The sequence below is a fragment of the Podarcis pityusensis genome, assembly GCF_964106645.2.
Source record: "Podarcis pityusensis genome assembly, chromosome: 2".
NCBI classification, from domain to species: Eukaryota; Metazoa; Chordata; class Lepidosauria; order Squamata; family Lacertidae; genus Podarcis; species Podarcis pityusensis.
The window spans coordinates 32,346,602-32,468,497 of NC_138029.1; the positions used below are offsets into that span (position 1 = coordinate 32,346,602).

The 121,896-nt window shown below is 42.5% G+C and overlaps 3 protein-coding genes across 12 annotated transcripts in view; 1 reads left to right on the forward strand and 2 right to left on the reverse strand.

Moving 5' to 3' along the window:
• Positions 1-22,927, reverse strand: part of FASN (fatty acid synthase) — a 59,681-nt gene extending 36,754 nt beyond the window's left edge. The window contains exons 1-8 of the mRNA XM_080993523.1: positions 22,706-22,927; positions 11,804-11,944; positions 9,880-10,032; positions 7,225-7,398; positions 6,571-6,771; positions 3,988-4,110; positions 2,514-2,629; positions 1,728-1,862 (exon numbers count right to left, since the gene is read on the reverse strand). Of these exons, the coding sequence (XP_080849649.1) occupies positions 1,728-1,862; positions 2,514-2,629; positions 3,988-4,110; positions 6,571-6,771; positions 7,225-7,398; positions 9,880-10,032; positions 11,804-11,930 (1,029 nt within the window). The 5' untranslated portion in view covers positions 11,931-11,944; positions 22,706-22,927. The remainder of the gene's footprint in view (positions 1-1,727; positions 1,863-2,513; positions 2,630-3,987; positions 4,111-6,570; positions 6,772-7,224; positions 7,399-9,879; positions 10,033-11,803; positions 11,945-22,705) is intronic.
• Positions 22,928-28,393: 5,466 nt separating this feature from the next.
• On the reverse strand, positions 28,394-93,444 carry CCDC57 (coiled-coil domain containing 57). Of its 7 annotated transcripts, XR_013982412.1 has the most exons (19): positions 73,662-73,792; positions 72,027-72,435; positions 70,826-70,934; positions 69,488-69,589; positions 68,501-68,658; positions 66,776-66,850; positions 65,498-65,698; positions 59,115-59,273; positions 56,521-56,683; positions 54,906-55,040; positions 48,816-48,984; positions 47,343-47,519; positions 46,687-46,790; positions 44,326-44,554; positions 43,501-43,646; positions 41,445-41,570; positions 38,944-39,166; positions 33,339-33,497; positions 28,620-28,858 (listed from the first exon to the last, which is right to left on the reverse strand). XR_013982412.1 is itself a non-coding variant. In XM_080993664.1 (18 exons), exons 1-18 carry the CDS (start codon positions 93,427-93,429, stop codon positions 28,644-28,646), a joined length of 2,940 nt encoding a protein of 979 aa, XP_080849790.1. In that variant the 5' UTR covers positions 93,430-93,444; the 3' UTR covers positions 28,394-28,643. The 7 variants fall into 7 exon arrangements, 5 of the variants coding, with proteins under 5 accessions (XP_080849790.1, XP_080849791.1, XP_080849792.1 ...); XM_080993664.1 differs by lacking the exons at positions 33,339-33,497; positions 73,662-73,792 and adding an exon at positions 93,390-93,444 and having other exon boundaries at positions 28,394-28,858; XM_080993665.1 differs by lacking the exons at positions 33,339-33,497; positions 73,662-73,792 and adding an exon at positions 80,544-80,635 and having other exon boundaries at positions 28,394-28,858.
• Positions 93,445-93,582: 138 nt separating this feature from the next.
• Positions 93,583-121,389, forward strand: SLC16A3 (solute carrier family 16 member 3). 4 transcript variants are annotated; one of them, XM_080993907.1, is made up of 5 exons: positions 93,583-93,778; positions 114,115-114,357; positions 116,309-116,452; positions 118,828-119,595; positions 120,535-121,389. In XM_080993907.1, the coding sequence occupies exons 2-5, from the start codon at positions 114,135-114,137 to the stop codon at positions 120,795-120,797; spliced, it is 1,398 nt and encodes a 465-aa protein (XP_080850033.1). In that variant the 5' UTR covers positions 93,583-93,778; positions 114,115-114,134; the 3' UTR covers positions 120,798-121,389. The 4 variants fall into 4 exon arrangements, with proteins under 4 accessions (XP_080850033.1, XP_080850035.1, XP_080850032.1 ...); XM_080993909.1 differs by having other exon boundaries at positions 93,583-93,749; positions 114,113-114,357; XM_080993906.1 differs by lacking the exon at positions 93,583-93,778 and adding an exon at positions 103,052-103,233.
• Positions 121,390-121,896: the final 507 nt, after the last annotated feature.

A 121,896-nucleotide genomic window follows, 5' to 3' on the forward strand; every position in this document is an offset into this window, starting at 1 on the left:
GAAACCTCAGATCCTCAGGAATCAAATTTCACATTAGAAGATAATCATTGCAGTTCAATCTACTAATATAGAAACAGGACATGTATCCTTACTTAGCACCTTTTCTTGTGTCATATCTAATTATCAGACTAATCAATTCTTCAGAAGTTGGCAGGTCAGAATTATCTTCTACTGAGAATTTAAGGCTCAGAATGGTGAAGTAACTTGATAAATGCCTTGAAGCAAGTCAGAATGCTTGTCCAGAACCTGTTTCTCAAATTGTAGCTCCCACTCATCTAATCCCTAAATTTTGCTGTATTATACGCTGTGACACATTAATTGTAGTTGATCGACTAGAGGTATTGGAGCTATGATCCTATCTGCTATGACCATTCCACACATTTTGCCTTCTCACCATCCAGCTATTCTTTCCCACTTTTCACAGGTTCCGTTCCTCTTCCTTTTAAAATGTGTGCTTTCTGACTGGCTCAGAACTGTACACACTGGTGTAAGCAAACGTGTTGATCAGGGATGCTGAAATGATGGGTGTCACGGGGCAAGTGTATTATGAAAGAACTGCTGCTGCAAACAAAATCCACAGAGCTTCTGTGAAACAAAGCCATTGTGGTTTTGCACTGCAATGAGTCAATGCTTTAGGCTTCAGAGACTGGCTATGCACACTTAATTGGGAATAAGCCCCATGTACTCAATGGAACTCACAAGCAGATATGCAGAGGACTGCACTATTTGCGCCATCATTATTTTGCATAGCAATGAATGCACCACCAAGGCACATTTTCCTTTGACAGATGAATAAATATGACAGAAAATGGACAATTTATTTGCTGAGGCAAGCAAATGTTCTTGAGGTCACAAATCTTCACTGCAGCTGTTGCTTCCTATATCTGTCCCAGCTGCACTGAACCCTACAGCCACAAACAGCATACAAAGCCAAGAAAAGACTCTTCAAGACATCACGCTCCTTTCATCCCAAGGGACCAAGTTGCGCAGCTCTACCTCTGTGCATTGGTTTGGTTACAACAGGCATCCCCAAACTCGGCCCTGTTTTGGGACTATAACTCCCACCATCCCTAGCTAACGGGACCAGTGGTCAGGGATGATGGGAGTTGTAGCCCCAAAACATCTGGAGGGCCGAGTTTGGGAATGCCTGGGTTACAACAAGGCCCGCTCACTTCTAGCCTTTGAAGCCCCTAGCCATCATAAATATTAAAAATAATGACAAACGGAAACAAAATAAGGCAGCCAAACGTTCCCCCAAAGAGTGAGTAGTTTGTTTACATAACCAGCTGATCTAAGAGGACTTGTTTGTTGCGGTCTAATCAGAACCAAAATATTTTTATTAATATTTACAGACATTTTAATGTTTTAATATGACAAAATCCAGATCTTACGCAGCAAAAAGATCTTTTAGCAAATCACATCTCTTATTTACTTAAATCTGCAACTCAGAATGTGTGTCACATTTTGGTCTGATGCCCATAAAAACAAGTTGTGAAACTTGGCATTTGATAATGCCAAAAGATTAACACTTAACTACATCTGAGACCAGCCCCCCCCTTGAACTTGAGGTCCATGTCAAGTGACCTTCTTACTTTCCCCTCCCCCACATGATTTGCCCTAATTACAACGGATAAATCTGAAGTCCCCCAACAGATTTTTATTCAACAGCTCTCTCTCTCTCCTGCCCAACACTAACGAATAGACATCAACTTCTCTTTTCTTTTTACCTTTGCTAAAGCAGCAAGACCAGAAGCAGGTTCTGGGTGACCCATGTTAGATTTAGTTGATCCAACCAACAGTGGTGGTCGATCTGATTGGCAAAAGACGTTGACGATGCCGTTCACTTCCTGAGGATCTCCAACCTAGCAACGGAGAAAGACAGGAAGTTAGGAGGAGCTACTGGATAGATTTCAAGTCTGGTGAGCTCTGTCAGATTTTTTTCTGAACAGCTGTGTATGCAGGTGTACAACTGAGTGTGGGGAAAGGAATACAATGCCCGCTGCTGCTGCTATGGTGGCAGTAATGGCTGAGGCTTTCTCATTAGAGTCCAGATCTGCCATCGCCTTGGCAGCCCCCACCCCCTGTTGGTGAACAGGAGGTGCTGCTGGTCTCCTCCCCACCCTTATTTCTGATTTAGATCTTCACCCATCTCTTCTTCCCTGGAATGAGAGGGGTGAACGCCATTTTGGAGTTTGCCTCAGGGGCCAAAATGTCTTGGCCTGGCCTCCCCACACATGTTCCCATGGAGGAATTTAACACTGTGAAACCAGGGTGCAAACCCCAACGTTTCTGAAATATATTGAGAGGAATCATGGAGTGAGTGGAGATGAGAGGAGGTAACCTATTATATCCAGTGAAAGCGTCAAATGGGAACTGCCGGTCTATGAAAGCAAAGCGGCAAATGGGAAATCTAATTGCTCCCAAACAAACTACAATAATATAGAACTAAAAAGAAACTAGCATTGAATGAAAGAAAAGAGAGACAGAACAGGGGACATGGAGAGAGGGCAAACCTTGGTGCCTGTGCCATGAGCTTCTATGTATTCCACTTCCTCAGGCTTAACCCCAGACTCCCTGTACAGGGAACTGACCAACTGCTGCTGCATCCATCCAGAGGGGAACGTTACACCTGAAGCAAAAAGAATGGTCAATTCCTGGGTTCATACAAGGAAATTATCCATATGTTGTGAACTAAATCTTGCTTTGGCAGAATTTGCCTCTAAGTGCAGCATGTGCTGAATGAAGTGGTCAGAGGCCTAGTGGGCGGGGCGAGGAAGACCATTTCACCAGGCACAGTTTTTTCAAGGGCATGTTTTGCTTCTCAGACTGCCCCTGCCAGTCCCGCGCTGCTTTGCAAATCTGATCCCACATTCCAGACTTGTGAAGCAGGGCATCAGGAGGGCACAACAGGCTTATGCCTGTCCAATCTAGCGGCTGAACCCCACTCAGCAAACTGCTCTTGTCTGTGAGCTTTGATTCAGGAGGTTTTTCAGTTCGATCAGGGAATAAGGCCCTCCTAAGGTGCTTTGAACAAAGCACCGCCTAGCTGCTATGCATTTTGAGGAGGATGCCACAAATTTCACATTGAGCATCCAACACTGTAAATTGCAAAGGCTACTTTCAGAAGCACCTTCCCCACCCCATCACCGCTAACACCCAAGAGAGCTGTGCTTTCCATGTGCTCCCTAGATGACACATGACTATACCGCATTCCAAAATCTAAGGAAAGGCAGACCCAGTCACTGGGACGCACCTTCGTTTTTCACAACAAAGGATATAGATTCATTCAGCTTTAAGTCAGAGACGCTGTCTCTTTAATGGATTGCTTGGGTCTAAGCTGAAGCACTCTGCTACAATAGCCCACATGGGATGAAGAGGGACGTATTATAAGTGAGCTCACAGCATGTGCCTTGGCCACATAGTAAGACCGGCTTTCCCAAGGAAATGGACAGATATGCGTGCCAGCAAACTGAACGCTGCTCAGCCTTCAGCCTTGCCATTCCCTCCACACTTCAGGCACGCTATCTAGCCTTCCATATTTTTAACTGAATATCCGGGCAGTTACACAAACTTTTGTTGTTGCTTCTCAAAAAGGATGTTGTTGGGGTTTTTTTAAAAAATGGAAAACGGCTTGTTGGGGAGGGGGAAGAGGAGATAAGTACCATGATGCACCATCAGATCCTAGAGAAGGGCAAGAACTGTGTGGCAGAGCGCATGCAATTCCTGGCATCTCTAGGGAAAACCCCTTTCTGAAACCCTAGATAGCTGCTGCTGGCCAGTGTTGACAGTACTGAGCTACATGGACCAATGGTCTGACTTTGTATAAGCCAGCTTCCTATGTTCCTAATTGCAAAAAAACAGTTAACACCCTAACTGAACAAGGTGAGACTATTCCTAACCCAACTCCACTGGGTTACATTCCATCGTCTACCAGGATGCATCTTAGAATGTCGCAAGCTCCAGATATTAATTTTAAAGAAATCTTACCTTGCTCCTTAAATCCATCGGTATTACACCCAGCATTGACTATGGTAGCGTAAACCCGTTTGGCTAGGGACTTCTTGGTCAGGAAAACAACTACAGCAGCTTCTGATCGGCAGTATCCATTCCCTGCAGAAATCCAGAGCCATGAGAAGCACCATCACCACCCCACATGTAATCCGCTTTAGATAGTTGGGTTTCTAGCCATACTTTCTCAAGGTTGCTGAGCAAGCGAAACGCAAAAGCCAGCATCAAATAGCCCTTATTCATATTTAAAATGGCTGGGCACTCAAATACCTCCCAACCTACTTATTTTGAGAAAAGGCATCAAGACAAAGCAGATTTTATTTTATTTTATTAGATTTATATAGCACCCTTCATCATGAGATCTCAGGGCGGTTCACAGAATATAGTAGAGTTACACAAGGCACATGTGTTTATCCTGATTTGTTTGCAGGGAGATCAGACAGTGTTGCCTATTTGATAAGCACTCACTCCTATTTGACCGTGTGGAAGTTAGATGACGTTGCATCAAAGTAAGAGTTGTTATTCCCCACTTTCCAGAACACTTTCTTTATCATACAAAAATCTGATCTTTTGGGGAAGCAGGTTGTGCAATATAATTGTGCAACCTGAATTAGCCAGTATGTGACTGAATTCCACCTGAAAATGACGACAAACTGGAAGTGCCCAGAGAAGAAGCGGAAGGAAGGAAGTCCTATATCTTGTTCGTTTAGTTTTTAAGTATTTCATTTCAAGGTATTTAAAAACCACTTAATATTTTAAAAACTCCTGTGAGAACTACTTATAAGGCTCATAACAGCTTTACTGATTACATCTCATTATAATGCTCTGTTCAAATAAATTTGAGCACTTGAACTACTTGAATCAATAAAGTTAGCAGAAGAAAACAAATTAAACAAATCGTTGTCATATAAAATGTGGTAGTTTTAACAGTCTGTCTATGTCTCACACTTTTCCTAGCAGTTCTTCTAAAGTAACTGTACTTCTGTTATTCATATATATAGCTGGTGATATATTTATTCCAGTATGTGGATTTGAGGTATTTGCTCCTGAAGTATTCTAACAGGCAGATTAAATGATTTAGAGAAAGTATCGCAGGTGGCGCTGTGGGTTAAACCACAGAGCCTAGGACTTGCCGATCAGAAGGTCGGCGGTTCGAATCCCCACGACGGGGTGAGCTCCCGTTGCTCAGTCCCTGCTCCTGCCAACCTAGCTGTTCAAAAGCACGTCAAAGTGCAAGTAGATAAATAGGTACCGCTCCGGCGGGAAGGTAAACGGCGTTTCCATGCGCTGCTCTGGTTTGCCAGAAGCGGCTTAGTCATGCTGGCCACATGACCCAGAAGCTGCATGCCGGCTCCCTCGGCCAATAAAGCGAGATGAGCGCCGCAACCCCAGAGTCAGCCACAACAGGACCTTATGGTCAGGGGTCCCTTTACCTTTATCATCTAATTAAGTTATAGATAAGATCTTCCCCAGCCAGTCAGTTAAAAAAAAGGCCCATGTGTGTATTTATATTTTTCTAGCTAGTTAAAAGTTTTCCCACACACACACACAGTGAAGAACCTGTTTTACTTAACTGCAACGTTCAAACTAGTGCAAGATACCAATGATACATAACTTTGAAGATACTTTCATTTGAAAAGGAAAAAGAACAAGGTTGAGGTTACCTCACATTTCCTTGTTTCCTCTCAGACCTGCCTAGTATTATGTATTCATAATTTGGTTCCATTTTGCTGTGTTTTGTATGACATCACCCTCTAAGCTTCCCAGAAGTTATTTACCATATTTTTCGCTCCATAAGACACACCCGACCATAAGACGCACCTTGTTTTTAAGAGGAGGAAAACAAGAAACAAGAAAGCAACGTAAAGCCTCTTGAGCGAAGAGGCAGGAGAGCTCCGGCTGCGCTCAAGAGGCTTTGCGTGGCTATCCCTGAAGCCAGGAGAGCGCACCGATCCCTCTTGCTCTTCTGGCTTCAGTGATAGCTGCGCAGTCTGCATTCGCTCCATAAGATGCACACACATTTCCCCTTACTTTTTAGGAGGGGGAAAGTGCGTCTTATAGAGCGAAAAATACGGTATTTATATCTCCCTAGTTTCTTATTAAAGAGCCAATCTTTTGGGAAAAGAACAGACTATTATTCTAAAATACTCCTGTACTTTGAGAACAAGCTACCTTCCATGCCTGCTTGGTTCGGTTCAAGCTTGGTTTGTCTACGACCCACAAAGAAGCTCTTAGACAAAACAAAGCCATTAAAAGCAATTCATTATTGCAGAATAGCCTTGAAAGAACAGTGATGCCTTCTCTGTCTTTTCTGGAGACCAGTTAAACAGAAAGCTTATAAAAACAGAGAATGAAGAAAGCGAAAACCAAACGGTTTAGCTACTGGAGGAGAACAAGCCATGCAACTGAACACTGCTGTTGTCAGTTCCGATATTTGTTATCCTGAAAAGAGCTGGGACTTCTTAATTTACCAAGAGAAGACCAAGATTTACACTCCCTCAAAAATGGGAGTGCTGCTGACTGCTTCCAAAACATGGCCGAATATGAAAACAAACCCCTTACCTGAAGCATCAAAGGATTTGCAGGCACCCTCAGGACTCAGCATGCCAAGCTTCATGAACTGCACAGAAGTGTTGGGCTTCAGTACGAGATTGACTCCGCCTACAAGGGCTGATTCGCATTGTCCACTGCGGATTGCTTTGTAAGCATTGTCCAGAGCAACGAGGCCAGAGGAACACGCTGTGTCGATGGACATACTTGGTCCTTTGGGAACGAAAACCATGAAAGAAAGAAGACAACAAGCCGCCATCAGTTGTTTTGCCTTTTCAGCTTTCTTAAGGCCATAGTTTTTGTTCTCTTGGGGAACAAAGCCTTTAAGATATGATAACAGGAGAGGCTTCTGTTTACAGAGAGGAAAGTTAACTATGGTGGCACATTAATTCCAGCCCTGGTTTGACCCACACATGCCTACTCATAAAGAGTTTCAATACATTTGTCAAGTGCTGTGATTCTCAACAATGCCATAGTAATTCACCCATTAGAATTTGCAAAACATCCATCAAGAATATATGCTCTTTGTACTGAAGACTTCTGCAGCACTGTTATGGATCCTCTTCACCTACATCACAAACTTTCCTGCATCTTCCCCTGTCTGACCAAACATCTGCCCTGCCATGAGATCATCGGTCCATTGGCCCTCCATAGATGCAAACTTACCTTTGAAATCAAAGAAGTATGAAATTCTGTTGGCAAACATAGCACGTTGACAGCCAGTCATACTGTACCCCAGCAACTGTTCAGGGTCTACGCTAAACGCTTCACCAGCTTCTGACCCACTCACACCAATCCACACTCCTGTGTCCGTGCCCCGAATGGAAGCTGGATTAATTCCTAAAAGGGGAGAAGGCCACCAAATGAAAGAAAACATTAGAAATATAATAAATATCATTGAATATTTGGAGGTGAGAAATGAAAAGCAGGGTGTGGAATTGTCAAAGAACGGATGAGGTCACTTGAAACATTTGACACTTAAGTGCTTGGTCCATGAACCAAAGGGTTGGGGCGGGGAGGAAACACAACCCAGGACACAGAAGTAGGGACAAGAAGGGGGAGAAAGGCAGTTTATGAAAGATCTTAACTATTGTTGCTTGTAAGGAAAAGTGTGTATGATCACAGAACTCAGGCAACCATGGAACTCAGTCACATGATCCCTAAAGGTAAAGGTACCCCAGACCATTAGGTCCAGTCATGGCCGACTCTGGGGTTGCAGTGCTCATCTCGCTTTATTGGCGAGGTAGCCGGCGCACAGCTTCCGGGTCATGTGGCCAGCATGACTAAGTCGCTTCTGGAGAACCAGAGCAGCGCACGGAAACGCCATTTACCTTCCCGCCGGAGTGGTACCTATTATCTACTTGCACTTTGACGTGCTTTTGAATTGTTAGGTTGGCACGAGCAGGGACCGAGCAACGGGAGCTCACCCTGTTGTGGGGATTCGAACCGCTGACCTTCTGATCGGCAAGTCCTAGGCTCTGTGGTTTAACCCACAGCGCCACCTGCGTCCCTCACATGATCCCTACCACATAGCTAATAGGATGTGGGCAAGGATGGTGGGAAGAAGCTCACAGGTGTTGTCATTCTGTGTCATCTCTCATGCTAAGCTAAATCAATGGTCCAGAAGCAAAAAAAAAAAAAAAAAAGACCACGGAGAAGCAAAGTGGCTGCAAGATCCTCTCTGGGACGCCCAACATTTGTGTGTCCTCACTAAGCCAAGGTTTGGTTTAGTGTATCATATGAACCAGGCTATTATATTACTGAAATAGGTGCTTTGACTTTCTTTTTCCTGTTTGCAGTCTTTCTGATTGAAAGTGGTATATAAATACTTGGAATCTTTTAAAAAAACACAACTATATAAACATGGTCCTTCCCTCACGGCCTTTTGAGTATAAAGTTTTCTTGGCAGAAATGACCCGAAGCAAAGAGACAGGCAAAAATTACAACTTTACCCCACATTGTTTCCTGAAATACGCAGTGAATTGCTGAACGGGGGGTGGGGTGGGGAGTATATTAAATGGGAAATGTGTTCAAAGAGCACAAGACAAGCCAATGCATGATGCCCCTGCTGATTATAAAAAATGCTGGCAAACGTGATCCTCTTTCTCTCTAAAGCAGATTATGACTCCCATCTGTGACATATAGGAGAAAATGTGTGAAATGAACCTAATTCTTAAGATAACTGAATCTTACTTTATTTTTTGTAGGAAGCATTGAAGCTTGCAAGAAAAGGAACCAGCATATAAACATTATATGGAAGCCCAGCCGGATATGGGCAGGATATAAACAAAACAAAACAAAACATAATAATTAACAAAACATAGAATAAGAACATAGGCCCACCAATGCATTTCAGCTTAGCTTCCTAAAAAATGGAAGTGTTGTCTCTGCCAGCCATGAGATTTCAAAAAGTTTTATCTAAACTTTCCACATTATTGGAAACTCTAATGTCTCCATTTTACACCAATGAGCAGGAAGGCTTCATTTGGAGGACATAGGAAAAGAGGTTGGAAAACGTGTCTTCAAGAGATCCCAGGAGCTCTGTCAGAGAGGGACATGTCAGCTGTGGACACATTTCCTAACACGTCTTTTCAACACTGCTACCCGTCGTTACTGATACCAGTTATTAGTGTTGCTAATACTTTTGTATAATCTTTCTTTCACTGTCAAAATTGCAAGAAGCATGTTGCAACGGGAACTTTGCAAAGGTGTGACACTAATTTCAAAAGACACAGAAATGTCAAGGCCTTCACAACAGTGGTTTCATCATTTAGTTCCAAGGTAAGTTTATCAAAATGCATGGTCATGGTGTTCTGACAAACAATAGAAGCTAGATCTCTCGGCAAAGGCCTGGATTTAACTAAACTGCTGTGCTTAGCAGAAGCCAGTGCAAGGGCTCCCACTAGCACAACAGGGTTTCCTCCCCTCTTCCCCCTAATTTGCTCCAATGGATCATGTACACCCCAGAAAAGCACATGGGGGGTAACAATCAGAAGAGTGCAACACTGAATTCCTCCGAAAGTCTGTTTTGTTTTTAAAAACTGCCAACCCTCATGTCACAGAGTGGGGAAAGTCATATTTAGATTATTTCTTCTAGATCTGGAAGCCAGAATAAACCTGGGCAGTAGACAGAATCTTTTTGCTTCGGTTCCCTGCCCCAACCCATGTCCCCCTACATATATGCTGTCCTGAAAACAAAGTTTGGTGTGCTTTGGGTCTGTAAATAGTTTACGTTATCTTGCGCAAGCGACACAATTTGTACACGATTGATTTGCATGTTAATAGGACTTTTGGAGCAGAATTCTAGAACTCTTTGCTCACCGCCATCTAAAATGGCCTCGTACGAGACTTCCAGCAGCAGTCGGAGCTGAGGGTCCATCGTGTGAGCTTGCTTTGGGTGAACTCCAAAAAAGGAGGCATCAAACTTGCTGATGTCCTTGAGCTTCCCATTTCTCCTGGGCAGTCCGTAAAGTCCTGAAATTTCAAAAGAAGAAAGAAAAATTACATCACGTCTTCTGTGATTAGAAATTGCATCTTGGTTGTGCTGCTAATAATAATAATAATAATAATAATAATAATAATAATTTATTATTTATACCCCACCCATCTGGCTGAGTTTCCCCAGCCACTCTGGGCAGCTTCCAATTGAATGTTAAAAAAATACAGCATTAAATATTAAAAACGTCCCTAAAGAGGGCTGCCTTCAGATGTCTTTTAAAGATAAGATAGCTACTTATTTCCTTCACATCTGGTGGGAGGATGTTCCACAGGGCGGGTGCCACTACTGAGAAGGCCCTTTGTCTGGTTCCCTGTAATCTCACTTCTCGCAATGAGGAAACCGCCAGAAGGCCCTCGGCGCTGGACCTCAGTGTCCTGGCTGAACGATGGGGGTGGAGATGCTCCTTCAGATATACAGGACCAAGGCCGTTTATTATGTATGACACTGCTATTTCTACATCACTTCTTCTGTGATTAGAAATTGCATCTTGGTTGTGCTTATTATGTATGCCACTGCTATTTCTATTTCTATTTGCTATTGCACAAAACTTCTTGCAGAGTTGCTTTTATCATCTGGAGAGTTTGCAAAAGCACCATAGTTTAATTAGGTGTTTTTTTGGTAAAGGCAGACATCATGGAACTTATTTTCCTATTCTCCGAGCTTGTATGTGTTATTTGCTTTCTATTTATACAGGGGGGAAAGCCGGACAAAGATTTGGTTGGATTAATTTAGAACAGTGGTTCCCAACCTTTTTTTGGCCATGCCCCACCTAAGCATCTCTAAAATCCTTATTGCCCCCCACCCCCATGACATATAATTTTTATTATTCAAAAGGTGAACTCCTATTCATGTGGAGGAAGCGTAAAAGGCCATTCACTGTTAGTAACTCATTCTCGAATTGCCCCCCTTAAAAAACAAATTGCCCCCCTGTGGGGCGTGTGCCCCATGTTGGGAACAACGGATTTAGATGGATTCAACCTCTGAGGCAGAAGTTCCCGCTGAAGTCACTTTCAGCTATACAGTCAAGGACATCCAGGAATGCAGATGAGAGCACAGGAATTTGACAATGGTTCCTGTTCCTTAAAGGTCACACAACTCAATGACCCTTAGAGTTCATCTTTCCAATGTTTCTGTTTCTCCTGACAACAACAACTTATTATTTGTATCCAACCCATCTGACTGCGTTGCCTCAGCCACTCTGTGCGACTTCCAGCATATATAGGTAAAGGTAAAGGGACCCCTGACCGTTAAGTCCAGTTGCAGACGACTCTGGGGTTGCAGCGCTCATCTCGTTTTACTGGCCGAGGGAGCCGGCGTTTGTCCGCAGACAGCTTCCGGGTCATGTGGCCAGCATGACTAAGCCACTTCTGGCGAACCAGAGCAGCGCACGGAAACGCCGTTTACCTTCCCGCCGGAGCATTATCTATTTATCTACTTGCACTTTGGTGTGCTTTTGAACTGCTAGGTTGGCAGGAGCAGGGACCGAACAACGGGAGCTCACCCCGTCGTGGGGATTCGAACTGCCGACCTTCTGATCGGCAAGCCCTAGGCTCAGTGGTTTAGACCACAGCGCCACCCGTGTCCCTTCCAGCATATATAAAGCATAGTAAAACATTAAACTTTAAAAAGCTTTCCCATATAGGGCTGCCTTCAGATGTTATATAATTACTCCTTAACATCTGATGGGAGGGCATCCCACAGGGAGGGTGCCACTACCGAGAAGGCCATCAAGATCACTAGACCTACCTGGTTTCCATCTCCGGTCATCTTCTGTAACCATGTCCACTCCATTGATCAAATTTTCCCAAAACTCTTGCAAGTTTTCTGATTCTGGCAGCTTCCCTGCTATGCCTGCAACCACCACTTCCTCCATCTCTCAACTTGTCTCTAGACAGCAAGTGGAGAAAAGAAAAATCAGGCCTATGCAGCAATAATGAATCACACAAGAAAATTACAATGCACTTGTTAATAAAACAAATATATAATTACCAGTGAAACACCGGGCAAATTAATTTCATATATTTTTGAGCAGCAGATCAGATTCTTTTAAAGATATACCTGTAGAACAGACCACATGAGAGCTATTTTATGAGCAGATGTGGTCTTTTATATACCAGTGGGCTTGGAGATCCTGGATGCAAGTGCTGAACTCGAAGTAACTGAATAAACAGCAAGGAACAAAAACTTCTGGAAAGCTATTGGTGCAACCACACAGTGAATGAAATTATTCAAATAGAGATAGAAGAAGGCTTTAGCCTACGGAGTTCGTGATTAATAACATCTAATTCCATATCATGGGTGGAACCCAACGTAGTACTACGGCAATTTTTCTACCTGTACAATGATTTCTATCTGTGCAGCTGAACATTCTCTCCCTTTCCTCCTCCCATGCACAGCCTAAATTTGTTCCATGAGGGCCCCCACCCATGATTCTATATCAATATGTAGGTGGCACCACTTGGAGCATCTTGTAACACTTGGAAAAAGCCTTTCAACACCTTGGCCAAGAATCCACCCTGTCATGTCTATTACTTCCAGCAATAGTAACAGGGTCAAACATATTGCACTGGCTTCCATCCTGGCCAGTGCTCTGTCCCTCCTCCTGAGGGACTGCCCTTTTAAAAATAATTTTATTAATTTTAGTCCGCTGTAGTCAGATAACTGCAAATTTAGCAATGTAGCAAAGGGGCACACATCTGGCTGTATGTGAATTTTGTGCTACTAGTGATGAATTGACCGAGATATTATTGGGCAGCAAGTGATTTTTGCTTTAGTGTGTTGTGGGATTAATATTACTATTGACCATGTCACCTGCTGCATAATGGATATATACTGAATAGCACTAGTCAGGCACTGAGCAGTAACATCATTATGTTTAGGTGCCTATTGAAGGCATGTTTATTCAAGAAGGCTTGCCCCGATGGGTAACCCAATAACTTACGGAATACTGATTGCATACTTGCAGATATGGTTTTGTTGTTTTCTAGCATTTGTAAGATGTTGTTTTATTGGATGGGATCTAACTAAAATGGGTTCTGTCAACAGAAGCCCACACAAGAACTTCTGCTTGCACAATGGGGCTCCCCCTCTCATCCCCCACATGTGCCCCCCCAAAAAATTGGGGGGGAGTCAGGAGAACCCCCGAAACAGCATGCAGGGGGAGGAAAGGGGAGATTGCTCCATCTGACAAGCCCAAATGCTTGCCCTGGTGGAACAATTGTCAGAATGCAACGTTGAAGTGCTCCCGATGTTTTAAGAGCTTTTAAGAAATGATTTCAGAAACTGGGCACTGTGTTTTATCATCTCGTACACTGCTTTGATGAACTCTAGCCATGAATCAGTTTGTAATTTTTCCCCCTGTTGTTGCTGTTGCTATAGATGTTGTCAGCAAATAAAACAACAAAGCAGGTTGACAATCCAGATAATAAAATTCAACATAACATTTCGGTGATCTGTGACATACCTAAAGGTATGGAGGGAAAATATTTGCTTTTAAGTAGTGAGGTAGTATATTTTAGTATATAATAACATAGTTTATATTTAGTTCTGAATGCTAAGGAACCAGTCCAAAACACTTTTTTTGGGGGGGGGGGACGAGCTTGACAAGAAATCCTTCAGCTATAAAACTATTGCAGTTCTCCCTTCAATCACTCTGAGCAAGTTTAACTCATTTAAATATATTGTTGCTACTCTTCACCAGTCTGTAGGTAGGACTTCCTAGAAAAGATCAGCAGAGATAAAAAGGCAAAACTAACTGTTGTAGTCAAAGCTAACTGATAAAGAAGTAAAAGAGGCGCAGCCAGATTCCTTGGCTTCCTTTCCTTGCTTGTAGTGATTCAGAGCAGAGATTTGCTCTGGAGGGCAGAGCTGAGCTTAGAGCTAAAAGTGGGAAGTAGAGTGAAGCAATGTGAGAGTGAAGAGACTGAGCCTTTCTAGGTCTTACGCCATTCTATGGGTACCACCAAATGTCCTTTTTATTGTGCTTACATTATACAATTTGTGCTGATGATGGTATTGAGGTGGTTACACGCAATCCCACTTTCAATCATGCTCATGATTGCAAAAGTTCTAGGGTGATCATACCACTTCGTTTCCAATGACGGTATATCCTGTAGCTTTCAGCTGAAATCCTGTCATACCACAAATATTCTGAGCGCCTTTTTTTTTTTTAGGCCCCTCTTTTGTTGTTATAGTGCAAGAATGCCCCTCCAGATGAAAATAGTGCAGTAAAATATGTAAGAATGTCTTTTCAAGATAAGTTCATTTAAGGGCAAATGGAATATCAATGGAAATGCATAATTGAAGACTATAATTCCTGATCATAGTCAGTAAGCTGCAAGCCTGTTCCTGTTGAGGTTGGTATAAAAATACCCCCCTTAATTTTAATGGAAGAGGACTGCAGTCTTCAATAATTATCAGTAACAATTATATTCTTTCATTCATCTATCAGGAAATTCCTTTCCCTTTCCTATGCAGGCAAGTATTCAATGCATACAATGGCATCTAAATACAGTCATACCTCAGGTTACGAATGCTGCAAGTTGTGAGTTTTCGGGATGCGGACCGCACCGAACCCGGAAGTACCGGAACGGGTTACTTCTAGGTTTCGGCGCTCGCACAGAAACACAAAATGATGTCACACGCATGCACAGAAGCGCCGAATCACGTCACGCATGTGCTCAGACACAGCACTGCGGGTTGCGAATGTGCCTCCCGCACGGATCACGTTCACAACCTGAGGTATGACTACAGCAATTTAGCCTTATTTCTGTGCTGGCTTGTCTTGTTTGGGACATTCAAATGGACATCCATCATGCCAGTAGCACAGCAGGGTCACTCCTCAGCCCCATGAGGTGACTCATACCTACACTGAAGGATGTTCAGAGAGCTCCTTCACATGAGGGGATTCCGATTGGTCCAGTGATGCCCCCTCACACATGAAAGAGCTTTAAATGCATATGTTGGCACACACAGATTCCCAAGCTCGCCAAGGACACAGCTAGTGCGTGTGGGGGCTATCTCATGCTGCCCTACAGCCCCCCTCCCTCACACTCCTTGTTGTTTAGTGGCATCAATTACACCTTGAATGACCAAAGATTGATTGTTCAATCACAGGTGTCAACTGTTCTTCTGTAAGATAGTGGGTGGAATTCAACATGGTGCACTTCCAGATTTCCCCCCTGTTCCCTCTGAATTTGGGGAGCAGGGAGTTCCCTGACACACTCCAGAGACCATTTTTGGGGTGTGGGGCACATGAGGGAAGGAGAGGGGGGAAGAAATGGAAGTCCTTTCACAAAGCTAATGGTGTTGGTTAGGTTGATCCTACATTATATCCCACCTTTCCTCTAAGGCGTTCAAGGTGCATACATGGTTCTTCTCCATTTTGTCCTCACAAGAACCTTGTGAGTTGGGGCAACTCACTACCTCTCCACTTAGCCTTTTTCATGGGGTTCATTTGGAGTTAAATGAGGAGAAAAACCATGTACACCACCTTGAGCTCCTTAGAGAAAAGGGTGGGATATAAATCCAATAAATAAATAGTCCAGGGGTAGGGTGAGGCCTGTGACTTCCAGATACTGTTGGAGCTACAACTCTACAATTCTATGAGTCTATGGATTCTCATCAGCCTTGGCTGGCATGGCCAGTAGTGGGGACTTGGACTGTGAAGATCCAAATTCAAATCTGCACTCAACCATGTAGTTCACCTTGGGCCAGTCACTGTCTCTCAGCCTAACAAACCTGACATGGTTGCATGAGGATAAAATGGGTGGAGAACCATGCATGCTTCCTTGAGCTTCTTGGAGAAAAGGTGGGATATATATATATATATATATAGTAAGTAAATCTTCCTAGGTATTCTTTCTCTGGTGTCCACAAGACACTTAAAAGTCATTCAGACAGAAGAACAGAGCAATAATGAAGAGCTCCCTGTTGTACAATATAAAATTTAAAGGCAGCATGAGGGTACATTATTTAATGGAAGTGCTATCATCCTAATTTAAAGCAGCAAGCAATTCTACTCCCAGTAAATTCCTAATCATTTTATAATCCAGATGTACCATTGATCATCTGCACATCCCATTCTTCTGGTCGTGCCTTTGAAAGCCTAGCCATTTATTTTCACATCCTACGCTCCAGACAACTGGGTCATTTCGAAAATCTGATCCAGTGAGCCCGATAATGATCATGGGTAGGCAAACTAAGGCCCGGGGGCCGGATCCAGCCCAATTGCCTTCTAAATCCAGCCCACAGACAGTCCAGGAATCAGCGTGTTTTTACATGAGTAGAATGTGCCCTTTTATTTAAAATGCATCTCTGGGTTATTTGTAAGGCATAGGAATTCGTTCATTCCCCCCCCCAAAAAAAATATAGTCCGGCCCCCCACAAGGTCTGAGGGACAGTGGACCGGCCCCCTGCTGAAAAAGTTTGCTGACCCCTGCTCTTGATGTTGTAGGAATACAGCTCTAATCAGCCCCAGGCAGCAGGGCCAATAAGTTTTTTTCGTTCAGCAACATCTGAAGGGCACAGTACTAACTCCCTCTATAAAGTGAATGATTTGCCTCTGAGGGAGGAAACGTTTCTGTGCTTTGGATCATATGTATCAGAATAAAGCTGAGAAATATTGATCTGCTCAGAATATATGAACTGAGATGGCCAAAGGGAAGAGATATTACAAAGATAAAGCAGAAATCTTTCTATCAGCTTCAGTGATACAATGAAAGACAAGGCGGAGGGAGAGTGGGATGCCAGCTAATTAAACTCAAAACACAGACTGAAGACCAGATAATTATTTTTTTCAGAGAGCTGAAAGTGCTATGAAGTAGGCATTGTACAACCATTTCACTGTCAGGTCTGGAAAATGGGTTTGCTAGGTGCTTTTAGTGTTTCAGGACCAGACCCCATTGCATGCTCAGTCGCATGTAGTTTCACACTCATAAAAACTACTGTCCTGTCTTTCAAAAATGGTTCCTTTCTGGTTTTCTGCTTACAACCTATTCTATCATCGATCTGATTTTACAGAGTTGCTTAAAATTATCAATCCAGCATCAGGTTTATTCACAGTGTGAACGTGAGTATCTGTCCCATTGTAATTGTGGTCTAATTATATCAGAATGGTGCAAGAGAGAGAATATGAAGATTCAGGGTGGAGCAGAGGCCAGGTATGAAATGTGAGTTTGAAGCAAGGGCAGCTCTATCATTAGGTGAAATGATGTTGTCGTCTTGTGCAGCAGATGAGCAATAGCACTTGGCCACCACTTTCTTCATCCATTTCTTCCCTGTGTCTTCTTGGCCTAGTTTTACTTGCTAGTGAATGGCTCACAGATGTCTGCCATAGACTACTGCGGTGCTGCTGCAGCTGCTGCCCAGTGCCACTTCTTCAGATAGTGAGTGTGGCAAGCTACACATGCTCTGTGGAGTCTGTCTTTGTTAGCCTGGCAACCCTTCAGCTTACTTTTCTGCTCTTCTCCAAAATGGGAAGGCGGGAGAAGAATAGCTTGTCTATCTGCTCATTGGCCAACTGTCCAGGCAAACAATTGGCTGATGGGGGTCCAGCAACACAGCAAGACACATCACATGCTGCATTGTGTCATGGGTGCTGCAGTGGGTGCAGCAGAAACCACCCATCACTCAGGCTGGAGGGAGAAGAGTAGAGACGGCAGAGCAGACAGACACCAGTCACCCAGGCATCCTCTGAGCCAAAACACTGCCATGTGAGCCAAGTAACCAGTCGAGGGGCAGGGTAGGACTGGGCAAGAGTGTTGGAGGCAGATGTTGGGTACACAGTGCCTGTGATGTTGTCTGGGATGAGATGAGGGGCATTTTAGTTTGGGGGGGGGAAGCATGAATAAGGACATTACAGAGGTGCATAAAATTATGCACGGTATTAAGAAAGTGGATAGAGAGAAGTTTTCCTCCCTCTATCATAACGCTAAACCAGAGATTATCCAATGAACTTGCACATTGGTGTTTTCGGGACGGACAAAGGGAAGCTCTTCTTCACACACAGTGCAAAATGTTCCTTGGGAAGAGGGATTGTGAAACCACTCTAGGAATTGTAGCTCTGTGAGGGAAACAGAGGTCTCCCAACAACTCTCAGCACCCTTCACAAACTACAGCTCCCAGGATTCTCTGGGAGAATATGACTATTTGAAGTAGAGTCATGGTGCCTTAAATTTATAGTGTGACTGTGGCCTAGGGCACAGAGCAGAGGATGGGCAGTTAATTTACAGCATTAGCTCAACCACACATATGCTTAAGTGAGCACAAATAAGTATTAATTATGTTGCTTCTGAGGGCAGGTTTACATAAGCAGTCTACAGCAACCCCAGGTATGCATTAAGATGGATAACAGAATATAGGTGAGAAGTAGTTCTCACGATCATAGCAGCACTTTGCCCCGAGATTATGACTAGAGGCATAATGATCAACTATCCATCCTAGCTTAGTTCATATTTTACATTTGCCAAAGTGAGCATGCATTCAATGAGCATTTGAGAACTCTTCATGAACAGAGGAAAGCGTCTATGAAGTAGTCCTCAGCATTTTCTCCCATAGTGTTCCTTTGTGACTGGCCTTTCTGCCGAATTTCACTTCTTCTTTTCCTATTGACTTTGTCAATAAGTTTAAATGATCGCTGTTATGCAAAAGGACCTTGCAACACACCTAGACAGCCTTTAGACTATTTTTGCATGCGTTGAGATTTCTGTAATATCCAGTGCAGTATTACACAGAGCTCTCTCCAATACGGATTTCTGCATTTTCTGATCTGAAATCATTCAAAGGAGGCCACACCATTGTAAGAGGGTACCTTATTTACACAGTATTTGTGCAGCCTTGTGGCACTGTGCTAACTCATTTATCATCCATAATAACCAGTCATTCTCACTGGCATTATGCACTAGTACCTACTTGTTTCATCACAGCACTTTGAGTACATTCATCGTACAGTAACTACGCACTTAGTCTTTTCTTGTGATTGTGCTACAAAAGGCCATTTTAAGTGCATTTCAACAGGTTGCTTGTAATTCATTAAGTATCTCCCCCTCCCATTGTTTCTTTTCTTAACTGGAGGATATTTTAAAGATGTGTACTGAAATTCATTTCAAGACTATGGCTACGTTTTGACATCATTTCAAGACTGTGGCTGTGTTTTGACATCACTATAAACCATGGTTTATTATGTTGTGAATGAGCCTAACCTCCCCTGAGCTTTCGGGCTCCCTTCTCCAGCACTGCTGTGAGGGGAATTTCAGATATGTTCACTTTCACTTAATCAGTATTTAGCCCATTTTCATTTAGCTAGTTTCATAAACTATGGCTTGAAGGAGGTTGTTTCAAACAAATCATTGTTAAAATTAACCATAGTTTGTTGGGATTAGGCAACGCAACAAGTTGTGGTTAAACAAAAATGCAAGCAAATGTTTCCAGTCATCTCCTGGTGGTTGCACTGGGGACAGGAGAAACCTCCTGAGTCCAGGGGAAGACTGTAGGACATTGTGGTCCTAAGAAATCATGATTCATCTTTATTATATCTCAACACAGCCACACACTGTCCTTTCCAAATTACTCTGCTCCCTCTGAGAAGGGACATCCATCACGGCACATAATGAAGGTATGGATTGTTAACCCAAACCAAACCAAACCAAACCAAACCAAACCAAACCAAACCAAACCAAAGGACTTTAAATAATTGAAGATAACACACTTCTATGTGTACATTTTGAACCTCTTTGTTGTAAGCATGTTCACTTCGGGGGCATGGAAAAATTATGTGCTTATTTTGTAGTGTCAGATCAGTGGTTCCTCCTAACTTCGTTTTTATTAAAGGGACTCACCAGCTGAGTGTTGTCTTTGGCGGCCAATCCCTTTATACTGACCTGTGACCATGCAGGGTGGCCAGGTGAAGAAGAGGTCAGGGCTCCTGCACCTCTGATAGTTGCATCAAAGGGAGAGTTTCAGCAGGTGTAACTTGTCATGCAGTGTATACATGCCAATATCCTCTCTTCTACAGAGCTACGCACTGTTCTCTTTTATATGCAGCCTCCAGTGACCATGAATGCGCTCACAAAACCCACTTCCTCCTACCCATAAGTCTCCAGTTAAATTAAAATGCTTGAATGTATAGTGTGATCCTAGCTATGTTAACTCAGAAGGAAGTCCCAATGATTTCAGCTGGTTTCACTTGTTCACAGCCAATGCTCTAATCCAGGGTTTCCCAAATTTAGGCCTCCAACTTTTTTTGGACTAAAAATCCCATCATCCTTGACCACTGGTCCTGCTAGCTAGGGATGATGGGAGTTGGAGTCCAAAAACCACTGGAGACCCAAGTTTGGGAAACCCTGCTCTAATCCTAAACATATTTCTTAGAGTAAACTCAAAGGGACATGCTCCTGAGTTACCATGCATAGGATTGGGCTGGTACAGTGTAATTCTGTGCTCAGGATTCTTGCTTGCACAAAAGTAAATTCCATTGTGTGAAATGGGGCTTATTAAATCATCGTGTTTAGGATTGTGGCCTGATTTTTCATTCCGGTACCACAAATTCCTGGGCTAGCACATAAATACTTGGGACAGGACATAGCAATAGTTCCTCTAGCTTAGTTTAACAAAAGGGGGGTGCATTTGGCCCTAAATGTGAACTTTAAGCAAACATAAATGAAATGAAATGAAATGTAAAGAATTAAATAAATAAAACCAATACAACAATCATTTACCCTAACACAGCAAGCAGATCCATCAGGATCAGTGCACCAGTCTCACAGAAGTCAACGACAGTTCTACCATTTTACTTTTAAGGTAAGGTCAACCTTGACTGAATTGCTTGTAAATTGAGAGATTAAGTTCTTTGCTTCAATTTGTTTCAGTGGGAGAAAGGGAACTTTTGTCACCAATGCAAGTTGCAGTACTTCTCAGTTCCTAGAGACATTAAATAAATGTTCATTGTTTTTAGATTCTTCTAAGCAAGGTTGAGAACGTATGACAAAAAGGGAAATATTCTGACTTCCTTGGTTTGGAATCTTACTTCAGACACTTAGGACAACAGTTTTGAGGATAAGCACACAAAAAACACAGACAAGGACAACTTTGCCACGGAACTGGGTTAGCAAAGGGGGGCGTGGTACCAGTTACCCTCTATGATTTAAAATATCTAGTAAGATAAATTGCTGTACGACACTTTTTGTCTTTAAATTCTCCATGTTGCATGACTATGGTACCTTATAAGGTAATTTAAAAAACAGAGAAATAAGAGAACTACCTTATTTTACCTGTTTTTATGCAAGTCTGAATAAAATTAACTGGCTGTAATACAAATAGCTCAAATTGCATTACAACAGCATCCCTTAGCTCTGGAGATGGATGTAGGATCGTACTGCTGAGCTGAGGAATATGAATACAAGGTTACATTACGAGAACAATAGAATAATCACAGGCTCTGTGAATGTCCTGAAACAAAGAGAAAATCCTTCCAAATGCTGAGCAGAAATTGCTGACTTTTATTAGCTACCTGAGAAGAAGTGAAAGACTTGGGTTGCAAGTGACGAAGTAGAAACTATCTGGTGTCATTTCCTAATGTCACAATAGAGCAGAGAATATCCAGTGCATGTCATATACCTTCCAAACTCTTATCTCCTTCTCTGTGCTTCTGCATATTAAAGGTAAGAGCTGGAAATTAAGGGGGGAGAGAACCCCCCTTTTCTACCTAGATCTGCTGAAATAATGGGCTTCAGTGTGCCAGTGTAACTGTCTTCCTTGACTGGTACAGTATCAAAATGGCTGGATGCAGAACACTTACAATGCAGCAAGGCTTAGCCTCCATCTCCCTTATTGCCAAACACTCCTCCCCCTTTTTATTCCATAACCTCAATACCGGGGGGAAACCACACCTCAAATCAACTTCACTGCTACCACATTACATCACAAAATTTCAAAGGCAGCAATTTACCTCTGCAATTTTATTCTGCCGTTAATTAAAAAATAATAAAATTAAATTTAAAAAACACACACTGTTGTTGTTTTAATCTCAAGAGCCACAGCTTTTGTTCGTTCCCCACAGAGCTGGCTATCAAAATGGAGAACAAAAACCTGATCTAGCATCGGAAGCTTCTCCGGTGCTACTTCTGAAAGATGTTGCGCTCAAGCCGCATAGCCACCCGATCCCACCCGCCTGCGCCTCCAAGGCCTCCTCCGGGTCCGAGCTGATTTCACTTGGGAAGGCTCATCCAACACCTGAAAATGGATGTCGCCTTCCGATTTCGAAGACGGGCCCGGACGACCTATTCACAACGGACGTATTTCAGTCTGCCTAAATTTGCACAACCCTATTTGCATAAGGAGGGTGGGAAAATGAAAACGCATTTAGAGATCTGGTGCCGCCAAGGCCGGTTCCCCTCCCCCACGCCGGGAAGAGGAGGAGGAGGAGAAGGAAGAGATCATGGCTGCTTCCAAAGGGGCCAAACCAGCCCCAGCGGGCAAAGGCACCGAGGGCATCCAGAGGGCCCCCGTCAAGCCGAGGACAGTCCTAGAGGCGCCCCAGCGCCCCAAAGTGCGCAGCAGCTCTAGCCGGCTGCTCCGTTTCATTCATACAAGCGCCATCCGGAGAGGAGGAGGGCTGCCTCTCCCTCCATCCCGGCAACCCGAGCCGGTTACCTGCTCGGGTCCTTGAGATCGGCAGCCACCGCTGGAAGGTGATCGGCGAAGGAGGCGCGCTGAAAAGCCCCGCTGCTGCTGCTGCTGCTGCTGCTGCTGCTACGCTGCCGGCCGCCAAGTCCCTGGCCGCCAAGTCCCTCTCTCCCTCCTCGTCGGTGCCCGATGCGTAACTGAGGCTGCCCGCGCCGCCTATCTGCGCTCCGCGTCCCTTTCTCACTGTCTCCCTCTAGCTCTCGGCGCTTATTTAAACAGCCACCACCTCCGGTGGCCACGCCACATGGGCTGACAGCTTTGCTCCTCGCCGCAGTCCAATGAGAGCTGGGGCTGGGCCTCCCGGCGCAGACCCTGGGGCGATGCCAGCCCCCTGGCTCACGGCAGCCTCTCGCCATCGCCGCGCGGAGGAGGAAGCAGCGAGCCAAAGAGCAGCGCCAGCCGAGCACGCGCTGCCCCATACTCAGCCCGCCTGGCCAAAAGCGCAACGGTGCCTGGCAGGAACTGGGCCAGCCGGCCGGCCTGCCCCGCGCGGTGGCGCATCACATGCCCGGGGGAAGCCTCCCCGCACGCACCGGCGTGACCCGGCCTGCCCTCGACCTGCGGGATCGACCAGTCTGTACCTTATTTTCGAGTTTCGTAGGGATCCCCCCACGGCAATGAATCCCCGGGGGGACAAGCCTGGATAGCCCAGTCGCTTAGAGCCTGGCGCTGCTGATAACACGCAAGTTGCGGGTTCAAGCTGCGTTGCAGAGGGTTGGACTAGATGATCCTTAGGACCCTCTGCGATTGTGTGGGAGCCATTCCTAGGCACCCCGATTTATCAACACACACACACACACCCCGTCGAGGGCGGGGGGGAAAGTTAACTAGCCTGGGCCTGGGATGTGTGAAGGGCCCTGTGCGTGTCCCTGCTTCGTGGTGGGCTCTGCAGCGCCACCCACAGGCACTTCTGACCCAGAGGATGCGATTCCTCTGCTCGGCCAGCCCGCTAGGGGAAGCCGGCGCCTCCAACCTTGCGGCGCTGCCTCTTTTTTCAGCGTCTGGGAAGTAAATTGAAACAAACCAGCCCGCCTCTCTCGGGGGAGCAGATGGGCCGAGGTGCTTGGTGTGCGCTGATGCGCTGCTGGGAATACTCGACGTGAAGGAGATTTGGCTTTCTGGGAGAGAAGTGCACTTAATTCCCCCCGCACACACCGCCTTGTTGTTGTTGTTACTGGTGTAACCTCGTAGCATCTCCCCCGCTATTGCTGCGAAAGGGGAAGAATTAATTAGGCTGATCTCTCCCTGGCTTTGCCGAGCGCGCGGCCTACAGGGGAAAAAGGAAGCAACTGGTATCCCTGGGAGCTCAGCGCGGCGCGCTGCTTGCCTCGTTACACTCTGACCGAGTTCTTTCCCCGTCCCCTCCCGACAGAACCCGGCAAATGCAATGTACAAAAGAGAACCACACTTTCTTTAGGGGCCTAAAGTCATTGATTGGAGGTGTCCAATCAGGGGGCAGGGGGATGTAGGAGGGTACGTTGCCTGGCCAATCTGAGCGGCTGTGTGGGTGTTGCTAGGAGATAGGGTGATGTGGTGACTGTATTGAAGGGGATGGCTCTGTTTAGGAAATGAAGCTGATGGTGATGCAAGAAAGCGCCTGTGAATTGTGGCTTATTTCAGGTCATTCACCTCAGAAGAGTGCGAGCTTCCTCGGTTACTACAGTTCAGCCTTTAAAGCAGACTCTGGCTCTGTTAAATGGGCTCCCGGGATTATGTTCTCTCTACACGGGAGTATACAGTCCCAGGCGACAGTTAACTAGCTTTCCTTACGGTTTGGGAACAAATAATGCTCTCCTCACGGAAGGCATCACGAGCTTTTCTTTGCCTCTCCGGATCTGGAGGGGAGAAAGGCTTCTCGCCTCGGTTTTAGGGTTGAAACTTGTATGATCTTGTTCTGCTGACGCTGAGGTCTATTGCTGTCTGCTTTCCTTCGCCTCCTTCCCAGAAATGGAGCAAGCTCTGAACTTAACTCCGCACTGATCCACTCCCACTTGCTTCTCTGAAATGTAATACTCCCTTATAATGCAACACAATAAAGCAGCCACCCACATCCACCTACCCTTCTTGTAAATGCTTAATCTTAAAGTGACTTCTTAGGTTCTTAAGAAGAGGCCTGCTGTCTCTTCTCACAGTGGCCAAGCAGAGGCCTATGGGAAGCGCAGAACCACAAAATGAAAAGGAGGATGAGCCTAACATCCCTTTATTATTCAGTATGGTCACTTTGTGAATTATATCCTTGCATGCTCCAAGCTGTACTGTATTTCAAAACACAGTACAGTACATGGTATGGTTTTGGACCAGAACTGAGGAGACCCACACAGAAATTCCCACTCAGCCATGAATCTCATTGGGCAGCTTGCCTAGTTGTCTCACAGCCTAACCTACTTCACAGGCTTGTCAGGATAAATTGGGGAGGGGAGTATCATGTCTGCTTCCCATGAGCTCTATAAAGTAATCCTGTTTAGTTTTTTTCATGTGGTGTAGAGTCATTTCTAAAAATAAAGGAAACCAGCAACTTCCAGGGCCACATTATTTCTTTTCTCTCATATTTATCATATTTTTGGTCATGCTTATTCCCCAAAATAAACATAATAATCATGATTTGCCACCTGTATCCATCTGGATTCTCAGTGTACCACCAACCCAGGCTTGAAGGCTAGGAAGGAGGAGTTGCTGTATTCTATAAAAATCCCTTCTCCTTGCCTAGGAGGATTCTAATTTTGTCTCCCTGCTTTAACTGTTAAAGGTGTTGTTTGATCTGGTGTTGTGGAGTTGTTCATCCACATTGAGGCTATCTTATTTTGGGTGCCTTTGAGTATAGATAGGTGTATATATAATTTTTATTTTTCAAGGGTGTCATGACCACCATGACAACCCATAGACTGTTCCAACAAAGCCTCGCACTGCAAATTGTGAGTCACACTGTTGATGGTGTTCTTGACAGGGCAGGAATATGGTGGTTTGGATGTGGCAGACCATTCATGGCTCCACAGTATGTTGACATCTTCATGGTTTACTTAGAACAATGCTTTCTCAGACTCTCTTCTATCTGAAATATATTGGTTACATCTGAATCATCCGGATTCATGGAGGAGAGGCACCAGGGCTTTGTTCATTTTCCCTTCACCAGCAGCCTGAACCTAGAGCAGGCCACTCAAAAGGATTGCTTTCTGGTTCAGATGCACTTCTGTGCAATCGCATAATGGGCATTAAATACCACAACCCTACACAGGAAACCTATTGACTGTTAGTTACATGGTTCCAGCTTTTTATCCAGAATACGTCATGAAATCAGTTGTCCACACCAAAGCTCTACAACTGCATCTGTTCAGATTCACCAGACAGAAGCTCACAGCTTTAAAATTTACATTAGCTTTTCCCGGACTACATTTGTCTCCCAACAAAATAGAAACAACAATAGATCATGGCCAGACTGGTACCCAGGAATAATTTACTAGAGCACAGACATAGAGGAGAAAATGACAGAACACCCTTGTCACATTTAGTTTCCAACTAAAACCACTTATCTACCCTAAGGAGTCTCAAAGCGGCTAACATTCTCCTTTCCCTTCCTCCCCCACAACAAACACTCTGTGAGGTGAATGAGGCTGAGAGACTTCAGAGAAGTGTGACTAGCCCATGGTCACCCAGCAGCTGCATGTGGAGGAGCGGGGAATTGAGCCCGGTTCACCAGATTACGAGTCCACCGCTCTTAACCACCATACCACACTGGCTCTCAATCCATCCTGAGGAATAACATCAATAGGTCTGTAATTGTTTAGATGCAGCTCCTTTCCAGCCTAAAACAGCTGATCATGACCACTAACATTTGACATAATAGAGATACAGACACACGGATGAGAACTTGTGGCAGATTCAGATGCCATCTTTTACCGATGTCTAGTCTAGCAACACTATTACAGGATCTAACAAAGTCATAAGCAACACCAGAGATTAATTCTGGTCATACTGCAACAGACACTTCAAAGGGAGACTGCAGTGTGGAAACAGTGAATTACAATGAAGCAAGAGGTTCTGTGCTATGCTATCACTTGTGGACTGAATTGGAGTAATCAATGTTAATCTCTCTACATGAGTTAATTGGCTAATAAATGCTAATATGTTTGTATTATTAACAACTGATTTTTGTGAATGACCTCTATGAAGAACATATCAAGGTCTGCATCTTTTGCATGCAATTTCTTCACACCTCACTGTTTATAATCCCTGCCTCCAACAGTATGATGGAAAAGAACCCTCAGAGGTATGCTACAATGTTTATTCACACAGGGGATAATACTGCTCATATTTGATATGGGTTTGGCAGATCAGTCACAACATGTGGTCAGATCACCATCATATCATGTTTATGGGATTGATTTCAGTTGCTGCAATGAGGATGCAGACAAAATGCCTTGAGGAATGGAGTCTGCCACATGTCTACTCGACCTTGCCCATTCTGGGTATAACATCTAAGCAGAAGAAAGTTAAGTGGATGGGTCTAAGTGCTGGTTTATTTCACTCTGCATGTCTGTTTTTGGCTCAGAAAGGGCACTGGTTGTCCTCATGGATAACCTGGGAGAGCATGTCTCTGTTAATTCTCCTGAACGTCTCAGTGACTATTGATACAACCAGCCATGATATCCTTCTGAGTAGCCTGTTTAGCTGAAGAACTGAGGACATGGTGTTTTGGTGGTTCCATTCCCACCTGAAAGGCAGATTCCAGAAGGTGGAACTGGTAGATTACCTCTAGGTAGGTATGCTGTTGCGTTCTACAGGGGTCTGTCTTGTCTTGTTCCCCATTCGGTTTGACATATACAGTAAGTCAAGTCATTTCGGGTTTTGGAGTGGAGTATCATGAATATGCTGATGTAATCCACCTCTGTATCTTTTTTACATATTTTTCATATAAGAGCGTGATAATTTTATTGGTGGTTAAGAGCTAATAAACTGATGCTTAGTCCTGGTAAAATAGTTACTGTTTATGAACGATTAATCAGTTTAGGCAAGGGATGTTAATCTGTTCTATACAGGGTTGCATTCCATCCTACAGGACCAGAGTTTGGGGGTGCTCTTATATCCAGCCTTGTTACTAGAGACCCAAGTGGCTTCAGTAGCACAGAATGCCTTCCATCCGCTGAGACTGGTGCAACAATTGTGACTCTTCCTGGGCCGAGATACCCTGACTAAAACAATCCATGCAAAAGCCCTACTCAAATTATAGAGGGAAGAACTGAGGCATGGCATGCACAGCCCATTTCAATGCTGCTCATACCCCCAACTCATCTTGTGAAACCTCTTACTCCCCCTCCCTCCCTCAAGGGAAAATCTCAGGGCTTGTAGTCCATGCCCATCATTCTTGAGAAGCCTTCTGTCACCTTTCCCTTTCTTCCTATCTGTTTGTCCTTTGGGAAAGGTGGAGGGGTAGGGCAGTGGACAAAGCAGCTGTGCTCTTTTATATACAGAGAAACTGTAGGAACTGTGCAATATGTGTAGAACCAGGAGATCTGGGGAAATAAAATACTGGAACATATAATTGAGATGCCACTTCCTAGGTCTGTTCATATTCAGTGTTTCCTGTTTGATTTTGTGTATTTTGGGTCTATGAACTGCAATAAAGTTCTCTGTGTGTGATAAACTCTTGAGGAATCTATCTGAAGCATACTGAAACATATATTTATTTACCAGCTCAAGATGTAGAGGAAGCTGGTTTAAATACTTTCTACAGTCAAAAACATTTATCAATGAAGTTTGATTAGCAAAATTGGAAGTAAGAAGGAACTTGACTAGTAACATTAATTACAAGACCAAACATGGTCAGAATAGGACTTAAACTTGGTATCACAACTTAATAACAAAATACTGTGCATAATTCAGATATAAAAATTTCTACTTCATTGAAAATTTAATCCTTTATGTTGTAGTTTCGGATTTTGGCCATTCGCTGAGGGGTCTGAGGCTTTCTGGTTCGGTTGTAAGATGACTTGTTTGGGTTTTGCTTTGTCTGAACTTCAAACTTAGTCCCTCTGACAGTCAAGGCAGCTGCTGGTACTCTTTCTGTGGGGGCTTCTTCCTGAGAGTCTTCAAGTCTTTTTGGTTCATGGATAACCTGGGATTTCTCTGCAAATCAAAAGGAAGAGAAAATGGATATTATTTTAGTTTGATGCCAATTGCTCAGAGCAGCATAAACATATATTAAGTAGTGGAGACAGGAACGTCTAGGGGAGTGAGCAGAACACTTTGAAGAATATCTGCCCACCCCAGTACCCCTATTTGCTATTGCCACCATTCAGGGGAGCAGAGCCAGAAGTCATATTATACCACTATTTCATACTATCAACAGCATCTGTTATTGTGGGGACACAACCATCTGTCTATGTATCTAACTTTATTATTGTGAACTGCTTTGAGAACCATTAGGGTTGAAAAATATTATACAAACACTGTAAAATAAATAATTTTCACTTGCAGTTAAGAAGGTTGACATATTGGTGGGGGATAAGATAAATTTTAAATCCTTGTGATTTATTGCCTATGAAAGAGAAATAGGTTTGGCTTTGCAATTTTTATTTATTTGGATTGTTTTAATGTTTTCTTCTCCTGAAGATTTTTCATCTGATGGGAAAGTGCTGTAATCTGAGGCACAGAGCCTTTCCCCACCATATTCTTAACGGTGTAGTGAAGTATAGATACATCTGTTACTGTATAGACATATCCATTACTGAAATTCACTGATCAACAAACTTCTTATTAAGGTCACCAACCAACTACATTTTACATTTATTTGTGGGCCAATTTGTTACTTCTTTGTATGAAAGAGACAACTCCATTGTTAAACATCCTGTACTGAAGTGACCAGAACACCTATAGCAAATCCCACTTCAAATCTCATCTTTACCACAAACTCACTGTTTTAAGATGTATCAGAAAGTGCATGGTAGATATCAAACAAGACTTTGAATTTTATTTTGCCTGATATTCCTAGGTCAGAAAGATGTTTATATTATCAGCTTGAAGGCTTCCATGTAAATACTGTTTTAAGGTGAAGGAGAACGGTCTTTCTGGAAATATCAGCTCTTCATCTTACATGGTTTTTTTTAAACTTCCAATTTTGCCTTTGGCTAGGCAGAAATGCAACTATTCAAACATAACTGAATGGATGGATATTTTGCATTTGTGCACTGCATTTCCCAAACACACAACATTTGTGTGATGAATTTACCCAGTCCAGCTCTGTTACAATTATTTCCATACGAAAAATCACTCTCATACTTACAAGCTCAGATTCTGATACTAGGAATTGTCAAGTATAGAAAATCACATCAGAATAAGTTAATATTTGTAAAGCACTTGAACGATGAAAAGTCTTGCATAACAGCAAAGTAAAATTGCATTTGTAGAGCCAGAAAGGAGTTCAAATCTGTTGGTTAATATTCTACTCAGACCTCTCATTGTCTGGTGCTTTACCCACATGATGGAAAAAGTGTTGAAATTTTGTCCCATAAGCAAGAGTGAAAGGTAACATATGACCCAATAAGAGCCAAATTTCAGCCAGGACAACTGGACCAATCATAATGAGCTGTAATAAAAGTGGTTCTTCAGTTTTCGTCATCCAAGTTCAAATATTGCAGCACAACATCTATTGCAGTTCTAACTATTTCCCATTTCTCTACCCTTTGGCAGCTTTTTATATGAAGCTATAATTCCCCAAGGACTGGAGCTCTGACCACAAACCATAGAAACCTAATTTTTCTCTCTCCCCACTACTCAGCATATATGTTGATGTTATCAACTTAATTCTGTCAAGAATGCAGTAATTTTCTCAACGGATAAGGCAAATCATAGTCTAACAAATAAGGCAAGAGAAGGAGCTGGAAAACATTTGGTTTGTAGTCACTTTTCAGCCTTTCTTCTTCTAACAGCAGCTCTTTGAGCTACTTTTAAAACTCAGGAGATGATCAAAATCCGTGTCAACTCAGTGCTGCTGTTCGTGAGAAGTACATGCAAATAATCTTTTCTAGGTAAAGTCTCTTTGTTCACATCTATAATCTCACCAACTAAAATCCCTTTTACACTGCTAAACACCAGCTGTTGAAAGTTGGCCCAAACAAGAATGTGTTAGAACACAGGGAAGACAGCTCTCCAAGTTATATGACTGTTCTGGGGAATAGGGTGTTATACCAATGTTTTCTTCAGCAAACTGTAGCTCTGTTCCTATTGGGGAGGGGGGATCTTGGGTACTAGACAACAGCTGCAGAGCAAAAGAAATATTTAGTTCAGAACTGTGGCTCAACAACAGTCCGTCTGTTTTCTCTTGCAAGGGAGGGCAGAGATATTTTACCAGCCTGGACTTCCGCATTCTGAAATGAGGAGAAAGAGTGATAACTAGTTGCTATGGTGACTAGGCCTTGGCCAAGCTGTGCCACAATGGCCATAGTATGAAGAAGGTACAAACTTGGATACTTTCAGTAGCTTGGGCCCACTGCACACCCTGATAAGACCCTGGGATCATGTAAGGAGAGTAAAGTGATATGATAAACTTTTCCCTCAATACCTGCCATTTACCAATGCAGAACTAGATTTCAGTTATAAGCAAAGTAGGGAAGGGGGTGTGGAGAAGGACCCAATTAGCAAGCAAGAATTAGGGTGTTGGGAGGAGAGAAAAGACTGCATTTTTACACATAGACAGTTTGCTTTTAGATTTCATTCTGGCGGTTTGTGAGAATTTTATACTGGGTTAGGTTTTACTATGCTGACACACCTCTTTACCCTGGCTTTTGACACTTGAGGTGTATATTGATAGGACCCACATTCTTTTTATGATTATAAGTTGTTTTAAACCACTTTTAATGTTGTATCAATGTTGTAACCTGCTCTGGGCCCTCAGGGTAAAGGGTGGGTAATAAACAAACAAACAAACAAATAAATCAAGCTATTGGTCCTGCCAGTAAAGTGGTAGGAAGGGAACAGGCTTCTTTCTCTGAATAACATGGGTAGATTGTCAAATCTACATTGCATCAATTCTGTGCCCTCTATACTGTTCCTGAATAAATGCAGCAAAGATCGTTTAGTAATGTATAAATCGACTTAATCTTTTGTATTAAAGCAGAGATGCAAGAAGGACACAAAACGGTCCTTATTTTCACCTGTGAGGTGATGGAGGGTGGCATTTTAAAGTCTTGAGATATACACATCACTTGCATCTGCATTTTGAGAGCCAGAATTTCTTTTTTGCATTCAGGTTTCCAATACTAGATTAGGTAATTGGTGTCCTTGCAAACTGCCAGTTGGGTTTCACCTGCTGACAGCATGAAACATTAGGCAAGTTACTGTGACATCTGCATGTGCAAACACTGTTTTTGCTTTAGCAACAGGTTCTTGACCTGCAGTATCTTCAATATCTTCAATGTCTTGGTCTACCAAATAATTTTGCCATAGCACGTGGGTCATTGCCAACAGCACACATGCCATCCTATACTGTCATCCCTGCTCGCTGCCACAGCCTATAGAAATGCTGCTAGACCAGGACATAAAAATAATCTGCAAGTGTATTACACACGTTGCATTTTCAAAGCCCTTGGTAAACGTTAACCAATTAATCAAAATCCTGAAGCTACTCGGGAGAGGATTGTTCAATTTGTGAAATTGTCTGGTGGATTCATTTAAACAAACAAGCATGCCAGTAGGGAAAAGATTAAAAGCAAAAGAGACGGTCTAATACTGTAGAGGCAAAAAAGGTAGATGAGCTAAGACAATGAGTCAAGAATACAAGAGGAACCCGCTGGATGAGGCCAATGGCCCATCTAGTCCAGCATCCTGTTCTCACAATGACCAACCAAATGACTGTGGGAAACCTGCAAGCAGAATTTGAGCATGAGAGCACTCTCCTCTCTTGTGGTTTCCAGCAACTGATATTCAGAAGCATTGCTGCTTCCAACTATTGAGACGGAGCATGGTCACAATGGCTTGTAGCCATTGATAGCCTTACCCTCCATGAATTTGTCTAATCCTCCTTTAATGCCATCCAAGTTGGTGGCCATTGCTCACTGCCACTGCTGGGAGTGAGTTCCATAGTTTAACTATGTTCTATGTGAAGAAGTACTTTCTTTTGTCTGTCCTGAATGTTCCAACATTCAGCTTCACTGGATGTCCATGAGTTTGAATATTATGAGGGAGAAAACTTTTCCTATCCTCTGTCTCTATGCCGTACATTATTTTATAAACTTCTATCATGCTACCTCTAACTCAGCTTTAATCTTAACTAAAAAGTCCCAAATGCAGTGACCTTTCTTGAGAGGGGAGGTGGCTCCATCCCCTTGATCATTTTGCTTGCCCTTTTCTGAACCTTTTCTACCTGTACAACATCCATTTTGACTCAAAAAGATTGAGAGTTAAGAAAATAGGCCAGTTGCTTTAGATGGGATAAAGGGAGATCTACACAAACGGGGTTGCAATAATCAAGCCCAGATAAGAGAATGAAGAATTTTAGCAGCATTTTCTATGAGAAAAGAAATGATAGAAAACAACTTCATTTTGACAGAGCAGCAAAATCACACCTATATCACAAGCATGTGAAGCAGAAAATGGGGGGGGGGCACACCATCAAGAGTTAAAGATGTTTAGGAGGGGACGTCAGAAGCTCCACTTCCCATCTCCTCACATTCCTTTCAGCAGCTGTGGGGCAGTCTTTCTTTGAAGATGAAATGATGAGCATGAATAGTTCAGTTGATTAGAGATTCAGGTGGATAGCCATGCTGATCTGTCATAGTCATCATAAATAACAAGATGAAAGATGAAAAAATATTTTTTAATAATTCCAATGGCACCTTTAAGATCAACTAAATATAAGCTTTCAAGGTATGAGCTTTTGTGTGTAATACACTTCGTCAGATACTCAATTGGACGCGGGTGGCTCTGTGGGTTAAACCACAGAGCCTAGGGCTTGCTGATCAGAAAGTCGGCGGTTCGAATCCCCGTGACTGGGTGAGCTCCTGTTACTTGGTCCCTGCTCCTGTCAACCTAGCAGTTCAAAAGCACGCAGTGCAAGTAGATAAATAGGTACCGCTCCGGCGGGAAGCTAAACGGCGTTTCCGTGTGCTGCTCTGGTTCGCCAGAAGCGGCTTAGTCATGCTGGCCACATGACCCAGAAGCTGTACGCCGGCTCCCTCGGCCAGTAAAGCGAGATGAGCACCGCAACCCCAGAGTCATCTGCGACTGGACTTAACGGTCAGGGTTCCCTTTACCTTTAAAGGTGCCACTGGAATTATTTAAAAAGATTTTTTCATCTTTCATCTTGTTATTTATTAGGTTAGTTGATTAGAACAGTGGTTCCCAATTAGGGGTCTGGGGACCATCCCCTGCCAGAGGACTCACTTATCTTGTTAATTGCACAGTGAAATCCTTTCACAGATCATCTAGCCTCTGCTCTCGACCAGAGTGCCTGCTTGTTGGCAGGGCCAAAACTTGTGAAAGAGTTGCTGGATGACAAGTGAGCTGGGATTGGGCAAAAGCCTCTGACACAGTTTCTTGGGGCTCTTGCTATTGGAGGAGGCGAGGAGAGATAGAGTGCACAAACAGCTTGCTAGTTCACATTTTTTTAAAAATGTAAGGGATCCCTTTCCTTTGCTCTCTACTTTTTAATTGAAAATAATTTCTAATTGCTTTCAACAACTTTCAAGTTTAGAGGATTCTCCCACTGCTTGTACATAGGGTCTTCAGTGAATTTGGGGTTCATATCTCATCTTGGAAATCTAAATGGAGAAATAGCTAAGCAATTTGCCACTATGATTAGCACAACAGCTAATCCTCTGATGATTAGTTTCGTGCAAATGGCAGCCTGTGTGGATTTTGTTTTCTTGTTTTCTGTGGGAAGCTATGTGGCTACATTTGGGGGTGGGAGGAAGCAGGTACATGGCAGAATCCTAATGAATTAAAAAGTTGCTTGTTCCTATTGGGTAATCAGCAAGAATAAAAACCTTACTCCAAATAAGTATTGTATTTAACTAATTACTCTATTTAAGCCAGGGATGAAACTTGGGCACAGAAGGAAACAACAACAACAACAACAACAACAACAACAACAACAGTGTGATGAAATGGGAAGCCAACATACAGCCCCTTGTTGGCTGTCAAGGGGAAGCATACTGAAGTGATTCTTTGAGTTAAGTGAAGTATGACTTTTTCTGACAGGTTCAAAATTTCCCTCTGATCAGTTGAACAACTTTGCATGGTTGTGTATGGTAGCCTACTTAGCAGATGTTTTCACATACTTGGAACACTTTCAACACAAACCTTCAAGGTAGTGATGTGAATATTTTTTACACTGAAGATAAGATTGAGGCAGTGATTAAAAAGTTATGGTTATGGACAAGCCGAGTAGAAGGTGGTAGCCTTACTAACATCCCAACACTGGAGACATTTCTGGAGGCCACTGACGAAGAACTGATACCAGAAGTAAAACATTACATAAATGAACACCTGTGTGATTTAGCAACTAGCTTCAGAGATTACTTCCCTGCACCAAATTCTGAAAACTCATGGATAAGGAATCCTTTTGAATATGGTGGTGTACAACTAACAACTTTATCTGCGGAAAAGAAAGATGCACTTGTTGACGTGACTTGTGATGGTTCATTGAAATCATTTTTCAAAGTATGTAAGCTGGACCAATTCTGGGTGAAAGTTTTTGCTGATTGTAAGAAGTTAGGTGAAAAGCTTTGAAACATCTACAGTAGTACCTCAGGTTACAAACTTAATTCGTTCCGGAGGTACGTTCTTAACCTGAAACCATTCTTAACCTGAGGTACCACTTTAGCTAATGGGGCCTCCCGCTGCCGCCATCGCGTGATTTCTGTTCTCATCCTGAGGTAAAGTTCTTAACCCGAGGTACTACTTCCAGCTTAGCGGAGTTTGTAACCAGAAGCGTTTGTAACCCGAGGTGTTTGTAACCCGAGGTACCACTGCAGTTCTCTTTTGTTCTACAAAACAAACATTTTCAACATTTTTTTCATATATGAAGAACTGGCATAGAAATCGGCTTGATGTTGAACCAAATTTGAGAATAAAAGTTGAACCAGATATGGAAGGGATTGTTTGGGGGGGGGGGAAGAGTCATGATTTCTCCCATCACATTTAGATTTAGTGTGTTTTAAACATTCTGTTGGGAGCCACCCAGAGTGCCTGCTTTTTTTAGTATACCTAAAATCCTTTCCTTATTTGGGGCTACCCCACATTTTCTGTATACACAAATATATCTTCTTCTTTGGCAATCACTTGTAGTGATGCTGGATTTTGGACCTTGTATAAGGAGAAATGATAGGCACTTTCCAACGTTACACCATTGAGTTGGATTTGTGGTGCTGCAGAGGGGTTGTTTTGTGCTTGTTGGTGCAGCACTTTGGTCTTTTGGGTGTTGAACGATAGGCCAAGATTTTTGTAAGCTTCTGCGAAGGCATTTAGGATGGTTTGGAGGTAATCCTCTGAGTGTGCACACACTACATTGTCATTAGCATACTGAAGCTCTATGACGGAAGTTATGGTAACCTTACTCTTTGCTTTCAGCCTGCTCAGATTAAAGAGCTTTCCATCTGTTTGATATATGATTTCTACTCTGGTGGGGAGTTTCCCTTCAACAAAGTATAGGATCATGGCGATGAAAATAATAGAGTTGGGGCAATAACACAACCCTGTTTAACACCTGATCTTACTGTGAATGGTTCACTTTGAGAGCCACTGCTATCTGCGATTGTTGCTGTCATATGGTCACAGAGGAGCTGAAGGATGTTCACAAATTTATCTGGGCAGCCGATTTTCAGAAGGACAGTCCATAGGGCATTACAATTTACAGCATCAAAGGCCTTAGTCAGGTCAATGAATGCCATATACAGGGGCTGGTTTTGCTCTCTGCATTTTTCTTGAAGCTGTCAAGCAGTGAAAATCATGTCCACTGTCCTCCTCAAAGGTCGAAAACCATGTTGGGATTCAGGAAGGGTAGCCTCAGATATTTTTAGGAGATGGTTTGCTAAGATCCAGCCGCAGCTAATAAAAAGATGCCTCGATAGTTTCTGCAATCTGTTCTGTCACCTTTTTAAAAGAGATTGATAATTTCGGCATCCCTAAAGTCTGCTGGGGCCACCTCTTTCTCTCATGTTTTTTCGATGAGCTTGTGAAGTTGTTGTGTAAGTTCAATTCCACCTACTTTGAAGACTTCGGCAGGTATCCCATCAGGTCCGCTGGCTTTGTTGTTTTTCATTTAGTTAATAGCTGTACATAACTCTCCCAGATTTGGAGATGCTGCAAGCTCATCTCTAATTTGTTTTTGTGGAATTTGTGAGAGGACCTCAGCAGCTATGGGGGAGTTGTGGTTAAGGAGATGCTGGTAATGTTCTTTCCAGCACAGTGCAAGAGCTTCTTTATCTTTCAGAAATTTGGTACCATCTGTTGAGCATAGGAGGCATGATTTATTGGCCCATAGATGGCCTTAGGGCTTTAAAGAAACTCTGTGCATCATGAGTGTCGGCTAAGTGCTGGACCTCTTGAGCTTTTTTTATCCACCAGGTGTTATTTAGTTCTCTTATTCTTCTTTGAACCTCAGCCTTAGTGGCAACATAGGTTTTTTTCTTAGTGGTGCAGTTTCTATCTCTTTGCCAGATCAGAAAGGTCTTCCTTTTCTTGTCAATAATGCATTCAATCTCATGGCCATTCTCATCAAACCAGTCCTGGTGTTTATTGGTTCGATATCCAATAGTTTGTTCAAAGGCTGCAATAGTGGATGTTTTAAGCTTGGTCCAGTGTTCCTCGATGTTGTCAGGAAACTCCAAAAGCAGATGGTCCTTAAGAGTCATTTGGAAGCAATCCCACGTAATAGGATCTTGAAGGGCTTGAGTGTTCATTTTGTGCCTTGGTTTCCTTCCTAAATATATAGAAAGCTCTTGGCCAGACATTAGCAGTTCAATCCTAAATATGCATGATTGCATTACGTTCAGCTGAATTCAGTGTAATTTTAATATGTTAAGAACTGAAGACTTAAGCAATGGCCATGTTTGCACATCACAGTAAACCATAGTTAACAGCTTACAGTGAACATGTAAGTTGCTCTGACTTCATTCCTCCTCAAGTGTGGGTGGAAGCAGCAAACCACATTCCCTGGCTTAGTGTTGATCCTCATAATTGTGGATTCCAAAACAAACTTTGGCATCATATTATGACTGTTCAGATTCCACCCACATTAGGGAAGGAACAAAGCAGGAGCCACTTGCACATTCATGGTAAACCATTTATTATGGTTTGCAATACTATGAATGTGCAAATGCAGTCAAGGCTTACAATCACAGTTCTAATATGTACATTTCACTATGCCTGGCGAAATTAATTTCTGAGATTTTTTACTCTAATACAAAGAACTAATTCATAATAACTTCACCTTTTATAAAGTCAGCATCAGAATATATTAAAGCTGTGCTTTTATATCTGCTCCAAACAAAGCTCATGTCATGAGGATAGGCAATGAATATTTACATTTCTTCCTTGGGAGATTTTTATCAAAAGTGGAATAATGTGCTGAATTATATAACTAACTGAGAACAGTGATAGTGTGTCTCTAACAAGCTTACCTGATAATCTCAAAATGGCCTTTCTGCAGCAGTCTCAAAGTTATATATAAAACTAGAGTAAAGGGTGGATGGCTGGTTCCCAGTACTAGAAAGAGTAATTTTCTAATTTTCTAATCTCAAGGAGTAGGAAGTTGCCTTGTCTGTCAAAGAATCCCTGAGCACCAATCTTGGATCTCTATCCAATACCGAGGCTATTGGAATAAGCTCTGGGCACAACATTAGTTCATCTGGGGTACATGCAGGCTTATTGGGATCCAAGAGAAGGGATTGCACTCCCTGCTAACATTGCAGTAGAAAGTCAGTAGGGAAGGACAATATGTCTTTTGGGAAAGTTCTGCAGAGCACAGTTTGAAAACCACTGTACTAGAGTAAGTAGTGGAGCTGAAACTACAGACATCTATTAATAGGGCATGCGTGCATGTATTCTCCACTCATTTCAAAATTGGCAAACAAAGAGCAAAAACACTGTGGATTGCACCATAAGTAGGGCAGAGGCATTCCAACGTCTACTGGTATAATGTGTCAAGAAACTGCTGTACAGTACCTGACTCGAATACAAAATTAAATAGCCACTTCATTCTATACCATGCTTACCTTGCTCTTTGTTGCTTTGGGGGCTGAGAATAGAAGGGCTTGATCCCATCTCTAGAATCTGCCAGATTTCCTCCAGGGAGCCAGCAGTACCAGATGATGACAACAGGCCTTGCTGGAGTTGGCTGGGACTTTCTTTTGTAAGTAGTTGAGACTGGTGTGGAACTAAGGTTTCATGCCTTGGGGAATCTGCAACACGATTTCCAACAATTGATTCTGACTGAACCTGTGGAAATGATAGTATGCCCTCAGTAATGATCAGGGATCAATGACATCTGGAAATGAGCTGAAAATATCAAAAGCCAAGGGTAGGCTTGTATGGCTAACAATGTTTCCTTCCTCAGGTTATGTTTATGGTCTACTAAGACCCCTAGATCCTTTTCACATGTTCTTCTGGTAAGCCAGGTGCCCCCCACCCAATCTTTGTGTTTGTGCAGCTTGTTATTCCTGCCTAAATGTGCAGCTGGTTATTCCTGCCTAAATGTAGAACCTTACATTTGTCCCTATTGAATTTCATTCAGTTAGTTTGGACCCAGTTCTCCAATCTGTTAAGGTCATCCCAACTTTGTCTTCTGTGGCATTAGCAAAGAATGGTGTCATCTGCAAATTTGATGAGCATCCTCTCAATTCCTTTGTCCAAGTCATTTATAAAGACACTGAACAACAACAGGCCTAGGACAGAATTCTGTGGCACCCCATTTGTCACTTTTTCCCCAGGATGACGTGGAACCATTAATGAGCACTCTTTGGGTTTGGTCAGTCAACCAGTTACAAATTCACCTAATGGTTACCTTGTCCAGCCACATTTTACCAGTTTTTCCACAAGTATATCATGGGGGACTTTGTCAAAAGCCTTACTAAAATCAAGATACACAATGTTCACAACCTTCCCCTGATCTACTAAGCTTGTAATTCTATAAAAAAAAGAAAAAAAGAAATGACATTTGTCTGGCATGACTTGTTTTTGAGAAACCCAAGCTGGGTCTTAGTAATCACAGCAACTTTTCCTAAGTACTCACAGTCTGTTTACTTTTCTGTTCAAGGACCTTTCCTAGTCTTGATGTCAAACTCACCCGTCAAGATGGGTTTAAGATGGGTTGGGACTGATATTTCATAACTGAATGACCTGGAAATTCACATCCAATATAAAGACAAACTAAGCTTGACATAACACTACTAATAGCATACAAAGGGGCTAACTACATGTCACATAGAACGCCAATGCTATGGGGCTTACTATGTAAAAGCAGCTTGGGGAGTTAAATATGGAGTGAAGAAACAGTGGGAAGTGCTTAGTTCTTTTCCTGTTTGTGGGGATTCTGTTCCAAATTTCATCTCCACATGGTTTTCTGTCCAATGGGGTTCAACATTATTTTATTAGCTTGATTATAGCTCCATCTACATACAGCGTGCTTTATTTACAAAGAACAAGGGGCCGTGTTCCTATCCCAAAGGGTTTACAATGCAAAAATAGACACAAGAGAAAAACAGAAGAAGGGGAGAGAAATGTAGGCAGGGGTAAACAGGTGGAAAATATACAATGATTCCAGTTAACTATACTTCAGCTTAGTTAAAGTAGAGCATTGGGTCTCTAGGAGGTTGTTCAAAAGGCTTCATAAAAAAAGGGAATTTTTGTGAGGGATTTGAAGTAAGTTAAGGAGATGGTCACATGGAAATTCAGTTCAGGGAGATAGTTCCATCCATAACAGGGAGCAAGGGGAATAAGGCAGAGTTGTTTCAGGGAACACAAGACATTTGGGTGCCGAGAGGTGAAGAAGCTGGATGATTTAAGATCACAGATAGAAAAGTGTTTGGACATATGTGGGGTTGCCTCTGAAGATGATTTGGAAACTTGAGCTGATGCAGAATTTGGTGGCCAGGTTGCTCACCGAGGCAAGACAGTCTGAGCATATTACACTGATCCTGGCCTGACTGCACTGGCTGCCAATTAGTTTCTGGACCCAATTCAAAGTTCTGGTGTTGACCTATAAAGCCTTACATGCGCAGCACCACAATACCTCAAGGACCACCTCTCTCCATATGAACTGCAATCATCATCTTGAGGCCTTTCATCATGTGCCTCCTCCACATGATGTGGCAACACAAGAATAGGCCTTTCTGCAATGGCTCCATTTGTGAAATCCTCTCCCCAGGGAGGCTCACCTGGCACCTTCAATATACATATTTAGGCCCCAAGCAATAATGTTCTTTTTCAACCAGACATTCTATGTCTTTTAATGTGGGAGGAGGGGGTTATTGGTTTGGTTTGTTCTTGTTTTTCACGTGTATTTTGTGTTTTTATTTTGTATTTTATGCTGTGGACTACCCTGAGGTCTTCAGATGAAGGGTGGTATACAAATGTAACAAACAAACAGAGCTATGGGGAAGCAAAGCAATAGAAGGTTAAACACCTATAAATACAAATAATAAACAAATATTTTAAACACTGATTGGAAGGAAGCAGCTTGGTGGTGGGTATTTGAATATAATACGTTGGACTATACCTGTTTCACAGGGATTTCTGCTTCTTCACTACAGCTGCTGCTTCTTGGGAGATTTTCAGTATTTAAGTTCTCAACAAAATAAGGACACTTTCCTGAGGCATGCTTTCTCTGCGCATACTGTAACTCCTGCCATGAAAAGAAACAGTCTAAATTAGTAGCTTTGATTTATTACAAGCTTCTTTCTCAATTCTCTAGAAATATGTTTTAATAAAATGGGACAAGTTAAGCACTAATATTCTCAGAAAAAGAACAGATAAAGCTCTCATTCCCTAACGTACTTCCACTAACAGTGGTGGTCAAAACTGATTTTCTACATACAATCCCAAACTCTGGTTATTGCACTGCCCTGGAAGACTGCAGCCATGATCCGGTTATGCATGTCAAACCCCATTAACAAACTGGAGCATTTACAACACATGCAATTCAGTGCACCATCAATTAATTCTCTTCAGTTACAAAACTAAAACAATTCTATATTGCTTATAAATATTTTAATAAGGGATCACTGTAATATTTTGTTGTTTTTGTTGTTGTTGTTTTTTACTAAGGCTGGGCTGGTGCTCCCAAAAGCCTTGTCTTCTCATAAAAGCCCTTTTTATCACTACAGCACTTCAGTTTGCCTACATTTTCTAAAAGTTAGCTACTAATTTGATGGTGTCTTTTGTTTGTAATTATATTACTTTCTCCATATATATACAGTGGTACCTCGGGTTACAGACGCTTCAGGTTACATACGCTTCAGGTTACAGACTTCGCTAACCCAGAAATAGTACCTCGGGTTAAGAACTTTGCTTCAGGATGAGAACAGAAATCGTGTGGTGGCGCAACAGCAGTGGGAGGCCCCATTAGCTAAAGTGGTACCTCAGGTTAAGAACAGTTTCGGGTTAAGAACGGACCTCCAGAATGAATTAAGTTCTTAACCTGAGGTACCACTGTGTGTGTGTGTAACAGTCTTAATCTATTTGTTGTTCTCTTTTAATCAATTAGGCTTCAAACGGCTGAATAGCATATATTTTTATTAAAATGAGCAAAAGCAACCAATCAATTCCTCTCCTCAGTCCACCCCCCCATCCTAATATTACATTCCTATACACGTCTACCCAGAAGTAAGCTCCATCGAGTTCAATGGTGCTTCATTTCACAGCAATTCTAAAATAGAATTTAACTTCCCTGTTCTTTATCTCTTCCCATAACTGAAAGAGGTGACTAGCTATGGACTTCACTACCTTTGCAAACTGAAGAGAGGCACTGGACAGAGCAGCCAATTCTGTTGGTTTAATTTTACATCATGAGCCAGTTGGCTGCTCTACAGTATGACCGTCTCCCTAGGCTTGCTTCATGTAGGTCATTGACTCCAAGGACTCATGGGAATCACAGTAATCCCAGGGTCCTTCTTAGTGCATAAAAATGATCACCAAATAGATCTGTTGACATCTTCATCTCAAACTTTGTAATATCACATTCCTCCAATACTTTGAGCTGTCTCTGATCATGATAGAAAAGTCAGAGTTGCAGTCAACTGTGTTCCAGCATGCCATGGAAGTGATTGCTATACACAGAGATAGTTAATCTTCTTTGGTGCAAGGGCTGCATTCACCTTGGTCAATCTTCCAGGGGCTGGATGCCAGTTCTGCAGTGTGGTCACAAGCAGGTTATTTCCCCCTCTCTGCTCATGAAATTAACTAGGAAGACTAGGAAGGGATGATTTGTACCCCCATCAGAGCACTGGACTGGGTGGAGATACTTAAACCTTTCTGCCAACCCCTGTGCTATGTCTACTTTATTTCTCAAAATCAGTGAGATTTGGTGGGGTATAAAAATTTTGCTTGAGGGAGGGAGGGGATACAGCCACTCTACCTGTAAAACATGCATAGTGAAAGCATACTGCATGTCACTCTCCAGTCCACAGTTTGCACAAAGTCATTGCTGTGACCAGGAGAGGGCTTGGCATTCTCAGGACAGGCTTCCCTCCGAACCAGGCCTTATGGCAATACTCCAGAGGTTCTGCACATACAGCAAGTACTGACATGTTGCCTAAAGGAGAAGCCTACATTACCTGTGTCGTAAGCTGGTACTGGAGGTGCTCTAAAGCCAGAAGACGGTGCTTAGTCTCCCTGACAAGTTCTTTAGGATGTAGGGCACACAATGAAGTGTGACCCTGAGGATGCTTTGAAATCTTGAAGTCCTGAGAGCCTAGAAATCCTAAGAAAATAAATAGGTAGGAGTTTTCCACATTGCATTTAACATGACATTTTAAAATAGAAAATATCTTGCCTACAAGAAACTGCTGCTCACAGCTGTAAATGAATTACACTGATGTGGCAGTGTTTCAGCGTGTGAGTTTAAAGAGATGTGTAGAAACTAGCCTGGGAAAATCTTTTCCAAGCAATGACCTTCACCTCTTCACTTCATTCAAAGAAGCTGGGCCACACAACACAAACTTTGAAATGAAATTCTCATACAAGGCTTCCATTTAGGCCTCAATTTTGTTAAACAATAATCTCATTCTGCATTGTTTATTTCCAGGAAAGAAAATCAAACATACAACTGCTTATTTCAGGAATATTCAAAAATACATGATAAGTACATAACATAGTTCTTTGCTGTTATGCAACATGCAGCTGCCACCTTAACCTTTCAGTGCCAGTACTGAAGGTTTCCAAAGCCAAGAGTAAGAAACAAATACTCTGTTCATGCTTTTCTACCATATTCAATACTTGGCGCAACTTAATTACTAGTACTTCATTCTCAAGTGATAACTGGGATTTCTTAATCTCAGCAAAGAGCCTACAGACAACACTTCAGTTTCCTACTGTTCTCAATCTCAGGAAGCTAAATTTCTCATAAAAGAACCAAGATCCTTCTACCTTAATGAGATTACCTTCCTTTGAAGCTGCTCCAAGTTCTGCTCTTAGTCTGTTTACCATCTCTAGTAGCTGATGCTTCTCCTTGCTCAAACTGCAGATCTTTCTCACAGCTTCCTTCAATCTACCTTGCCTCACTTGTGCATGGTTTCCTATAAATTGATGGGGTCCATCACCAGCCTCCACGCCAAATAACTGTTGCCTGAGATGTACAGAGTCCTCCTGAAGCTTCCTGGTCACTAAATTCTAGAAGAATAAATGACAAGGATCAAAATAAATGAAGTGAATTTTTGGCAGGATATATATTCCATTATAATGAATAAAATCTATGCCCAAATGACAGCTAGCATAAAAAGATTGCAGTCTTGAATAGTGTGTTGTATGAACCAAAACAAAAATGAAATTCCTATACTAATCCCAAAATGTGTGCCATGAGAAGTGCTGAAGAGTGTCTTGAGAAATGAAGCCACCACTTTGGAGGCTACTTCTACTCTATAGCCCTCTGAAATGGGGAGACCCCATGCAGCACTGATTGCTCCTTAATCTGCCAGGGTCAGAGTTGGCCCAAGACATTTTGCTGCCTGAAGTGAAGGACAAAATGGCACCTCTTCCTATTCCATGTATAGAGAACGACTAGATGGGCAGCTGAATATTACTAAGGCTAGCTTAGAGGGCAAACAATAGGTAAGTTATGTGAGCCAGTGTGGTGTAGTGGTTAAGAGCGATAGACACGTAATCTGGGGAACTGGGTTCGCGTCTCCGCTCCTCCACATGCAGCTGCTGGGTGACCTTGGGCTAGTCACACTTCTCTGAAGTCTCTCAGCCCCACTCACCTCACAGAGTGTTTGTTGTGGGGAGGAAGGGAAAGGCGAATGTTAGCCGCTTTGAGACTCCTTCGGGTAGTGATAAAGCGGGATATCAAATCCAAACTCCTCCTCCTCCTCTTCTTCTTCTTCTTCTTCTTCTTCTTCTTCTTCTTCTTCTTCTTCTTCTTCTTCTCTGCCCCCCAGCACTTTGCTGCTGCTTCCCACCCCACCCAGCATCTGCCACCAGAGGCAGCCTCCTTACTCTGCCTAATGGTAGAGCCGGTCCTGACTAGTATACAGCAGAAACATCATCCCAATAAAGACACACTCCTGAGCAAACCTGCACTGTATCAGCATTTCATCTCCAATGCTGGTTCCTGAGCCTTCTGGACACAAAATGCAACGTGCTGCCTCTAGGCTAAATATTCCAAATAGCTTGAGGCCTGTAAATCTATACCTCATTGTGATCTCTTATCTCCCCTGAGAGCAGGGGACCCCTCTTAATTATTCCACCTGTTCACCAACTTGGTTCATGAAGGATGTGCAAAGAAGCACTACTGGTGACTTCTCTTCCATGGAAAATCTCAAAGCTAAGTGATTCCTTTTGGGCCCGACATTTGGTGGCCATGGTTAGGCTGGTATGATTCAAGTTTGATACTGTGGTTGACATTATGTAAAACTGGAGGTGTCTGATGTGGAAAAAATACTTGGGAATATAGTAAAGTAGGATAAATCTTATCCCTTTCAGATTGAATAGCTGCAATTTTAGCCAAATGATTCATCCCCCACAGTATGATGGAATAATACAAGCTATTCTCCTTTGCAACCAGTATCAGTTAAATTAGACCAGCCCTCTTATGATAGTCATTCATGTACTAGGGTAGACTGGAATAACTGTGATACATAGAGTTACAATGCCTCCTAGTGGAAGTTGATGGATAAGTACAGATTCTAACTTTTAGATTAAAATACAGTGGTACCTCAGGTTACAAACACTTTGGGTTACAAACACCGGGTTACAAACTCCGCTAACCTGGAAGAGTTACCTCGGGTTGAGAACTTTGCCCCCGGATGAGAACAGAAATCACGTTTCTAAAAGTTAGCTACTAATTTGATGGTGTCTTTTGTTTGTAATTCTATTACTCTCTCCATATATATATACAGTGGTAGCTTGGGTTACAGATGCTTCAGGTTACAGACTCCACTAACCCAGAAATGGTACCTCAAGTTAAGAACTTTGCTTCAGGATGAGAACAGAAATCGTGCAGCAGCGGTGTGGCAGCAGCGGGAGGCCCCATTAGCGAAAGCACGCCTCAGGTTAAGAATGGTTTTGGGTTAAGAACGGACCTCCGGAACAAATTAAGTTTGCAACCCGAGGTACCACTGTATGAGAGAGTGCTGTGACCAGAGAATATGATGCTTCTTACAGCAAATATATAAAAAACTAAGTACTAGCTTTATTACGAATAAAAGAAGCCCATATTCCCAACCATTGATTGGCTATTATAACTTTGTTCCCTTGAAAACATTATTTTATAATCATAAGAGCACAAAGATTCAGCATTTTCCTACCACTTGTGTTTCTTGTGTTCTCACTGAATCCATCTGAGGATTTTTCTTTATGCTTTGCCTTTCCAAAGAATTCTTGGTAGTAACTTCATCTGGATGCAATGTACCTGAAAAACAAAGAGCAGATAAAGCAGGCAGCAAGCTGAGTTGGTGCAGAATGCTAAATATTACCATAAACATGTCTTTCCTGTTCACATGCCATATATATACAGTATTAGGGTCAAGAAAAACAGGTCCATTATTGTGAAAAGCTGTTTGATTATTCTGTTAAATATCAAGGAAATTTACCTATCAGAATAATCATACGGTTTATTTACAGGGAAATAAAATGGCTGCAAGGAAAACTGGGTTTAGAAAATATCAATAATTTCACACACATATCCCTGATATTTCAGGACCTGTGTATAAATTCTACGGTATAAAACAAATCAGCATACTGTTTTTAGAAGGAAATTGTATTGACCTTCCAGGGCTACAAAAGGTGGCTTTCTCACATGGAAAGTTCTTCCATGAAGAAAAAAAGCATGAACACTGTGATCCACATGTATACAAAACGATGACCCAAACACTGTTTTCATGATTTTTCTTCGACAGAAGTAAAACTCTCTTTTAGGAAATTTATCATATTTTAAGCAGATCTGTTAACATGTTTCTCTTACTGTCTTGTCCAATGGTAATGTGGTAGGAAGTCTGAGTATTTTTATCACAACTGGATGATTTCAGAGAAGATACAGATAACTTTCCATGAACTTCAGGTGCATCTTCATGTTGTTTGTCCATGTCTTCACATTTGTTCTTCAATACTCTGATCTCCTCTTCCAAGGATTTAACATAGTCTGCAAAAAATAAAGACAACTATCTCAGCCAGGTACTTTGCAGGTGTGAATAAAGTATTCAAAGGCTCATTGTGTGTGCAAATAAGAATTACTTTCCCCAAGGAATGCCTAATGGTAGGGCCAGCCCTGGCTAGCATATAGCAGCTGCATCATTCCAAGGGTAAGGACAGGGCATACTCCAAAGAAAGCCTGCACTATATCAGCAGGTGGTCCCTCTTAATTATTCTACCAGTTCACCAACTTGGTACATGTATACGGCTTCCCATCCATTAAAAGTCTTGAAGCTATGGGAACCAATGCTGGCCTGGCTTTTGGTGGTCATGATTAAGCTAGTGTAATTTAAGTTTGATACTGTTTTTAATATTTAGGCAGCCTTTAAATACAGTGGTGCCTCGCAAGACGAAATTAATCCGTTCCGCGAGTGTCTTCGTCTAGCGGTTTTTTCGTCTTGCGAAGCAACCCTATTAGCGGCTTAGCGGATTAGCGCTATTAGTGGTTTAGCGGCTATTAAAGGTTTATCAGCTTAGCGGATTAGCTGCTAAAAGGCTATTAAAGGCTTAGCGGCTTAGATAAAGGGGGGGGGAGCGGAAAAAAATCTCAAGACTCGCAAGACATTTTCGTCTTGCGAAGCAAGCCCATAGGGAAATTCGTCCTGCGAAGCAACTCAAAAACGGAAAACCCTTTCGTCTAGCGGGTTTTCCATCTTGCGAGGCATTCGTCTTGCGGGGCACCACTGTAAAGTGCCTGATGTGGGATTACAGCAAAGCAAGATCAATCTTGCTGTCTCTTTCAGTTTACACAGTTGCAAATGTGTAATACTGTGCAAGATGTGTAATTGTTTGTGCAAGAACTGAAAGCCATTTTATCAAATGATTTTCACTTTCCCCACTTTTTTTTATAACTTTAGGATTTATTCTCATAGGAATGTTTTGCTGTAACTATACTGTCTCAGTAAAACATTAGTTTTGGCTGTGCTGATCCTGCCCTCAAAATGTAACTGCAATGATCCCCATTTGTTCAAATGTAGCTTTGATTTTTATCTATCATATGATCATGGTAACTTTTTGCTATGGATTGAAGATCTTTGAGAATGCCTTGTATGTTTCATTAGCGGAAATGTATGAGACAACTGAAATATGAATATAAACATTTATGTTAAGAAGATGATGAGTGCTAGGAGAAGGGAAGCGCTTGTTAAAAGAAAAGTATAGAAATGGGCATATACACTCTGCAGTTAATATTTAACCCAATCAACATTACCAGCAGTACAAGAAACTACAGTAGCATCAGCCTTACCAGCATCTTGTGCTTCCATTTTGCTTTGGTCAGATGAAGGTGCCTGAATATTAAGGGTCTCCATTTCTCTCCTCATTTCTGCAATAACAGATCGCAAGGTACTGTTTTGCTCTTGTAACCTCTTCATATCAGCAGAAGGAAAACCTAGTTCAGTGGTTCCTACAGTATCCTGCATGGTAACCAAACAATTAAAGAAACAAACAAGAATTACACCCTGAAAGGACTCAAGCAAGCAAGTAAAATGCACCAAGAAAGCATAGTATCTTAAAGAAAAATAATTATAATAGTCTGCCATGTGCACAGTAGAAAAAGGACCAATGCTGCAAAGTATGTATGATGAACTGTACTGTTCTAAGACTTGTGAAGCTGCATTAATGATATGAATGACAACTTGAATATGTTACATGACAGCAGCCCCACAGGTTCAGGGTAATATATTGGTTTGGATCCCAAGAGGTGCTGGTGGAATGGAGTTGGCAGAAGGCGTGTGCTTAGATAATCTTCTGTCTGACTGTCATCCCCCTTGATATGCTGTGCTATGAATGAATGATTTGAGATTGACCGGCTCAACAGAAGAGGTCCTCTGCCTCCCTATCTAGAAACCTGTGACCTGCCCTGGTGGTTCAAATACACTTTTGTGCTGGTACTGAGCAAGATAACATTCTTGAGGTCTATCTCTTGGGCAAAGTATTTGATAGCAAGGTGAGCTGACCACAACTCCAACCAATTTATGTTGTATAGACAGGTTCTCATCTTGTGGAGCTCATACATATTTCACCAACAATGACCTTTTTCACACACAATAGGAAAGAGATGTTGTAGGACACTGTTTTGAATGTTGATGATAGCTGGATAAACATGTCAGAGAGCAGGCCCCAAAGTGTGTTTTGTTCCCAACCCTACCAATGCCCTTTGAGCACCATTTAACATGCTGAGTATGTGCAATATGATGACCAGATTAAGGTTACCAGACGTCCCCATTTCCCGGGGACAGTCCCCGGATTTACAAATCAGTCCGCATACAAAATCCATTGAAGTTGAAAAGTGTCCCCAGATTCACTGAAAAAAATCTGGTAACCTTATACCAGATGTCACCACAACACAACACAACACAACACCACAATGTTGTTCTTGTTGAGCAACATTAAAAACAAAATAGAAAATATAATCTGAAATACAATTATTAAAGCGTAAAACCATCAGTGATATAATTATATCAAACAGAGCCACCCTTACTGTGCCTGCAAAGAAAAAAAAGTTTTAAGGTGATGCCTGAATGAAATTGTGTGGAAGACAGCTGGATCCGAATAGGGAAGAAGTTCCTGTATTATGAAATCATTCAAACTGACTACCTTTTCGAACACTTTCCGGATTTACAGGATGGATATTTGTATTTTGAACAGGTACCAACCACTAGAGTGCAGCAAATACACCTCTATCATCATTCAACATTCAAAATAGTATTTCGCAATACAGTACCACTTAGCTACTGTGTGCAGAAAAAGGTCATTATCAGTGAAAGCCATACGATCACTAAAAGATCAGAGCCTATCTACTTGGAAATAGTATGACATTTCTCAGTCATTCATATGCCAAGACAGATTTAAAACTGGTGTAGGGCTTGATATTACAGATGGCAATCATGGTAAAAACAGAGCACAGCACTGAGGATTTAAACAGGCTTTGGTCACTAGCTCTAGCTCACTGGCACTGCTGTACTTAGCATGAGCAAGAACTGGGAAATGAGCAAACCTCCAAGATGAACATTAAAGCTGACAGCAACTTGAAGTCAAACAGCTGCTGCAAGAAATAAGTATTTGCTACTTATTGAAAGGCAAGAAATGAGGGGCCCAAGCAGGCCTCCTTCAGGAGGGCATGGCAGTTTTGGGTGTTGTGACTGGAAAGGCCCTGTCTTCAGTGCTCAGCCACCATACTTCACTTGGCAGGGAAACACTGAGCATAGCTTCAGAATGATGGTGATTTTAGTGCATAAACGGGCTCATGTGGCTGGAGGCAATTTGTCAGATAGTCTAGTCTCAGAAGGTTTAGGGCTTTAATGGCTAATAACAACAGCTTGAATTGGGATCAAAAGGGAGCCCCAGCCACTTGTACATCCACCTTTCTGGATTTAGTTTCAGCTTGTTCAGTCACATCCAGCCCGTTCCAATCTCATACCCTTGTATAGAACTTCCATCCTGCCCCTTAAGATCAGATGGATAAGAGAAAGAGTACTTTTTGTTATCAGGATCCAATCACATATGAGTACAATTCACACAGGGGCATATCACGATAATGCTAAATCACTGCTCATATTTCATAGATGAATGTGCATATATTTTGATGACTGTATAAATTCAGGTGACCATAATTTTTATTCAGTAAATATGTGTCTGGTATTCACTAAGTGTATAAAGGCCTTTAAATGGGTGTTCTCAAGGTGTCCTGCTGAACCAAAGTGAATTACAGAGTTATTTGATATAGATACAAATGACTAGCCCTTTATTACAGAATCATGTCGGAGTCAAATATGCTACAAAAATAGGTTGGCAAGCTGTCAAACCACCAAGAAGAAAACATAATATAGCTTTTAGGCATTCATTAGACCTCTGCACACGACAATGAGGAATCTGTATTACTCATGGAAATGCATTTGTTCTTCTACCAGTTTTGACCTACAACACTTGCTTGTTTTCCTTTTCCTTTCCTTTATCCTTTTGTATCAGGGGTGTCACTAGATGATCCTCAAGGTCCCTTCCAACTCTACAATTATATGATTCTATGTCTATTACATTGTAAGTCTGTGGACAGGAAACACTTTTTGTTTTTTAATCTTTGTACAGCACTAGAAAACTGTAGGCATAAAACTACCTATGAATTTCTATATTTGTTTTTTTTTTAACATGGAACTCATGCTTGAAAATTTTGTAGCCAGAGACACTATGCATGGGGAAATTTAGGCTACATTCTAAGTTCAACCAGCAAATGTATTCACATTATTTTCTGGTGTTCTTTTGTTGTAGTTAGTATAACATACCATTGTCTACTTAGTCATACTGCTAGGGCAATTCATGACTGCTTACACTTGTCTTCCTACCAACATAGTAAGCGGTCATGGAACTGTTACCCCTCCTCCCCAAAAATAAATAAATGTTAACACCGCATTGCTTTCTTATTTGGCCAGAAGTCATTTCCCCAAGAATGTTTTCATATTATACTTTTATATTTCATCTGCTCATTCTGGACCATGAAATAATCCCTCTAGCCCTTCTAAAATATATGTATTATGCTATCCAGACACTGGCCAGATAAAAAATAATGCTAATTCAGTAGTTAACACCAAGCACAGCAGATTGGAGGGCTGGGGTATTTTTTACTATAATGTGCATGTGCAGCCAAGCTTTCCTGCTTTGCTCCTACCTTAGCTGAATGGGAAAACAAACCATGGGGTGACTGTTTTAGGGTTACATTCAAAACAAAGCCTATGGTTTGTTTATGATCAGGAAGTCAAGGGGTGGAAGAATACTTTCCCCTCTTCAAATCAGAGTTTGTTTGGAGAGAAACAAACCATCAGTGCTGGTTCAGATGTAACCCTAATCCAGCTGTTCTGTGGCTTCGTCCCCCACTCAACTGCTCATCTCCATTGTGATTTTTTTTAAAAAAACTTATATAGACTGAGTTAGTATAACATGTGAATGTGGCCATTGTGTACTGTTTCATACAGCAGTGTAAGTATACTTTCTTTTCTAGGCAATTCCTCAAAAAAAATTATAAAGTTTATTTTGGATTAAGGAAGATACACCCAGGAAGGTGATGAATGGAAGATCCTTTGTGAGGGCAGAGCAGAGAGGATCTCCCAGGCTGGGAGGCTGGGGAAAGAGGGGGAAGCTGCCAGGTGAGAGATGGGAGCGTTCATCCTTCTGTGTGTGGAATAAGGCTTAATATATAATTGTGATAGAGGGTGTTGTATCCATTATTTTCTCTCCCTTTCCTTCCTTCTTTTCTATTCTCTCTCTTTACTCTTTTTTATCTGTTTTCTATAGATTAGTTTGGCTTTTATTGTATTTTATGTTGAAAACTTTCAATAAAACTTGATTGAAAAATAAGGAATGTTGGAAATGTAAAGAAAAGGAGGGGGATTTTTATCACATGTGGTGGACTTGTAGTACGGTAAAAGCTTCCTGGGAAATTATATATAATGAGTTAAAAATGTTTAAAAGTCCATTTGTGAAAAACCAAAGGCATTTCTGTTAGGTATAGTAGGGAATGAGATCCCAAAGGAGATATAAAACTGTTTATGTATGCGACAACAGCAGCAAGAACTCTTTTAGCCCCAAAATGGAAGCAACAGGAAATTCTATCGCTAGAAGACTGGCAGATGAAGATGATGCACTATGCAGAATTGGCAAGGCTAACCGAGAAAATCCGAAACCAGCGAGATAAGCTTTCCAAAAAGACTGGAGTAAATTTGTACAATATCTGAAGGACAATTGTAAACAATTAACAACAGTAGCAGGCTTGTTGTAAGAAAACTTGCAAGGTTAAGAATTTGTACCTTTTTATGTTTATTTTAAAATTTGTGATTAATAGAAGAAGTGAAACATAAATGGGAAAATGTATAAATGCTATGAAGTAATAATGTATTATGGAAACCATGAGACGGAAGGGAGGGAAGTCAAAGCTTGATTGAGCAAATATGTAATGAGTATAATAAGGATCTGTTTAAATGTGATAAAATGGAAACTTAATAAATATAAAAAAGAAAAGAAAAAGAAAGTTCATAATCTTTTGGATCTGCTGGCGTAGACTCCTCAACATGTTTCCTACATACCACTCCAAAATAGAAAGCATCCCCTGATAACTGACTGTAGCACTATCCACTACATTATTTAAGGAGGAAGCTCTGCAGAGAGATTTCAGGCCACTTTCTATTTTGGTTGTACATAAACGGCACTAGAGCCAGTTACTCACACACTACAATCTTCAAGGGCAGAGGGTAGCAAGAATGACTCTGCAAATAATAAAAAAGCTACTCTCCTTCAGCTTATGTCAGGAAATGCAAAGCCTTTCAAAAGCAACCACAACACCAAATACATGCAAGATTAAAAGCAGGAGATGCCAAAAATTAGCAATAATCTAGCTCTGCAATCACATTTTCAGAAATTGCTGAACAATTGCTTAAATTAACTTTAAACTGCAATTGCTTCTCTAACCATGCAAAATAATAAATCTACCAGGAAAAAAATCCATCTTGAATTCATCCTTATTCAGAACAAGAGGCTACAAAACCTCCCCCTTTTAATGCTTTGCTTAGACCATAAGGGCACCAGGACTTCCTGTCCACTTTGCATTGTCTTATAAAAATTCTCTCAAGGCTGCATCCAATACTGCACAATTCCCACATTGGAAGTACTCCTGCACAGGAAACAGTGCACAATCATTCTTTTAAGTTAGCAGCTGTGGAGAGTGTGTGCTTTATTGCATGTACACATTCTGCATGTACATTGGAAAGCCATGTCTCGTCATGACTTTCCAATGTCTGCAGATGAAGTGAAATGCAAATATGTGGATATATAACATATGGCCAGTGCTCCGTTAGGACAAATTAAGCACTGACCCACCAATATATCCACTATCCACCAGCCCCTACCTGCTTGATTTCCTACTTACAACTGTCCAGGGGGTAGGACTGTCTATTAGCTTCTTCCTCCTTAACCCAAGTTTTGCCCTTGTAGAACTCAGCAGAGAGGAGGATGAAGAGAAAACTAGAAATAGCTGGCTCCTCCTGTCACAGGCTATTGTTGCTCTCCCTGCCTTCTGCTCTATGAGTCCCAGCTGGCACCAGCCACCACTGCGTGTGACATGAAAGCTGCATGCCAACCCCATGTGGAAATGATTTCACTGTATTTTGTCACTGTTGAGGTTGTTCTCATATCCAAAGGGTCCGAAAAAAACTGTGTGCCCTTGATCACAAAACCTAAATAAAAAGCCTAAATAAAAAAAATGGCTTCTCTCACAGAACTAGCCCTGACCATAAAGTGAGTTGTTTTAGGATTAGTTCAGTTTAAGGAACAGAAATTAAGTAATTTTAACCTGTTTCACTCCTTTTGGCGTGTGACCATGCTTTCGAAGTTCCTGAACAGCTTGGTCCCTCTCAAGTGTTACAGCAGAAAGGACCATTTCCATTTCATGCAATTTCTGTTCCTTCTCCTGTAATTCAGCAGTAACCTGCAAAACAAAATGATGGCAACTTGAGAAGACGTTCTTAGAAAAGAACACTCCCCTAGCTTCTAGTACCTTCAATATTATTTTATCGCTATCAGACAACATACTATGTTTAATCTCCCTTGTCCTTTGAATTAAACTCAATCCAGAATGACCATCTACATCGTGAATGGAAAGTATTGTGGAAGAGCTTTCAAAAAATGAAAGAACATGCAATCAGTAAACAATTCACTTCCATTTATCCAAGATAAAATTTGGCAATGGGCTATTCATCAAGACGTATTCCTTAGAGGGGATGAGGAATCTCTGGTCCACAGGCCTAATTAGGCCCACCCCATTTGTCCCGCAAGCCACATTCACATGCCAAGCACTTACCAATCATATATGATGTCAGTGTCAGGAGTGTCCTACACACGAGTAGGAACCTGGCAGAGACACATGCCCGGCTGGCATGTTCTCTCCCTCCTGGTCGGTCATTTGGGAGAGTCAAAAGCTTTCTCCAGCCCGAACATCACAGCAACTGATACCAAGAGGCATCAGCACACTTTAGGACTAGCAGAGTGTTGGCAGTTCACGTGACAGACTCAGTAGCGCAGCATTTTGGCTAGACTATGTTTATTTACATATATACACTTGGAGCATTGCAACTCAGCTTCTTTCTCTTCAGCATCAGTCAGCAAAGAGAAAGAACAAAGGAACAAATGTCCTACATCATGGAACACAGTGTCTCCATCACTTCCCACTATGTGGAATGAAAACATACACCGTCATGTGATAAAAACAATCCCATGACTACAAGCACAGGAAAATAATCCTAACAGTCAGGTGTGGGCCTTAGTGATCAGGCAGAGATATAACGAATCAGGCAGCCCTTCAGCTATCCAGGATCCAAGTTGTTAAGGGTCTTGTAAATTAATGTTAGAACTCTGAACCTGGTCCAGCAAGGTATGGGCAGCCAGTGCAAGCTTTTGAGCACTGGAGTTATGTGCTGGCAAGTGTCCACATCAACAGTTCAGCTGCAGCACTTTGCACCAGCTGGAGCCTCTGAACTGGGCCCAAGGGCAGCCCCACATAGGCTTGCATTGCCACCTGCAAACTGCATCTAATAAAGTTGTAGCCTAGTTTTTCCATCCTGTGTTGTACCCTATGTTGCTCCTTCTTTCCTCCTCACCTAGCTCCTCTCTCACCTGCAAGCAGAAATAATCCTCATGCAAAGAGCTAGCTAGTACTTTATTGAGATCAGCTTGGTGCTGTTTATCTAAGTTTTAAAAACTGAACCACTTTCGTGCATTATCTGGGTCAGCACAGACTGAATATGCTACAGAAAGAGAGTGCCAACTCCTTGGGTATGGTGGAACCCCTCATGTATTTGCTAGAAGCACAAAAGAATGACAAGTCCAAAGGTATAAAATCTCCCCTCATGAAATATGCCTCTGCTAATGCTCTGTGCTAAGCTGCTAAGCAAATGTGACGCAGTTCTGACCTGGTCCCTAGCTGTTGACAGGCTCTGTATTAGAGCCTCTGATTTCTGATATTGATTCCTTTCAGCATTCTCGTAACGCCGCTGCCAGTCCAGGACTATTTGCACTTTAGCCCTTTCCAGAATCTCTTCTCTCTCAGCTGCTAATGAGAGCTGCTGTTTATACCTAAGACAGGGAAAAATGAAGAGAACATTTTTTAAAAATAATAATAATGGGGGGGGGGGATGAATTTAATATCTATATTTTAATGTCACAAAATATTCAACAATTTTAACCCTTTACAACTGAGGTGTGCAGCATATAAGGCAAGAACCCCAGTCCATCAGCAGCCAGATACAGCAAAGTGTGAGATCACCATTAGACAGAAGTTTTGTGGGTGTCTATAAGCCCCAGAACCTTCTCTGTGGTAGCGCCACTGTCTATGGAATGCTCTCCCTAAAGAGGGTTGCCTGGCACTTACATAAACATATTTTTTGCACCAAAAACCTTTATTTTTCTTTCAGGTCTTCAGTTGTTAACATTTCTAGTTCTGCTGTTATGGAATTTTTTGGGTTAATTAATTTTTACTGGGGACTACACTTACATTGTTGGGGGTGGTGGGTTTGATTATTGTCCATTAACTTGTAGTGGCCCAGCTGAGTATCTAATGTTTTATATTTTTTATATTTATTCTACTGGCCTGGTATGTATAGCACCCTAAGCCAAATTGTTGCTTAGTGAGAAGATGTGATCTCCTGGAGGGGATGTGGCTGGTCTGGAGAAAATTTAACCATGATTCCAGGTTTAGACACCATGCTAAGCCAAACATGCTTACATGTTTACACTAAGTCACAGCTGGCTTAGCATGATTTGCAAACCAGGTCACTGTCACTGAACTGTTTAAGTCTCTTTGAAACTCTGGTGTAAAGCGATGAATAAATCTAATAAATAAAAGAACAAATAATACTAATATTGTACTAATACCAATGCTGTACCAATACTACTAGTAGTAAATGGCTGAGTATGAATTTGAACCTAATTTCCCCCAGTACTAGACTTACACCCTGACCTCTATATCACACTGGTTTTCTGGATCACTTAATCACTGGATGATCTTAATACTCATGTGACCACCCATTTTAATATCAGGGTGGTTAGCAGACCAATTGCTGCTTGCCCACAGCTATAGCAAATTAGTGAGCATGCTTGCCTTCATGTCAACCTGCATGCTCAGCTCTTGCTTTCTTCTGTCTTAAAGCCTACTGGCTCTCCAAGGCAGAAAAATGTCAGGGAGCTAAAAGCACTGGAAGACATGCCATGAGTCAGCCCCTACCCCCTCTCCCCTGAGTTGTCTGTGGGCAGAGAGCCAGAAGTCACCAATATTATGTCAGACAGTGCACCTGCCTCTCTTTTTCTCTTCTGCCTTGAAAGGTCAGCAGACCTTAAGATAGACGGTCAGTACCATTCGCACAGCCTCATATGGAGTTTAGTTTGCCCTGGGTTTTCCTTCTGTGAGTGAAGGGCAAACACAAGGATGAACCTATATGATCTCCTCCCATGGCAAAGTGACAGCAGAGAATCAGAAGCAAGACCATCCATCTTATTGATGTGCAAATCATCCACAGCACTACTGGCTACATGCCTGCCCCAGGTCCTTTATCTGTCTTCAGACCACAAGGTCTCTCTCAGCTGAGGCTAGACCATCTAGTGTTAAAAGCAGGTTTTGCTCCAAAATAAACAGTATCCCTTTAAAACAAGTGGTAGTGCAACCCTTCCTGACAAGACCTTTCTCAGACCTAGGAGGAATTAACAACTGTAGGGGAGTGGTAAACATCTTTTTCCTGGACCAAGTACTCAAATGAGTTGTGGCTGCCTTTGGTTGATACTGATTTTCTAGATCCATTTCAACTGAGATTTAGGCCTGATTTTGGCGCTGGCATTGCCTTGGTTGCTTGTGGAATGACCTCTATCAGGAGAGAGAGGAGAGAGTATGAATACCCAGTAAATTCACCTGGATCTAACAGGGGCTCTCGGGTTATCAATACCTTCAACCATGATCATTCTGGAACTTCCATCTGTATTGGACATGGGCAGTATTGCATCTGTTCCTGCCTAGATGGTCATTTCCAGAAAACATTGCTGGGGGAGTTCTGCTGGGCCCTGTGGCAGTCACATTTCAGGATCCCACAAAGTCTCATGCTTCCCCTCATTCTGTTTAACATCTACATGAAATGGCTAAATGAGGTCATTCAGGGATTTCAAGTGTATTATAATCAACATACAGATGACATGCAACTCTTGTATCCTTTTTCATCAAAACCAGGTGAGGTTGTGGATGCATTAGATCAGTGACTAGTTGACGTAATGAACTGGACATGGGTTAACAAACTGAAGCTCAGCAAGAGAGGTACTGTTAGTAGGCAGTTGATCTGTCCAAATGACTGGTGTTCAGCCTGTTCTGGAGAGTGTTGCACTCTCCATAAGGATCAAATTCTCTAAAGCAGGAATGGGGAATCTCTGGCCTGCGGGCCAAATTGTGGCTGGTTGTAGGCCAAGATCGATCACGAAGAAAGATCCTGAGAAAACACTGGTTTAACCAGCTCACAAAGTCACTCACCTTTCAATATCTTGCAGTATGCTAGACAGTTGTGCTCTTAGCTTCACCTCTTCTTGTTGCAGTGCTTGAATCTGAAGGTCTTTTGAAACTGTCTCCCTGGATATCTGAGCGACTTGAGAATCGCAGCTTGTTTTCAGTGCCTCCAGCTCTTGTTGAAGTCTGTGAAAATATATAGAGAACACAAGTTTGATTACATTAATGTGGTTTTCCATTTTAAGTAAAACAACAAGCAAAAAGGGGGGGGGGGACTGGCAAACAATAGTTCAGCCTCATTTATGCAAGTAGCCTAAGGGACATTCCAAACACCAAAGGATAACAGACGTCTCAGTAAAGTGAAATTGATATAGCATTACAGTAATATAGGAAAAGATAAATAATGCAGGATTGGTGTGGATACATATAAATTTAAGATAACCAAGGTAATGGGTTCCAGTGTATTACATATGCAAAGAGGAGGAGGAAGCACTTGCCGTCCAAGTGTATTTTTCAGGCAAAGGCTGTTATATGTTCTACTAGTGTCTTTTATAATCAGGAATTGGTTCCCACGCACAAAATGTAACCAACTAATTGGTTCCTTATTTCTTCTGGTTTAAATGAATCTGCAATTACAGATGTTTCATCATGTTAAGTTGTTTTTCATCAGACACGTTAGATAAGGAAGAAGAGAGCAAATCCCTGAGACAGTAGGAAAACACAGTTCTTCCTTCTACTCATACAATCTTCAGTATGTATTCAGATAAGTATTGCTTCTTAGAATATAATGTGTTTCATTCAAGGAGATACAATAAGCAGCCTGTGTGTATGGGTTCCCAATGGCAAAAGATCCAAACCAATCAAAGTAAGACTCCAATCCTGATTTTTTTTTCATATTCTTTAAGAACAAAAGCTTTAATATATTAGGACTAGGTTGCCTAAAGGTAAAGGTAAAGGGTCCCCTGACTGGTCCAGTTGTGGCCGACTCTAGGGTTGCGGCGCTCATCTCGCTTTATTGGCCGAGCGAGCCGGCGTACAGCTTCCGGGTCATGGGGCCAGCATGACTAAGCCGCTTCTGGCGAACCAGAGCAGCACACAGAAACGCCATTTACCTTCCCGCCAGAGTGGTACCTATTTATTTACTTGCACTTGGATGTGCTTTCGAACTGCTAGGTTGTCAGGAGCAGGGACCGAGCAATGGGAGCTCACCCCGTCACGAGGATTCGAACCACCGACCTTCTGATCGGCAAGTCCAAGGCTCTGTGGTTTAACCCACAGTGCCACCTGCATCCCCTAGGTTGCCTGGAGTCAGGCAAATTCATGGAGGGTAAAGTAATCACTGGCTACTTGTCATGATGGCTATATACTACAGATTCAGAGGCACTATGAGGAATGCTGCCCACATTTCCAGTCTGTAGAGTTCCCAATAGGCATTTGGTTGGCCTGTGCAGAAAAAGAATGCTGGGGAAGACAGGCCTATAAAATGATCCAGTAGGGCTCTTCTTAAGTTCTTATGTTGTTCTTAATAAAAAGTTTAGATAATAGAAAAGTGAAAGAGGTTTTTAAAAAAAATCAAAAGTGTTATTGAAACAGTAAATACAAACATTCATTCTCATAATACAGATATTTTATTCATCCTATTAAAATAATAAACAATAAGCTTAAGATGAACAAAATAAAATGTGTCCTTACATAATAAAAAGATAATCTATGGAATTCACTGTCTCAATATGCACTCTGTTCATTGGGTTATTATTTTAAAAAATCAGACAGTTATACATCTATCAATAGCATTGATAGATGCATAACTGTTTGATTTAAAAAGCTACTTTATTCCACTGCATCACGGATTAATAGTAAGAGACAGTAGGTATCACTACCTCTTCTGCACATACACAATGTAATAAGTGAATTGCATTTTCAAATGTTAGGTTGATTTACAGGCTTTGAAGTAACCATTTATACAAACCACATATTCTCCTTACCAGTCAGCTAATACCTTCCATCTAACTGGTGAGTGCTGCCTCTTCAGAACATTCAGAATGTTCTGTTGTAGGGAACAGGATTTGGTTTCTCTCAGAACTATAATTAGCACGACCACATAGGGCACCGTGCTTTCAAAAAGTATTGGCCTATGTAGAGAATAGACACAAGAGGCCTAGTTCTGCTACTAGTTTAGTGAGTGATCCAGGTTAAATCCCTATACTATTCATAAACAGGAATGCACTCCAGCTTTGTTAGAACATACAGTCCAGAACACCTGATCTCCTGTTCCCCAACTGAAGTCATCTCTCAGGCATAAGTGAATTATGTCTCCAACAGAGACCAATACCAGTAGTTTCGGATGGAGCATGAAATGAACAATTAAAGGCCAGCAATGACTATTTTATTTAGTATTTATACACCATTTTTAATTTGCAGAGGTTTGCATTCTGTATTGTGCTTATCCTAGGAAATCGGCTACTCATCCACATTTACAGTGAAGAAATTGCTTGAAATAATAGCTTGTGTGGGTCTGCACCACAAAGTTGCTTCAATTAGCCATTGATGGATCAATCTTCTACTATATACTACTTTTTTAGGGGGGGGGAGTTCTTATGCTTTCAGATTACACAGCATCCTAAAACACTTAATTTAATGAGGGGGAAATACAATTGTGCAATCATTATTTCATAAAATGTCTGGCTCACACTTCAAGGAAAGACTTCTTAACCAATTGCACTAGTTATCTTTAATTGCACCTGTTATATTGTCTTCTAATATCATTTTAATCTCATTTTGTCTAAGTGTCCCCTCATGTGAAAGCCACTGTGCATTCCTAGTCCTTTTTATATGCCTTGCCTCCTCTGTACTTTTTCTAGTTCTGTATTGCTTTTTAAATAGATGTATGCAAGATTTTGACAGTGCTAATATATATATAGTAAATTCACACACATTTAATTTAATTTATCTAACACTATTGCAAGAGTTCATAATATTTCTATTTTCCTATTAGTTCTGAGCTTTCTGTTTAGCATTATTATCACAGTTGCACACATAAAGCTAATGTCTCAGTGAAAAACCCACAATGACTTGACATTCCCTAAACACCTCCCAGCTAATGCAGAGTTACAACAGAGTAAAAAAAAGAAGGGGAAAAAAGATTATAGTGCTTTTCTCACGGTTCCATATACAGGGTAATATCCTTAAATAATTCAAGAGTATTGGTGAAATGTAGTTTTCTTTTTTTTAAAGGGGGAAAACACGATACCAAGCTTTTCCTATCACACAATTTTGCTTGCATACACATTCTTCACTTTTAAGTACCTACCCACTGTATTTAGATGCTATATAAATATTATTCATTTGTTACCAACTCTTCACTGTATCTTTTGGCAGCTCTCCTGGACACAATTAGACTGTTAAATTCTCTTTCCTTCAATGGGATTTAAGGAGCCTGTGTAAAGCTTGCAGCTTTTCAGTGCCAAGTACTAAAAGCAGGCTCCAGTTCCTCCTGTGCATGAGTGCAAGGCACTTTTGTGTATGCATCAGAGAGGGGTTGATATGTATTTATACCCAGCACCAGAGCTGAGAACCTCATGGGGTGACATTCCAGAGGAAACCTTGGCCTTCAAACAGGCTTTTCTAGGGGAGCAAATGGTGGGTTCCTGCTAGAAGGTTTCATTGTCTTGTACTTGGTAAGTTTTAATTGCTTGAGTTGATTTTACTGGCCATTGTTTTATAATTATTTTTTTTGCTATTACCTGATCTGATACCATGAAATCAATGAAAAGTGAGATAGATATTTAATTAATAACTAAGGTGGCAACTGAAACTTCTCCTAAGCAGGAGAAAATATTCAAGTGTAGCACTTTGGACCACCCTCCCCAAATTAGATTCCCTACCCTTTTAGCTAGGCATGGCTAAACTGGGCCATCCATATGTTTTGGGACTATAATTCTCATCATCCCTGATCACTGGTCCTGTTAGCTAGGGATGATGGGAGTTGTAGTCCCAAAACAGCTGGAGGGCCAAGTTTGGCCATGCCTGCTCTAAGCTGTAGTTTCTTTCTGGAACTTTTTCCATTTTAAAAGAAATCTGTGATGTGTATAATATCTTTGCTATCTTCTGATACATTTGGTTGATTTTGATTTTTAAAATTTTCAGTTACCACATTTGCTAGATCTGAAATGCAACACAAGTGTTTTTATTTTTTGCTGAATAATTTTTATTGATTTTCTGAATTTTACCAAATTGGCCACAAATTAAGACAAATTTAATACAATTGCACAATTGTTTTATTCTAGCAGCCTGTTCTAGACAGGGAATTACACTGTGTACAGAGAGTTTCTCCATCCATAACAGATTTCCTATTCAGTGCATACAAATCTTTTATCACTTGCAGATTGACCTTTCCTTAAATGAAAGGAGTCTCCTGTGCACCTGTACGCTTGAGTGTATATGCAGAACTTGGCACTTTGGCAAGTGTGTTTAGGACAAGCAGCACTTCTCAGTGTTGCCTACCTGGTGGAGCATCAACCAAACTAGTATATAATGATGTACGTACAAGAACAACTGTATAATCTGTTATAATTAGTGGGATATGGACAGTACCCCAAGTCTTCTACCCTAGTATAACCCCAACACATATTCACAGCAAAAGGCAAAAATACATACTGACTAATACATCTAATTTTACATTTGACCTTTGTTTCAACAGCATACGAGAAGTGCTGTTCTCTGGAGAGAAGATATTACAATTCCTTATCACTCAGTAACAAACTGTTACAATGTTACATGTTCTTACAATCCTAAATATAAGCAATTTGTTGCTTGGTAAAATTATAGTGCTCACCTGATAATAAATATACAATACTTTCAGAAATTGTATTCTGAGCCAAAGAACCTGTGGCTTGAAATGTGAACAAATTAACCACGAGTCCCAGAGAGGCACTGCAAATGACTAAACGATGAATGAGTAAATATTTTCAGTTAATCTCTCTCTGTGAAAGGCCACATTCTGAGTCTATTCTAAGAACTTCTTGATGAGTGCCATTGTTGAAATCCCAAGGCATATCAAAGATGTGGACTCGGAGCCCTGTTTCAGCCATGGTCCATTATTATGAGATATTTTCTATGCCATTAATAAATTCTGCCTCAGTGTCAATAGGAAATGATTTGGCACTGATGCTGTATACCAAATCCCAGGGATACTCCTATTCAGCCATTCCATCAAGCTACAGCAGAAGGAGTGGAAGGGAAGGCCACATTGGACAACTGGTTTATGCAGGAGTACTGCATTAATTGAAAGTGGCCAATAGCTACAGACTGCAAAAGGAACAAGGCACAAAGCCTGTTCCATAGTGCACCATCCCAACTGGCTGCTGGCTGAAGCAAGCATCCTAAAACATAATGAATGAATAAAAATATGAATGTAGTGCAAGCACACAAAAAGAAACATCTTAAGTGTCTTCCTTGATTCTTTAGTTTGTATGTGAAGTTTTAGTATAACAGTTTGTTACAGGATGTTGTACCTAACAGTGTCCTCCTTCACATGTCACAGTAAACCATTATTAATGGATAACTATGAATACAGTGGTACCTCTGGTTAAGAACTTATTCGTTCCAGAGGTCCGTTCTTAACCTGAAAGCGTTCTTAACCTGAAGTACCACGTTAGTTAATGGGACCTCCCCCTGCCGCCGCCGCGCGATTCCTGTTCTCATCCTGAAGCAAAGTTCTTAACCCGAGGTACTACTTCCAGGTTAGCGAAGTCTGTAACCTGAAGCATTTGTAACCTGAAGTGTTTGTAACCTGAGGTACCACTGTATACTGATATACTGATCTAGGCAATTTTGCATCTTTATATATATTTAGGCTTAATATATTTTGAAAAGCCAGCAAAGGGGAGGTTATGTACCTGCTCTTGAGTAAGCACTAAAGCACACCACTTGCCACAATTCACAGATGGGTGTTGAAATGAACTGCTTGAAATGTCCCTCTTAATATTGCTTAGTCATCCTGAGAGAAGTGGGAGTGTCAGTAGCTCCTTAAACAAAGTGTTAACTTTTCAGCACTGGAACACGGAAATAAGATGCCTTATCAGGAGTAGTGCGAGGAATATACCAGCTGTGTGCACTACATCCTGGGATGTATCATGTACAAAACAAGTGAAACACCATGCTCTAAATAGGTACATTTCATCAAAAAATAAAAATGAGAACCTGTCATTTAACTTCAGATTTAATTACGGGAGAAGCAACATCATGCCTACCTGCAAAAGAGGGTACCTACAAATGCATTGCGTCTTCACATGGATTCGGGGGGAAAGAAAACCCCCTTCTCCCTTACATCCATGTGAGGATGTAATCCACTTGTTTGCACTGAAACACACATCTACATACCTAAACAGTACAAATAAAATCTAACTTACTTTTCAATGACAGCCTCTTTCTCTCTCAACTCATCTGTATGCCTCCATTCTGCCTGACGCAGTTCTGTTTCCAAAGTTTCCTTATTTATTTGCAGGTCTCGGACTTGATTTTCCCACTTCCGTATCTGCTCAGTATGGGTCTCCTTTACTGAAGCAAGTAATGCATCCTTTTCCCTGGCAAAGTGATCTATAGCTGCGTGCCTTTTAGAAAGAACAAAATTAAATTTAAAAGACAATTTGTTCTTTTGGATTTGTACTTTTTGAGACAATCAATCTACCAAAGTGAATTAAAATTTTTTTAAAAACAGAAATGATCATGCTGTACAAAGGTTTAAACAATGTACATTTTTAGAAGCTTCTGAAGTTATTTTACAGACTTGGTAAAAATCCTTCTGTTTAGCTTGTTTTTTTCCTACATAATTTTGATCTTTAGGTTGTCAGGTTCTGGGGCACTGAACAGTGCTAATATGATCAAAGGTAGGGTTAGGCAATCCCATGAATAATCCTACTATGCGGCTGAAGATGTCCCAGTGAAAAATGGACATTCCGCAACTCCATTATGGCAAATATTTGCTATCTGAAGGCGATTAAGAATAAAACAGCAGTACCTGCTTTGCATCCCCAACATCTGCAAATAGGGCTCAGAATGTCCCCTGTCTGAAACCCTGGACAGCCACAGCTGGTCAGTGTGGACAATACTGAGCTAGATGGACTAGTGGTCTGATTTGGTATAAGCAGCTTCCTATGTTTCTAACTATGCTGGGGGTACAAGGGGTCCTTTTTATCACAAAACACATTGGAAATGCTAAAGTTTAAGAAGTGGTTTCTTTAAATATTTCCAATGCCCTTTAGGAACACCCAAAAACCACCTAATTATATCAATGTGTTTAAAAGTGAACTACAGGAGAAAGGACCATAAATTCAGAATACAGTAACCATTTGCCTATTTTTAGGCCCTAAACAAATCAAGATGTTACTGGGTAATGAATGGAGAGGGAGCACAGATAAAAACAAATACTTAATCCACACACTACTTAAGGACTATTTTATATATTACATTCTTAATGCTAACATGCAAAACAACACATCTTTCTTAAAACTTCAATATATTCATGCAGTAAGATCACTATCTGAAGACAGAAAGGACAATTTTCAGTTGCACCAAACACCAAAGTTATCTGCAGCAATTGCTTGTTGCCCACTACTTTTTAAAAAAATGACTGCTCTTAATGAGAAAAGTACACAAAGAAGACAATGTCATCTATCCAAAGAACTCACTTTCTCTCAAATGTTTCTTTTTCTTTTTTCCAGCTCAGCTGTACTGAATCGATTTTTCTTTCTAAATCCCGTATCCTGTATTGGCAAATATTGGAGGACAATAAAATAATGCTTTAAAATTAGTTCATTTGTATTGAAGATAAAGTGTTAAGAAAAAGAGAATGATGGATCTAGCATAGCTAGGTGCCCCACTGAATATAGTTTCTGTAGTTAAATATAGGATTTGTAGTTTTTAAAGCCTTGAGGTTTTTAATTAAGGTATTTGTTTTTTTAACCAGCTCTTGTGGTTCATAGATTTTTGTTTCTGGTTGTTTTAATGCGATTGATGGGTTTTGAGGATTTGTAATAGTATTGTGCCCTGCCCTGAGATCTGTTCTGATGAAGGGTGGGTTAGAAACATCTTAAATAAATAAATATGTGAATAACTAAATAGTTTAGCTTATGGCAGGCCTGCAGGATCTATATTCATGTCCGGGAATCATAGCAAGGAATGTCAGCTGTGCTTGAACTGAATGTTTTTGAAGGGATGTGAACATTTAGTTGAGATGCCTGCATTGCAGGGAGTTGAACTAGATGATCTTCCAGGGCCCTTCCAACTCTACAATTCTATGATTTTGTGATTCCAATTAAAATAAATATCATTCAGTTGAATGCTGTTACATCCCATACTTCTTGTACCCCATGTTGCTATTCTTTTGCAACCTTTCCCCACTGAGCTAGGGAAAGCAGAAAAGGTGAACATATATGCAGGGCAGCCCATTTCCCACCTGGCTCATAAGTTACTATTTTGATTTTAGGTGGGGATGGGGAGTCATTCCTTGCACAGATATAGATATCAGAAACGTAGGGAAATGTGTCGTGCATTTCTCTTCAAGATTTAAATACTACAACTGCTACAAAATAAGTCATGTTACCAGAACAGTATTTGAGTAGAAAACTTGGAGGATGAAAACCAATCGCCTACTGGGGCAGTATTTTGACATAACCCACCAGGGGCACTGACTTGGACTCCAGGTTAAGGGTGCTCAATGGCGTCCACGACATAACATGATGTCATGTTGTGGCGGCAGCACAGCGCGCTTCCGAGGCTTTGCGGGGTCTCAGAGGAAACATACGAGGATTCACAAGACCTCCAACGCAACTTCTGGTTTCTGCCGGAAATCATGTTCCGAGGCTTTGTAGGAACACGGAATGTGAGTGCCCTGGCACCCAGGTCCCTGTAGAACTGGCGCCTATGTAAGCCATTGTTATGTAAACACAGGTGGTTGTATCCACTGCTACTGTTCTGCAATGGACTTCCCCTCGCACAACAGAACTTCCTCTTCCGTTCCTCTCCCCTGCAGTCCCCCATGCCCCCATAAAATCTACTCTGGATCAGATTTTGGGGGGGTGTCGAGAGAGGAGAGGAAGTTCCAGTGTATAAGTGGAATGCTGCTTGCATTGCATTGCATACAACCCATGGTTCATTATCTAATTTGGCAGAAACTAAAGGAGCAGACAAGACTGGAAACCAGCACTGCAACTTTAAGCTATACTGTAGCAGTGAAGAAAGTATGACATGAGCCACTGATGTGCCAGATGTAACCTCAAGGGCAGCAACAACAATAATAAACACATTCCTTTTACAGACATGAAAAAAAATGGATTAAGAATATACTGGGAGGCAGAAAGGAATGATGAACTGAAAGGAAGTTTTTCTCAATACTCGATGGAATGGTACATTACTGGGCATCTTTCACAGCTGCAAGATCCTTTATTTCCCAATCCCTGCATTTGACTTCTTTCTCCAACTCCAAGTTTCTTGCTTCTGCCATTTTCAATGATTCTGCCACTTCTGTCCCAGCCTCTTTCAAAGCCTCCAATTCTTTGGTCAACAGCTTCACCTTTCAAAGGAGAACAAAAAGGCACATGGGCTGTGTCTGCATCTCACACAAAGCCAAACCAAGGCTTAGTCAGATTTGGGGAACCTCCAGTCTGCAGGCCAACCCTGGCTCACCACGGTATCAAATTTAGCCCACACAACCATTTAAAAAACAAACACCCACCTGCCAATTGGCTGATGTCACACCGATGACAGCTATTGGCGGGGAGGGACGGTTTGGTTCTGCACTGGCCCTGTGTTTCTGTACCCTAACTGGGAACTGGCACACACAGCCAAAGCAGAAGGATTTAACCCTTGTTCATCAGCTAATGAACAGGGAATAAATCCTGCTAAGTGCAGCTGCGCCCACTTGTTCGCTCAATTGGAAAAGATACATGCAGCCAAAGCTCAAAGTGGGGCTGTTTGAAAGCCCTTTTGCAAGCAGTTTCACACTAGTCTTTAAACCTCCAGTTTTCAGAAGTTCAAAGAGCAGTACAGGGCTGTTAGCAAAATGGCTTTCAAACATCCCTGCACTGAGCTTTGAAGCCCCAACATACAGACATAGTTAACTGCTCATGAAAGCTGGCACATCCTAATAAAAAAACATGGTTTAAAGTGGGCTTATAACATACAGTTTTGCTAACTATGGTTTTGTACGGTGTCTGAATTGACAGTCAGTAGTTATGGCATTTAACCTCATAATGTTCCATGGAAAAACAGGCCATGAGTTCCATTGATCACTTATTGTCTATACATCACAAAACACGCTAAATAGAAGTAATAGAATGTACATTGATTGATTGTTTGTTTATTTTTGCTGTGTACATTTCAAATTTTGAGGGCACATTTACCTTAAGCTCATGAGATAGAACTAAATTGCTCATTTCATCCACTTTCCGTCGAAACTCATGCTCTCTTTTTTTCATTTCTGAATCAAATTCCGCTAGCAGTTCCTGAAATGAAGTTGACGAAACAAAGACTGAAGTAATTCTGGGGTGAGAAACAGTGAATGAGGAGGTGGATAAAGGAGTAAGTGGAGGGCAAAGGAGGCATCTGCAATGAGGGTGTCTGGGCAACATGCCCAGTGGCAAGTTTAAATTTACAAAATTGAAAAGAGTTATAAGAGAAGCCAATGATGAGAAGGATCTTTAACTTTTTATGAATATAAGTATTCAACAAACAAACCTGAAGAAGACGAAACTTTCCGGGACTCCTTAAGGGAACTCATAATGTTCCTTTTGCCATACATTCAAAACATAAGCAAGACAGAGAGAGACTTGTATAAATTAGGGCTGCAAGCATTCAATAATTTAATCTGTAAATTATCAATTAAAAATTTAGTAGATTAGGGGCAATTTTAATGGATGAGGCTGTGAGATGAAAACTCATTTATTTATTGCAGCTTTTAAAATTCCAGTTGTGTGTTTTTAAGTCTTCCTTTTATTATTATTACTATTATGAAAATAAAAAAGAAACAATAAAAAAATAAAAAGCTCACCTTTTCTCTGGGAGGTAGCTTTTGTTTATTTTTATTTTTTATACCTTCTTCAGTATCTCAAAAATACTTCTATAGATAAATTTGGATTATACCTAGAATGTAATTTATAATCTTAAAGTGTCCTGAAATCAACTGATATAGGATATATAAACTTTTTTTAAAAATAAAGAATCAATTTAAATAATCAATTAAATCAATTGATAGCCCTGTTGGTTGTTACATACAAATCTGGAAGGAAGATAACCCTGAAATTAGAGAAGTAGGGACTGATGCCGGAGGCCAGGGTGTTTATTTAGCCTTCACAACTGAGTAAAGCTGCTCTTGATTTATAGTTCTGACCTTCTTGAGATTTCAAGGTTGGCAAATTTAGCACAACATTTTGGCTCTACCCCTGTGGAAAGAATTTTACACCATCTCATTTTACTAGACACAATCTTACCAATTTTCCCAAGGGGAGGCTGCCAATGCGAGAAGATAACCAAAAACATAAATGCCACCTGATACTTAGAATGGGAAAGCAATTTCAGTACTGCTCATTAATCGCACATTACTTTTAATGTCAGACTAGGCAGGGGGAACTAGATGCCTGGGGAAAATTAAGTAACTGTAGAGTATAATGAACTCTCATCTGTCTGTAGGAACGGCAACAAAAAATAAAATCTATTTATCTCATTTATTAAACATACTGTACCTGTCTTTGCAAAGCAAGTTCACATTCTACTTCCTGCAGTTTTCTCTCCAGTTGCTGCTTCATATCCCCATATTCCTGAAGATGCTGATTGATATCAGAGTCCTTAGAACTAAAAATAAAAATCCAGTGACATCACATTCACTATGGCTACAAAAATAATACTTTTAAAAATAAGCACCCTTCAATAAGAAGTTGTGGACTGAATTAAAACTAAGTTTAATAAGTTATTGTGTTTTGGAAGAACAACGGCAACATGTAGTGTGCACTTGAGCAAATACTAATTTCTATTCACATGCTCTTGAATCAAAATGACCTCCCCCTAATTGCAAATGTGTCTGTACACATTAATTTGCCTGAAAGAATAAGAGTATGGCATAAGCATCGATCTAAGCTATTTACCTATTTAAATAGTATAAGCAAGTATTATGTAATAAAGCGTCTCATATATGCACCACTGAATCTTGCCACAATCCAACAGGTAGCAACAGATCTGATAAGATATCTCATACCTTGAAAAGCAGAAAGATTATAGCCAAGGAAGACCCAGGATCACAATGGCCTACATTGCACGTGAAATTCTCTACATCTACAGTACGTAATGGTTTGAGGCAGCTGCATACAAGACAAAACCAATGCACAATTGCCTCAAGAAAATGGAGTAGTACAGACATTCTGTTTAGAGGGTTTGATTACAATACCCTCTAAAAAGAGATTCATATTTTTTGCGGCATAAGCATTCATTCACGAACCAGTGTACACTCTGTAAGATACACTAAGTGTTAACAGCAGTTGGAAAGTCCTTATATACAAACAAAAAAGTGGGTAAACAGGGGGACAAAGAGGCAATGGATAAGATCAGGAGTCCATGCTACTGACTGCTCCACCCCCCATGTGGAAGGGGAACCATCTTCCAATTTCTTTATGGCAAAGACACAAAGTAGAATCAGCAGGATTGTGGGATAGCTCAGCCGGTAGAGCATGAGACTCTTAATCTCAGAGATGTGGGTTCTAGCCCCACCTTGGGCAAAAAAATTCCTGCATTGCTGGAGGGTGGACTAGATGACCTGAATGGTCCCTTCCAACTCTACAATTCCATTATTCTAAGCAGGATTACTACCAGAATGAGGTACAGAGAGAATCAAGGCTTGGATCTAGAAGGCTGAATTTCTGTCATAGCGACACAGCACTGGATCCCTCTTACCTGTGAAGCCGCTCCAACTCTAACTGGTGTTCTTTAAGCTTTTGATGGTATTGGTATTGCAGAGACTCTTGCTTTTTTGTTTCCTTGGCAAGTGTTTGCTGCAGCTTATCCACTTGTATTCTAAGATCACTAACCTCTGCCTCTTTAGCATTTTCAACCATTTTCAACTGTATAAAAAAGCGTTCATAGTGTTCCAGCTCTCTATCTCTCTCCTCTAAGACTCTAAGGTTATAGGTGAAATCTTCCTTTAAACTGTTGAATTTCCTATGCATTTCTTGAAGCTGCTTTCTGGTTTCATGCAGTGATGTTTTCTGAAAATGGATTTGATGAGCTTGGAGCTCTTTCAGTTCTTTTTCTTTACAAATAAGAAGGTCATTCAACTCTTTCTCTGTATGGGCCATCATTGAACCTGAAAAAGAAAACCATTCATTAGGGCAGAGGATGGCATTTTATTTTTATTTTTGTATCAATCTATTCTTCTTGTTGTTTATTTACTTATACAAATATTTTTATCCTGCCCTAATGCTTTTACCCAGTATGGTAATCCCCACCTGGCAGGAAATAGCTGGGTGATAGTGGTTTCAAGAGTGTAATGGTCTGCATTGAGAAAGGGTTCAGCTCCTGCTTCCTGCTTTCAATCATAACCCACATCTTTATACAGATTAGCCAGAGCTCAAGTTGAGTCTGTTGCTATACATCTCATTTTACTCATAGCATGGTATTTTTCTGTGTCATTTATGACAGATTATTCCATCTGCAAATGCCATGCAGAACAGAAACAATTGAATCAGACAAATCCAATGGTAGCTCTTTAATCTTTTCAAATGCAAAATAAGGTTTTCAGATCAGACAGTCTAATAAAACATCTCCAATGAGCGTACAGTACAGCAGGCATATTTTTTAAATACAGATCCCACCACTGCCTGCTTAATGCTATATTTGTACTATTTCACTCTCCCACCAGTGGAGGACAGGATGCAGTTCACTGAACTGAAGTAAATAGTACCAAAAATTGTGGGATTAGTCCTGACTGTTTACTCTTTTCCGTGTTACAATGAGTTAACATTTCACATAATAAAAATAATTTTAAAATTATGCAGGATTGTTAAGTATAATTTAGGAAGGGTTACTGAACTAAACGATGGGACGCGGGTGGCGCTGTGGGTAAAACCTCAGCGCCTAGGACTTGCCGATCGTCAGGTCGGCGGTTCGAATCCCCGCGGCGGGGTGCGCTCCCGTTGCTCGGTCCCAGCGCCTGCCAACCTAGCAGTTCGAAGCACCCCCGGGTACAAGTAGATAAATAGGGACCGCTTACTAGCGGGAAGGTAAACGGCGTTTCCGTGTGCTGCGCTGGCTCGCCAGATGCAGCTTGTCACGCTGGCCACGTGACCCGGAAGTGTCTCCGGGCAGTGCTGGCCCCCGGCCTCTTAAGTGAGACGGGCGCACAACCCTAGAGTCGGACACGACTGGCCCGTACGGGCAGGGGTACCTTTACCTTTTACTGAACTAAACAACCATTGTAGATAAATATTATGCTACATATACATAAAGGAAAATATATCAATAGGTGGGACAGAGTTTTTATTGTTGGTTTATTATTTTATTGCTGGCCTAGGTGGTGGGGCCCAGACTCACCAGCTCTACTGAAGAGGCTCCTCCTCGCCCGGCTATGAGGCGTGAAGGCCATTTCTTGCAAGGCCCTTTCCACCTGGCCTAGGGGGCAGGACCCAGACTCACCCAGCCCTACTATGTTAAATATGTATTCTGTACTTGACCTCCTTTGTAATGTTTTATTTTGAAATCTTTAAGATAATTTAGTTTTTTGTTATGTTGCTTTGACTGTATACTCTATATTTGACTTTCTTCAGATTGTTTTATTTATGTTTTATTGATTGAATAAGCTGTAAACCGATTTGAGATTTTTCTTAAAAATATAAAGCGGTATAGAAATTAAATAAATTGTATTCTAGTAAAGTAATAACGTATAAAGTCACCAACCTTATTTCTTAAAGGTTAACAGGTGTCTGCTGTTAACAGATGTATGACAAGCAAAAAAAAAATGCAGCAAGTGAAGCTTTCATCAGCATGGAAATAAAGCGATAGGGACAGTTTCACTTGCATTCTATCTTGCTACTAAAAAAAAACCTCGCTGAGGAATTGTTTTTCTTTTATGCTTAGATTCTCAGAGTATTTATTAGACACTACTGAAATTTTTTTTTTTAATGTATTATGTTTACTCTGTTCCTAAATGCATGCACTTGTGTGCTGGAAGTATAAATGCAATCACCTAGATATTTCTAATATTTTTAAAAGGCTAGTTTTTAGGCTGCAAGCCTAGTCACACTCACTTGGGAGTAAGTCCCACTGAACTTATTGGAACTTACTTTTGAGTAGACAAACATAGTATTGCACTGTCAGTTAGCTGAGCTTAGCTCCCACTGAAGTAAATGGGAAAATTAGTCATGCCTTAAGTCTGATTGATCTCCATGGGTTTTACTCTCACATATTTAAAATGTATGGACTGTCCCCTCTAAAGCAAAATAGAATTATCTGAAATTAGCCAAATGAAAGTAGTATCAAAAGTCTTTCATAAGTGTTTTTGTTTTTTTTAAAAAAGCTTCCAACACATGTCTCATTGGTTAAATTTAGTAATCTTTAGACAACATCTTTCTAACGGCACTTAGAGATCAAAACTGAGGCAACACAACTTTCCCAGGAGCCTAACTGCTAGGCCGCACTAGGCAGGCAAGTCAGGGTGAGGGCAAAAACCTTCAAGTCATTATTACAAAAGGCATCCCGAAAGGAGGAACAGGGGAACCAACCTATGTTTTAAAGGACAGGTGGCAACCCTCTTCCTTTCCCCCTTCTGAGCATGCTATTCCCCTCCCCCTCCCCATTTTTGATGAATTTGAACCCAGAACATGTTGTGACAGGAAAGAAAGCCAGAATATGCCATTCTGGAGACCCAAGCCCCCTCCAAAACCTGACAGTCCTCCACCAGCTCCTGCAGCACCTGCCAGACGACAAAAACTTCCAAGAAGACCAATAAAAGATCCTATTGTAAAAAAGGAAGAACTTTGGGAAATAGAAGGGGGGGGGATCAACGTTTTATTTGAGATTGAGACAATGGAAAACACGGAAAGGAAAGAGCCTCCAAATGAATCACCAGTCCCACCTCCAGAGAAAAGAAGGAGAAGAAAAATGAGGGCCCCACAGTGTGGGAAAGACTTTCCAGACCCAAGAGGAGGTCTCCTTCAAAAGACGTGAAAAAAATAACACCAAGAACAAAGCAGCTCCCATAAGAGAACTATAAAGAGTTTATTTCCATCTAAGAAGAATTTTTTTAAAAAAAATTGAGGCAACACAACTTCCCAGGAGCCTAACTGCTAGGCCGTACTAGGCAGGCAAGTCAGGGTGAGGGCAAAAACCTTCAAGTGTCATTATGACTTCCAAAACATGACAAAAGGAATGGAAGGATAAACTATTAGATTATATTGAATTGTCCAAATTAAAAGAGGCAATCAGGAGCCACCCCAGACAAGAATTTCAAAAAGAATGGGGGAAATGTAGAGAATATTTTATCAAGCAGTGTCCTCAAATAACCACCTGGACGTTTCAATTAATTCCTACTGGAGGATTTGTGCTTCTTAAATTACAATTTGATATAACCAGTAATAATTATCTATATGGGAAACAGTTTATAAGAAGTAAAGAAGGAAGCCATATACAGGATAAGGGAAGTATTTTATTTCTTTTTATGTTTTTCTTTGTTGTAAGTGTAATGTTGTTAAATTTGTATCGCTTTAGATGTTATGGTGGTGGATTTATTTGTTTCTTTTTTTAAAAAAATAATATTTATTAATAATTTCAAAATTACAAAAAAAAGACAAAATAAAGAACAACACTACAATACAAAAAAAAAAAAAAAACACAGAACATAAAAACCAATACAACAATACAGCAAAAGAAAAATAAAAAGAAGGGGGGGAAAAGACACAAATCCCAAATTGCATATCTATAATTTCCATTTGCTTGTTTCATTGACCTCCTCACACCTCCCTTTTTGTATTCTAGTTTAATTAATTATTTCAGCAAATTCTTTCCATCTTTCTCAATTTTTGTTAAAAAATATATCTTAACAATTTAACCTAATAATTAACTCAACAAATCCTTTCCATCTTTCCCCATATTCTGTTATTCAAATTACCTTAGTTTATTTAACCTTATCTTACCCCAAAATACCTTAAAGCTTAAATCTTAGTTTTCAAATATACATAGCTCCTGATATCATTTCTGCTAGAGTCATATAGTTTCATTCCAACATTTTCCCTAATATTCATTAAGCTAATTCTAAATAAAAAGTTTCCTTTATAAATTTTCTTCCAATCATCATCCAGCGTCTCTTCTTCCTGGTCTCGGATCGTGTCAGTCCTTACTGTCCATTCCATCTAGTCCATCAACCTGGAAGCCTTATGTCCGAGGCCCTTAAGTCTCTTCCATGTCCCTTCTGCAGTTCTTCTTCTTCTTGTTTATACTTGCCCTTTTCCTTGTCTTTTGTTGGTCTCTCTTAATTTCTTTCCTTTCTCATTGAGGAGTAGGTCTCTGGGGGGTTCCAACCCAAAATTGTCTCCATCTCCCTTCATCCAGCCCGCCCATTCCCCACAGTCCCATTCCCCACAGTCCTCGATATAATCCAAAAAGTATTTAATGTCATATTTCAAGGTCTCTCCAAAGTTAGGAATCTCCTCATCTCCAAACTCCCCCTGGCCCACTTCAACTTCACTCTTCAATGACAGCGGTTTATGCTCCTGTAGGGCCTCGGGTCTCTTCATTTGTATTATTTGAGGTGCAACCGCATCTTCCTTCATTGTCATCTGCACTTGCCCATTCAGTAGAGAATCATAGGTTGGTCCCTGGATGATTTCTGTATCAATGTTCCCTGTTTGTCCACAGTTATTAACCACAACAGTCAAATCCATTTTCTCATTCATCAAGTCCATCTTCTCGTGCATCTGTTCCAGCAAGGCATTTGTTTTGCATAAAGCAAGCACCCAATCTTCCTCCCAGCTCATCTTTGGTCAAGGTCAGAAAAGATACTGCAGCAACAATTTAACAAGCTCCCTCTAGAGGAGACAATTTCTGTTTGTATCCATTTTTTTTAAAAGGCAAAGGAAAGTTACTTTCATTTTCCAGATATTTCAGATGTTTTTCAGATATTTTGTTTCTTTAAAATGCAAAAGGCAACATTAGAATCAACTTGTCTCTCTTCATTAGCTATCTGTCAAAGTATTCCATTCACAGTCAATGAACCTCTCCAACAGTTTCTGTCTCTGACACCCCGTTCCCAGGTGGAAACTTATCCTTCTTCACTCCCTCTCCTGCTAGGGTTAAACAGAGTCCCCCCCCCTTTTCTCCTGCTTCCAAGGGGGGTTTCAGTGATTCTAAATGAAGGAAATTTAGGCTTTTTGACAGCTTTCCCGGCTTTAGCTTACAAAATTTTTGCTTTAGTCTATATACAAAAAGCGGAAGGCGGACTTCCTGTTTTGCACCTTCCCACTTCGATACCAAATTAAGCAATTTCTTGATCCAATTTTCCGTTTCTACTCACGGGTACTTGTTTTAAGTCCAATTGTCCACAGGAAAAAGTCAGCGCTCTCTGGCAATGGCTGTGCGGCTTCACTCCGTGAAAGTAGCAGTCAGTTCGCAGCACCGCGCTTCTCACCCCACTTCGCTCCGGAGCCCCTAAATGGGATTCCCCGCAAGTAGGGGGGCGCTTCTGGTGCCCTGCCGAACCCCATGTTCCCAGGCTTCCTCTGCCTGGGATTTCTAGTGGGTCCCCACCTTCACCGCGGCGGGAAGACCCAGTTTCCACGGAGCCCATTCCTCCAGTCGGAGGAACTCCGCCATTCACCAATGGCGCTGACCCGGAAGTCGGATTTATTTGTTTCAGTTGTTGTAGTAGTAGATTTGCGTTGTACATAACTTCAATAAAATTATTATTTTTTTTTTTAAAAAGTGTCATTATGACTTCCAAAAGGTGACAAAAGGCATCCCAAATAGAGGAACAGGGGAACCAACCTGTGTTTTAAAGGACAGCTGGCAACCCTCTTCCTTTCCCGGTTCTGAGCCTGATTTTTCCCTCCCCCCCCCCCCCATTTTTGATGAATTTGAACCCGGAACATGTTGTGACAGAAAAGAAAGACAGAAAATGCCATTGTGGAGACCCAAGCCCCCTCCAAAACCTGACAGTCCTCCACCGGCTCCTGCAGCACCTGCCATATGACAAAAACTTCCAAGAAGACCAATAAAAGATCCTATTGTAACAAAGGAAGAACTTTGGGAAATTGGGGGGGGGGGGGATTGACGTTTTATTTGAGATTGAGACAATGGAAAACATGGTAAGGAAAGTGCCTCCGAAAGAATCATCAGTCCCACCTCCAGAGGAAAAAAAGGAGAAGAAAAAAGAGGACCCCACAGTGTGGGAAAGATTTTCCAGACCCAAGAGGAGGTCTCCTTCAAAAGAAGTGGGGGGAGGGGGGTAACGCACAGAATAAAGCAGCTCCCACAAGATAATTATACAAAGTTTATTTCCATCGGGTGGGGGGGTGATTTTAAAAATTAAGGCAACACTGACACCATCTACTGCTCCTTCCCTTCCTGGAATAGAAATCATACTTTGCTAGCTGAGGCTCTTTTCTTCTTAAAGAGCTTTGTGTTCAGAGTAAATTTACTATCGCATCTTTTTTGTATGCTAAACTTGTAAACAATATATAAAGAAGGAACTAGTTCTAAGAGCATTCATCTATTACTATTTTAAGAAGTTGGCATTGTTACAAAGCTGAAAAAGGGCAAACTGGCCTACGTAGCACCGATTAGGCTAAAATATTCCAACCAGTCCTGATCACAAGGACCATACAAAATTAATCCCATTTGTCTTAATGGAAGAAATGGGCAGAGCATTCCTATACTCATACTATGTTGGGGAGGGAAGAGAAGCACCACCACTGTGCTGGTGGAAACAGTTGTGTATCCAATGTGTGTTTACCATGGAAGGAGAAGGTGAAAAACAGAAACTACAAAAAACACACAAAAAACCAGCAGGTACATTGCATGTCCCTGGAAACACCACCACAGCCCACCAAACCAGGAAGCACACCAGTGACAATGGCCACATGTCAAAAAGAGGGACCCGCCCCACGCGGGCCAAGACTGAGCGATGGCAGCAGTCACTTCACCATACCCCCTTCACACTAGAAATGGATAGAACTAGGTAGTGGCCACATACATAGGCAGTGGAGCCCTATGGTACTGTTTGTCAAAGTAGCAACTAATGCTCTCGTGCGACTGCTGGTTTGGCAAAACAGTTTCTCTCCCCACCCCCCCATCCCTCAATGAAAGGCGCACAAACACGCTGAAGCAACATGCAAGGGAAGCCTATGGTGCAATTTGCAAGACAGGCACAAACATGCTCCAGGCCCTTCCTATTTCAAATTCCCCCATGTGCAAAGTATCCTGTTCTGCCCTGCTACCTCCAGTTGCCAGAATGGAGCGCAAGGGTTGCATGCTTGTGTCTGGAGCCCTGAGGCAGAGAATACCCATTAAAGAGTTCAAGTCCAGACACAAAAATGTCGTGAGCATTAAATATGCATCATGCGAGACCAGAGAGATAAAAGACCCATGCCCTACACCCTACTATCTGTGTTATGGCCTCTTTCTGTGGGGGCTTAAATAATAGATTGGGTGCTAGTTTCTACCATACCCTATGCTCTGTCAAGAAGGCACAGTTGCCAGTGATGGGTGACCCTTTTTGTTGTTGTTGTTGTTGTTGTTAATGAAGTAAATGAGAGTGAAGTGTCTTTGATCAGGTCTGGGGCTGGTGTAGAGTTGTGCCATTTACAAGAGCATGGCCAGGGACTGCAGCATACAGTATAATGTACCCCTCACTTCATGCTACCCATGTCCCATGCATGACTTTGCCTCATTTTGTCATGCATACCCCCCCTTCCAGGGCCAGATTTAGGTTTGATGAGGCCCTAAGCTACTGAAGGTAATGGGGCCCTTTATATGTCCAGCTGCCCTTTGTCAACAACAAATTGTCACAGTTTTTTGTGTTGAATATATCCTATATGGTAATTTATGGACCTGATAGATATCTAAAGCCATTTGCACATAACAAAATATGTATTTTATCAAAGTAATTGTTGAACTGAAACACAATTAAAAAGAAGTATATTAGTTATTTTATATTTAGGTAATGTACATCCAGTTTTTTCCCCTTTACTTTTTGGGGGGGCCCCAAGAGAGTGGGGCTATAGCTTGTGTAGCTTATACGTAAATTCGGAACTGCCCCCTTCCCCTATGTCTGTGCTTCCTAGGGTGATGGGTTTTAGCAAACCACACAAACCGCCTAAAATCCCCCCCCCCCTTCTCCAAACCTGTATCTTATGCCTCACTAGACTGGCGATGAAAACACCCAGCCCACCCTTCTCGTACAACCACCCCTTTCCTTGCACGAACCCAGCAGGTTCCAAGAAACGGCTCAATCTCGGCAACGGCGAAGACCCCGTTTCCTTAGAAACCACAGCGGCTGGTGCGACGTGAAAATGCTTCCTTCCGGCAACCGGCGCTTCGGGCCGTAGGGACCGGCCTTCGCTCCTCTCCGGTCGCAGCCTGTTGAGTTCTCCGCGGAAGCAACAGGAACTTCCCCTAGTCCCGCAAGACACACAGCCGAGAGCCCACGCTTCCTATCCTACCCTTTCCAGCTTCCACCAGTGTTGAGATATCCCCACTGTCCCCTTCCTATAATGATCCCCAAGGGATGTTGGCGGCGCTGCCTTTCGTAGTTCTTCGCTCAGGCATGGCCAAACTTGGCCCTCCACCTCTTTTTTGGACTACAACTCCCATCACCCCTAGCTAACAGGACCAGTGGTCAGGGGTTGTGGGAATTGTAGTCCCAAAACAGCTGGAGGGTCAAGTTTGGCCACCGCAGCCTGCATTTCCTTTTCTGCCGAGGACCAGGCTCGAAAAGGCGCTGCTCAGGCAATTAGCAGTTGCGTGAATGGCTTTTAAAAAGCAAATAGCGGGGTTGAAGGCTTGGTGCAGGTCGGGACCCTCGCTTGCGTCCCCTACAGGGGCTTTAACATTACCTATACACTTCCTCCACATACAGTACTGCTGTCATGCTTTCATTGATCTATATATACATTTCTGCCTTCTATAAAAAAACAACAAAAAACACACACATTACAATGACGAAATATTAAGGGAACCAGGTCAAGCCAGTTCAGTTCTAAACGAGGATGCATTTGTTTTGGGTAAAGCAGTCACACCCCACACACAAACCCTGCCCCACGATTCTCATGCTCCCCCCCCCCCCCTTGTCTACGTGAAGCTTGGAGCAACACAGGAAGATGGATTTAAACACTCATCGTTTTCGTCAGCCCCAGTGACTTCCCTGACTGGAACAGCATGACTAGTTTCCCGTAATAAATGTTAACATGTTTAAACAGTGTGGAGAGTTTGACGGGCTGGGGAAAAAATATGTTCTCGTTCATTATTTTAATACAAGGGCAGAGAGTTAGGGGAGCTTTGGAGGGGAGGAAAGGAAAAATGTTTTCAGAAACATTTATTTGTTTTGCAAAGTCTTTGTATCCTGCCCTGCCCTAAATCATACAGATTTTGAAGGCAACAAACAAATATAAAATCATAATAAAACATAAAAAGAGCCCGCTGGATCAAGCTAATGACCCATCTAGTTCTCACAGTGGCCTGTGGGAAACTCACAAGCAGGACCTGAACACAGGAGTTCTCTATCTTCTTGCGGTTTCCAGCAACTGGTGTTCAGATGCATTTCTGCTTGTGATGGTAGAGACAGAGCATATCCATCATGGTAGCAGTCGAAATAAATAAAAAAATTGTCCAGTAGCACCTTAGAGACCAACTAAGTATGTTCTGGGTATAAGCTTTTGTGTGGTCTCTTAAAGTGCTACTGGAATTTATTTATTTTATTTCAACTGCGTCAGACCAACACAGCTACCTACCTGAATCTAGCATCATGGTAGCAGCCAGTGATAGACTTATGAATTGGGATTCTTTGGGGAAAGCCATTACTGTTTAAAGTGGTATGATACTGCTTTAAATGTGTAGTGCATATGGGGCCCTTACTGAAATATGCATAGAACTGCAGCATTAAATCACAATGCCACTAGCATATTTTATTCTTACTGGCTTTTTTAGCATTTGGGTTATTATATTGCTGTAATAATTTTTTCAAGGGCATTTTTTCAAAAGCTCTCACAGAGCTACAAATCAGTTATACTATACATCAGTCTCATAACCAAGAGACAGGAGAAACTGAGGACTAATTTTGGAATCTGCAATAAACTCTGGTTGATTTAACATTTCCCAGATGCCCACAGATATGTTGTTTGCTTAGCTGCTGCAGAAAAATATACATTTTAAAACATTATGAACACATTGAACAGTTCTTGGGTAATAGAAGTGTGATGTTTGGTCTTGTCTCTCACAGTTACCAAATTCCAGAACAACTAAAAAAACCAAAACACAGGCTATGTACACATTAGCATCTTAAAACACAGTGATCTGCATTTCAATTCACATTTGCACATTGTTGTACATACTGGAGAGCAGGCAGGCATGGCTTTATCCAATGCACTCTTACCTGTTTGGTTTCCCTGAGCCTGCAACTCCTATTCATGAAGCTGGCATCTGCGCATGCACAAGGGCTATCTGAAAAGTACACACTGCTGCTTGACATCAAAGTGAATGTGGATTATGTTTTCAAATCAGTTAGAAGCTAGTTTGAGGGAAACATATCAAGCAGCAGTATTTCTAAAGAAACTAGATATGGATTGTGGCTAACAACCTGGGTACGCGATTTCAAAAATCAGCGGTAGGAGGAATGCAGTGAAGCCAGAGTAAATGGTAATGTGTACACAGCCTCACTGTGAGGCATGGTGTGAACAATATATTATGCAAAAATATACAGAAATAATATTTGCCAATATGTTTCAGATCCCAGTGTGAAGTAGATCTTGGAACTGCAAGCTGTACTGGGCTACATTTTATGCAGACTGCCATTCATATTTTTACCGTTGTATCATTCTTCTCCCCTTCGTAGCCTTGTCGTGGCGAAGGGGCTTGAATAACTCCAAGAAGCTCTGAGCTATGCCATGCAGGGCTACCCAAGACGGACAGGTCATAGCCGAGAGTTTAGACTAAATGTGATCCACCTGGAGAAGGAACTGGCAAACCACCCCAGCATTTTGCCAAGAAAACATAACAAAGGAGAAGCTTTGAGAAGAAAGTGAGAGTTTCCTAGGCATGCTCTGGTTCATGGGGTCACGGAGAGTTGAACACGACTAAGACGACTAAGCAATAAAATCATTCTTCTAAGGCTACCCCAAGTTATGGAAAGGGTCTTGTAACATGAAATGCCTGTTTTGTTACCTGTTACTGTTACCTGAAATAAATAAATTAATACAATTTAAAACATGTTTGGAAACTACAGCTAATGCAAAATGTGGTGATCAATTTGTTAACTCAGCTAAATTCAAACTGCACACATTTTAGATCTGGAAGGCCATAATATGAAGTTTGGTGGGCATGCATGTCTTTGGTATGGGAAAGCTAAAATATATAAGAGCTTCATGAACCATGTTATTATGAGAAATCTGTATAGAGTCTGAGAGAAACATAAAAACTTGTTGGAAAGGAAAACACCCCATGGTTATTGCCAACAGAAGCAAATACAATTACAATTAATTACAATTAAGAGAATAAATATGAAGAGACAGTGAGCGACTTATAGGGATTTGTTAGATTTTTCAGGGAGTGAACCCAGATTAAAACCAATGGAAGAAGTAAGGGAACCAAATTACTGATTGGTTACAGTACCATCAACTATATGATATGTTCAGACTAGATAAGAAAAATGGCTTTTTGGACTAAGGCTCACAATCTGAAACAGAGTTATTGCTGAATAAGAAAAAAACAATTGTCCAAAATGTACAAATTATTATCGGAATGGGAAACAAAATATGAGCTGGTTAAAGCATCAATGACCCACTGGGTAATGGATATAGGGTACAGAACATAGAATATAGAATTAAACCTCTGGAATAATCTCTGGAAGAATAATTTGAAATTTACTGCATGCTACATGCTGAAAGAGAATTATATGAAATGATTCATAGATGGTAGGTATCTAACACTGAGTAGATTCGCTAAGATGTATAATGTGGAATCGATTTGTGTTGGAAATGTAAAGTAGAAGGAACCTTTTTCATATGTGGTGGACATGCAAAAAAATTAAAGAATATTGGGAAATGATATATGATGAGATGGGGGAAATGTTGAAAAGAACTTTCCCCAAACAACCCAGAGGCATTTCTGCTAGGAATTGTATAGGCAGAGGTTCCCAGGAGTCAGAAAATTTTGTTTATGTATGCAACAACACCTGCTCAGATTTTGTTAGCCAAAAGATGGAAGCCAAGAGAGGTTCCTAGTAAGGAGGATTGGTAACTTAAATGGTAGAATATGCAGAGTTAGCAGGTCTAACAAATGGAATAAGAGAACAAGAACAGGTATTTAAAGAGGAGTGGAAAATCTTGTTGAGTATATTGAAAATAATTGTATATAGTTAAAAATGCTGGCAGTATTAAAATAATTCAGAGGATGTAAGAAAGGTAAATTGAATTAAATGGGTACATTAAAATATGCAGGAATGTTGGATAAGACAAATGAACCTTGGAAGGAAAGGGAGGGAAGTCAATGAATGTTTGGTATAATAAAATATGTTTAATTTGCAAAACAAACGAACTGTTGGTCTTGACCTTTAAAACCTCAAATTACCTGGACCAAGGTAGCTAAAGAACTACTTCCTGTTGTGTGAACCTGCCTGTAAGTTGAGATCATCTTCAGACTCACTTTTCTGTAAGTTGCAGTACTATGTCGCATGAAGAAACCTGTTCCACAATAACTTGGAGCTGGACTAGTGTGGCCAGTGCCAGATTTATGTATAGGCTAAATAGGCTGAAGCCTAGGGCTTCTATATCTAGGGGGCCTCGCCAGCCCACACGCTCCCCAGCAGGCAGTCTCCCCTCTCCCAAAATTGCAAACCCAAGACTTCATGCGAGGGCCGGGCAACTCAGGCCTCTAAATCAAGGGGGCCTCGCCAGCCTGCCTGCTCCCCAGTGCCACAGTCTCCCCTCTCCCAAAATTGTAAACACAAGACTTCATGCAAGGGCAGGGCAACTGAGGCCCAGCAACTATTAAACTGAGGGCTAGCCAGTGGCGCCCAATTTGAAGCAGTGGGGCGCAACTTGATTTTATTTTTTTTGTAGGGCCCCAGTTCTCAGCCAAAGTCTGCAAAATCTTATAGATATAAATAAAATCCATCTAGATTGCCCTGGTGCAGGGGGCCCCTTAAGAGTGGCCCGCTGGGCCCAATTTGGCCCAATTGCTCCAATTGCCTTAAGGTAGGGTTACCAGATGTCCCCGGTCCCCAGGGACAGTCCCCGGATTCACCAATCTGTTGCCGGACAAAATCTGTCCCCGGAATGTCCCCAGATATTAATTAATGTTCCCGGATTTATGCCTGGGGACTTCCGGCAAGGCAACATGGGGGGCGCCATGGCAGCGAGCAGCACCAGAGGTCCCGGCCATGTCAAAGTTCCTGTGGCCTGCCCTTTTTCTGTTATGGGAGAGACAGGCACCCACCCACTGTATCTGTACTTTCCAGAAACAATTTAAGACATTTTTGTTTCAGCAAGTTTTACCAGGGAGACAAAAAGTTCTCTCCTTTGGTGTTCATTTTGCATTGTTCTTCAACTTATCTTCAGTTGTTTTTGCAGTTTTGAAAACTATTTTGAGCGGTTTTATGGTATGTTTGCAAACAACCTTAAAACATATGTTTAAGGTAATAATTATAATAATAATAATAATGTTATAATGGCATTAACTACCAATGAGAACATAAGTGAATCCAAATTGTATTTAATAGCATACAATCTCTATATTTATTATAGACAATTATTTCAATGCGATCATTTCTCTTTTCTCTGATCCCTAAATACCAGTGCTAAAATGAAGCCAATGTAAATCTAGGCCAGCCTCCATCATACAGTAAATGGGCATTTATTGCAAAGGTATAGAGAGATGCATTTATGCATTTATCAGGAATATGTTTGAGAATCCGGGAAGAGAGAAATAAACAAAAGTTACAGTCAAGCCATATTAGAACTGAAGAAGACTTCCTGTAGTTCTTTCTAGCTGATTTGCATGTGTCCAGTTGACTGAACTCAACCCGCCAGAACCAGATTAAGTAGGTCACTTTCAAACAGTGAGTCAACAAAAATATCTTCCCATGCACTGTGGAGTGCTGCATCTCTAGTGCTCTCACTGTACTACCATATCTGCCTTCCTGAGTGCACATATTCTTTCTGTTTCTGTCAATAACATAGCATGGACACAAGCTTTTCAGAAGATAATATTGCACTATAAATTCCAACAGAGTCGTGATGTGGAATGGAAAGGAATGGGGTATAGCTTTGAAACACAACAAATCTTAACCAGAACTAACAAGGATTTAAAAATGTGACTTTCTGTACAGCAGCTGAGCCAGATAACCAGATAGGAAGACAGATAGATCTGGTAGCCGGCTGGTTATTGGGCATTAAAACATGTCACAACTGGTAAAATTGGTACAGGCTAAGGAGCATAATTAAATTAGGATGAAGGCTTTCTCCTTCCCCCCTAGACCAACCTCTTAATGCTGTTCTGCTTGATCAATAACTGCAACCCACTTAGGAACGGCAAGCCAGCCTCACTAATTAGCCGAGGGCTGAGGTGACTCTGACATGCCTCCCTTGGCACCTCTTGGGCTGCTGAACTGTGTGGAGTCTGGGAATTGAAGTCAGTTCCAGGGGTTTGAGCCAAAATGAGGTTGCCTGATATGGGTATGAGGCGGGTGGTGATTATCTCTCCATTTCTCATCTCATTAAGGATTAGATAACTACACTAGTGGAAGGCTATTTAGATAGCAGTTAGATAAGACTTATTGCTGCAGAACCTTTGTTAATTAATAACACTGCATTCCTTTCTTCTTCCAGGAGCTCAAGCCTTGTTGTCTTGAAATTTCTTTGCTTGTATGAAAATAATCGTGTAACTGGAGGGAGGAACCAAAAAGGCATTTTGTCTGATTGCCTGCTAGGAAGCCGAATGTATCGTCCATCCATCCATCAATTTAAGAACTACGTGAAATAAGCACGAAGCAGATTTACTGCAAAAAATAAAAAAAGAGTACTTGCAGGGTAGTAATGATGACTCACACGCATGAGGTAATTTATGCTCTGACAGACTCAAACACATCCTTCTCACTTGCAACATGCAGCCACGGCTGAAAGGAAAGGTACTTTCCTATCCATTGTCCTAACTGTTAACTTCCTTCATTGTGGCAGTGGTTATGAAAAGTCTAAACAATTTTAATCAAGAACTTTCTCAAACCAGGAATCCCCAGTTGTTTTTATCTTGATGGGCGATCCTGAGCATGTCTACTCAGAACTAAGACTAATTAGACTCAATGGACCTTATTCCCAGGTAAGTCTGTCAATATGTACAGGATTTCAGTCTAACAGTACAACTCTATTCCCTTCACTTTTCTTTAAGCAACACAGAACTTTAAAATCATACACCATAAAACTTTTCCTCAGATGAAGGAAATGTTTATTATTAGCTAGGGGTTTCCCTTTCACCCTGTGTAGAACTGTAGCAAGTGTAGGCAGAGGAATCAATCGTGTTCATTGGTATTTTATTTCTCTTGGTGATTCTTATCTCTTAGTGTAGAGCAGGGATGCCTAAACTTTTTTCAAAGAGGGCCAGATTTGATGAACTGAACATGCGTTTACGATTTTACCCCAAACTTGTTGAGCTTTATTTTAGAATTAAAGTTGTTGAGCTTTTTTTTTGGATTGAAGTTGTTCAGTTTGTTTTAAGATTGAAGTTGTTCAGCCTTTTTTTTACGGTTTTACCCCAGGAAATAAACTGCCACAGGAGCCGGATTGAACCAACCGGTGGATTAGACCCCCAAAACAGATTTTGGACATGCCTGGTGTAGAGGAAGGATGGAGACTCCCCAGGCTCGACATATGTTGCTGGACAATAGCTCCCATAATTCCTTTCCATGGGGTATGCTGGCTGGGGTTGATGAGAGTTAGTCTGCCAACATCTGGAGGGTCAATTTTCCCACCCATATATGATCTTATTCTCTGGATTATCACTCAATAAAAAGCTGTTAATTGAATTGTCACAGACCTTGTGTATTTCATTGCGTTTGACCTCACTGTTTACTCCATGGTTTACATTTCTCTCTCCCTCCCCATTCTGATATGTAAATATACTTGTTAGTTAAAGATAACACTCCCTGCATCTAATGAACTGCAGTCTGCTTCATGAAAGCTTATTATGCCATAACAAATGTGTACATATTTAAGACTCTTTGTTGGTATTGCTGCAACAGACTTACACATCATTTAAAAGAAATTGTAGACAGCTATGTGTTCCGGAACAGGAAAAGAAGAACCCACAGTTGCTAGCGGAAGTTACAGAGAAACCTCAGTAAACGGTAGCTGCACCAGACTTGTAATGTTAATTGGGGTAGCACTCACTTAGAAAATAACATTTAAGAGGTCACAAAATGGCTTTGCTGTGCATGTTTCTAGTGGGGGTGGGGAGAGTAAAGGTGGAATTTTGTTTGGGCAGGGATGAATTTATGGAAACTATTGAGTAGGAGCTGTGATGCAGAACCACCTCTCCATGCAAGTAGTACAGTATGACTGATAGAAGGAACTGGTTGGGGCAAGAGGGTGGTATATTTTTTTTAATCAGTGGGGGTTGACTAGATAACCCTTGGGATCCCTTCCAACTCTACAATTCTATGATTTTAGGATTCTAATATTAGATGAATCTACACCAAGGGTGGGGAACTTTATTAGAAAGCAAAAGTAGCCACGTTGGCCTGTAAGAAAAACTACAAAGCCTACATTAGAGCAGTGCCTTTATTAAGACAACCAAAATGGCATGTAATACTGTGCAAGCTTTTGAGTTCTTTAAAACTCTCCATCAGGGGAGATAGTAAAGAAAGCGAGGGGAGGGACAGCGAGAAAAAGGGTTCTTGGATGTGGAAGCCATGGAATCTGGATTTAATCAAGAAGATGGGAGGAGGGAACGGACCATAACATTAGGTGCTGCTATGCAGGTTTCAGGCTGAGACCAGGACTGCTGGGATGAAAAAATGTACAGATGGTTGATCCCTTATACAGTGGTACTTCGGGTTAAGTACTTAATTTGTTCTGGAGGTCTGTTCTTAACCTGAAACTGTTCTTAACCTGAAGCACCACTTTAGCTAATGGGGCCTCCTGCTGCCGCCGTGCCACCAGAGCACGATTTCTGTTCTCATCCTGAAGCAAAGTTCTTAACCTGAAGCCCTATTTCTGGGTTAGTGGAGTCTGTAACCTGAAGCGTCTGCAACCTGAGGTACCACTGTATTATATCCAGTTGTTACCCAGATCTGTGTCCAAGAACACAGAAGTTCCTGCATGGGTGGAAAACAGAAAAAGAGAAACCAGACTGTTGTTACATTAACAAAGCTGGAAATTGTATGTGATGTACTATGTAAAAAAAATCTAAGAGTTATATCTGTTGCTCCACCCACTGGCAGAGGAAGGGGGGTGCGGCCTGAACTGGGGGTCATCCCTGAGGGGGGGTGACATTGCTGTCGCCCCCCTGGGATGCTTGCCACGGGCGCTGCCCCCACAGGCGCCTAGCCCCGCCCCTGGGTGCACAGTAAGTGCCCCGCTCCACCCACTTTCCCTCTAGCCCCACCCACCAGTGATGTGCAGAACCCAGAAATCTGGCCACAGGGGAGAGCGGCCCTTAGGCTGAAATGGTCTCCCTATCCCCATTTGTACCCATCTTAATAAAAGAGAATTACATATGTGTCATTAATGCACACATAATTACACAGTAATGAAAAAGTGCATATTCCTGCATTGGAAGGGGTTGGACAAGATGATCCTCAGGGTCCCCTCCAACTCTACAATTCTATGAGCTAAAGCTTGTATGTATGTATATATGTCTATATCACAGTTCAGACAGAAGTGTCATAAGATCCAGGGAAGTTCTTATCAGGCCTTAGAGCGGCCCACACAGCGCCACTTCTGACACCCTTCACCCACACGGGGCTGGGAAGCCATTCAGTAGGTTTCTTGGAACAAAGGAGCCATTTTTTTCCTTTGTCCTATTCAAGCTCGAAATGGTTAAGAACGGATATCTCAACAGAGCTACAGAAGCAGGTCGCACTTTTCACCATTTAATGTATGATGCTGCTGCTGCTGCTGCGGTATTGAATTCTGATGGAATTGACATTTTTAAAAGCAGATTGTGGATGCAGCCCCGGGGGTGAGGATCTGTTGAGGGGGATTTTGACTGAGATGTGATGATGCCCTTGGTTTTTTGGTGCACAATTTTTAAAGTGAGGTCTAAAAGTAGGGGAGTTCGCTGTGTGCCAGAAGCAGCGGAGGGAGAATGTGAACTAGCTGGACTGGCCAAGAGAAATGTCAGCAAAGCTCTGAGGGAGGAGAAAGGCATCCTGGTCTACTGTGCACACACAAGTGCCCTATTAAGAGATAAGCAGTGACAGGAGAGGAAAGCAAGCACTGCCATCCAAAATAGCCTTGGGTGACACAAGAGGGCAAAGGGACACAGTTCTGGAAGCTGGCAGAGGAACCTATGGTACTGGAACCTAGTAGAGAGATGAATGGACAGAGCCCTGGCCTGGAATTTAGTTCAAGGTGTGAAATTCAGGGTGGCATATGCATGTGATAAATGCATGCATGCAATAAGGGCGAAGAAGGAAAGCAAGCCATGAACAGCAAATCTATATGTAACTATAAAACACTCTGATTAACATACAAATGAGCTTAAAATCATTCAAATATGTATGTGACTGGCAAGTAAGAGAACTGTACTGTACAAGCAGGTATCTGACCTTGCATAGAGACTGGGGCATGCTTGCACTTGCTCACACACACCCTGAAGACACTAAAGATCAGGCAAATCAAGTTCCTCTATATCTTTCAGTCTGTGGTGCTCTTTGATCCGAGATGCTAACATTAATGAATCCAATAAAACTGTACCAAGTTTCAAAAAATTAGCCTGTCTCAGTTTGGTCCTCTGGCGACAGACACTTGATTTATCAATTTCTCCACCAGGGCAATATTCCATGCCTCATTACACTAGTCAGTCAGTGGAAGAAGCCTCTTGAATGTCTCCTGCATGTCCCTGTCTCTTGCTGCGAAAAAGTATGTCAAGTCTTTCAAGTGAGACTGCACTTGATGGTCTGCAGATATGCTCAGTGATGCCAGAGCTGCGAAAATGTAAATGCCTGTCCTAAAATCTTCCAAATTTCCCTTTCAATCAGTATGTTTGGTTTGGTTTGATATATGGTTATATTGATCAGTTACTGTTGTTGGATGAAGGCTGGTGAATTCTGCACTCCTTAAGCTTTTGCAAGTGAAATGGAATAGGGATAGTTCATTGGTACTTGATTTCAGACAAATAAGAAGCTGAAGGGAAGCTAAATGTAAGGAGAAGTATCCCTTTCCTGTGTGGGTGGTGTTCAAAAACTCCTTAATTCAAGGAAAGAGGAGCCCACTATGGAGTTACAGAGTAGGAGGGATAGGCCAAATAATGTAATTACGTTGTATATGTGTTGGCTCTGCAAATCACATTTGTTGGTCTAAAACTGCTAGGAAAGCTTTTCACTAGTCTTAAGAACATAAGAAGAGCTGCTGGATCAGTATCCTTTTCTCACAGTGGCCAACCAGATGTCTGTCGGAAACCCACAAGCAAGACCTGAGCACAACAACACTCTCCCTTCCTGCAGTTTCCAGCAACTGGTATTCAGAAGCATTACTGCCCTCCAACTATAGAGACCGAGCATAGCTATTATTACGGCTAGTAGTAATTGGCAGCCTTATCCTCCATTAACTCAGCTAATCCTCTTTTAAAGCCATCCATGTTAGTGGCCAGCATCACTGCCTCTTGTGGGAGCAAATTCTATAGTTTAAACTATGTGGTGTGTGAAGAAGTATTTTCATTTCTCTGCCCTGAATCCTGGGTCCTGGGTATATAATCCTAATTCCATACAGTTCTGGGTCGTCACACATTAATTGGGTAGCATCCTAGATAAACCTGAAATCCGCTCGGTTCTTGACCAAAAGCTGACTTGAGAACTTTGACTGTCTTACCTTAGGCAACCTGGTGATAGATAGCTAGGCATGACTCCCTTTAGTTTCTGGTTCTGAAACTGCCCCGGTGCTTGAGCTGTGTCTGGTCCTAGATCAAGAAGGTCCTACTATTCTCATTGTTACAATGAATTCCCTTAGCACTGCGCCTGACCAAGGTCCAGATTTCTCTGCTTCTTTTCTTTGCCTGCTCCATTTCTGGCTTGTAGTTAATAGTAGTAGTAGTAGTAATTTATTTGTACCCCATCCATCTGACTGGGCTGCCCCAGACAATCTGGGCGGCTTCCAGCATATATAACAACATAGTAAAACATCAAACCTTAAAAAGCTTCCCTATACAGGGCTGCTTTCAGATGTTTCCTAAACGTTATACCCTAAATCTTCAAATCCAGTTCTGTAAGTCAAGCTCATTCTGGCTGTGGTTTTGAACCAGTCTGGTGCCTATGGTTCTGTCCTGCCCCCTGACCTATGGTGCCTCTGGTTCTGGTGTAATACACTGTGTTTATACACCTCTCCACTTACTGTATCGCCATATCCGTGTCTATATGCACTGATTGAGCGTCAATTACTCAGTTTGGGGGGTGGGCACAGAAAGCGAGGTTTGCGACGGCACAAAACCAGCAGAGCACTTTGGCACTGGTTTGGAGTCAAACAGGATGAGGTTGGATTTTTGGCCCTTTACAGTGGTACCTCGGGTTACAGACGCTTCAGGTTACAGAATCTGCTAACCCAGAAATAGTACCTCGGGTTAAGAACTTTGCTTCAGGATGAGAACAGAAATTGTGCTCCGGTGGCGCGGCGGCAGCAGGAGGCCCCATTAGCTAAAGTGGTGCTTCAGGCTAAGAACAGTTTCAGGTTAAGAACTGATCTCCAGATGGAATTAAGTTCTTAACCCGAGGTACCACTGTACTTGTAAAGGGTGTTGGCCCTTTGCACAAAATGCGGGATTCGCAGCACAAAACTTTGGCGGGATCCAGAATTTCAGGGTCACACCTGATCCTGATCGCATTGCCCACCTATCAGCTCCCTGAGTTCCGACCCTGCTCCAGGGGGCAGACCCAGTTCTGTTTTTTCTCCATGTTGCCCCTAGCTCTTCTTGCTCACAGCTCCTCTTTCCGTCTCGCCTCGGCGGAGGAGTCGCGGCCCACGTGCTCCCACCGACCACGCTGCCGCTCGGCCCCCGCCCCCTCGGAGAGCGGCCCATGGGAGGCGCTAGGACCCGCCTGGCCTGGCCCCGGCTTGGCTCCCTCGGCCTCTCTGACGCGCTCTCCCGCCGAGCTGGCTGCGCGGCTCTCGAGCTACAGGCGCTACATCGCCCCAGGACGGCAGGGAGCCGCGCCACCGAACCCGCCGCGCCCGGGGACGGAGCCACGCCCGAACCTGCCGCCCAGCCCAGCCCAGCCCAGCCCAGCGGTCCGGGATACCCAGGTAAGCGAGCTGTGCGCGGCGGGGAGATGCTTCTGCGGAGCGCGCGCGCGCTAGGGGACCGTCCGGCCGGGTCGCCCGAAGGGGCTCTGGCAGGTGGCGCTCGGGGGGCACCTCGGTGCGCCGCGCGCTCTCCTGGCCCGCCGGGGTCTGCCGCTCGGCGGCACCTGCTCGCATCTGGGCGGGTCGGAGGCGAGGGCTGGCTTAAGGCTGGGAAGGAGCGGCGCCGGGTCTCCTCTCCAGCGCTTGCGGAGGGAGATGGAGGCGCCAAGCGGACGGAGAGACTCTCGCCTGGCGGGCGTGGTGTTGACTCAGGGCTGGTCCCCCGCGCCCCATTGCTGCCCCCTTCTCTCGCGGCTGCCTCCCCAAGATGCTCCTGGCCCGGCCTCGGCTGGACCAGCTGAGCAGGGGGCAAAGTAGGCGGCTGTCTGCGCGCAACAGGAGGGTGGGGAAGTGAAAGCCGGAGGTCTGCGCGTCGGCGGGGGCGCATCCCATAGACAGACCTCCGTAAGGCTCAGGCATACATAGCCCCTTTGGGCACCGTATTGTCCAGTTGCCCTTATTTCCCCAGCAACAGCATCTCCACGATCGCGCTTTCCCAGCGCCCCCTCCTAGCCCATGTCGCGGTGACCGCGGCTCCAAGAGGCTGGTCCTCATGATCCCCAGGGGCTCCCCTGCTAGCGCCAGGCGTCCTGGCCACCCTGAGCGGTCTGGCTCCGGCTTCTCCTCCTCCTGGAGAAGTTCATTCATTTCTCTCCCGCGCATCCTTGACCCAAGGAGCTCCGTGGCCAAGGGAGATTTGCCCAGGAGAGATGCCTGTGTCGGGACCAAGCGAAAGCCAGTCTCATCGGGGCTTTTAGACAGCCTTTTTAAAACAGGCGATCGATCCATCCGCCTCTCTCTTCCTGAGCGCATCTCCCTCCCTCTTTCAGCGAGACCGACTCGGAACCGGAGCCAGGGGCATCACAAGGAGTCTGGCTCTCCTCCGAGGAGGGTGCTGAGAGGCGTTTGCGCCTTTCTAAACATCTGCAAACACCCCAGAACAAGGCCTAGAGATAGATCTCTAGTTGGTGACGATGCTCGGCTGGGTCACAGAAGCACTCGATTTCTGGGCGCACCGCGTGAGATGAGGAGGAGAGGCTGGGTCTCCAGCGAGATCCAGTTTCCTTAAATGTCACAGGGATTTAAACGCTCGTGAAGGGATGACAGACAGGGAGGGAAGGAACTGGGCTGGGAAACAAGGAGCAAACCTCGCGCGCGCCTGTTTATCAGGGGAGAGGCTGGGCAACGGGAAGATGGGTAACGTTTAATCTCTAGGGTCAGAGATTATCCGGCTCAAATCAGCAAGAGACTTGGAAGGCTTACCCTGAAACCCATTTCCCCACTCCCAGATCATCCAGGTGGGCTGTGTGAGGACGCTTTTGTCCCTCAGAGGTACTCTGCTCTGTGCTGTTGTTTCCAACCTGAACTGTGCCATTTGAAAAGGAGTTCTGGTTTTAGATGGCGTTCTGGTTGGTGTGTGGTTCTGGTGTTTAGATGGTCCTCCACTCACCTGCACATGTATACATTCCAGATCCTTGGATAAGATTCCAAGGTGCTTTTTCTCTGTACACACAGCCCCGGCTATGGTAAATGATTCCCTTAAAACTCCATTTATCTGTAGGAATCAATCTCAGCCCATCTCTGTAGTCAGCTTGGGCCTGATTGGCTCCTCCAGCCAGTGCCCAGTTACTGATCTAATTTAATCCAATGTTTTTTGACGGATCTAGGGCATTTGCTTGGAATTGAAATACTGCGCCTCCCTGGGCATAGATGTTGTAAACAAATGATATGGGCAAGATTGTACTTATTTCTTATTTTGCTGCTTTTTAGCTTTGGTATGTTAATTTAAAAAAAAACACGAAATTGTAAAGAACACAAAAGCGAAGCTGCTTATATCTGCCTGTGCTGTTTGACTGGTTCTTGTCTTGAATTGCGACAGCGACATTTCTCTATTAAGCAATATCAAGTCTGACATCTGTGTTTATACGCTTTTCTTTTTTCTATTTGAAGTACCGATGGCATCAGATTGATTTTTTTAGCTGCATATGACAGTAATTAGGTAGTGCTGCATCTACATCCTCCATTATTCACTTGGAAAGCCCACTGTGGCGAAGGGTATTTATATTTCAAAATAAGTGTGTATATTTACTATGATGGGGTTGTGGAACAGCAATCTGAGGACCCAATATGAAGCCAGATTTGGTGTTTGGGTTAACTAACATATTTCTGAGCCCTTTACAAACACTATAGATCAACAATTAACTAAGCTTTCCTGACAACTATAATGATAACGATAAATAATAATAGAAAGGAGAATAACTCTAAATAAAATGACAGTAAAAATGTGAAGCTGTAGATTTATTACTTATTTATCACATTTATATCCCCCCTTCCCTGCCCCAAGGTCACCCAGATGGCTGAATGGGGATTTGAACCTTGGTCTCCCAGGTCCCAGTCCAACATTTTAACCATTACGCTACACTGAATCAGTTATGAAGCTGGTACTGCAATGTTCTTGCTTTTCATTTATTTATATACTGCTTTAATACTCTCTAAGCAGTTTGCCAAACCACCAAAGTGGTTTGATAGCATGAGGAAGGGTCTAGTAGGTAGCTAGGACCTGATGGGTTTGGGGCTGTTAATGTAGTCCCCCAACTTCAATGCCCTGTACAGTATATAACACAGGCTGCTTCTTCTGGAGGGGAAATTCTCAAGAGGTAGACTTACATAGCTTGTGGCATCGTCTAAAGTGCAGTTCTACTGTGGCTGTAAAATGACACCGCCATCAGTAGATCTTCTCCCAGGGAGTATTCGGTTCTCCCCATGACTTCAGCTCTGATCAATGCTATGCAAACATTTGTGCACGTGAGTAACTTGAGCTTTGTAAGTGGCACAATCCGGTAAGCTCAGAGTGATCACAGACATGTGGGCCTTTACTCATCTGGCATGGAGATTCGTAGGACGGGAGCAATTAAATGGCGGTATTAAATGACCTTTGTATTGCCAGTTTGGGGCACGAGGGACTGAATTCTTACTCTCTAGAGCTGAAGGCATGAGTTTTTAGTACGTTGGATATATAGTCACGACGACTCCCGCACAGTAGCAAACAGCAGCTTCCTTTTTTTGGATGCTTTAAATGAAAAAAAGTGCAAAGCTAGTAACGCGAATAATGGCTTTCTGGCCTATCTGATGGATCTGTGCACTCAACTGCTAGGAAACAGCTAGGAAACAGCCTCCCCCCCACTCCCAATGTGTCCACCGGAGCAGAAAAGCCTGCAGGCAATTATGCATGAAGCCAGCAAGGAGGACACTGCCTGGTTTTCAGTTCCAGGCTGAATTTTGAGATTTGCAGTCCTGGTAATTAAGCATCATCTGCATATAGTATAAAACACACCCCATACCAGAAGGTACGGGGTGTGCTTTTTTTTAAAAAAAGAACAATTGGAATGTTTTTTAGTCATTGCAATGATTGGTTACTCTTCCTCTTTCTCATGAAAGGAAGGAGAGCAGTTGAATGAAGTGCTAAATTGCTTTAATAATAATAAAAAAAGCCTTTTGGGCTGGGTGGTCATGAAGGGGCTTTGCATTTCATACTCAAGTTAAGAGCTGAGGAGTCTTGATGGGTGTTGGGGTGGTGGCAGTGATGATCTGCCCAGGGAGCCTAGCTGCCTTCCTTGCCACACAAGCCCCATTCTTTACATTGCAGGTGGTTTAGTGGTCCAGAACATGTGTTTATGTGCATTTATTTCATTTGTTGACACTATCAGGATATACAGTTTGTAAATATATGTCATTATTTATTATTTCACTATACTATACCAATGTGATGGGACACGGGTGGCGCTGTGGTCTAAACCACAGAGCCTAGGGCTTGCCGATCAGAAGATTGGTGGTTCGAATCCACATGACGGGGTGAGCTCCCGTTGCTTGGTCCCTGCTCCTGCCAACCTAGCAGTTGGAAAGCACGTCAAAAGTGCAAGTAGATAAATAGGTACCGCTCCGGCGGGTAGGTAAACGACATTTCCATGCGCTGCTCTGGTTCGCCAGAAGTGGCTTTGTCATGCTGGCCACATGACCTGGGAGCTATCTGTGGACAAACGCCAGCTGCCTCGGCCAGTAAAGCAAGATGAGCACCGCAACCCCAGAGTCGTTCGTGACTGGACCTAACGGTCAGGGGTCCCTTTACCTTTACCTATACCAATGTGATAAAACAAAAGGTACCATGGGACATTTCAAACCCACCTTTTAATTGCAGAAGTGATCTTCTTGGGATGAGGCTGAACTAATGATTCATTGCTTAATTATTTAATAATTCAGTTTATTCCATGTACATCCCACCTCATCCCAAGGGCTTGGGGCAGGTTAAAAAAAATGTTATTGCTAACTGCAACTCCCCCTCTAATTGCAGTGAATCAATCACAGACAAAGTAATTTTTTGGAAGGCGGGGGAAATCTTAGAATGATTCCTACAGCTGGGCTTTGGCAAGTTTCCAGGAGAAGGAATTTTGGAGTTGGGGAGGAGGCAGAGGAGAATCAGACACTGGGAATGAGTCTCCAGTTTCATGCGCTGCAGGTCTAGATCAGGAATGGGTGGTCTACCAACTGGCCTTCCAAGGTCTAACTAATTCATGTTGAGATATGGAGGAATCTCTGTCTATTCCCCTACCCTCCTGGTAATTGCTTACTCTTCCGGAAGTATCTGAGGTTCTGCACGATGTGACAGTGTACTTGTTGCATGAAACACCTGGATTGATTTGGCTACACATATTTCTTCCCACACAGTGCTTTGGTTGTCTTCTCTTTCTGCTTGTGGCATACTCCATTATCAGTATTTAAATTAACTAAAATTATTTCTGCATTGTATTGATTAGTACATTGCACTCCAGCTTTCCTCCATCTTGGAACACAATGCACTGTACACAATGCTGATGAAACCCATACCTCTTTAGCATGAATCTTAGCTAAGCCAGGAAGCCACTGGGACATTTTGTTAAGTCATTCCCTTTTAGCACCCCCATAAATATAACTTTTTGTTTCTGTTGTAAAGATTATTGAAATTCTGTGTGTGGATTGCTTTTCAGCACGGAGAAAATTTCATATATGTGTGTGTGTATGTGTGTAAATATCACTCAGTAAAAGCCTGAGTGGCCTGCTGCGGATAGTAAGAGAAAGAGAAGGAAGCAACTGAGGAGATTTGAGGAGTAGGTTGATGGAACCTGTTATCAAACAGGACCAAAAGGGCAGATTGCAGGGCGGGGGATGGCAGAAAAACCACATGTTTGCTTCAAGAGAAGGGGGATGTTGAAAGAGGATGGAAGTGGAGCAGGGGAGGATTAACCTCTGGTAAATAACAAAGGTCACCAGTGGCAGAGACAAAGGTTTCTTTTGACATCTATGAAGTGATGTCCCTGCAGAGGTGGACCAGGCTCTGGCCTCAGAATACAAAGCCGCCAAATAATGCCTCTGTGGGAGATGGACCAAATGTCTTTCCCCCCTCTCTACACAGATTTCAGTTTGAATTAGAATTAATTGTGGAAACGTTGTAGTGGAAAGTCGGCTTTGCTAATCAGGAAGTGAAGCTCACAAATTAGCAGTGCTGTGGTCATGTGAATGTCAGACAGAGTAGCAGATAGCATCAAGTTATAGGGGAGAGACCAGTGTTATTATAATGGGCTTGGACCTGTGAGCCCTCAGTTTGAATTCCTCCTCAGCATGGTGAGGAGTTACTGTGTTTCATCCTAGCATATGCTATGGTCCTTTTTGTGAATCCAGCGTAGCAACAGTGGGCAACAGAGCTCCTCCTTTCTCTCCTCCTCCCTGCACCTGCATAATCTGGGGTTGGGGGACCCTACAGAGCAGATTTTGGGGGAAGCTGGCAGAGAGAAACCAGAAGTCCCATTGTGCAAGCAGATTTCCATTGTAGAAGCTGGCAGACATCACTGGATGTCACCCAATATTAGAAAAGACTTGCAAGGCATTTTGTACACTAAAAGGTGAAAACTATGTACTGTATCCATTCACCCTTCCACAGGTTTTATTCAATCCCAGGGCACAGTTATCCCATAACTGGGATATCCCATAAACAACAACAAAAAAGGGGGGGAATTGGTACACATATATTTCCAGACACCTTGATTACTATAAAAGTCTGACAACGGGATACCCCCCCCCCCAAAATATAACCAAGTTAAGTGATGAAATGTCTACCTCAGAAGTGGGAAACCTCACCTGTGGCCAAATGTTGTCGAACTGCAGCTCTCCTCATCCCTAACTATTGGTCATGTTGGCTAGGGGTGATTCTTTTTTACTTATTCTTAAAAAAGAGAGACCGCATTTAAAGCATAAGTTTCAGAAAACACTAGACAATGTGTCACATGGAGTAATTCACAAAAGATTTTTTAAAAACCCAATAAAGCCATGCAATATTAATTTAAATCTGCAAAATATTACTAAAACCCACACTAGGTAAGCAAGGAGAGTTTTAGTCAACCGCATCCAGAAGGCCACAGGTTCTCCACCTTGGGTTCATAGCAGAAGTATAGCAGCAGGGAAGCCACATCTTTTGTTACCTGAGACTAAGGACAAGATAGTATCTTCCTCCATTCCATGAACAAACGCTGACTAGACTGGTAGTCAGAATTGTATTTTGACACTGGCAGTGGGACACCATTCGCTACTGAGTGGTGATGGGCTGTAGCTGAAAGCCGTGGGCTATTTCACTGGAAGATTAACTATATCCCGCCTCTGGCATTCTCCAGCTTTTGAAAATAAGGTAAATAAATACTCTGTTCCTTGGTTTAGCATGCAGTGACCACTTCTCATTTGGGAAATTAAGTCTGCAGTCCTGAACAAATTGGATTTTTCCTATTAAGCACAAATAGAACACCCAATATAACAACCCTAAAGAAACACACAAACATATAACCATCAGTGTTACATATAGCCACTTTGTGTTAGCCACTCTTTAGCACTTCATTGCATGCGGGAGTCACCTTCAATGTACAAACTAATGTTTTATTTTATACATGGTAAATAAGCAGTTTAGGCTAGGGAGTGTCTCCAGAAGGACATATGTGAGTGTGACTGTGGGTGTGTCTGGGTTCTGAAAGTTAATATATGAAACAAACAGCGGCCTGACTTCCTGAATGGTGTCACGTAGTATTTTGCCCTTAGCAAACCTCTTAAGTTGTTGTAGAGGCAAGTACCCGTACTTGATAACCCTTTTCCATTTGAGTAAGGTTGTGGTTTTTTGTTGTTGCTTAGAACCTTCCCAAACTTGCCTCCTGTATCATTCCACCTGCAGGGCATAAAACAACTTGAGAGGATTTTTTAACAACAAAAAGGCTAGTGGGGAGCAGATTAGGAAGCCCATCCCCACGATGCTCATTTGTGGAAGATTACATCTGATCTTATAAAAAGAAAACAATCGGAATAAGTCTACACTAGCCTCAGTGATGTGGCCCCTAAATAAGTTAATATTTGCCTTCTCCCTTAATGTTGTTTCTTCTGTTTTTATTATTGAGTAGCTCTATACTTAAGGACATAAAATGAGCCTGCTGGATCAGGCCAATGGCTTATCTAACCCAACATCCTGTTCTCACAGTGGCCAGCTCAGGTAGATGCCCATGAAAAGCTTGCAAGCAGAACTTGATCACAACAGCACTCCCTCCCCACCTCCCACCTGCAGTTTCCCATCCACTGGCATATGGAGGCATGCTGCCTCTGACTGTGGAGCTGGAACATAGTCGTCATGGTTCGTTTGTCTGCTTTTCGAATTTGTCTAATCTTTTAAAGCCTTCCAAGTTGGTGGCCATCACTGCCTCTTGTGTGAGCAAATTCCATAGTTTAACTGTTCATTGTGTGAAGAAGGGCTTCCTTTGGTCCATCTTGAATCTTCCAATATTCAGCACCATTGGCTACCCACATGTTCAAGAGGCATGGGCAGGCAAACTAAGGCCCAGGGGTTGGATCCGGCCCAATCGCCTTCTAAATCCGGCCTGCAGATGGTCTGGGAATCAACGTGTTTTTACATGAGTAGAATGTGTCCTTTTATTTAAAATGCATCTGGGTTATTTGTGGGGCCTGCCTGGTGTTTTTATATGAGTAGAATGTGTGTTTTTATTTAAAATGCATCTCTGGGTTATTTGTGGGGCATAGGAATTCGTTCATTTTTTTCCCCTTTTCCTTTTCAAAATATAGTCTGCCTTCCCCCAAGGTCTGAGGGACAGTGGACTGGCCCCCTGCTGAAAAAGTTTGCTGACCCCTGTTCAAGAGTTATGAGAGATGAGAGGTCCAGGAGAACTTTTCCTTACCCACTTTTTCAGCACCACCAAACATGCCACTTTGCCCCTGCAATTGAGGGGGCTGGGGCCATGTGATGGAAGCACGCCTCCTCCTTGAAAATTCATGGGGGGGGGGACCCTCGCCCCACTCCAGATGGCACACCAGAACACCATGCATAATTTACACACTGATATCATATCTCTTCATATATAGTTTTCTCTAAACAGTTCTATAGAGGAGTTGCTCCATCTCCTTGATGATTTTGTTTGCCCTTTTCTGAACATCTTCCAGCTCCACAATATCCTTTTTCAAGTGAGGTGACCAGAGTTGTACTTCAAGTGTTATTGATTTGTGTAGATTATTGTATTTATATTATAAGATAATGGTATAATATTGGTTTTAACTTCTTATCAACATAGTAAATTAAGAACAGAGAGGGTCGGTCTGTTATATTAAATTGGCTGTTGGGATTCTGCCACAGAATAAGCATGAACAAAAACTTGAACAAAAAATGGATAATCACCTAGGATATAATTGAAACCTGTTGACAAGTCTAAGTGAAATATGGAAAGATTTTCAATAAGTTCTTTTGAAAAAGGATTACAGCACTTCCTTTGTTGTCTTCTCTGTGCTCTTCATTCTTTTCTTTTAAAGAAGTCATGTTATCTAGCTATGGATCTTATTGCCAATGTAGGTTAAAGTCACGGGTGATACTGCTATGATAGGAATAGTAATCAAGAATTTGCTTTATTTTATTAAAATGGCCCAAATGATGCAAAACAGCAACAGGACGTTATAGTTTTACTTCCTGATATAGTACTGCAAAGGCAAGAAAGAGGAGGGTGAACAAACTACTTTGCATACTCAAGCCACAACTTCTTTTGTTCTTACCTACATGGGGAGAGCACTTGAGTTAAGAGAAAGCAATAGGCCAGAGCTGTTTCATGTGATTTACGGGTCCTGCCTTAGTGAGAGGCAGGATGTCAAGCACGCCCTCAGGAACAACTCACAACTGAGTCAACCTGAAGTGAATGCTACATCCCATCCCCATTTGTTCCGTCTTTTGTTTCTAGGCAACAGGCTGGGGAGCAGAAGCACACTTCTGGAGCCTGCTTTTCCTCCATTTTCAGTTGGTAAGGTTACCCTGTATTTGTGTGTTGGTTTGTAAATAAGCGCTTGTGTGAATGAGGACTGAGGGGAAGCTACTTGGCTGCATCAGTACATGCGACTTCTTTCCCAAGTGCTACAATCTGATGGCTATGATCAACCCAGAGAGAGGTGTCAAGAGTACAGCCTGCATATGCGTTTGTGTGTTTTTAACCAACGTTGAAAAGAACGCCTTTTTTTAAATACATAGGGACAGTGCTGCTTGTAAATGTTAATATGCGATCTAAAGGGCGTGCATTTGTTGTTGTTGTTGTTTTTAAAAACTGTGTGTATATTCCAGCAGGTGTAGGTTTTATATTCAGATTGCAGGCAAGGAGAATTGGGGGAATAAAGGGGTGGGGGGTGGGGAAGCTTGTGAAAACGTCTCACAAGGCAGTAATGCGCTTGTTTCCGGCCTTTTATTGTGCACGTGCTCTCTCTCCCTCCCTCTCTCTCTCTCTCTCTCCCCATGGGCAGCTCTCGCCAAGAGGAATATTATATTCTAAAAGTAGTCATTGGTTGCTTAGTCGGTGCAGTTGCAACAAGAAGTAAAGGCGAGGCAGGGTTGGCTGCAGATGACCTTAGGCAACCGCTGTTGCCAGATCAACGTTTGAAAAATAAGACGCCCGGTGGCAGTTTGGGAAGCCGCCGTCTATGTATTCTGTGGAATGGACCATGGAGCTCGGGGATGTTCTGTATTCTGACAGTCTGATCCATCGCGTTACGCTACCCAAACTGAAGAGCCCGGGAGGCTGAATTTAAAGAGCGTCCTCACTGAATTTGCTTCGGCCCGTTAAGAGATCGAGCTCGGCTCCTAACAGCAGTGAGTTCAGTTCTCTCCCTCCTTTCATATAAATGGATTGAATCATAAGGGTTATAAAGTATTTAAATGTATAACGGCGGTGTTCTTGTTGGAAACGCCATCTAGAGCAGATTAAAAAAAAAGGCGCGTGGGTCGTCTTGGCTGCAAAGCCATTAAACTTTCAGAGGCTGGCGCCTTACTTTCTTAACAGCCAGAGGGGGTAACAGAATAATTTGATTTCCTTCAGATCTGCAGATCGACAATGGTGCTTGGATTATTATGAGGGAGAGGAGTCGTCCCCCGCCCCCCACGCGACTTTTCTCCTCTAAGTAGCCTTATTATGTGACCACTTAACGGCTCCGGGGCTGGGAACGGCATATAGCTGATGATCGGACAGAGTTGTTCTTGTTTGGTTGTTTAATCATAACTTGACCCCAATTAGATATTGCCAAGCGTTGCTTCCGCGTGCGTGTTGGCTGGTTTTGAAGCAGGTTTTGCGCTATCGAGATAACGATCTTAAAATCGGCTTCTAGGGAGAATGTGTGCGTTGATTTTTTCCCCTTCTACAGATGGCTGAGGCTACGCGCGCTTTCTCGGCAGGGAATGCAATACTATACTAGAGCAAGTGCTCCGCTCTGTCTCTCCCCGGCTCAACCACGAGGTGAGCGCGTGTATTTCTTGGTAATTGCAGCCGGCACTTCCGGTCTGCCCCTCTGTCACGTCCTGCACGTCTGCATGCGGGAAGACGTCCCCAAGTGCTCTAGCCAGCCTGTGCCAGCAGCCCTCGTGGTCTGGGCGGGGAGGCTCCGGGGTGGAGCCAAAGCCCCATTGGAACCGCGTTCCAAGCGGAGCCCCCTCCGCCCTCAGATGCGCCGCCTCCTCTCAGATGCTCTCCTGGGTCCACCGTGATCCGAGGATCCTCGTAAGAGGTTTCCGCTACCAGATGCCGCACTCCTGCCTTTGCAGCTTTGCATTAAAAAATGCAGACTTTACCCCTTGCACTGCTTGGTCTTTGGTGTGTAAGTTTTCCCCACGTGCCTGTGTGTGTGTGTTTATCCGTATGGCAACTGAGAGCACACTTAATGCATCAGATGAAGTGAGTTGTACTAGTCCACGAAATTTTATTTTAACGCTTTTATCTAAACAAAACAAAGTTAGGTATGAAATAGACAATCAAGAAAAATACAGGTAGAATAACAGTACAGCAACATATTTTATGCCACACTATATTTGTTGGTGTTTAAGGTATCTTAAGACTGGTGGTTTTTTAAATGGCACAGTGAAGCCTTTGGAAAGTTGTCTGCCTCCTATTCTGTGGGACTGTGAAGCACCGCTTGCCTTTAAGGACTTACCACAGTGTAGTGGTAAGTCCTTAAAGGGAAGCGGTGATTCTTTTCTTAAAGGAGAGGTGCTCCAGCCACCCTAGAAATCCCATTTTTGACCCAAATCCTGCTCCCTATTTGCAAGTGGATGAGGGCACCCATTTCAGGGGTATATACCGGTAATCCCTGCATGTCTTCACAGGCATATAGTCCTGACATTCACAATAGCTGCTAATAGAGCATCGCTGTAAGCAAGCCCTGACTCTAGCCCTGCATGCAGGACTGGCCTTTGGGAATTTTGAAGGTCATGTGCTAAGTGGGCACTGATGTCCCCCTATATGATGTTACAGAGGAGATAAAATTCTAGTTGCTTTAAAAATGAGGTCCAATTAAACAACCTCCAGCCAAGGCTAATGCTTAGTACATTACAGGTAGGTAGCCGTGTTGGAAGTGTGCATGCACATACCAATAACAAATGTAGTTGGTCTCTAAGGTGCTACTGGAAGGATTTTTTTTTTTTTTTACATTAATCCAGTCCCTCTCATTCAGTGTCAGTGTACACCACCTGTAACTCTTTCTTACCTAGTAGACTAGAATTAATATGCTTTTAAAAGAACCCTCCTGTTCTTTCTATTGGAAGATTCTTTCAGTGCCAGTAGCGTGCTGGTCACTGTGCAGAGAGCACAAACATTACATAACTCTGCTTGCTTTGAAATGGCCGTGCTTTATTGCGTAATAACACCACAGCTCTGCAGTACGTACAGGAGAGTCAGCGGTGGCGTTATGAGATGGAGTGCTGAAATTGGTCAGGCAGATGCAGGTTTTAAATCTCTGCTCAACCATAAAGCTCATTGCGTGACCTTGGGGCAGTCCCTGCTCCTGTTTACAGAGACAACGGGGAGAAAAAAACAATGCACGTGTGGTACCTGAACTCCCTGGGGATGTGTGTGCAATAAAAGTGGAATTAAAGCCCCCTGCTCAGCACAATCTGCACAGAGATTTTCCTCATAGGATAAGGCTGCCAAGGAGCTACAAGTCATGATGGTTTTGTGTACTGCTTCCAGTACTGGATGTGGTACCCCTCTGATTATCAGAGACTGCGGATCACTCTTTGTGTGGTACTAATGTGCTGCTCACCTGGTTGGCCGTTGTGAGAACAAGGTGCTATGCTATATGGGTCATTGGCTCTTCTTATTGTCCTTAATATTCTCAATATGTGCACATTTCCTTGGAAGCATGTCCCATGATAATGGCTGGGATTTTCTTCTAATTAAGCATGCATAGATTGTAAGAGTTGTACTGGACCCCAAAAGCAAAATACAACAAAACAAAACAAAAAGCCAGACTTGTTGAAGGAGCTGCATAGTCTGGGGAATACATTAGGACTTAGATCTCTAAATAGATTTTCCCCCCTTTGCTTTTTAATTGTACTGTGCAGTAGCAACATTCTGGCCACCAAAATATAATGGATGAATGAGGAAAAACCAGAAGTCAGCTTTTCCATTCATACGTTACGCTCACTTGTGTTAAGATGTTTCTATATCTCCAGGCACTAGAAATATGCTCCCCACCTCTGGGGTTTGGGAAAATCCTGGGTGGCTTTTCCAAATTTTACAACCCCTGAAGCTTTTGTTGATTAAAGTAGTGGCTCTTGTAGTGGCAGGTAGTGGACACAGCTGTTCCCCTCTACAGTGAGATTTTGAGCCACTCTTGCTTATCGCGAATTGTCTCTTTTTTGGCACTGGTAAAGGACAACTTGATATGACAGAATCTGTATGGGGAACAATAAAGTAAAATGGAGGAGAATGTCTTTCGTTCTGGATTAAAGCAAATCCCATGTGTCATTCCTCTTTAAAAATGTGTTTTCTTGAATTAAACTCTCCTAGGAATAGGCTTAGCCTTAATTTGGAAAATGGCATCAGTGTTCTGCTGAAATCCACATGGGAGTTCATAATTCATTTTCATTTAATGTGTTAAATGAGAGGCAAATCACACAAATTAATGAACTCTCATATAATTGTCTTGGCAAGGATATGCACAGTAGAAAATTAGTGTTGCGTGATTTGGAGGGGGAAATGGGCAGGGATTTATAGGTAGACAATTCTGGTAAAGGCCAGAGTTTCTGGTTACACATTACACCAATTCTTATTACTGTAGAGGACATTTGTCGCACAATCTTAGACTGTCTGCTCAGAAGCCCCATTCAATTCAATGGCATTGGGTACTGTATTGCAACCTCAGTACCTTATTCATAGGCAGAGGAGAAAATGAGTTGGAAGATGAGGAAGGAGAAAATGAGATGATTTGAAGGAAAGGAGAGGAGGAACACCCACATTTTATAAGGTAAAACCTGGAAGTTGAGTTGAAGATGAAACAAAGGATGGGGAATAGGGACGTTTTTGAATGATAAGATGGTTGATATAACACAGGGATGTCCAATTCCCAAGAGACTGCGATTTACTCCCACTATAAAAAAACTGGCAATCCCATTGGATTGACCAAAGTTGTTGAGCTTTTTTTGGGGGGGGGGGAGTTGCTGAGCTATTTTGGGGGAGACAACAACAAAGTTGCTGAGATTTTTGGGAGGAGAAATCGCCTAAGTTGTTGAGCTTTTTTATTGGGGGGGCCATAACTCAGGATCACATGATTGACCAGGGACGTCCCGTGATCGACCGGTAGATCGCGATCAACCGGATGGACATGCCTGATATAACAGATAAAAGAAGAGCAGGGAATGAAAATTTATAATCCCACAACTGTAGCAGATGTGAGCAGATGCTTCCCCATCTCTCAGATGTTTATTGTACCCTTCTGGCTGAAAACAGACCCTCAAGGGACCACCTCACATGTGTGTGTGTTCGTTCTCTCGTTCTCTCTCTCTGGTAATTAGGGGAGGCCCAGCTCTAAATGTCCTGACTTTCAGGAGCAAAGCTGGTACCCCCCACCCAATAAATTAATGTAAAATTAAATAAATTGAAAAACAGAACAATCAACTATCAGTACAATTAAAAAAAGCAGAACACTAAAGAACAAATAGGTAAAGGTAAAGGGACCCCTGACAATTAAGTCCAGTTGCGAACGACTCTGATCCTAAATCCCTCTGAAATTATCCGGCTTTTAATGTTTTCATAAAAGTTGTGAATCTGAGGAAACTGAGTAGATAGCAAGTTCCATAGCATAGAAGGTACCAGCTACGTTCCTGACCCTAAGCACGTGTGTGTGTGTGTGTGTGTGTCTGTCTGTCTGTCTGTCTGTCTGTGTCTATACATATATGAGGTGATACCTAATGTATCCTGGGTCCAGGCCATTATGGCCTGAAAGGTTAAGACTCCACACCGGCAAAAAGTTAGAAACCACTGGAGCACTTTCAAAATGGATGATGTAACATGCTTTTAGCAGTTAGCACTTGCAAAACACAGGGCAGCTGCACATCCCACTATCTTAAATGTTCCCAAGCATTCATTAAAGCAGCCCTAAGGCAGTGCTTTCTTTTCACAGCCAGTGATTTAAACAGCATGAAGTGTAGATGAAGGGGGAGAGCAGGAGATGACCAAACTATCCCTCAATGACCCAACTATCAGCTGCTGGCTTACCTGAAGAGGCGTGCAAGAGAAAGCAATGCACAGTGGTCAGTGGCGTAGCATGGGTTGTCAGCACCCGGGGCAAGGCAAGTAATTTGCACCCCCTAACCCGTGGATTTGCGCCCCCTAACCCTAACCCCCAGATGTTGCGCCCGGTGCGGCCGGCCCCCCCCTGCACCCCCCACGCTACGCCACTGACAGTGGTTGAATACAGGTCAGAAATCATCATCTTGCTGCATTGCTAGAAGTCAGATAGTGTCGTACTTCAGAAATATCCTGGCTAGAGGATTTTCAGGGATGAAGATTACTCCTGGGGATGGAGGATAGGATGGCAAAATATCCAGCTGAAGGAAGTCCCTTAAGTCAGGAGTTCAAGGGTTTCATTCAGGTGGTCCATGGCGTGTCCACATTATTCATTCATTATTTCCATTTTTGTTGCTTCTTTTATTTGTTGTGTTTTATTGCATTACAATTTAAATCCCACAGAATTTAAATTGTAATACAGAGTAGGAAGTAAAAGCAGCCCCTAGCAAAGTGCAACACCATTACCACAAAAGACAGAAAAATCTTTCAGTGATCTGCTGAGGCCCACAGCAATTTTGTAGTGGTCTGCGGGGCTGGAGGGTGGGCAAAGAGGTTGGGAGCCACTGCATTAAGTCATTTCGCTCGGCAGGCAGATGGCTGCATTTTGGAAGTGAGAAAGGGCTCAGGATGGGGGATGGAGAGAACCCTGTCACCGATGAATGACTGATGTGATGATGAATGCCAAGTCTTCTTCATATGCTATGTACATAGGGAAGTTTATTAGCTGGGTTTCTGCCTGAGTTGCTGTCAGGCAGAACGGTGCAGGAGAAGAATGAGCAGCTGGCTGTGAGTAGGTGTATGCATGGATGGATGCAAGTTTCTATGGGGACAGAATAGCTTATCTCCTCCAATACCAGATCTGTTTTTGAGAGGAAGGGGGAAAGGATTTTCATAAAGGTCTCCTGCAGCAAGACCCGATGGCTTATGGGTACTGAGTGGTTTTGTTTATCTTTAGTGAAGCTGTCTGGAGCCAATATATATTTAGATTCAGATATAGATTTGCTGTCCCTGGAAAGTGCATCCATGCCAGATAGCAAGCAAATTACCTGGTACTCTTGCATATACAAACAAAACCTGATAAAAGCATTATGTAGTGCTGCTTTTTGCAGCTACAGTTCAGGAGCAATACCATGATGAATTGCCAAACAATTTAATTGGCAGGCTGGCGGAACATGTGAGAAAGCCAGGGGCTTCTTTCTGAGAAAACTGCTTTCCCCCCCCTTCCACTTTACTAAAGCTATAACTCAGATGGTGGACTTAGGCATTTGTTCCCTTGTTAGTACTTTTATTTTTCAGCTTCTTGTGATAGTGAGTGATGGTTCAAATCCAACCCTTTTTTCTAGAAAACCCCCCCACCATACTGCTGTTAAACACTGATTGATTTAATAGCCCATCTGCCTACTTAGACATTTCGCTGATGGATATTTGATTGACAAGAGCATAAACTCTGTTGGGCAGTTAAGAGAGGGACCTCAGATAACCCTTACTGTAAGTTCACTAGCGGAGACTCAGAGGATATACGTTAGGAGTACGTATAGGAAGTCAAACGTCAGTGCCAGAAAATGTGGTTTCATTGTAGATTGGGTAAGGATCTGGATGATACTGGGGAAAAGAATTTCCACTCTTCTTGTTGCAGTAATAAAACAGCAAGCCTTACAGTACAATAATGACACTTGCCAAAATGTGGGCATCTTCAGCATTCCTTCATTTTTTTTTATGGAAAGGTGACTGTTTTGCTGTTCAAGGCCCAAAGTCTCCCTGGGCACATGGAACATGTCGCCTCATTCTTTGGATCGTGCCGTTTATAATCGGAGTGTTGCTTTCATGCCGGTTTCATGTTCTAACTTTATGCAGCTCAAGACAGCCCGTGTATTTGTTGTAACCGAATCTTCTCCAGCAGAGATGATGAAGGAAAAGCATTTGGATGTTTTCCTCCTGAAAGAGCAGCTTCATGCAATAGATCTGCTCTGGAAGGCTCTGCCAGGTTTATTTCTGGAGCTTGACCGTGAGATTGTTTCTTGTAAATTGTGCAGCCCTGGGCCTAAATGTCACAGAAAGGACTCTGAATGATCACATACTCATCACCCAGCCGTCTAGACATCAAGTGACTTCATTTGCAGCTCTTGCAGGGTCAAATGAATCATATAGCATGTAATAATTTCATGGCCATTGTCTTGCAAGCAGTAGGTATTGCTTAGAGATAGACATATTTAATACAGCAAATAACTGGATCCACTGCCTTTGTTCCATTCACTGGTAGCATGTGGGGATATAGGAAGCTACAGTATCTTGTACCTAATCAGACTACCGGTATTTGTTTATCTAGTCCAGTATTCTTTGATTTGGCTGGCAGCAGCTTTCCAGCCTCTCAGAAAGAGAAAGGTCTTCCAAATAATTTGCTACCTGATCCTTTAAACTGGAGATGCTGTGGACCTCAGGAGCTCCTGAGCCTTCTGAAGCTGGGGAATTTTAAGTGATTTTTGCCATTAGCCAAACAGAAAGTTAATCTGTTCTGGATAAATTTATTAAACAAAAGGAATAGAATTAACAATATATTAACAATTTAACACCTGCCTCCTTGATCTGTGCCCATCTTGGCTGATTAGGGACCCCCCTGGTTGAAATTATCAATTTGTCCCTTGACACGGGGACATTCCCAGGGGAACTGAAGGAAGCAGTAGTGTGTCCACTCTTAAAGAAAACTTCATTAGATCCCTTAGATCTATCCAATTACCACCCAGTTTCAAATCTTCCATATCTGGGTAAGGTAATTGAGAGAGCGGTTGCTGAACAGCTTGGTAGGTTTCTGGAGGAAACATTGGCTTTAGATCCATTTCAGTCCGGTTTCCGTCCTGGTTTTGGGACCGAGATGGCTCTGGTTGCCCTAACAGATGATCTCCGTAGACAACTGGATCGAGGCGGGTCAGGACTGCTGATCCTTTTATATTTGTCAGCAGCCTTTGCCATGGTTGATCATGATCTTCTGGACCACCGCCTCGCAGACGTGGGGATACAGGGCATAGTCCGTAACTGGCTGTGCTCTTTTATCTCTGGTCGGGGACAGAGGGTGGCACTAGGGAGGGAAATGTCGTCGCACCATTCCTTGGTGTGCGGAGTGCCGCAGGGCGCAATTCTCTCCCCAATGCTTTTTAACATCTTTATGCGCCCCCTTGCCCAGATTATCCGGAGCTTTGGGCTGGGCTGTTACCAATTTGCTGATGACACTCAGCTCTATCTGCTGATGGATGGCCACACTGACTCGGCCCCGAACACACTGACCAGATGCTTGGAAGCTGTGGCTGGATGGTTTCATGGGAGCCGATTGAAACTAAATCCTTCGAAGACAGAGGTCCTATGGCTGGGTTGGGATGGCATGGGGATGAGGGACCAACTCCCTTCTCTTGCGGGGGCCCAATTAGTGCCACTGCCTTCCGTTAAGAGTTTGGGTGTAATCCTTGACGCCTCCCTTTTCATGGAGGCGCAAGTTACAGCAACAGCCAAGGCGACATTTTTCCACCTTCGCCGCATCAAGCAGTTGGTCCCTTTACCTTTCCCGCCCCGACCTGGCCACAGTGATCCATGCAACGGTCATCTCCAGGCTTGACTACTGTAATTCGCTCTACGCGGGGCTGCCCTTGAAGCTGACCCAGAAACTCCAGCGCGTGCAGAATACTTCAGCGAGGCTCCTCACGGGGTCTCTGCCATGGGAGCATATTCACTCAGTGCTTTTCAAACTGCACTGGCTCCCAGTAGAGTACAGGGTCAGATTTAAGGTGCTGCTTTTGACCTTTAAAGCCCTTCACGGCCTAGGACCCTCGTACCTACGGGACCGCCTCTCCCGGTATGCCCCACGGAGAGCCTCAAGGTCCATAAATAGCAACACCCTAGTGGTCCCGGGCCCTAAGGAAGTTAGATTGGCTTTAACCAGAGCCAGGGCCTTTTCAACTCTGGCTCCGGCCTGGTGGAACGCTCTGCCTCATGAGACCAGGGCCCTGCAGGATCTGATTTCTTTCCGCAGGGCCTGTAAGACAGAGTTGTTCCGCCTGGCCTTTGGCTTGGAGCCAATTTGATTCCCTCCCTCTCTTTCTTTTTTCCTTTCCTTCTCCTCCTGCGATGAGGCTACATTTTAATATTTTAATGTCTCAATATTTTAATGTTGTATTTTAATTTTGTTTTTAAGTTGTAATCATTCAACTTGTTTTTATTATTGCTTGTAAGCCGCTCTGAGCCCGGCCTTGGCTGGGGAGGGCGGGGTATAAATTAAAATTATTATTATTATTAATAATAATAATGTTTATGTGCTGCTTAATATGTGAGATCCCTAAACAGTTTACAGTGGTACCTTGGGTTACATACGCTTCAGGTTACAGACTCTGCTAACCCAAAAATAGTACCTCGGGTTAAGAACTTTGCTTCAGGATGAGAACAGAAATCGTGCTCCGGCGGCGTGGCGGCAGCAGGAGGCCCCATTAGCTAAAGTGGTGCTTCAGGTTAAGAACAGTTTCAGGTTAAGAACGGACCTCAGGAACGAATTAAGTACTTAACCCGAGGTACCACTGTACATTAAATACAATAAAATCATTTTAAAAAGGAAAGGGAAATCTCTCCAAGTACACAGCTATACAGATGTTAATGCAACAATAACTGGTAGACAGTGGGGCTGGTCCACTAGGGAGAATGAGTCACTGTCCCATCAACTTCAGTCTGCCATCAGCTAGCCCCCACTTGTCTGTCTCCTTACTTGCAACCAGTCCAAGGGTTGTTCACTGCTTGTCAGAGCTTCCTCTACCTTAGTCTCAGTGCTGGCCTTATAGAACTCAGCAAGTTGGCTCTGTCTGTTGATCTCCCTGCCTTCCACCCTACTGATCCCAATGGGCATCAGTCACCACTGCTGGGAATAGGGCAGACCTTTTTCTGCATAAGAGACCACTTCATCTAAAAAGCTAGCCTTGCCTTCCATAGGACGTCCGCTTTTATGGACCCTACTGTATTAAAATTATTCATTGCATAACCAAGACTGAGCTGATCATATCTTATGGTACTGATGGAATATTTAAATACATTTCTTTTATGTCTTAGGAAACAGATAAAATCTCATCATGGGAGCTGTGGTGGTTGACGATGGTCCTAGCGGAGTTAAAGCCCCAGATGGCGGCTGGGGCTGGGCTGTTCTCTTTGGGTGCTTTGTCATCACGGGATTCTCCTATGCCTTCCCAAAGGCCATGAGCGTCTTCTTTAAAGAGCTTATCCGGGAGTTTGGTGTTGGATACAGTGACACCGCGTGGATCTCCTCCATTCTGTTGGCTATGCTTTATGGAACAGGTCAGTACTTACAACATTCTAAAACTGGGGTAGTAAATACATCAAAGAAGCATAGTACTCTATTTTATTTTATTTTAATATTTATATATATTATAAAGGGTGGCTTTTACAATAAAATAGTTTGTTCCCCAAACCAAGAAAACAAGGGCATGAAAAATAAGCAAGTCTATAAAGGTAGCATTAAAATACACTAGTTGGAATAAAACAGACTGAAGGTGAAGGGACCCCTGACCATTAGGTCCAGTCGTGACCGACTCTGGGGTTGCGGCGCTCATCTCGCTTTATTGGCCGAGGGAGCCAGCGTACAGCTTCTGGGTCATGTGGCCAGCATGACTAAGCCGCTTCTGGCGAACCAGAGCAGTGCACGGAAACACCGTTTACCTTCCCGCTAGAACGGTACCTATTTATCTGCTTACACTTTGATGTGCTTTCGAACTGCTAGGTTGGCAGACTAGCACAAGTCAAAAAGTTCAAAATAGTAATAAGATCTATTCCAGGTGCTGGGAAAACATCCATGTAGGTGCCAGGTTCTAATGCTGGGGTGCCACACTTGAAAAGTCTCCTTTCCTAGTGATCACCTGTCATGGCTCAGGTGGCAGCGGAACTGGAAAAAGCTTTCTGAATATGATCTAAAATAGAGTGGAGAACCTTTTGGGGGCAAATGGGACAACTTTGGCAGGTGGGTGTGATAACCCACATGGTACTCACCGTATGTCATGGGCAGTGAGTTCAAGCCTGCTTTCTGCAGTGGTCAGCCACATGATTAAATTCACCAAGGGGAACTTGGTTGCACAACAGATCCACTGGGCTTAAACTCGCTGACAGGCTTGAACTCACATCGATCCATTGGGCTCAAACTCACACTGACCTACAGCAAAGGAACCATCAGGAGCTTGCTTTAAGCTCCCAATAGTTCCTTGGTAGTCACATTGGTACCTGCTCCATCCCTGGAATCACAAATGGTGCCGGGGGGGGGCAGGTGGGTGTGGTTTATAATGGAAATGTTAAGGCTACCAATATCTGTACACATTAAAAAAAAGAAAGCTTACATTCTCAAGTATCCTCCAGATGTGTTGGGTAAGCACCAGCAATCTAGAGTCTTGGTCAAAGGAAAAGGACCATATGTGGTGGATATGTAGGAAAATACAGGTATTCTGGGAGAGTATACATGCAGAACTGCAAAAAATGCTAAAGATCTCTTTCAATAAAAAACCAGAGGCCTACCTCCTGGGGGTAACAGATTTGGATATTCCACAAAAGAGGAAGGGTATTTTTTTATATGCGACGGCGGCAGCAAGAGTTTTGATCGCAGCAAAATGGAAGAGTAATGAAATCCCCTCTATACAAGATTGGATCCAAAAGCTGACAGAATATGCCGAATTAGATGGTTTATCAGAAAAAATAAAGAATAAATGAAAACAGGAATTTGTTTCTAAATGGGTTTTCAAAGAATATCTGAAAAATAAATATAGTAGTTTAAATTCTGTTGCAGCATTCGAGGAACTTCAGTAATAGTTGCTAGATAGATAGAAGAAATTAGATTTGAGAATAAGTTTAATTATGAAAAGAAATGTGTATTGGCAATAAGTAATATGAATTTGAAATATGGAATAGACGGGAAGTTGGGTCTTTAGTGTTAAGACCAATAGATGTTTTATTGTTTGCCAAGAAAATTATGTGTCTATGGTTATTTTTGTAATTTGTGTGTAATTTGGTATTTGTGTTTTTTGTGTGTTTTTTTTTCTTGTTGTATAAATAAATATTAAAAAAGAAAGAAAAAAAAAAGAAAAGGAGATGGAAAATGGAATCTGACGTCTTCTGACTCAAGGTCTTCAGACAACTGAATCTGGGTGGACCTTATGAGAAGAAATACAAACCGCAACTGATAGATATATTAATGATCTGGGAAGTTACAGAAACAAACATCTTACCCATTCTCTCTTTTGCTCAGGGCCCCTGTGCAGTATGTGTGTCAATCGGTTTGGTTGCCGTCCTGTTATGCTGGTCGGAGGCCTCTTTGCTTCATTGGGGATGATCACTGCTTCCTACTCCACTAATATAATACAGGTCTACCTTACCGCTGGTGTCATTACCGGTAAGTGCCAGTGTCCAAGAACCAGCCAGTGGGCTGACTGTGTTACATGTAGCTATGTTAGTGGTTGCAATAGCTTGTGAGAGAGGGTGAGCCAATGGGGGGGGGACATGTGGTACGGCATCTCTTTGATGTGCTAGTTTTGTATTTGTGGGGAGACGTGTATGTAGGGGAGCACTGATCCCTTAATGGCATTCTTAAATGGTACAGTTTCACATTGCATGCACTGGTGTAAAGTAGGTCCCTCATTCACAACGCCCTTTCTGTCTACCATTTCCTGACATTTTCTAAAGCACTCCTTTTACCATATGCATTCTCTTTGTTGACTGGCCTCAGGCGTCTTCTCACTTCCTTGCAGTCAAACATCAGTTACCATTCTTGGTTCCTCTGCCAGGTCAGTGAGGTGCCTTGCTCACAACTATCCACACGTAGCTGCAAGCGTGAGTCTGTTGCTGGTTGTAGGGCCCTTCCAAACTGGATTTGTTTTTGCAGGTGGGTTCTGCAAGACTGCATCAATGCATCAGTGCATTAGTGATGGATCTATACTGGACTGTCCACACACCATTTATTTGTTGTTCAGCGATGATTCCCCAATGTTGTTGCATTATTGTTGTCTGGAGCACTACCCTTGCACTATGGCGCAACAAGATGGGGGTGGGGATGGGAAACATGGGACACTTGTGGTATGAAAAGATACAGGATTTCAGCAGGAAGTTGAATCAGAACATGCACTGATTGAAAATAAAGTGGTATGTCCGCCCTGAAATTTTGTTGGTGGAAACAGTATTGAAAGAGGGATTGTGTATAGGTGTCCCAACACCATCATGAACACAGATAATTATAAATGCATAATAAAAAGGATGGGGGGTGCCTTCATTCCCATAAGTGTATCTGTGATTGATAAGCATCAGGTACAAAATGAAATCAAATGAGATCTCTCATATATTTATGTGATTACTATGGTTCCTTTTTTTTTTTTTTTTTTTGGGTGGGTTAGAAAATGGAATATTTCTTCCCCTTAAAATAGGCACAAAGCAAGACTGGTTCTGTATGTGTGAAAAGAGCTAGTCCAGGTATGAGCAGGTTATAGTTTCCCTTGAAATCAAGATGCAGTGCTAAGCGTGTAAGGACAAAAGAAGTAATTATAATTTAACAGTTTTCAAGTTACTCTATTTTATCAAAGCAACTAGAAAAAATATATATTGTGATGGGAAGATCTCACACAGGTGAAGGGAAGCAGTGGGGAGGAGGGGAGGGTTAGGTTGAATTTGGGAAATAAAATAATACATGGGACAGCAAAGGATTCTTATAGAATACTTCTAGATTCTTATAGTAGATAGTATAGATATAGATATATAGTATAGATATACTTATATACTTAAACTTAATAGTATAGATATACTTATACTTAATATACTTATATACTTAATAGTATAGATATACATATAGACTTATAGATTCTTATAGAATAGTAATATATTGTAACCAGAATAGAAGTTTAAAAGGGGAAATAAAGGTACTTTTAGTATTCATTATTGTAATAGTTATTATTATTTCTTATTGGTAGAAGGCAATGTTAATTTAGACTTCTTTGTTTTGCTGTCTGTTTTTTTTCTTTTTTAAGCCAATAAAAATGAAAAAAAGGAAAGAAATCAAGACGCAGTGAATCTTACCAGACTTGATCCAGGTTTTTCCATGTTTCATGGAAATATAGACTGTAAAACCTTAAAATCTGCCCTTTTAAATTCCTTCCAAAGTTTCCCACTTCCCCAGCAGGGAAAAAGACCACACTTTTGGTAACTTAAAAATGTTTTACTTACAAACTCTCCAAAGGTCAGCTTGATGTGCTTTTCCATACAGCATTCAGAAAAGTTGCACAGGTGGTAAAACTTAGCTTAGTTCCAAAGTGGTAAAAGTTCCTACATTCTTGGTATAGGAATTCAAGAGTACTTGGTTGAGAGCCATGTGGTTGAGCTGGAACAACCAGCTCACATCTCTTTGGGGGTTCTCTAGTAGACTGAGGGGCAACAATAGGCTTGATTACCCATTTCCTTCCAAGATAAAGGAAGTGACCCAGCTAAGCCTGGCAGGATAGCTTACTCTATGGTATTAACCCTTTCATACATTAATTAGACTTAAGCATATTGGCTATATGAGGCTGGTTATATGAGGCTAGTCTTCCTGCACAGGTTTGGACAAGAGCATGCAGCCCTTAAAGATATGCTGATGTCTTTGGCCATACCCCAAACCGCATCCTGGGCTATTTTTGTATCTTGAGCTGTGAATTGCTCACCTGCAGCACCTGCAGTATAGAGCACTCCTGTTATATATGCTGAATGTTGTTCCTGATTTAAACTCTGGCATCTGTTCTGTTTCAGGACTGGGCCTGGCGCTCAATTTCCAGCCGTCGCTCATCATGCTGAATCGCTACTTTAGCAAAAAGCGACCTTTGGCCAATGGGTTGGCTGCAGCTGGAAGCCCTGTGTTTCTCTGTGCTCTTTCCCCATTGGGGCAGCAACTACAGCATGAGTATGGATGGCGAGGAGGATTTCTCATCTTGGGGGGGTTGCTTTTGAACTGCTGTGTTTGTGGAGCTCTGATGAGACCGTTGGATGCTCCTAAAAAACCTGACGCTTCCCAAGCGGCCCCTGAGAAGCAAATCAAGAAAAAGCTACTGGATTTCAGTGTCTTCAGAGATCGTGGCTTCGTAATCTATACAGTAGCTGCATCCATCATGGTGCTGGGCTTATTTGTGCCCCCGGTCTTTGTGGTGAGCTATGCTAAGGATATGAAGAACCCAGACGGCAAATCAGCTTTACTTCTGACCATTCTTGGAATGATTGATATCTTTGCTCGGCCCATTTGTGGAATAGTGGCTGGCTTGAAGTGGGTTAGGCCCCGCTGTGTCTACCTCTTTAGCTTTTCTATGCTCTTTAATGGTTTTACTGATCTCATGGGGTCCATGGCCTACAATTATGATGGACTGGTGGTCTTCTGCATTTTCTTTGGCATTTCCTATGGAATGGTTGGTGCTCTTCAGTTTGAAGTTCTCATGGCTATTGTTGGCACACAGAAGTTTTCCAGTGCCATTGGTTTAGTTCTCCTGATGGAGGCGATGGCCGTTCTAATTGGACCACCTTCAGCAGGTAAATGTTACATTCAGTTCATTTGCTGTTTGTCAATTAAGGGATGGGGCAGGTTTATGGGGAAAGACAGAAAAGTGATGGCAATTACCATGGGATGCAATTTCTTTTATTTTGAGGCAATGAACAACAGGCTTAGTTTTGGGTGGCGCTGTGGTCTAAACCATAGAGTCTAGGGCTTGCCAATCAGAAGGTCGGCAGTTCGAATCCCCGCAACAGGGTGAGCTCCCGTTGTTCAGTCCCAGCTCCTGCCCACCTAGCAGTTCAAAAGCACGTCAAAGTGCAAGTAGATAAATAGGTACCGCTCCGGCGGGAAGGTAAACGGTGTTTCCGTGTGCTGCTCTGGTTTGCCAGAAGCGGCTTAGTCATGCTGGCCACATGACCCGGAAGCTGTACGCCGGCTCCCTCGGCCAGTAAAGCGAGATGAGCGCCGCAACCCCAGAGTCGGCCACGACTGGACCTAATGGTCAGGGGTCCCTTTACCTTTACCTTACAGATTTGTTGGCCCCATGGCTACGTTAAGAACATAAGAAGAGCCTGCTGGATCAGACCAGTGACCCATCTAGTCTAGTAGCCTTCTTCTCACAGTGGCAACCAGATGGCTGTTAGGAAACAGGACTTGAATACAACCACACTATCCACTCCTCTGGTTCTTGGCAACTGGTACTCAGAAGCATGCTCAGAAGAGCAAAGACATGTGCAAGAGCAGACTGAGGATCAGGGACAAGGTGGAGTGGTTGTGGTTACAGGCCAGCTTTGTCAATCAGCCAAGAAGTAGCGCACTCACATGTACCATACTGAAAGTTAAAAATAAAGAGCTATCAGAATTCATAGGGATTCTAAATTTATTGAAAATGTTTCTTCAAATTAAGAGAGTTGGGAACTTAGAGAATGGGTTTGATTGAACATGTTGTTGATGAAGCTGTGAATTTTCTCTTCCAGGGAAAGTCTTGGACGCAACACACAAATATATGTATGTTTTTATTATGGCTGGCGTTGAAGTGGTCACTTCGGCTTTGGTGCTGGCTATAGGAAATGCCTTCTGTATTAAAAAACCAGCAGAAACACACACACAAGAAGATGTCGCTGAAAGAGAAGAGTTAAACAAATCTGGAAACGCCAAGGTGGACTCTATTGAAGTGGAACACTTTCTGAAAGACGAAAAGAACGGGGAAGTTGTAACTAACCCAGAAACCTGTGTGTGAATGCGACATGGACGAATGCCATATATTTAGAGGAGGAGTCAGAACATTTCAACACTTAATTTATTTTAGAAATAGGACTAGCTTAGGGCTGGGCCATCTTGTTTGGGAACTGGAGGCCAACCAGCTTGTGAGATCACCCTTTGGAAGCTGGCTTGTTTAAAAACCTTTCTCCCCACTTAAAATGGGGTTGATCTTCAGGCTAAGCTGCCTGGGCATACCTACTGTTGTAAGCTAAACAAATGGCCTTCTAAACACATGTAGAGGTCCCACTATGCATCACAAGAAAATGCTCACTTCGATGAAACTGTATTTTAACTAGAGAGGAAGTGTACATAAATGTTCCCGTAATGCAGAGGAAATACCCGTCTATTTTTGTGTGTGTGGTGCACCTCAATGTATCTTCCATGTCTTTGTGTGCTTAAGGAGGAATGGCTTAGCAAGGAGAAATCTCAGGGACTTGGTTGTCTCTAATAGGTTTCCAAACCTATTCTTTTCCACATGTGTTTAGATCATTTGACTCAACCCTAATCTAATTTTGATAACCTGTACAATTTTCAATAACTTTTTGGTTTGTTAAATTGATTTTTTATGAGTTTTGTTTTCATTGTCCTTTTTACTGGAAATATTATACATGTACCGAGAAGGACACTGCAGTCCGTCCCAGGAAACTCCACAACTGCTCTTCTCAAATGACATCTGGAGAAAAGTGATGTTTAGTTCTAGCAGGCCAAAAGAGCAATCCTTGTGTGCTCCCTGCTCAACTCAGCTTTAAGAACAGACCCTCATTTATAGAGGAAGCCCTTCCAAACACAGGTGATGGGTATTCATTTCTAGATGTGAGCCTCCAACATTTGCAGGTTCCAGATGATACTGGAGGAGGGGGAGCGTCCACACCTTGCGTGATCAGGCGCAAAAAAAGAGTTGCAAAAAGGTGCTAACCAAATGCATTTTCACTAAACACCGTACCACCTCCATTTTGAGGCATTCATGGGATTGTTGGTCATTACAGGATAGAATGGTTGAAAGGAAAAAGAGGAGGGCAAAGGAGGTAGGTTTGCCTCCTGGCACCCATATTCTTTGGAATTAAAACTCCAGTGGT

What these genes read in the sequence shown, in the direction of transcription:
- CCDC57 (XM_080993663.1), bottom strand. Translation starts at nt 73,713, where the DNA reads ATGGCCTTCACGCCTCATAGCCGGGCGAGGAGGAGCCTCTTCAGTAGA. An exon ending in GAGTTGGAGCGGCTTCACAG is followed by an intron (nt 70,935 to 72,026) that starts GTAAGAGGGATC and finishes TTTTATTTTTAG; the next exon opens with TTCTAAGGACTCTGATATCA. An exon ending in CGCCAAAAGGAGTGAAACAG is followed by an intron (nt 48,985 to 54,905) that starts GTTAAAATTACT and finishes GTTACCATGCAG; the next exon opens with GATACTGTAGGAACCACTGA.
- SLC16A3 (XM_080993907.1), top strand. Translation starts at nt 114,135, where the DNA reads ATGGGAGCTGTGGTGGTTGACGATGGTCCTAGCGGAGTTAAAGCCCCA. An exon ending in GGCTATGCTTTATGGAACAG is followed by an intron (nt 114,358 to 116,308) that starts GTCAGTACTTAC and finishes TCTTTTGCTCAG; the next exon opens with GGCCCCTGTGCAGTATGTGT. An exon ending in TACCGCTGGTGTCATTACCG is followed by an intron (nt 116,453 to 118,827) that starts GTAAGTGCCAGT and finishes GTTCTGTTTCAG; the next exon opens with GACTGGGCCTGGCGCTCAAT.